Source organism: Grampus griseus (genome assembly GCF_964374135.1).
Source record: "Grampus griseus genome assembly, chromosome: 5".
NCBI classification, from domain to species: Eukaryota; Metazoa; Chordata; class Mammalia; order Artiodactyla; family Delphinidae; genus Grampus; species Grampus griseus.
Window position 1 is genome coordinate 45,312,996 of NC_138998.1, and position 127,706 is coordinate 45,440,701.

At 36.5% G+C, this 127,706-nt stretch overlaps 1 protein-coding gene across 2 annotated transcripts; it reads right to left on the bottom strand.

Annotated features, from left to right (window-relative positions):
- Positions 1-4,233: 4,233 nt before the first annotated feature.
- ZBBX (zinc finger B-box domain containing) lies at positions 4,234-109,152 on the bottom strand (the record flags this gene model as incomplete). Of its 2 annotated transcripts, none has more annotated exons than XM_082654160.1 (19): positions 4,234-4,360; positions 6,127-6,265; positions 14,445-14,702; positions 20,260-20,376; positions 21,117-21,270; positions 25,143-25,447; positions 30,503-30,642; positions 32,424-32,503; positions 33,688-33,788; positions 34,169-34,278; positions 43,299-43,419; positions 51,191-51,365; positions 56,528-56,686; positions 88,424-88,519; positions 94,451-94,560; positions 95,432-95,480; positions 102,203-102,293; positions 104,952-105,065; positions 109,085-109,152. In XM_082654160.1, the coding sequence occupies 19 exons, from the start codon at positions 109,150-109,152 to the stop codon at positions 4,234-4,236; spliced, it is 2,514 nt and encodes an 837-aa protein (XP_082510286.1). The 2 variants fall into 2 exon arrangements, with proteins under 2 accessions (XP_082510286.1, XP_082510285.1); XM_082654159.1 differs by having other exon boundaries at positions 25,143-25,450.
- Positions 109,153-127,706: the final 18,554 nt, after the last annotated feature.

The following is a 127,706-nucleotide window of genomic DNA, read 5'->3' on the forward strand; positions in this document are numbered from 1 at the left end:
ATGCATTCTTCACTTTTGATAGTGAGTTATTTTTATGGATCATTGATGTCAACTTGGTTCTAAATTCACTAATCCATCCTCTAATTTGTCTGTATATTCCATGATTGTAGGGTAAACTCATGAGAAATGATAATAAGCATGGTAGAGCCCTTTACAGTTCCCAAAGGGATTCTACACTCATTACTGCACTTTATACTCACACCATCTTTTTTTTTTTTTTTATCTGTGCCACGCGGCATGTGGAAGCCTAGTTTTCCGACCGGGGACCGAACCTGTGCCCCCTGCAATGGAAGCACGGAGTCTTAACCACTGGACTGCCAGGGAAGTCCCCACACCATCTTTTGAGCTAAGTCAAGACAGTCTTTTTCTCCAATTCACGAAGAAACACATTCAAATAAGTGATCTGCCGTCTAGTAAACAGTGTAACCTGATAACCTGTGTTTCTCGCACTACATATATCATGCTGCCTCCCCTCAGGAAAAGTTAGGGACTGAGACAGCTTATCAGTTGGATCCTGCACATTCATTCATTCATTCATTCGTTACTAATGACCACCCAATCTCAGCCAGGCACATGATAGTGGCTAAGCTAATAGAGTGGTGAACAAAACAGATATAATCCATGTTCTATAGAACTGTATCATCTAGTTGAGAGACATACATCAAAAAAACCCACACAAATAAATTAATAATTATAAGTGCTACAAGGAAAAAGTAGGATGCTGTGAGAAAGAATAAAAGGAACAAGGGGAATTAATTTAGACAGATGTTAGAGAGTCTCTTGAGAAGGGACATTCTGAGACCTTGGAGATGAGAAATTGCATGTGCCCACAACCAAGATGAGCTAATCATTGTTCAAGATCTTTCCAACAACTGAATCATAGGGACAAAGAGAACTGGTTTTTCTGAATCAAGGCATTATTCAAACTATTTGAGCACATTATTTCAGAGATGGAGCCACTGTGTAACATGCATGTGTTTAAGAAAAATTTTGTGTACCTCACATATAAAACACAGAATTAGGTGGTCTTAAGGGTGGGGTGTGCCACTTGCCTGTGTTGTGTGACACACTCAGAGTGCACCAGATGTGAATGACTTCAATGAATATCAAACAACATATTAAAACTATCAAATATAATTTAATTTCAATTTGTTTCCATCATGTGTATGGCCAGAGTTACAAATTTACAGAATTTCCTATGGCTATACACCAGAGGCAAATCTGCATATAAACTGCTAAACCCTAACATGCATGTCAAATCATATGATCATTTGTCCAATAGTTGCTAGAAGCACACTATACTAACTCTAGAATTAGGAATATGGTTGTGATTCTTCTAGAATGTCTGTCACTCTCTCAATTCCACAGTCAGAACTAGGTGCATGCCTTTCACAGTGATTTTTAAGCTTGATCTCCAAGATGAGAGAGCACATTGAAGCTGCTTCGGGCAAAGGCCCTAATCTTATTTAGTTTTTATTTCCTCATTAGACTAATGGCAAATGAATTAAGGAACTTTTCTAAATGTCTGGTTATGGGAAGCAAATAAAGGCAGGAGGGGATCTTCTCTGCCCGAGGACCCTCATGTTTAATTTCAATGTCGTATTAAAAGTCAAATGACAAAGTCATTGGTACACTCCTTATTTCAAATTCTGGCCAGAAATGTACTGACGACAACCAATTACCAGCTTAATTTTTATTTCAAAATTCTTATATTGTAAAAGGTAATGGCATCTTATAAAATCTCCTTCTGAGCTAGTTTATAAAAAAACTCAAGCTATGGCCAAATACACAGAAGGGATAGTAGTGGTTCTACTTTCCTAATGAGAATAAGACAACCTCTCCTGTCATTTTGTCTGAGAAAAAACATTGGAGTTTTATAAATTGCACCCAGAGGAACAATTTTCTTTTCCATCAAAAGGGAAAAGGAAGATGTCTTAGAACAAAGGAGGAGAGGGGAAGCCAAGAAACTTTAAACCTGAGCAGACATGTTAAAAAGAAAAACAGTATCTTTTCCTTTCTGAACAGATGAAGAGGAAATTTCCATTTAAACTTAGATACTAATATTCAGAAAGCTAGCAGCCTCAGGATAAGATGCCAGAAGGGCTTTTGACACAAATGACAAAGATTCAAGGGTGACTCACTGCTGTCTCTCTATGGGATTGCAGTAGAAGTACTAAGAGAACAGTAACAATTACAGAGGAGTCACGCTGTTAATTTTAAGATATTTCTTCTGAAAAATTTTAGTCTGATACTATGATTGGCTTCCCTGATTACTTATTGTTCACTTACGTTAATCACTTTTAATAAATGGCATTTTTATGCTAAAAGACATAGAAAGGGCTATAGGTTCTCTTCACCATCATTTTCTATCCTGTCAGTAGATGATGTTTGTGAATGCCAGAACAATTTTTTGATGCTGTGAAAAAAGTATCCAAGATCAATTTACACTAAACAAACATCAGTCTTCTGTAAGGGGTTTCTACCCAGAATCTCAGAATTTAGAATCTTGGAGTACTACTCAGAAGGGTTTGAACCCCGAGATATGACTATGCTGTGGTGATAGCATAACCAACCTGTAGGGATGTTCTTCTGATAGGTCAACAGACTCCTTAAGGGGAAAGTGTCCTAAACTGTCACAAAGGGACATCCATAAAACTATCCTCCCATGTCGTCTTCTGCTCTTTTTTAAGCCCTTGCATTATAAAATTACGTAAAACCTTGAACACCTACCAATTCCAAGATCCACTACCACTCAAGACTAGCAAAACACTTCCAAATGTGTTATTTTCTTTGTCTACCACAACAGTCCTTCAAACTATGTTTGAATTAGTCAGGGTTCTCCAGAGAAACAGAACCAATTGTGATGGCTAGCAAATTCAAAATCTATAGGGCAGGCTGGCAGGCTGGAGGCCAGGGAAGAGCTGATGTCACAGCTTGAACCTGAAATCAGTCTGAAGGCAGAATTCTCTCTTCCTTAGAGGATTTCAGTCTTCTTTCTCTTAAGACTTTCAAACGATTGGGTGAGACCCACACACACTATGGATGGTAACTTGCTTTACTCAAAATCTATTGATTTAAATGTTAATCTCATCTAAAAAATACCTTCATAGAAACATCTAAAATAAAATGTGACCAAATATCTGAGTACCTTAGCCTGGCAAAGTTGACACAAAAAATTAACCTTCACACTGACCCTCCCCAAATAAGATACTTAGGGAATCTTTTCTGTGTTTTACTAGAACAGAGAATGGCAAGTATTATGTCCACTTTATTTTAGGTCCCCTTTTTCTCTTCCAGCAGAAACTTTTGATCTTACCAGAACTTCTATAAATGTCAAAAACACCAATAGAAAAAAAAAAAAAAAAAAGCTGTAATCACCAAAGTAAAAAATGGATTCCAGGCTCAATTAATGATACTACCAAGTATAACTTGGCCATCAAATGTACATTGATGACATAATTATTTAAAATGTAATTTAACAATTAGTGTTACTTTAAAGATAATCATTTACTAATTTATATAATATTATATATCAAATGTACTTCAATAAAAATAATTAGTTAATTAATTTTAAAAATATAATCATGTATCATCTTATGATAAGTTCTTAGAGACATAGTTATAACTTACTTTTTATCAATTTCCTTTTTTTAATTTTATTTATTTTTTTATACAGCAGGTTATTAGTTATCTATTTTATACATATTAGTGTATATATGTCAACCCCAATCTCCCAATTCATCACACCACCGCCACCCCCCGCCACTTACTTTTTAAATTTCACTAAATTTTACTAATATGATCTGCGATATAGATTAGTATTTGACATACAATATACCATTTGGAAGAAAAAGCCCTTAAACTTGTAATTTCACTAACTTTTATTAGTCTGCAAACCTTGAAGTATCAGAGACAATCATCAAAATCTCCAGGGCTTCCCTGGTGGCACAGTGGTTGAGAGTCCGCCTGCCGATGCAGGGGACACGGGTTCGTGCCCCGGTCCGGGAAGATCCTACATGCCGCGGAGCGGCTGGGCCCGTGAGCCATGGCCACTGAGCCTGCGCGTCCGGAGCCTGTGCTCCGCAACGGGAGAGGCCACTACAGTGAGAGGCCCGCGTACGGCAAAAAAAAAAAAAAATCTCCAGCACCTGGACACGTAATCACTTGATTACTTTTTTCAGTTGTTCGCTTTATTCTGGGTGCAAAATGGAAAAAGTAATGAACAAATGATCATTAGGTACTCTTTGACCACGAGAGTGTAATGACATGTTGCTCGTCAAGAAAATCTTCTTCCTCCTCATCCGTACTGCTTTCAGAAACTGTCAGCAAGGACTGGATTTCAGTATCTTTTTCAGAAGAGCTGGAAATACATGAAAAGATCAATACACAATATACAGAACCAGGTTTCAACTCTTCATTTATCTTCTGATCAATACTATACACGCTGAAGTCATCGGAGGCAGGCAGATGTGAGGGGGCTGTCTTAGACTGAGACCATAATTTTTGATGTGCCCAATACACAAAGCCTCCTTGTAGTGAGAGATCCCCATCATTCTCCCTCTCCCAAGAAATAAAGCCACAGTGGAACCAAGGAGAGATTTTATGGTCTCTTGTTGTGTCGTTCATTGATGATTCAGAAGGTACTTCACAAACTTACAGAGCCTCCGGGTCATCGTTAAGAACATTCATCATTACATTGGCTCTTTAACAGAATCCCAGTGAATAGACTGCCAGATAAATCACCTCTTTTGGGTGCGGTAAATGAGGACTATGTGGATAGCCAGTCAAGATATGCCAAAGCCAAAATTCAGAACAGCAATTATATAGTTATTTTATTTTATGGTGGAAAGGAACTCGTGGAAACTCTAGTGTGTTGCTGTCTGAAATTTGGGGAAAGACGTAGAATGGGGGAACAGAGAGGAGCCTGCATAGTTCAGATATTTTGGTCCAAGTTATCTAGAATTTCAGCCGATGTATGCTACTAAATAATATATAATAGTTCACCCTGTGACAGATAGAACTCTTCTTTGGATTTTATGCCTAACACAGGCTAAACCAGCATTTCCTAAACTCTTGTTGGTGGACCAGTTCATATCTAACTGTGATTAAAAAAAAAAAAAAAAAAAAAGTTTTCACTGGCCTGAGAAAAGAAGGACAAGGTAATAACTTTTTCATGAAATTTTTCATTTTAAAGAACTGTGCTTTATTCTATTAGTATATTCTCTTTATATTTAGTACTAAATGTCTTTCCTTTTATGAAATGGTGGTGAGAGCATGAAGTTGGTTTGGTTACTTTGTTCTTAATGACTTTTTTAGGGAAAAAATAGCAACTTTACATGATCCCTTAAAAAAATATATTCGTGGTGTTAGAAATGCAAAAATCCTCGGACCACAGCTAAATGATTTCCTCCTTCAGAAAGACAAAGTAATGGACTCTTGATTCCCTTTTACTGCAATATTAGACTTCAACCAATCAAAGGAATTTACAATTCAAGGGATTTTTATTTTACATTTATCTCAGTCTTTTTAGAAGAATCCCTCTTCCTTTTTCAGGGAATTCCAGTATGTCAAAAGTAGCCTGATATGATAGACTACTTTTCTGAAGATTTATTAGTATAACCCATGTTCCTTATAAACAGATCACCATCTCTAAATAAATGTTCTTATGTAAGGAAACAATGAAGTTATACAGATTAAAATATGCTATCATTAATGATCTAGGCTTGATTTCAAGGAGACTTCTCAATATTCCATTCTATACATTGAGTAAGAGGCTATTAACGCAAAGTGTTGAAATTCAGTAAGTTAATGAATGCAAGCAAGGCAACTGTTTTTCAATATAAGAAGAAATGCTGAAGGATTATTAAATTCCAAATGTTTTTTCATTTTCCTGACACACATTGTGCAGCAGAGAATTATCTCTTCACGTTAAAGTAAGAACTTCATAAGCCTTTCACTAAATCCTGATAATAGGTCAGCAAAGGACCTAAACATTTTACAAAGAATGGACATATAAAGTACACACATGAGGACAATCTTTCTTTTTGTAGTAAAGATAACGAGGTGGGGCTTGTCAAAAATTTTATTATGCACTGTCTGTACATATAAGCTGCAGATTTAACCTACCTCTGTTCCTCAACTCCACATGGGTCCCTCGCACGTGAGCTCTTACGGAAATTCTGGGTAGTCTGACTTGTATTCAGCGAATGGTTGTTGAAGGCTGATAACTCTTCTGACGTTAGGCTGTAAAGTTTTTCTGAAGGATCTGAAATATTTTATTTCATGCATTCTCAACACATAAATTCAAGAAACACATGTACAGCATATGGTGCTGGAAGTTTACTCAAAGTAAACTACAAGCAGTACAAAGACGGTCAGTACAGATTTTCAATCACCTCAACTTTTTAGTATTGGTGGGGTGGGCTGAACGTGAGGTATGTTTGATCTGAGATTCCAAATGAGGGCATGGGTATCGTCACGTTAATCACACTGATTTATTTTTAGCAAATTTCCCAATTTTTTCAGCTTTTTTGAGATACAATTGACATGTAACATTGTGTAAGTTTAAGGTATAAAACAATGTGTTGATTAGAGACACAAATATTGTAAAATGATTACCACCATAGTGTTAGTTTATACCTCCATCATTCCACATAACTCCCATTTCTTTTTTGTGGTGAGAACATTTAAGATCTCCTCTCCTAGCAACTTTCAAGTATACAATACAGTATTACTAACTATAATCACTATGCTGTACATTAGATCCCCAGGAGTTATTCATCTTATAACTTATTCATCTTATAAGTTTATACTGTTTGACTAACATCTCCCCATTTCTCCCACTATCCTCTCCTGGTAACCACCACTTTTCTCTGTTTCTATGATTTTGGCTTTTTCTGGGTCCACACAGAAGTGATATTTGTATAGTTTTGGATAGTGTAGTATAGACAGTATTTGCCTTCCTCTATCTGACTTACTTTACCCAGCCACATTGATTTTTTAGTATACGAATTTTGATTTTTTGACATTTTAAGTGTCAAATGCCCTGAAAATTCCCCAAATTCCAAAGAAAATCAAGTGAGCCTCTTTAAAGTTGCAATACTGGGCAACTCCTAAACTTGCCTGAATGTTAAATACTTTATTATATCTTTTTATCTTCTAAGAATTAAAAGGTTTGCCCACACACAGTCTGAGGCAATGGTTAGTCTTGGAAAAGCTACCCTTTCCTTTTAGACTCCCTTGCTTTGTTTGGGTAGGTAATAGCCATGTGTATGTGAAAGGGGTGACGGCTTAAATCGTCTTCATCTTCATGAATCTGGCCAGTGATTCAGCCTGAGTAAGGACAAACAGTACAAGCTAAATAAGCAAACATATCCTTATATGAACTACCAAAAAGTCAAGTATAGAAATAAATACAATTGCTATGTTAGGTCATAATGCCCTCGTTTTGTCATTGATAAAGTTGTAAGAGCCATCTAACTTATACATGAGGTTATGTTATGGAGACTTTTAAAACGTAAAACTACTGGCTGCTCTTCCTCCCTTCACTCTTATGAAAGCACCAAGATCAGAAGGACCAAACACCAAACTACGAGTATTATACACTTGACAAAAGATACTTTTGTGGTGGGGGGCTGGTTAGAAATAACTTGAAGTTTTTTGTGTTTTTGTTGTTGTTGTACGCGGGCCTCTCACTGTTGTGGCCTCTCCTGTTGCGGAGCACAGCCTCCGGACGCGCAGTCTCAGAGGCTATGGCTCACGGGCCCAGCCGCTCCGCGGCACGTGGGATCCTCCCAGACCGGGGCACGAACCCGCATCCCCTGCATCGGCAGGTGGACTCTCAACAACTGTGCCACCAGGGAAGCCCAACTTGAAGTTTTTAAGCAAGCAGAGCTTCCCCTACAGAAGGTAACTTAGATTATTCCTCCTGCAAGATAGAGCTCAATACATTTACGACTGAAAGTGTCCTTAAAATCCCAGTGACTTCTAAATTACAATACGTGGAGAAATTCAGTAGGCTGAGGGATAAGGCTGCGGCTCCCACCGCCACCCCAAAGCAAGCAGGACAGCTTTCCCTGGTCTCGTTTATGTTTGGGAACTCTCTATAAGATTAACTTTGAGAAAAACAAAAGATTCCTCAGCTAAAATTTTTGTCCCATCCCCACTTGCTGGAGATTAGGAAATTGAGGGCCCACCGGGGATTGATAACTTATTCAAAGTCATGTAACTACATAACAGAAGAACTGGAACTCAACCTAAGCTCTTTTAGCTCACCGAAATAATAAATCACTATGTTCCAGAATCTAATTCTTTAGCATTAGGCTACTATCTTCTCTCCTGTTTTTCCACAAGATGAAAGAAAACAGGCAGGCAAGGTCCCTTCACATACCCCGGTGGTAGAGAATGTTACCCGTGGGAAAGCAGTCAATTCAGAATTTGGAATTGGTAGAACCACAGTGCTAAAACCCAATGGTGATACTTAGATCTAAGGAATCCCACCAGGAGAGATATTCAACCTCTGTTAGGCATTTGAGTCCTAACTGAATGAGTGCAGAGCTAATTCAAATTGTGCAAATAGGATGAGACTATTTTTGTAAAATTATTCATTCTCAAAATTATATTTCAGAATACCTTGTGAAGTTAGCAGGAACAAAGGTGACATCACTTGACTTTCAAGGCAGAGAAAAATAAAACTGCTAACAAAAACCCTACTGCAGGTTAGCGTTAAAACCTAAGAGGTCAACCGTACAAAAACCTAAGTCTTCTGATTTTCCTCATACAGGACCAAGGAAGACTGCATTGATGCTTACATTGGAGATTTTACTTTATAACGGTCAAGTCAGCTGATTGTTGAGGAGTGGACTGAAATTAAATCTTTTCTATCCCTGGAGTAAGAGTGTATGTTCTCTGATCACTGAAGAATCTCTTAAATGCAATAATAAAGAACGGCCAAGGAGGAAAATGGACTAAATACGAAGTTCTACAGTGTATTTCTAAAACTCAGGTCATTTAAAACATGTACATAAAACTTTATTCTACGGGGAAATAAACACATATGAATATGGGGATATATGTATACATATAGCTGATTCACTTTGTTATACAGCAGCAACTAACACAACAATGTAAAGCAATTATACTCCAATAAAGCTGTTAAAAAAAAAAAAGAAGTAAAGAAGAAAGGCAGGACCAAAGAAACAGGTTAAAAACTTCAAAGAACAAAAACAAAGCAGACAGGCTATTTCCCAATAAGGAATTCACCACCAACAACAAAAACAAGAACTAGATACACATACAAAGGACACCCCAATGTTCGGGAGGTGTGACAACCAGGACCCTCGCCCTGTAACCTGTGAGCCTATGCCCAGCCCGCCAGCGTCTTCCTCCTCACCCACTGTCTTGCCTTCTTTATCCTCCACCCCTTCTCTCCTTTGCCTTCACTCTGCCCACACCCTCTCCCTCTCAAGTGATCACAATAGTGATTTGAAGGAAGGATTTCACACTGTTTAAGTGGCACTGTGGTCTGGTGGTAAGACAAAGGAATGTGGGGCAGACTTGCCTGGGTTTGTGCCTGGGGGCTTCTGAGCACCCAGGGGAGGCAGTTACTGCCCCATCCAGAGCCTCAGTTACTGTAGCCACACAGGGGGGACTAAAAGCAGCACCGGCCCCATCTACCTCACGGGGTAGCTGTGAAGATCAAATGGAGCAACATTTCATGGAAGAACAAACAGTGATTATTACTACTCACTGAATGGTTTCATATTCCTTACATCAGAATGTATTTAATATGTTGACTTTCACTTTTATGTGTCACTCAATTTTTTTTCCAAAATTCAGATGCCCTAAAGCAAACAGATTGCCATTCTAACCCAACTTAACCTGACTGTCTTTACAAGGGTTATCTAGTTAATTAGCTAACTATAAATCCTGATTAGCCCTTTTACAGTTTAATATCTTACTTGATGGTCAACCTTTTCATTACTCAGGAAACTACTGCCTCACTCTTTTACTTCACAGGCAGTATGGCTACATCTGCTAGTATCAGGTAGATTTTTATTCTTTCTTGTTTAAGAAAAAGTCTTTTCCTTCCTCTCTTTAATTACTTGGTTCAGTACCTTTGGGCTCGTAGAAGCATAAGATTGCCATGGAAATGTTAAGGACCACAAAAATTCTTTTTTTTTTTTTTGCGTTACGCGGGCCTCTCACTGTTGTGGCCTCTCCCGTTGCAGAGCACAGGCTCTGGACACGCAGGCTCAGTGGCCATGGCTCACGGGCCCAGCCGCTCCGCGGCATCTTCCCGGACCAGGGCACGAACCCGTGTCCTCTGCATCAGCAGGCGGACTCTCAACCACTGCACCACCAGGGGAGCCCCACAAAAACTCTTAAACCACAAATCAGAATGAGTTTAAAACAAATGAATCATTTTTACCTATTGAAAAGATGAATGCTTTACTGTGTATTATTACTGATACTTTCTCATAATGCATATCTTCTGATATTTCCAAATTCTTCAGGCTATAACAATATCCCAAAACTGAAAAAATGCCTTGGTAAGTAAATTATACTGGTATGTTGAGTTCATTAAGGGAGTGACTATAGTGTTATTTACAAAGATATTTGTGGAGGGAGTAAAAATACAGCCTGAACTATAGCTAACTATAATCCTCAAAGTGCCCAGAAAAAAACATAGTTCTAGAATAGAAACAGCTTTTATATGTTTTTGACTAAAAACTGGACTTGTGAAGTGCACCATACTTTACTGTATGTTAAAAGCACCACCCATGGGTTTCTTATATAATTTAACAGTATTTTCAGGACAGACTATGTGCTGGGCACTTAAATGTTAAAATGCATGTGTGTGTGCATGTGTGTGTGTGGAGAGAGAAAATTTTTATAAATATAATATTTAATATATACCTGTACTCAAATTCAATCACTGAACAATTTTATGATAGGGCCTATTATCATACTCATCTTTCATACATGGAAACGGATGCAGCGTGAGTTTAAGAAAGTAATTTGCCCAATGTCAAGAAGGTAGGAATTTCAGAGTTTCAGAGCTGGACCCCTGGCCCCAGAGCCTGATTCTCAACCACCTGCCTTGCTGCCCCTTGTCTCCTGATTCAGCAGGAAGTTGTATCTGCAACCTGCATACATGTGCGCACAAACACACACACACATGTGCACGTGCGCGCGCACATCCCTAGCCCCCTGCCGGCCCCACCTCCTTTTGAAATGGCTCTACTGTCAGCTTTAGCAATCAGAGTCAAAGGAGAAACTACTCAATGTATTATAGTTATTTTGTGTCTTTTCTTCTCCAGGCTCCTTGGCTCTTTTCCTAGAACTTAGGGGAAGTGGATGTGTCTATCCTAGAGCTAACAAAAAACAAGTCAGAAGGTCTGCTGCTCACAAAAAGGCAGGTTTCACAGGGGTGCGAACTCATATATATTTGCTTAAGAGTCCAATTGTGTAGCTGTGTCTGTGTGACACCAGACCTCATGAAGTTTCTCCAGAATGCACCATGGGTAGTGACATGTAGGTGGAATTTTTCTGCCCAGTGATGCTGAACAGAACACAAAAGCCTGTGCTGAATCAGTGAATTTTCTAGAGTAGGGCCTGATTGCACCATAGCATCTGTCCCCTCACTGACTGTTGGGACGATTCAGCTGATGTGCTGTCCTCTTCCTTCCTCAGCTCCAGGTGAGTGTCTCCAAAGCTGTGCACTCCTCCAAGGCCAATCTTCCCAGATAGAAAGAGAGCTGTTCCTGGGTAGAGTGTGTATAAGTGATTGCATTCTGCTCCTGAACTATCAGAAAGCCCTGGCGGTTCACAGGCTACATAGTGGGTGCTTGCTTTTATACATGAAAAGTTATGTATTCTAGTGAAAATATTGGTGTTGGAGTACGAGGAAATGAGTGACACGGAGAAAAAGTGAAGCATGTAAGGACAAACCTGACAGAGGAAATGGAAAAGCTGAGAGGTTAGAAACAAAGAAAGACCACTGTTTTTAAAATATTTCATTTGTAAATAATGGAACTTATCAATTTATCAAAATAAAAAACCTTTCACCTTCTGATATAAAATTGTATGATTATCCTTTTGATCCAGTTCAGACCTGACACGCTTCATTTTAGAATTGGCTTTTAATGTGAGAATTACCTCCAAGGATATTTCCATTTGATTCTTAGTAATGTGGAGTCAGGCAAATGAATGACAGGTAAAGATGGACCACAATCTCTCCTCCCCCAACCCCTAATGAAATGAATGGAAAAAGCAGAAAAATAAAAAATAAAATAAAATCATAAAAAGAACCAAAGGAAGAGGTACAAGTTCACATAATAAACTTTGACAAGGGACAACCAAAGGAATAAACAGAAGATTCATTCAGGTATAGCTGGGGGCTACTGCTGTCCACCCCCTCCCCTCCCCACCCAGTAAGCACACAAACTAGTAACAGGAAGAGGAGAGTCATCTAAGGTGCTGACAAGTCTCACTAATACCACACGGATTTAGAGAAAAGTGGGTGAAGGGGAAGTAAGGAGAAAACATTATAAATATTTTCAAGCCCTAAAACATCCACCAGAAGATCTCAGCAGAGGCAAGAAAACTGCAAACTTGCAGGTGTCCCCCCAGGGACAGAATACACTTGAAATCAGGTCCAGTAAAGTTTGGTGTTTAATAAAATCCAGAAAAAAAGACAAAAGAGCCCAGATCCTCCAACAAAAGAGGTTAAACTCCCCAGTCCTTCATGTATCCTTCCTGTGCCTTTGAGCCAGCAGGATACAGAAAAGAGTACAACAGCCAACCCCCAAATAGTAGCTCCAAAGAGAAGATTAACACATCTCAGTACAGGTGGAGAGAGTTTCAGGGAGAATGCAGTCTCACTATATCAGAAAAGACAGAAGATATGAGCAAAGCCACCCACAATGCATGTGAGCAAGTAAGATACATGGAACTGACAGCAACTAGTTATGCAAACAAACTGGAATCCAAGAATCCACAGCACACAAAGAATGATTAAATGAAAGACCAATCTGGTAGATGACAGATCAAGACCATAACAAAATTCCCCCATAAGTCCTTGCGCTACAGAAGAAATAATGAAAATGACATTTTGAAAAAGAATAAAACTAATATCAAAGATCAAACAACAACATGTCAGACATCAAAAAGGATAATAAATTAAATGATCACTTGTTCCTGGACTGGATCTTGCACCAGAAAAAAACAAGCTATAATGAACATCACTGAGGCAATTTGAAAACATTAGATACGCACTGTGGATTAGAGAATTATAGTGCATCATTGTTAGATTTCCTGATTTTGATCATTGTGCCCTGGTTATATAAGAAAATGTTGTTGTTCGTGGAAAATACACTGAAGTATTTTTTAGAAAAGGGTCATGATGTTCATAACTTCTCAAATGGTTCAGAAACAGGGTTGTGTTTGTGTGTACATATACGCAAATGAGGTAAGAGACAAACAGGTGGTGAACTGGGTAAAGTGTATATGGCAGTTCCTTGTACTATTCTTGTGTTCTTGCCAATTATCTGTAAATCTGAAATTATATCAAAGTAAAAATTACCAAAAATAGTCAAAGCAATACCTGTAAAGGGCTAATTTATTAAGTCAATCAATAAAGAATGGACTAAAACCAGCTGAAAATTGAAATTCTGACATAGAAGATGTCAGTAAATGCAAAGGAAGATAAAAACAGGTTAAAACAGTTGAAGAAAATGTAAGATCCAACATAAACAAAACAGGTCTCAGCAGGAGAAAGCCAAATGGAACAGAAAAGCAACTCAAATATACAATAGCAGACAATTTCTCTGAAAATAAGGAGGAGCTTAAGCGCTTTAAGAATGCTGAATTACTGGGCTTCCCTGGTGGCGCAGTGGTTGAGAATCAGCCTGCTGATGCAGGGGACATGGGTTCGTGCCCCGGTCCGGGAAGATCTCACATGCCACAGAGCGGCTGGGCCCATGAGCCATGGCCACTGAGCCTGTGCGTCCAGAGCCTGTGCTCCGCAACGGGAGAGGCCATGACAGTGAGAGGCCCGCGTACTGGGAAAAAAAAAAAAAAGATTGAACAGCTCACTTCTCAAAGTGTGTTGGGCAATGGCTTTTATAAAGCAACAGAGATTAGCCACTCACTGAGTTTGTAGGAAGGAGAAAAAACAATTTTTTTATGTCCGCATGAAGGATGAAGGTCCTTAAGCCACAATTTAACTGTGTATTATGTGAGCTAAGGGGACTATCTCTGATATGTCTGGGCACCCACATGTTTTATAACATTTTCAGGGTGACATCGGGGGATAGTCAAGACAACAGACACAAAGGTTGATGGTTAAAAGAGAAGGGAAAGGCTTGTTTTCTTGGAGGATGATATGAAGAATCAGGTGGAAGGCAGAGTTAATGTTGTCTATGGTGAAAAAATAGCATTACCTGCAGGATTTCTCAGTGCATTTAATTCTTTTTCCAAACTGTCTAAGGTTTGTTGATCAGCAGTGTCGTCTAAGAAAGGCTCGTCATGGTCAGTATCATCAATATATTCAATTTCTGAAATTTCAGAAGCAGCTCTAGAGAGTGATCGAGCAGCTGTATTTCTTGACCAGGGATGAGAAGAGGAAAGGCGGCTGGAACTTCTTTTCACAGAGTTGCAAAGTGGTAAATTTGCTGTTGAAGGTCTCTGTGATGTCCAGCCTAAAATAAAAAAAATTTAAATCAACTGTTTTTAAAATTCTGAATGAGTGCTTAAAGATACAAAAGACCAGTCCCCTGAACTTAGAACAGCTAAATTCATGCAACAGAGTTTATGAGAAAATGAACTTTAGATTATCATCCATTTTGGTTTACCTCAATTTGTGAATCCCGAATTACTTTTCCTATGTCATAAAGAACACTTCTGGGTTATTCTTCCCAAATTTTTTCTACATTCAGAGAAAGGCAAGCTAATTTTAATATTAACTAAAACAAAACATCTGTAAACCCAGTCAATTCCACAACAATTCAACACCCCAATCTTATCATCTATCCCATAGCCAACCACTGTGCCCTGTATCTTCAATTCTAGGACAATGCCACACTGTGCCTTGTAAGAGGATAGGATAAACATGGTATCACTTCCTAGTGGACCAATTTTATTTGATGGTGTGTAACATTCTTCTATTAAAACAGATATGGAGACAAAATAGACCAGTATGCAAAATCTTTTAGAAAAACACAGGCTTTAAAGAAATTGAGAACACATCTCTAATTTTGCTAAACATGAGTTCACTCTCAGCCACTTTATAGGGTGCTTCAGTGGAAAAGTTCCAGAAGCACAGGTCTGAGTCAGGTTATCACTTTGTTCCAGTAGGGTAGTGACCACTTTATCTTGATCTATTTCAAAGGTTGACTTAGTTGGTTTCTTCAATATGTGTGTTTCTTTCATAGTAGGAAAACATAATCCGTTCAAAACATACTAACAGAGCATAACTATATATCATTTGGTACTGCTCACAAGGTTCTTTAAAAAAGGCCAAGGGAATGAATATTCAAGACATAAATTTGGAAATGCATAGTGCAGGTATATTTTTAATATCCTGAATCATTGTTCTGATTTAGATAAATATAGCTAGCTAGTGGGAAGCAGCCGCATAGCAAAGGGAGATCAGCTCGGTGCTTTGTGACCGCCTGGAGGGGTGGGATAGGGAGGGTGGGAGGGAGGGAGACGCAAGAGGGAAGAGATATGGGAACATATGTATATGTATAACTGATTCACTTTGTTATAAAGCAGAAACTAACACACCATTGTAAAGCAATTATACTCCAATAAAGTATATATGAAGCAATTATATGCCAATAAAGATGTAAAATATATATATTAAATGTAAATAATTTATAAGATAATCTTGCATTCCCTTAATATAAATTGCCTTTGTGTAAAATATTGGATTCTTTAAAGAAGTGCTATTGTCATTATCATAAAAGTCATGATTTGACTTAACATATGCCATATAACATTATGCCCACTCTATTGACTCAAAGGAAAATGTAAGATTTAGAAGGGTGGCTACAGGTAATTGTCATGTATTAAACGGTTAATGATTATGGAGTTTGTCTTTTATTTTTAACTTAAAAGATCTATTTTGAAGATAGCTACTACCCTAAGAAGAATCTTAATGCAGTATGTAATTATTTAAGCAATTAAAACTGACTAAGGTAAGTCCCAAAGGGCACCAATTTTAATGAACATTTCAGAAATCAATTTTGAAAACAATTTTTGTGGGAGTGAAATTGTGAATAAATTAAGATTCTGACCTTTTTGTGTCTATTTGTGCTCAGAGACAATTCTGAAGAAAAATAACTGACAAAAACGTGCCTATGTTTTTTAAAAAATAAATGTAAATATCCCTAAGATTTATTTTAATGACTAGAATTTGGAAATGATTTTACCTGTAATATGTAAGGAATCAATATTTTATTTATAGCCATCAAGAAAAACAAACTTGCCATTCCCAAGAGTGAAGCAGGAACAGTAATGGTGGAAGTAAAGGTCAGAGAGTATAACAGTAATTCAGCTATATAAATAGAAACTTCTAGATCTATAGAGAAAACCACACCCTTCTATTTGTATTGTGCTATGTCTCAGTCAAAATTAAAAGGAATTTAAAACTCGTTAAAATAAACAAACAAGGACACCAAGGGGGGGAATCGGCAGGGGGGTTGGTGATGGGATGAATTGGGAGATTGGGATTGACATGTATACACTGATGTGTATAACATGGATGACTAATAAGAAAAAATAAATAAATATTAAAAAATAAACAAACAAAAGAAGTTATTAGGAAGAACTGGACTTCTGCCAACACAGGCAAACATGAGGTGAGAAAAATTTAACATAATGTAGATGCCCTTCAGAAAATTCAGGAGAGTACAAACGCTTGCTGAACTCTTATAACAACATCTGGCTGCTACAGTATTAGAGGTTAATTGATCCCAGCTGAGAAAAAACAAGTACACTGGGGTTGGATCAGACTTATGCTTAGCACACAGCAAAGAGACAGACCATCTTTCTTACTGGACATATACGCAAAGTGTAATTTAAAGTACCTAAAACATAGAAAGACAGTGAGGCTTCAGGTGGTCCTTGATTTTATTTTGTTCATTTAGGTATGTCATTTCCTCTGGTGTTTCCTGTATAAGCTTATTAGTGTTATTGCTAGGGTTAAGATTAGAGAACCAGTTAAGACGGGCACTAATGAAAAATGCCACAACTAAAGGGATCATCCCATATTTTTTTTTAAAGTCCAGTTTGTAGATTATAAAACATAAGAAATTCCTTTTGGAAGTAACTTATGCTATCATTGGCAATGTAAATAATATTCCCATATATGTTTCAGGAACTCTTAGAAAATACATTTTTTTAATGTATAAATTCTCAGTAATTTACACAGTGGAGCAAGAATATCAAAAGACAATAATGTTTTGCGACCTTTATCCAGGGAAAAAATATTGAGTCCTTTGGTCAGAATGCTACTTGTTATTGAAACAGTATGCAAAAAGCATGTTGCTCTGCTTATGTTTCATCCACTTCTAATGTTTTATTTAGAATAGTAATAATTACTATTGTATTAAAGACTCTTCAGTGAGTGATTAATATTTTTTATATATCGGCATTCTTATGCCCATTAATGTAACCCAAAGCACCATTTTACATTATTTTCCCAATATTTCACTGGTCTTATTAGTAATCATAGACTATATTATTGAGCTAATACCAAGGACAATTTCTTCTGTTATATTTATAGTATAACTGTGATCAGTGTTAATCTATAATTTCCTCAGATTACAGAGATAGGAAGTCGGAGTCGGGGAGCAGTAGGTTTGGGCAGCGGGTGGGGAGAAGCAATGGACTTCCTGCTCAACATACATGTATTTCATAGCTATCATGTTTTTACATTCACGAACTTAAAAATCTTACAGAAAGAGGAATTCCTTTATATACTGGCATCAGTTCAGAACATAAGATTTCTGTAACTTGTGGCACAGTCAGGAAAATTTCATTTTTATTTCAGGCCACTATCTCTGTCCAGAAAGGCATCTCTTTCCACCTCTAACTGGGAAGTCTTAATAATGCTTTAAGATTTGTCTGAAATGTCACCTACTCTCTAACATCTTAAATATCAACATGTTTCAATGGCAAAGCAATCATTTTACTATCTCCATTCCTAAAAGACTGCACATGCATCTACCTCTATTATGACTGATCATATGTACTATTATTAGTTACCTATCAGTCTCCAGAAGCATGTTACTTGTGGTTCTTTCATAAACCTTTTATTATTAATACATATGGTACAATTTATGTATTTACATGTCTAAACAGCAGTTTTCTCCAAGTATGATTTTTGGACTATCTACATCAGCATGACATGGAATTGTTGATAAAATAAATGCAAATTCCTGGACCTTATCTCAGCCTTAATGAATCAGAATCTCTAAGAGTGACAATGAAAAATCCTCATTGCAACAGGTTTCCCAGGTGATTATGTTCATGCTCACATTCGAGAGCCTTTGAACTGGACTCTAAGCTTTCGGGCTTCTGGGAAGAAGGTTTATTTTATATCACCAGCACCAGGCCTCAAGTAGGTGCTCCTTCAAATGTTTTTTATAGTAAATTATTGATTTCAACTGATCACTCTAAGTTGATACTTAAAGGCATTTGGCTACTTACATATAAAGATTTGTCTTGGGCTTCACTGATGGCGCAGTGGTTGAGAATCTGCCTGCCAATGCAGGGGACATGGTTCGGGCCCTGGTCTGGGAAGATCCCACATGTTGTGGAGCAACTAGGCCCGTGAGCCACAACGACTGAGCCTGCATGTCTGGAGCCTGTGCTCCACAACAAGAAAGGCTGCGACAGTGAGAGGCCTGAGCACAGCGATGAAGAGTGGCCCCCGCTTGCCACAACTAGAGAAAGCCCTCGCACAGAAACGAAGACCCAACACAGCAAAAATAAATAAATTAATTAATAAACTCCTACCCCCAACATCTTCAAAAAAAAAAAAAATTTGTCTTAGTAACAAATTCTCATAGCATGCATGTGAACTTGTTTTTAATCAATATATAGTGACTTTAAGAAGTATCTTTGACTGCCTCAGAAGGAAGCAGTCAGAATATTTAAAGCTGCCCTAGACTTTGATGTGAGAATAGGTTCCTAATTATAGAGCCAAAAAACATTTATCATAAATGAATGGATTTTCCACTAAAAAAAATACCTTTTAAAATCTGACAGGTTCTCAACATAAATGCACATGGAAAGAATCTAAGCTAGCCAAGTAGTTTTAATCATAGGATTTAGGGCAAGAGAGACATATAAACCTTACATATTTGGACAAATCATATGTAATTAAATTTCTAGCTTGAAGATGGCCTTTAGACGAAGGCAAACAGTCCCCTTTGTCAAGTATTTCTCCCAAAGATCAGGGAACGTGCCTTATGCAACCATTTTCTCCCAGGGCCCGGCACAGTGCTGTCATACTCAGCACGTGTATTGCATTGCCTTAATTCCTCAGTCATCTATTACAACTTCATCTGAAATTCAGCACAAAGCAAACCTACTTCAGAAGGTATTTTAGGATAACAATAATGATCTAATAATACTATTGATTTTAATCATGCCAAAATTCTCTGCCTACCCTCACTAGGAAAATACTGCAATGAGCATTCAATATGTCGAAAGAGTTATCCTATAGAAAATCTTGAAATTATTTTGGCTAGAAGATAGAGTTAATGAACTGAAATCAAGATTCCAGGGCCAACATATTAAGCATCAGGTTTAAAGCAGAGGTTTCTTAACCAGAGCAGCAAGTAGCAATCTTATGGCTTTGTGTGATCATAATACGAATCAAGAAGAGGAGTATGCGAAATCTAGTATAGATATACTCTTTCCTGAAAGTGTAATGAAACCCAGCATGTATTTTATAAGCGTTGTTCAAAATATATGCCATATCCTGAGCTACATTTTAAAAATATTAATCTCTAATACACTGTTACAGAAAGGAGCTAAGACTGTAAAATTTATGTTTTTGAGAAGAATAAAGACTACTCTTGGTTTTTTGGTTTTGGAAGAAAAGTCCAGGACAGTTTAAATGAGTAAGTTTAAATTAAGTAACTGCAAAAACTAATTTTCAGGTGCCTAGTAAACTGCTAAGAGACAAACTAATAAATGAAGTGAGCCACCAATACGGCACTGCAGCCTTACAGCCAATCTTACCAGTCTTTTGCTGTGTTCTCCTTGATGATGCGCTCTGGGCTCTCTTCAGAACACCCAAGGCAACTGCATTATCAGCATAGGCACTTACGCTATGGTCTGGGATCCATTCTCTGTCTCCTAAAAATGGAAAAGTGGTAAAATTATATAAAGTTGACAAAGAGGAGACATCCATATTGTTGCTTTATTATATGTATTGCCTTACTGGATAATATTTAGCTAAATAAAAAACATTTATAACAGTGAGGTATATATTATGAAAGAAAATCTCATAATTATACAACAAAAGGAAAAATTCTAAATTTCAAAGATATTGCACACACACACACATACAAGTTTGAACAGAAACAAATATTTTTAAAAGTATACAGCAATATAACATAAAATACAATCATTTGTATGTGAAAAAATATATTTGAATACATAGGAAATTTAAGAATACAGGCGACACCAAGACATGGCTTTAAAAGAAAATGATGGATATGTCTCAGAAATCTCACAGATCCTAAGATTTTAAGATGGCATTTAAGAATTATCGTACAATACTTAACACTGATTGATTGATAGTTAATCAAGTGATTTGAAGAATTACTATTAATTTATTAAGGGCCACACTTCTAAAATACGAAAATAATCTCTCTCAGTCTCATTATAGCCATGTTTTCTGACAGTAGCCTTAAATATAAATATATGGCAACTCTGACAGGGTTAATAATTCCAGCCAGAAAAGAAGGAAATGATTTATTTGTTGAACAGAATTGCCCAGTATTTCCTAAGATGTTGACAAACTGTTTTAAAAAAAGGTGTCAGAAAACTGTTAGCTCGGTCCACAGGCCGTCTGATTTTATGTCTGAATTTACCTGCAATTGTAATCCTAGTACTGGAGTAGCTGCATTCTAAGCTATGAGAAGGAAGTAAGTTGAGTCTTTCATTTTTATCGAAAGCAAAGAATCTTTCAAGTCCTTGATATTGTTCAGTTATGGGCTTACTTCTGAGGGCTATTTCTTGTAATAACTAGGAAACAAAATATTCAACAAAGTTAAGTTTATTTTATCTCATCCACACAAACCAGCACGTTCATTCACTGAGCGCCTACTATGTTCTTGGCATGGATTCTGCCCACATCAAGTTTAGGTTCTAGTTGTGGAGACATAAGTAATAACACAACATTTATATAGAGTAAATTCGGAAAAATGCACAAACCACAATTACAGTAATAATCTGAAAGTTGCCATCAAATCTAAGGAGGACAGAAGTTCACGAAAAAAAAAAGTAAAGTTTTCCTATCTCTTTCCTTTCCTTTATTTTCTTCCCTCAGTGTCTTTGCACATAAATTACTCTGGAAAATAGAGTCTCATATGCTGTGCTTTTGTATTAGTAGTGTCTTTGTCTATACATAAAATAAATTCAGAGATGAAAGTAAAATACTGAGGGAAACAAATCTGATCTGATCATGGTCACAGAGAAAATCCAAGTTAACAAAACATTCACCATGAATAAAATATACCAGTAGGAAACTGAGGCAAGGGTGAGCTAAGTAATTTGTGAAGTTCATACAGGTAGAAACTAGCAGACCTAGATTTTGAATATACAGATCTAGCTGATCTGAAACCTAGGCTTGCTCCACCACCCTATGAATTCATATTTTGTTATGCTTTCATCCTAGGGAGAATATAAATATGGGATTTAAAAAGTACATGGGTCTAGTAGGAAACAGATTGGAGATGTACCAGTGAGAGCTCTGGATGGACTTAAAATACAATCAGAGTGGCTATCAGTATTTAACAGTTCCATAATGTATCTAACTAATGCCCAGATGCCGTCTGGTTCAAGGTGGTAATCACACAAAGAAAATTACGATAACTCTACTCAAATGTATAAATCATATAAATGATATTACAAAACCAAGCTAGTGACCAATAAAGCACTTCCTTCAAAGACAAGTCCAAGTCCACCCTACTCATGACGCCTTCACTGGCTCTCCCAGACACTGATCAAAAATTCACAGGAATGGGCTTCCCTGGTGGCGAAGTGGCTGGGAGTCCGCCTGCCGATGCGGGGGACACCGGTTCGTACCCCGGTCCGGGAAGATGCCACATGCCGCGGAGCGGCTGGGCCCGTGAGCCATGGCCGCTGAGCCTGCGCGTCCGGAGCCTGTGCTCCACAACGAGAGAGGCCACAACAGTGAGAGGCCCGCGTACCGCAAAAAAAAAGAAAAAGAAAAATAAATTCACAGGACCCCTTCAGCTCTAGTGGAGCTCATATTTGGATTAGACAATTGAAAATATGGAAGTTTCTTTGAAAGCCTAGGCTAACAGAGAACAATGAGAGTGAATTTGCTTGTTTGCCCAATGTCACCAAGTTAACTATTGGAGGTTTCAGATTCAAAACCAAGAGCCCCCGACTAGTCCATGTTCTTCCTGGCACATGCTCCTACCTCACTGCTGCTGCTTTACAACTTAGTACTCAATTCCACACCTTTATGAAGAACTCAATTTCTGGAAACTGAAGTGCAAAATGTACTGTCTTATACTCCATTTTGAAGTCAAGTAATGCCACTGCTTAAAATTGCCCCTACTGTCCACTCCTGAATTTTCTACTGGAGCAGAACTGATTTCTAAATAGTTTCTGCTCAGGGAATGGTTTCTACTAGGGCAGGGGAAGAGTAAAAGCAGTTCATGTAGAGTCATTAGGGATGAAAAGAAAGTAGATTCTACCACTAAGTGTAAAGCACTGTGGTTCTATGATATAATCATTTGCCACTTATTTTTTTTACAATAGTAGTATAAGAGATCAAAATTAGTAGTTTTTTAACATTTCAATTTTAATGATGAAATACTTTAAATATATAGATATGTACAACACATAATATAACTTTCTCACACAATATCAGTAATTTAAAAGACTTGCTTCAAATATCTATACCAAAAATATATATATTAGACTTTATAAGTAGAATTTATTATATTATTGTATTGAAGTTGACATACACTATTACAATGTAAGTTTTTGACTATTATTTCATCTGAGTGTGTCCATAAAAAGTTCCAATTATCTTAAATGTTTCCAAAAATGCTATCAGACTTATATTTACTCTATGTATCCTTTCATATTTAAACTTTAACATCACATTTTTGAGAATGTATCCACGTTAATAAAAGTAGCTATGTTTCATTCATTTTAATTGTTACATTGCTTTCCATTATGTGAATTACCACAGATTATGTATCTGTGAGTTTTGCCAAATGTCTTTTATTAGGTTACAGAAAATAATGTCCCCCCCAGGGCAGAGGTCAGGCAGGCTGACGCCCAGTATAAAAGAATTGGGTTCTATATGCTCAGAATTCCTCTCTTATAACACAGTACACAGCATGGGCAGGTGTCACCTAGCCCTCCGCATGCTGCCCCATGGAAACTGGAAAATCAGAGTCCTTGTTTGTTCTGTTTGCAGAAATTCATTCTATGATTAATTGTTTTCTTCACTGGGGGAAAGGGAGAAATTCAGCTGCCGTGGGCATTGATTTGGGGAATCTGTTATTGGCTAAATTGTGGGAATGTCTTCCTAGAAGGGATTGGGGTTTAACTTTTGCCAGATACATCAGGGCATCAATAGACATGGATCGGGCTTCCCTGGTGGCGCAGTGGTTGAGAGTCCGCCTGCCGATGCAGGGGACACAGGTTCGTGCCCCGGTCCGGGAAGATCCCACATGCCGCGGAGTGGCTGGGCCCGTGAGCCATGGCCGCTGAGCCTGCGTGTCCGGAGCCTGTGCTCCGCAACGGGAGAGGCCACAGCGGTGAGAGGTCCGCGTACCGCAAAAAAAAAAAAAAAATAGACATGGATCAATATTAGTGTTAATGTATTGGCTTGCATATTCCAAGTAAGAAACTGATGCTGGATTAAAGTCCAAGATTTCCATTTTTCAGATAAGATATTTATTGACTTGGGCCAGATCCCCTGCAAAAATCAGTTTCTTTTCATCTTGTTGTACCTGTGAGTATGTCTCCTTGTGTATTCCTTCAGAGACTGAGCAGACTTTTAGGGATCTAAGGTTTTTGCAGAGGTCTCAATTCTAATATCTCACTTTGAAAAGGAAAAAGACCTGTCACTAAGTGGGCAAAGAAATCCAAACTCCTAAGCAGAAGTAGCAGCAACTCAATATTCATTCTTCAACTTTTTTGGTCCCTCCTTCAGTTTAGGCACCATGGAGATTCATTACAAATGACTGTAAAGTCTTGTTAAAGTGTTTGACTTCCTCAATTTCCAAATAATTTAACATTTGACTTGTCCAATTTCTAAATAACTTATTATTAATAATCATAATTACTTAAGATTTTTAGTACATAGAACAGAGATTCAAATATAGTTTTTAAATTTGGCAATAATGCAATAATGAACTGCTTTATCTTTTTTTCTCTAAGAAGAAACAAAAACTACACCCCTATTTCTTTATTAGCCATATTCCTGAAGAATTACCTTTTCAACCTTATATTTACATTAAGGCACAAAAACTGGTTTTATCTACAAAACTGCATTTTTTTTCTCATTTTAACCAGTGACTATAGAGTAGAAAGCTAGAAAGGATTTATTACAGTAAATTATTCATAATAATGAATTTCATTTAGAAAAGTAACAGCACTCTTACTATGGTGCATGAGGTGGGCCTTAAATTATTTGTCATAGAAAATCACTTGTTATAATGGCATTTACCATATTAGAATTTGTTCTGCAAGTCATTTATATTCTTTCCCATGTGAGTTACTCTTCAACTATAAGGTCACACATTGTAAATTCAATAGGAAGTAACCTTTAAGAATATATTGTGTCAATATGAATTTTTTATGTTTATTATAAAATTTGTAATACAATAAACATAATTGATATTTACCAGTGGTGACTCTGTAGTTTTAGAATCTTCAGAGTTTGGCCTCTCATGCAGATTGCTAAATTCCAAGGATTCCTTGTCCTCTTGAGATAATTTCCCCTTAAAGGAGGCTTCTTCCAAATCTGTACTTGGCAAAGAATCCTTGCTCTCAAGTGATATGCAGGAATCGTCATACTTTTGACTACTTTCTATATCTATGCTGTCCTCTTTGAAATTTCTCTCAAAAAAGCTGTTTTCCTCTAATTTTTCAACAGCAGGAGAGTAAGCATCAGGATTCACAATGTCACCAAAATCTGCACTTGAAGTTCCTGCTGTTGAAAACACATATTTACAAAAGTTAAATAAACAAATAAATTGATTAAACTGTTCACTAGCCAAAAATTCTGTGCTATAAACCTTTATCATTAAACACTATTTTTTTAACCAATGTTTCTTTACTGAGTTCTCAGTGTTAAAATACTTTTACATGGCTTATGTTCATAAATGATAATTTTATATATATATATATATATATATATATATATTCAAGCCTAAATTATTTAGAGTAATGGAGGGGGACAAGATATTGTTTTCTAATGCAATCTTGAAATTGATGCAAATTTTTATTTCAGCCTGTGGTTCAATTCCCACTTTCCTACCCTCTCTCTCACTCAAGTTTTATATCAGCAACTTATGAGAAATAATACAGAGGGAACCTTATTTCCCACATTTTACCTCTTTTGCTTAGCATGACTAGTAATGAGGAGAGGGCAAAGGGAAATCTGCCAGATGAAAGAACAGCAGCATTTAGGGGCACAGAAATGTTTAAGCTGGGACACCTGCCTCTGAAAAACTACAAAATGAGCAAAATTATATTAGTCACCCACCTCATTATGTCTGCTTTAAAAAATCACTTGGTTTAGATCACTGGTTTTCAACCTGGCTACACAATGGAATCATCTGAAGGTACTGTTTAAAACCATCAGCGTATGGTCCTGACCCCAAACTATTAAATCAAACACTGACAGTGGGACTTAAGCACTGTTTTTTGTTTTTCTCCCCCTCCACCAAGTTCTCCAGGTGATTATAATGTGCAACCAGGATTATGAAACATTGTTCTAGATTTTCTTAAGAATAAAAATTCTTTAAAAAGCTTTGTACCATATTGCTTTCATTATCTCTCTCTCTCTCTCTCTCTCTCTCTCTCTCTCTCTCTCTCTCTCTCTCTCACACACACACACACACACACACACACACACACACACACATTTATCCAGGCTGAATACAGCTTCATCTGATTATCCCGTATTCTCTTTCCAATATACATGTCTTATCTCTATAAACAGACTGTGAAAATAGTAGGGGCTATGACTAAAATAGTCTCCAGTGATACAAACTCTGCCTTACAGTCCAAAGGACTTACTTGTTGCAATCAAATGTTTATACAATTCAGCAATTACACACAGTACTTAGAACTTCCACTTCCAATATCACCTCTTAAATTGCACAAGTACTGTGAGAAATGCAATAAGTTGTATGTCAGAGAAATATTTTATAGAAAAACTTTATAAAAGCTACTCAATTTAATGAAACTTTCATGGTAATGCTGTACTTTCCTACTAAACTTGAAAAGAAATTATCTGAATCTAATATTTTTGCGGATAGAGCTGCCATTTCCTACGTATAAATGTCTACAACGAACCTCTACAATATTTTTGCAAGATTGTAAAATTCCATTATTAGGATTTATTGCTGCTAAAAAGGTGAGAACACAGCCTCTTAATAATGTTTAAAATGCAATACAGAAAGTACAGATATGATTTAATTTAGTCTCATTAGAAGCCCTTTTAAGTCATAAAAAATAGATGTCTTGTTTCAACGTTCAAAAATCAATTATTCTAACCTGTCACATCAACAGGATAAAGAAGAAAAATCACAGGATCATATCAATAGATGCAGAAAAAGCATTCAACAAAATCCAACACTCATTCATGATAAAAACTCTCAGCATACTATAAATAAAGGGGAATTTCCTCAACTTAATAAAGACTACCTAAAAAAAAAACTACAGTTAATATCATAATTAATGATAAGAAACTAAAAGCTTTATCTCTAATATCAGGAACGAGATAAAGATGTCCACTCTTACCACTTCTTTTCAACATTGTACTGGAAGCCCTAGCTAATTCAGTAAGACAAGAAAAGGAAGTAAAAGGTGTACAGATTGGGAAGGAAGAAATAAATTTGATTTTGTTCACAGATTAGATGATTGTCTATGTATAGATCCAAAAGAGTTGACCAAAAACTTCTGGAATTATTAAGTGATTATTGAATGGTTGCAGGATATAAGGTCAACATACAAAAGTCAATTGCTTTCCTACACACCAACATGAACAAGTGGAATTTAAAATTAATAACACAATACCATTTACATTAGCACACAAAAAATTGAAATACTTAGGTATAAATCTTAAAAAAATGTAAGATCTACATGAGGAAAACTAGAAACCTCTGAGGAAAGAAATCAAAAAACTAAATAAGTGAAGGGCTAGTTCATATTCATGGATAAGAAGACTCAATTTGTCAAGATGTCAGTTCTTCCCAATTTCATCTAAAGATTCAATGCAATCCCTATCAAAATCCCAGCAAGTTATTTTATATATATTGACAAAGTGATTTTAAAATTTATATGGAGAGGCAAAGACCCAGAATAGGCAACACAATATTGAATGATTGACACTATCCAACTTTGAAAATTATCACACAGCTATAGTAATCCAGACAAAGTGGTATTAGCAAAAATATAAAAATAGATCAATGGAACAGAATGGAGAATCCATAAACAGATTCACTTAAATATAGGCAACTGATCCTTGACAAAAGAGTAACAGCAATACAGTGGAGAAAAGATAGTCTTTTCAACAAATGGTGTTGGAACAAGTGGACATCCACACGTCCCCAAATAAATATGGACACAGACCTTACACTCTTCACAAAAATTAACTCAAAATGAATGATAAACCTAAATGTAAAATGCAAAACTGTAAAACTCCTAGAAGATAGGAGAAAATCCAGACAATCTTGGTTATGGTAATGACATTTTAAAATACAACACAAAAGGCAGGATCCATGGAAGAAATAATTGATAAGCTGGACTTCATTAAAATTAAAGACCTCTGTTCTGTGAAAGACACTGCTAAGAGAATGAGAAGACAAGCCAAATATTTGGAGAAAATATTTGCAAAACACATACATAAAAATACTATTATCCAAAATATACAAAAGAACTCTAAAATTTTCAACAGTAAGAAAACAGACAACCCAATTAAAAAATGGGCAAAAGGCCTTAACAGACACCTCGTCAAAGAAGATATATATGGCAAATAAGCATATGAAAAGATGCTCAACATCATACGTCATTAGAGAATTTCAAATTAAAACGAAATACCACTATATAATTATTAGGATGGCAAAAATCCAAAACACTGACAATGCCAAATATTGGCAAGGGTTTGAAAAACAGGAAGACTCATTTGCTGTTGGTGGGAATGAAAAGTGGTAAAGTCAATTTGAAAGACAGTTTGGTGGTTTCTTACAAAATTAAACATACTCTTACCAACAACTGTGCTCCTTGGTATTTACCGAAATGAGTTAAAAACTTATGTCCAAACAAAAACTCAATCATGGATTTTTATAACAGCTTTATTCATAACTGCCAAAACTTGAAAGCAACCACGATGTTCTTTAATAAGTGAATGTATAAATAAATTGTGGTACATTCAGACAATGGAATATTATTCAGCACTAAAAAGAAGTGAGCTATCCAAGCCATGAAAACACATCGGGGCACCTTTAAATACATATTATTAAGTAAAAGAAGCCAATCTGAAAAGACTATTGTATGATTTCAGCTATATGACATTCTGGAAAAGGCAAAACTGGAGACAGTAAAAAGATCGGTGATTGCCAAGGGTTAGCAGGGAAGTTTGTGTGAAAAGTCAGAGCACAGAGGATTTTTCGGGCACTGAACCTACTTTGTATTATTCTATAATGTTGGATACAAGTCATTATACATTTGTCCAAACCCAGAGAACGTACAACACCAAGAGTGAACCCTAATGTAAACTGTGGATTCTGGGTAAAAATGATGTGTCTATGTTCATTGATTTTAACAAAGTATTGTTAAGTAATTTGTACTACTCTGGTTTGGGATGCTGATAGTGGAAGAAGATATGAGTTTGTGGAGTCTGAGGGTATATGGGAACTCTGTACTTTATGCTCAATTTTCCTATGAACCTAAAACTGCTCTAAAAAATAAAGTCTATTCAAATAAATTAAGTATCTTTAAAGTAACACTTAATGGGCATTTGTATTCAGCATTTTCCCAAAGGCAATTGGAACTCCATGCTCCAGGTAGGTTAAAAATACCTTCTGGCTTAGACCTGGAGCCCTGTAATGTCCTAAATTCCCACGTGGGTATCGTTCATTGTCATATGATTTAGAGGCTTCGTAGCTGAAAATGTTAAAACCAGCATGATGACTACAAATCATTGCTCTCTACCATCTGTTTCCCAATGAAAAGGTAATCATCAGTTTTACAACTAGTCACTTTAAATAATGATCTCTGGCATCTCTAAAATTCTTCACATAAGATATATTTATTGGTTTTTCTGAAAATCCTAAGTAGATAATATAAAATCCTAAGTAGATAAAAGCAGATTAGAAATAATCTAGCTCCCATATTTTAGTTTCGGAAAGTGAGATCTAAGAAAGGAAGTGACATGTTCAAGGTCACACAGCAATTTAAGGCAGAAATGAAAACAAAACCTGACTCGCAGGCCAGGATGCTTTGCTATGACTGTCTTTAAATGATGATCTCAGCATCTAGAAATTAAAACCAGACATTAGCACACAGTATTCTAATCGATAGATCCCAAGGGTACTACTAGTAATAACAATGTAGATATATAAACAGATGATTTGTTTTGGTTTTATCACTAATGTGAAACTTTACACAAACTTAAATATTTTAGGAAAAGATTTAGTGCAAGGGAGGGAGGACAAAAGAGTGTCAATCAGACTTTTGTCACTAAAAGCCCATCTATGTAATCCTTTAAATGCTAGCTCAGTCCATAATAACTTTTAGAGTAGTCCTATACCGGCTGCTTTTTCCTCTGAATACAAATACCATTGTCCATTGACCAAAAAGAGTATTTGATAGAAAATTATGTATTTTCAACCAATTTTCTCCTGAGGACTAAATCTTCTGGGTTTAAAATGAACAGCAAAATAGGCAAAGCTTTTACATACTGCAATACCTATTGGTTTTATTCAGTTACTAACATTCACCATTAATAATATTAAGCAACAACAAAAAAAGTTACCTTTTGAGTTATCTTTACAATAAGAAGAGTTGTTGCTCAGATGAAGATGTAAGAGGTGTGTTTTTCCCTTGGTGAAAATATGATGTTGATGGATGTCATTTTCATATAGAAAAGTATTCTGATAATCATGAAATGTGCAACTTTCATGTTTAGGGACAAGCAAAAGAATAGAGTTGAAAGAAATTATATATAAAAAAGTTAAAAGACCCAGCTTATTAAAATAAATACAGTAAAACCTTAAGGGAATAGGGTTATTCACATTAATTTAATATTTGCTTCAACGTACTGTGGACAATTCTGAACTACAAGTAACTAAACAGTATTATGAATTTAAAGGAAATAGGCAACTGGGACAAACCTGATTTAACTACAAATTTTTAATTGACAGTTTCTTGTTAAAAATATTCTGAAATAGGGGCTTCCCTGGTGGTGCAGTGGTTGAGAGTCTGCCTGCCGATGCAGGGGACACGGGTTCGTGCCCCGGTCCAGGAGGATCCCACATGCCGCGGAGTGGCTGGGCCCATGAGGCATGGCCACTGAGCCTGTGCGTCCAGAGCCTGTGCTCCGCAACGGGAGAGGCCACAACTGTGAGAGGCCCGCGTACCGCAAAAAAAAAAAAAAAAAAATTCTGAAATAAGTTTGGTTTCTCATGGTCTTTCTTCTAAAAATGGAGAGTTATCTTTCAATCTCATCAAGCTCATGAAATCAAGGTTTTACTGCTTAAATAAACTTTTTATTTGTTCATCATGAACTATATGAGTTCAAAAGCCTTATGTGGTGTAGGTTCAAAAGCCTTACATAGCCTTATGTAAGCTCTACATAGTACCATCATAAAAACTCATGGATCATGCTTAACCAAAAAGGTCCTCTTGTGTCACTTATGATGCTTTATGACTCTTAGAAAAGACGCTCTATGGGCACCTCCAAACCCAAGATGCAAAACTATTGCAACTGTAATCAGTAACTTTCTCTGCCTTGTCTAACATGGAGGTCAAAGCAAAGACTTGTGATAAGATATATAAAAGAATCAAGTTTGAGAGTAGAAATCCATTTCCTTAGGGATACAGTAGTGCATATAAACCTCTTATATACTGACCATAAGGTTGTCTCCTGCCAAAAGCACATTTGCTGCTAAATATCTGGGTCTATGTGTCCAAACGTGGGGCTTTTCGGGTCTGAGGGCATCACTTAGGCCCACTGCTGCTCCAAAGTGCTGACAGGGGCCTAAGGTGATCTGAACATATAAACAAAGAATCGGTGTAGGGGCTACTTAATAGGAACTTCATTCTGCTGTTTACCCAACTTAATGCTTTGTAGTCAAAACATGTGAAATCCTAGCTAAAGTTTCAACAGCAAAGAGGACTTAGAATAATTTTTAGCATTACTAACAGATACAGCTAGATATTATTTTTCATTTGGAAATGACAAAATTCTAAAAAAAATTTACAAGCTGAATCATTATAATTCATTATTTAATTTATCACACAGTAAAATCTACCTAGGAAGTAATCTATAGTTTGGGGGATTTTCTTGTCTCTCAACTTATTAACGTACCTGTTTTTATTTAGGGTTCATAACAAACTGAAGAAAAATCCAAAGAGTATCTTTGGAGAAAGTAAGGAAGTTCATATGAAATATATGACTTGGGAGGCCATTTCAAATAATAACAATTCCTAAATACAGAAGCATCTATTAAATAATCCAGATATTAGGTAAGAGTATAAACATATCATTATAGAAAATTTTCTAATTACTGAATGCTGATAAATATTAGCAATATTGTACCTAAATTTAAACATGGCTTAAATAAAATATATTCTAACATTAAAGTCACATTTTTTTATGTTGTGAATTTCTCAAGAGATAGTTAATTTTTGGTGAGTTTTTAGTAAGTATCAAAAGTGAATTAGAAAGATCTTACCTTTGTTGACTGTCTGCATCTGCTAACTCAACTTTATAAGGCACGACATTTCCCGGTTCTTCAGATTCTGTTTCATCAGTCTTATTAAACGCATGTTGTATAATATTAGTATGTTCAACAAATTTATAATACATTAACCAGCTAATTTGTGTATAATATTTAGAGAATTTTTTTTCTCACAAAGAAATGTCATGAGCTCTCTGACTATATGCCATAGAGCATTAGTTCTAGGAGAACTAAACAAATTCAACAGATATTTGCTGAGGGCTTTTGCTGTGTCAGTACATTTATCACTACTATCACACCCAGAACCAAATATAACAACTTAGGTTTTATTTTGTAACTACTAAGTGCCAAGTAGATCAGTGATTAAGATGTTTTTCATTCTCTGGCCAGCATGTCATACCATATGCATCAACAATTTAATGAAGAGCACACACAAATACACATGCATGTATGTATTTATTTGTTCAGAATCTTCAATTTATCCAGAGCAGAAATAAAAATGTTGCCAGGCATACACACACACACACACACACGCACACACACACACACACACACAGCAGAAGCTATTAACCTCAAGAAGAAAGTAGTACTTAAAAAGGTACTTCCTCATTGTAGTCCTTCTCTGTGACAACCATAGTAAGAGCAACATTGAGGACAGGGGGTATACTCAGCTACTAGAGGACTAGAAAGTCAGAAATGCACTGAGTTTATCACAACTTAACCCTTCAGCCTGGAGCTCTAGCTCTGACTGGCTCTAGCTGCAGCTTATTCTACCTGGTGTCTTCTAGAGGTTTGTATTCAATTTATTATTATACTAAATCCCTTAAATCTTAATACTATTTTTCCTTTAAATAGAAAATATTAAATGACATTCAACAGACTAAATTTATACAAATTTTATTAAATAAATATCATATAATGAGAATAGTCTTTGTTAAAAAGCCTGATAACACAGAGAATTAAATAAAACAAACACTAAACTACATTTCTACAAGTTAAAAGAGTGAAACGTCTTCTCATCTCCCATACTATGACACAATACCAATTTAGCTCACAAATTTACTGTCTACATTAAAATAATAGTCTGTTGTATTCCTGTCAGCATATTTAAATTCAAATACTTATAAATTTATAATACTTGTTATATACTTGTAAATTTATTTCAACAAGAAATCTTGTTGAAAATAACATGTAGTCGTAACTGTATGTTATGAATTTCCTGTTTGTTAAGTAATATGAGTGGTCATTATGAACTTACATCATCCAGTTCGACTATTTTTAGAGATGGTTCAGGTCTCTCTATGTTTAATTCTTCTACTGGCAGAAAAAGAGCTGGGGGTTGTATTTTGACATCTTCAACTAGAAAATAAGATTAAAAATAATATCATCAAAGCATATACCTTACCTGATAATTCATCTTCAAATAACATAGGCAACAATAGAAGAAGAATGTTCTCCTGTGCGTCCACACAAAGGAATAAATACTGTCAATTTTCCCAGTTCAAGTAAAATACACATTTACTTAACATTCGAGTTTTAAATGAAACTATTTAAACTAAGGCAAAGTAAATCTAGAGAATGGCAAGGAGAGTGTGCATGATTTTGATCTGGAGATAAAGTGTACACAGTGCAGTTGAGAATGATACAGTAAAGAAAATGAAAAGCAGATGCTGATTAATGCTCAGTGTATATAATTTGAAATAGTAAATTTGAAAATATCTAATTAAGGCTGAACTAACCATCACTATCTTCATCATTTTCATTCTGAGAACACTGTGCCTCACTACCGGTTTTACACTGAGGTATAAAGGTGTCCACTAGCATGTTTTGAAGTTGCTCCTGTGGAGTTCTACAAAACAAGAAAGAAGCAATTAAAAGCCTAAAGTACATTATCTGAAATTTCTCCAGACAAGATCTTGATTTATTTCACAAACAAGTGAGTCTACAAAATTAATAATGAAAACCATAGCCATACCTCTAATTCACAGAAGAAAAGTACAACTGTATAACATAATCTTAATCTACTAAAATAATTTTATAAATCAAATTAACATCACACAACATTTTTAATTTCATATCTTATTGTTTTTCCTTTAGGATGAAAATCAAAGTTATGATAGAATTCGGTATTTTTGCAAAAAAACACATGGAATCCATGAAACATATCACACTGTTTAAAAAGCTAATTTACAAATGTGTGTTGTATCTCACAGACTTGGCATTATGTTGATAAGTTCTAAGAGAACTGAAGACATTTTTCTGAACTTCCACCAAGCCAGTCGCGTAATAAAATAGGCTTCCACGATAAGCATGTGAGGTGTTCCGGCTGTAGCATCTATTATCTAATTAACAATGAGGTCTGATGTGGCCTGTCTCACATACAAGGCAATGAAGCACAGGAATTCTTAGAGGCCTTGTGCATTTGGTTCCAAAGGATAGTCCCAAACAATGGTGAAGGGAGTCACTTTTTAACTGCCCTTAAACCGCACAGCTCTTCTAGATTATGCATGCTCATTGAGTCCCCATATAAAAGTCAGGGCCTTCTTAATAATATTAGCTGGTGACAATAATACAAAAAATGTACCAGGCTATGTTCTAAACAATTTGGGGTACTGAATCTTAACAGGAATATTAAATAGGTGCTAATATTATCTAAGTTTGATGAGAAAATTAAAGCACAAAGAAGTAAACCAACTTGTTCTGTCATTCAGGTAGTAAATGCAGCAAAGACAATTTGAACTCAAGCAGTCTGCCTCCCTAAGCCCATGTTCTTAATCATTACTCTATATTGCCTCTCTCACAATTTGCAAAGGTACTAAAAATTTAATGATCTCCTGGCAAACTGTGACTATGTGCATTTCCCCAGTATATGTAATGTATATATCAGAACACTCCAAAATATTTATATATTAACCAGCTTTGAAGAGCATGTCATCTTACATCCAAAATTTAATTAAATGATGGAAAATATTAAAGAGTAAAGTTCAAAGACAAACTAGCATCTGGTCACCAGCCTCTTTCCAGTTTGACATAGATATACTGTACTAAAAATTCAATCACTGATACACATAAATGTACTAATATCCAGATACTCCTTCATGAAGTGAAAACTTACCTAATTTTAGGAGGAAAGCCCTGAACCAAAGACTTAGAGAGTCTAGTTAATAGAGCACTGGAGCTGAAGGGGTCCCTTAGATTATTTATTCCAAACTCAATGTTTTTCAGGTGATAAAATTTGGACCAAGAGAAATAAAGTGATTTGCCCATGAACAAACAACTAGTTAGTCAATAAACTAACTCTACATTCTGGATTGGGACCCTAACACAATTGCTTTGTCAAAAGATCAAGCCACATAAATAAAATATGACATATGCTTTAGAATAGGATTACCTCACCAGATTTTCCTCTTTTAAAATTTAAACAAATATGTATTGAGCATTGACCAATTCATTTGGGGAAACCAAATTGACCAAATCATTCTTGTGATGAATGGTTCTAACACTGTGAATCAGTGTTAGGCTGTTTGCATCAGAATCACCAGAGAAGATCTTTTTGAATGCAGAGTCTCATACCCATCCTTAAAAACACTGATTTTTTAGGTCTGTCTGGGGCCAGGAGGAGAAATCAGCATTCTAAAAACCTCCCCCCATGCTTCTGATGATCAGCTAGAACTGAGAAGTACATATAATAAAAAGAGTAGGGGAACTGGAGTAGAAATACCAGCTAATTTTTAATATCCACCTTTAAAATACTCTAAATCCAAATTGTATGATCTCTTTCATGAAACTTTCCTAGCATTTAGAAGAACCACTAGAAACAAAAGAGAAAATAAACCAGTGGGACTACATCAAACTAAAAAGCATCTGCACAGCAAAGGAGACCATCAACAAAATGAAAAGACAGCCTACCAAATGAGAATATATTTGCAAATCATGTATTTAATAAGGAACTAATATCTAAGTAATATCTAAGATATATAAATCAACAACAAAAATCCCAAAGCACCCAATTAAAAATCGGCAGAGGATCTGAATAGACATTTTTCCAAAGAAGACATACAGATGGCCAACAGGCACATGAAAAGGTGTTCAACATCACTAATTATTAGGGAAATGCAAATGAAAACCACAATGAGATATCACCTCACACCTGCTAGAATGGCCATCGTCACAAAGGAATAGCAAATGTTGGAGAAGATATGGAGAAAAGGGAACTTTATACACTGTTAGTGGAAATGTAATTTGGTGTAGCCACTATGGAAAACAGTATGGAGATTCCTCAAAAAATTAAGAATAGAACTACCATATGATCTAGCTATTCCATTTCTGGGTATTTATCTGAAGAAAATGAAAATAATAATTTGAAAAGATATATGTACCCCTTTGCAGCTTTATTTACAGTAGCCAGGATATGGAAAAAACCTAAGTGCCCAGCAACAGATGAATGGATAAAAATGTGGTTATACACACACACACACACACACACACACACACACACACACACACACACACACACACACACACACTAGGGAATACTACTTAGCTATAAGCAAACATAAAATCTTGACATTTGTGACAACATAGATAGACCTTGATAGTATAAGTGAAAAATGTCAGAGAAAGAAAAATGATTTCACTCATAAGTGAAATATAAAAAAATCAAAAATAAACAAAACAAAACAAAAACAAACACATTAATACAGAGAACAGATTAGTGGTTACCAGAGGGGAAGGGGAGTAGAAGAGGGTGAAATGAGTAAAGGTGGTCAACTGCACAGTAACGAATGGAAACTAAACTTTTGGTCGTGAGCAGGTTGCAGTGTATACGTGAGCAGGTTGCAGTGTGAAATATAATCTGCACACATGAAACATATATATAATGTTATAAACAATGTTATCTCAACTACAACAAAAAGAACCACTGGAGATATTAAGATTGCTATTAAGGTGTATCAACACTTACGTATTGGCAGGTAAAATACAAAAATCATTACTATCCAAATCAGAAAAGTGATATAAAAACAAAATGCAATAGAATATATATTTATAAGCCTGTTAAGCCTTTTATAAAATATGACAATTATAGGCAGAAATGAAGTCAGTCATTTAACAAAAGTGTTCTTCTTTTACTGTATAGGAAACTCAGTGTGAAGGGCCTTGAAAGGCAGCCACTAAAAAAGATAAGTGACCTTGGGATTACTTTTATGTACTAATTCCTAAGCTAGAAAGAGGCAATTGACAGATATACACTACTAAGTTTCACACCTGAAAGACTGTTATGGACATAATACTTTAAAAGAGATACAGACAACTTGGACAATAGTTACATAGGAATAACCAGAATAGTCTATGTATGAACTTAAAACCCTGCCACGTAAACCACAATGGGATATAACTACACACCTGTTAAAACAACCATCAAAAGAAAAAATAACCTGAGAATACCAGGCACTGGCAAGGATGTGGAGCAACTGGAACTCTCACGCATTACAGAAAAAAATGCAAAACTATTCAGTCACTTTGGAAACAGTTTGGCAGTTTCTCATCAAGATAAACATATATTTACCATATAACTCAGCCATCCCGGTCCAGGTATTTACCCAGGGAATTAAAAAATTATATTCAAACAAAAACCTATATGCAAATGTTTATAATAGATTTAGTCATAATTGCCCAAAACTAGAAACCAGCAGGATGTTGTTTAACAGATGAATGGATAAAATATATACCATGATTATGAAATACTACTCTACCCTAAAAAGGAACAGACTTTGATTCACTCAAGAACATGGTTGAATCTTAAATGCATTTTGCTAAATGAAGGATGCAAAAAGCTACATATTTTATGATTTAATTTACATGACATTCAGAAAAAGGCAAATGTATAAGGATGGAAACAGACCAACAGTTGTCATGGGTTGAGGAAGAAGGGTTGACTAAAGAAAGAGGAAGCATGAGGGATTATGGGGTGATGGAACTGTATTCTTCAGTACTGTGGTGAACACATGGCTCTAGGCATTGGCAAAAGCCCACAGAACTGTACACAAGTTTATTCAAATTTTAAAAAGTACTCAGGATATGGGCATACCCCAAAGAATGGTAGAACCACTCTAAAGGAGATGGGAAAGTAATGAGTGCCACGGCCTAAGCAACTTTGGAAAACAAGATTTTGACTGGATACTGTAGAAAGCACTATACACAGTGTACTCTAATTGGTAAATGTTTCTCACAGTGAAATTCGTTAGAGATTCTGAAACTACTTCACACATATATTAAGGGTGATAAATTAATAAATATATTATAGATACTGAGAGCCAGGATTCTCACTGCAGGTGAAAGAAACCACAAATAAGCAAAGGGAGAATGTAAATGAACCAGTTGATGTTGGCTTGGATGTATGAATATGAACTCATGTTTACTTTAATAGATATCCAGGTAGACAGGTACAGAAGTAAATTTAGTTGTGTGTGTATCCTGGGTTAGTATATATACATGTATCTCCTAGATGTTCTCTGAGAAAACCTAGGGTCTGTGACTCCTGAGTAGCAAGGTGCACACCTAAGTTGAGATCTTGGTTTCTGAATAACAGTCTCCAGTAAAAGGAATCAGGTTTCCTTGGAAAGATGATTCCCGGGTTAGGACAGGAAAATGCATCTCAGGTGCTAGAAAAATAAAGAGATGTTCAACGCAAACCAACAAACAAACAAAAAATGGCAAGAACGTATTGAAAGAAGCAAGAAGTCAACCTGAAGGAGCTCTCAATGATCAAAGCAGGAACTTGAGTCAAAAAATAAATGACAATCGTATTGGCTATTAATCCAAAATAAAATAAATATCCATGAGTCCACATAAATAAACAATTGAATAAATAAACCAAAGTGGGAAAAGAGATATTCTTCCTTGAAGAATTCCAATTAATAAATGTAGAAGGAATAGAGGAAATAGAAAATCCCCACTAGAGCAGCAGAGTAATAACTGCTACAGGCAAAATCCACTGACAAATGCTAAAATTAGTAGATGAAAGTTTAGAGAAAAACAGAATTTTGCATCATCTCAAAGTATCTCCCCTAAAATATTTATTACTGTGATGTGATTAAGTCCCTACCCCACCCAATTCATATGTTGAAATTCTAACACTCAGTGTGATGGCATTAAGAGATGAGGCCTTTGGGAGGTGATTAAGTCATGAAGGCAGAGTCCCCACATGGGATTAGCACCTTTATAGAAGAGGCTCATGAGAGCCCTGCGAAGACACCATGAAAAGATTTCTCCTATGAACCAGGAAGCAGGCCATCACCAGACTCTGAATCTGCTGGTATCTTGATCTGGGACTTCCTAACCGCAGGAACACTGAGAAATAAATGTTTGTTTTTTATAAGCCACCCAGTCTATGGTATTCTGTTATAACATCCCAAATGGACAAAGACAGAAATGGGTACCAGAAGTGGGGTGCTGCTATAAAATTCCTTAAAATGTGAAAGCAGCTTTGGAGCTGGCTAATTAGTAAAGGCTGGAAGAGGTCTGAAGTTCACGCTAGGAAAAGGCTACATTGCTATTAATAGACCTTTAAAGACAATTCTGGTAAGGGCTCAAAAAAAAGAGAGAGCTGTAGAAAAAGCTTCAATAGTCTTAAAGAATACCGAAGTAATCCTGAATAGAATGTCAGTAGTAATATGGATGGTAAATGCCATTTTGATGAGGTATCAGATGGAAGTAAGGAACAATTTATCATACAATGGAGGAAAGGCAATCCTTGCTAATAAAGTGGCAAAGAGCTTAGCTGAATTGCATTCATGTCCTAGTGTTTTACGGAAGGTAGAACTTGTGAGTAATGAAATTAGACATATGGCCGAGGCAATTTCTAAGCAAAGTGTTGAAGGAGAGGCCTGGTTTCTCATGACTGCTCATAACAAAATGCAAGGAAGAGAGGAATGAATTAAAGACAGAATTAATCAAAAGAGAAGCAAAACTTAAAGATTTGGAACATTCTCAGCCTATTTATATTTATATTGAAAAGTATGACACAACCTATACAGGAGAGAATAGGAAGTATATGGCCAAAGGATCATTTCACAGGGAGATCAGTTAGCCATCTAAACAGAAGATATGACCTATTATCCAAGACAATGGAAGAATGATCCCAAAGGCAATTCAGAAATCATCAGGGCTATCTCTCCCATCACAGAGAGCCCCATTAGAGCAACAGCCCAGTAAATCCCTGGGGGCAAGGCTGCCCTTGTGACCCCAGACTAGACCAGCCACACAATTCAAGCCCAGGGAGTCACAGAGCTCAGAGCCATCTTAGGAATGGGGCCACTCAAAGCCACAGGGCAGAGCCAACCAGAGCCTTGGGGGCCCAGCCCCTGCCAGGCAAAGCTCGGGGCAGAACTGCTGCCTCAGTGTGTCCAGAAGTGGGGCTTCTATCCCAGTGGGCCTGGACAGCAGAGGATACTCTCAAGATTTAAGGTCTAATAGCATTTGCCCTGTTAGGTTTCAGACTTGCTCAGGACCTGTTACTTCTTTTTTATTTCCAATTTTTTCCTTTTAGAATGGGAATATCTATCCTATGCCTGTCCCACTTTTGTATTTTGGAAGCACAGAACGTGTTTGATTTCATACGTTCACAGTTAGAGAGCAATTTGTCTCAGAATGAATCAGACATTGAATTTCACCCATATCTGATTTAGATGATACTTAGATAAGACTTTAGAATTAAGACTTCAGAATTTTGAGTTGATGATGGAAGGAGTTAAGACTTTTGGAGCTATTGGGATAGAATGAACATATTTTGCATGCGAGCAGGACATAAACTGGTGGAGGGCAAGGAGCAGAAAGCTCTCTTCTGAATGTTTGTGTCCCCACAAAATTCATATGTTGAAATTCTAACCTCCAAGGTGATGGTATTAGGTGGTGAGCCTTTGGGAGGTGATTAGGTCAAGAGGGTAGCACCCCCATGAATGGGATTAGTCTCTCCCCAAGAGAGACCTCTCACCCCTTCTGCCCTGTGAGGACACAGTGAGAAGACAGCCCTCTATGAACCAAGAAGCTGGGTCTCTCCAGTCACCAAGTCTGCTGGCACCTTGATCTTAACTTCCCACCCTTAAGAACTGTGAAAAATAAATGTGTGTTGTTTATAAACCACCCAGTCTATGGTATTCTGACAGCTTGAACAGACCACAATGTTAATTATGAAAGGAAAAGAGTGGTTTTGCAGCAGGGAACCTTGGTGAGTACCACATTAACCATGTGTTCAAGGTTAACATCCAGGTGATGAGATATACTGATAGTATGATCGGGTGATATCATGCACTGAGAAGGGTGCACCCTCTCTGTGGCATTCTTCCTCAAAATGCACAACCTCAATCTAATTACAAAAAAACACCAGATAGACCCACACTGAGTATATTCTATGAAATACCCAGCAAGTACTCATGTCCAGGTCATGAAGACAAGGGAAGACTGAGGAATTGCAATGGATAAGGAGATAGGACAAAACTGCAATGTGAGATCCCGAATTGAATGCTGAAACAGAATAAGGACGTTAGTGACAAAAACTGGTGAAATCCAAATGAAGTGTGTAGTTTAGTGATTTATATTGTACTAATGTTAATTTCTTGGTGTTGATACATGCACTATGATTATATAAGATGTTACCATTAGAAAAGCTGAATGAATGCAAGTGGAAATTCTTCATGTTGTTTTGCAACTCTTGATTGCATGTCTTATTTCAAAATTAAAAAAAAAATTAAAAGAAAAGAAATCTGCCCATGAAAAACAGCTGAAGGGGTGTGGGGGCAGATGGTAACCTGTCAAACAGAAGCTTCAAGGAAGTCATGAGGGCTGATTTTTAAAAATATGAAGGGATACCATGAAGAGGAGAGATTCAATTGGCTCAGTATTGGTTTAATTGGTAGAATTAGGACCAAGTTAGCAACTAGTCAGAAAAAATTGCAGCTCACTAGGAGATATCATAGGAGACAGAATGTTCCAAGGATGGAGTGGGTCATCTCGGGAGATGGTTTTGTATGACTGGAAGTGAATGAAGCAAGGGCTCGAAAACCACTCCTCAGGTACATTCTAGACAGGTTTTCTAACACCCTGCTCCTCAAAATGTGGTTCAGAGACTAGCATTACCCACGGCAGTATCACATGGGAGCTATCAGAAATTCAGAAATGCAAAATCTCAGGCTCCACCCATACCTACTGAAGAAGAATCTGTATTTTGCCATAGTCTCTAGCTGATTCATAGGCACAATGAAGTGTGAGTAGCACTGCTATAGGGGAAACTGAGACCATGGCCTTTGAAGGTACCTCCCAATGTGGTTCTTATATCATGGTAAAATTATGCATGACTCCAACATGTACTCAGTCATCAATTTGGTTTGATATTTAACTTTTAAACCACTTATGAAATGCTACATCTAATGATATAGCCTTTGAATAAAATATATTTGAATACTATTAATAAAACTATAAAATCAAAGGTCTGCTTAACTTAAAAGTAACTTTAAAAGTAACTTAAAAGTTTCTGAAGAGTACAGCTCAAAAATTACCTCTTCAAAGTAAGCTTTCATTTATCACATTATTTTTGCTATTATTTTTAAACTCTATACCATATTTGTGCCTTGTTTCCCACATACACATTTCCACTTCTCAAGGCAAACCCTAAATCAATCACACATTACATACATAAATAGAATTAAAATTCTTATCAGAACGGTAGAAGCTTCACAGGGATTTAATATTGCTTTAAAATTATTTATGCAAATGTGAAGTGCATAAATAACATTGCTACAAAAAAGCATGTCACACACGGATCGTAAATAGCTTTCACATTTCTTATTAATAATGCAAAAAATCAGAAAATACCTTCTGTGTTTTTTAAGCCATAATTTTTCCATGTAGGATAAACTATCTTCTTTAAATTCGATCATAAGTGGTTCTGTCCAAATTCTCAGATTAGTTTGTACTTCACATTCTTCCAATGACTCTATAAAAATAAACATAATATGCATAATTAAGGTACCCTAGTCTACAAATTACCACATCTTCTCTCAAGATATAGAACTCACCATTTTTGAGGCAAATGTGCTTTGATATTTGTCTGTATAATCAATAGTTCTAGGCTTAAATGATGCAAAAGTGTTAAATATTGGTGATTTATTATATTACTGTATAGATAGTTTTCTTCAATAATTTCTTGAAATGAAAAAATCTTATGATTCACAAGGTTTTTTAAAGCAACTAATTATTTTACACGATAAAGATAAATACAAATGGATTCATTATATATTCTATAAATGCACACACACATAAAGGTATGTGTTAGAGCCACTGACAATAATATTTACACATTATGGGAAACAGAAAATAAATAACTCAAAATGGCACCTGGAGGAGACAACTGTCCTCATGAATTTATATCTACATGGCAACTTACTTCCAGATGCTTAAGATGTTTCTGAAGTACTACTAAATTAAAACCACCATTCAAAGATATTTAAAACTGATGGAGATTTCTGGGAAAGAAAGCAGCATAAACACAGAGTTACTAGTCTCTCCACCCTCCTAGATATTAGCCCTCTCTCCATAATGACCACAACAGGAGGAAAAATGTGGGAGAAGATAGAGAAGTAGTAAAGACGGAAACAATTATTTTTTTATAGACTGAAACTAGAGAATAATCCCAAGCTCATACTGCAGCTTTTAATAAATAGCTTTTAGAAACAGCCAAATGCCAGCAATAGAAATAAACCAAAAGAATGTAAGTCACCCACTCCTATTCCTCCCAAAGTGTAGAGCAGTGCTGAAGAAAGCAACTGGAGGATGTTCTGGGAACCACCATCAGAACGCATGAACTGAAAGAGTAGGAGTCAAGGACAAGTGCAAGTCATAGAAAAAAGGAGAGCCCTCCACTGTGAGTCCTCCTTTTCATAAGAAAACAAAATATTTCCCGGCAGGGAAGCCGAAAGAGAAAAAAAATGAGGACTCACTTTTTTTTCTGTCCAGGTCATGGAGAAGAGTCGCTTGGCTTGAGAGATAACCCCCAAGTCTAGAAGGGTGATGAGGAGGAAGGAGATGAAGCAGCTGACCTGGGACTCACTCTTCTCCCATCACCAATGGCACATTCCCAGGAAATAAAGATGGCAGGTAGCCTGGGTTAACTTGCTTGTGAATATGCTAATAACTAGACTTTCTGGCAAACAGATTAATGATATTTTCTAGAAAGAGAGACTTTAGCTACGTAATGCATTCAGCAGGATAAGTTTTGTTTCAAATTGCTTACATAAAACAAATCTAGGGCTTCCCTGGTGGCGCAGTGGTTGGGAGTCCGCCTGCCAATGCAGGGGACAAGGGTTCGTGCCCCGGTCCGGGAAGATCCCACATGCCGCGGAGCGGCTGGGCCTGTGAGCCATGGCCGCTGAGCCTGCACGCCCGGAGCCTGTGCTCCGCAACGGGAAAGGCCACAACAGTGAGAGGCCCGCATATCACAAAAAAAAAAAACAAAAAACAAATCTAGAACACATGGATTCATGAGTCATGTCTCCCTGAACAATGCCACACAAGCTATGGAACTGAGGTTCTGGTTTGCTCCCTTGTTTAATGGTTCTCTAGCTACCTTTTGTGTGAAGTTGTGTAAGACGTCCCATTGTTCATATTGAAGGGATGATGGGTATTCTCCTTAATAGACAATGCTTTTAAAAGTCTTAAGGTAAATTTGCCCAAGGTATTTAAGGAACAGCCAGGAGGCCAGTGTGGCTGAAACAGAACAAGCCAGGGAGAGAGTAATAGGAAGTGAGATCACAGAGATAGGGACTTCAGATTACATTGAACCTTCTAGGCCATTGGAAGTATTTGCCTTTCACACTGAAGGAAATGAAATTACAGTTCACTAAAACGTAATCAAGTTAGAAATCAATAACAGAATCACTAGAACACTTGAAAATTCAAAGCTAATGGCCAAGAAACACAGGAAAACATACTCAATGTCATCTGTAATGAGATACACAAATGAAATATATAATTTCATCTCTATCAGACCCGCAAAAATTTTTAAAAACTGACAGTTAAAGTGTTGGTGATAATGGGAAGCAGCCAAACCATTTATATACTGCAGAGAGGAGTATAAACTAACACAAATACTCTGGTAAAGAAAATTTAGGTTAACCTAGTATAGTTAAAGACACAGACACCCTATGACCCAGCTATTCTGCTCCCAGGAAGAGACACCTAGAAATGTGTACACATGTGTATTAGGACACCTGTGCAAGAATATTCAAAACAGCAGTGTTTGCTGGGTAGGGTTAAGGGAATAAGTGATGTTGAAGCACTCAGAAACTAAAAATAATGGAAAGCTGTTACCAACCCTAGGCTTGAGAGGACAAAGTAGGAGAAATTTGTAAGAAGTCACTGAAAGCAACGGCTGTGGATGAAAGGTCATCTAAGTGCTGCTCTGTAACATAAGTAGAAAATGCAGTCACTGCAAAATCTCAGCACATCAAGGAGAGGAAAAGTAAGTACTTCTACATCTTTCTTACCCCAAATGGGAATCAACCTAAACAAACATCAATATTTAAACAGGTAAACAGTGGTGTAGTCATATAAAGAAGACTTTTAAGCATAAGACTCTTAAGCAGGGAAAATGAATGAAATACAACTATGCACATCTTTATGGGTAAATCTCAGTAAATTATGTTGAATAAGTTAAACAGGTTGAAAAAGAGTACATATACTAGTTTTCCATTTACACAATGTTTAAGTACATGCAAATTTAACAATATATTGTTTAGAGATACACACATGCAGTAAACTGCAAGGAAATCAAGGGAATGAAAAAATACAAATCCAGGCTAGTGATAATCACTTAGAGGGGAGGGAAGAGGAAGAGAACAGGTTCTTATTGTTTTGTTTTTCTCCATAAGGTATATAAATTTTATAAATGTTCTTTTTATCTACTTAATATCTTAGGGAAAGGAAAATATTTACAAACACATACATATAATATACACGCACATAAACAATCACATTTATAATACTCTGAGGCAAAATAAAATCACATATTATATCAACAGAAGTCCTCATCTTAATGATTTCTCCATGGCAATCACACTGCTGACCTCATTTCTTTACTTAAAAACACTGTCCTCCATGGGTTTTTATGATAATACACTTTACCAACTTTCCTCCTATATCTATGCCACACTTTGTCTTGTTTGTAGCCTTGTCTTTCCAAGCCACTAAATGTAATTCCTCTATAGCTTGTTGTGCTACAACCTTGCTCTCTGAGGTCCAGCCATGCACATCTACCTTCAGTCCCATTAACACGATATGCTCTCTTCACCATGGAGCCTTTGTACATTCTAATTTGTCTCCACTCTCCAACTCATTTTCTAGCCTTCAACTTGAATCTTGGCTTCTTAGAAATCCCTTTTTAATTATCAGTCAGGGTTCTAACAGGAAAGAAAAAACTCAAAGGGGTAATTTGAAGAAGATCAAATGAAGGGACTAACTTATAATCATGTTAAGGTTAAGGGAACAAGTGATGTTGAAGCACTCAGAGACTAAAAATAGTGGAGAACTGTTACCAACTCTAGGCTTGAGAGGACAAAGTAAGGCAAGTGTTGTAAGTAGTCATGGAAAGCAATGGCTGTGGAAGAAAGGTCATCTGAGTGGAGCTAATGATATATGCAGACAAAGCAGTAACTGCAAAATCTCAGCACATAAAGGAGAGGGAGAGTGAATACCTCTACCTCTTTCTTCTCACCCTTCAACGTTCTGCTAGTGTCTCCAACTGGTCAAACCCAACCAGAAGCCAGAGAACAAGGGAGTTCATGTGATGCAGCCTCCAAGGATCAACCTCTAGGGGCACAGAGTAGGGCAGAAATGGGAAAGAACGGATCTGGAGAGACAGAGTCTACTTAGTTTGCATCTAAGCATCCATTTGTCTGTCTGTCTCTTCCTCTGAAAACAAAACAAAACAAAACTAAACTAACTCATGTCTGAAGCACAGGGAACACAAAGTTCTACAGCCACTATGCATCAGAGGGAGATTTCAATTTAGTGATACTCCCAACTAAATTTAAATGTTAGATACCAGTAGTATATGTCATATTAGGTATCAGGAAAAAGAGAGGAGAAAAAAAACAATTACTCAATATAAAACTTAGCTGCCATGGTTCTTCATTTTGTAGCTGGTTTTGAAGCCTACCTTGATTTGTTTACCATAGCCTCCTTCTCTCACCACCCATTCTGTTTACCTTACTGCCTGCCAACCCCTTTTACCTGGTAGAGTGACTAAAATCTTCATTCTCAAAAGATTCAAGACCATAGAAGCCCTCTTTTCATTGGCTTGCCATATTTTTCCAATGAACATTATTACTGGACACAGAAAAATTAAGTATGCCACTGAATGGTTTGCAGATGAAGTCTATCTTTTCTTTATTGTATGATAACAATCTAATTTTTCCTTCATACTTGTGCTCAAACAACATGGTCAGTACAGTGACCCTTCCTGACTATTAACTCAGTGCTGATGAGCCCCAAATGGCAGTGGGTAGTCTCAGCTTCCAGTTTAATAGAAGTTTTGCCGGAGTTTCATGTAATATAGAGTCCCTTGTAGGAAAAGCACCCCAAACTCACAAGATGTTGTTTCTCAGCTGGAACCCATACTGAACCTTCAGCAGGCCGTTCCACAAAACTATCAAGCTAGCTGGATAGTGCTGCACATGGTAAGATGAGTGACTTCCATGAGTATGAGCTTATTCCTATACCTTTTTCATAATAAAATGAGTGTCTAGATCGAAGACCCTCATTGTGTAAGACACCACAGTGACAAATAAAGCTTCTGCTGGCAGATACACTACAGGAAGAGAAGGCAAATCCTTTTCTGAAATATGTGGCTTTTCCCATGAGGACAAATTACTGCCCTACCCATGATGGAAAGGGTCCAATATAATCATTCTGTAACAGATACTCCCTGTTCACAAGATCCACTTAGCATCATGCCATCAATCTAATGGGCAATAGCTTTTGTGCAATAGCAAGGTTCTTTGGGACTATATAATGCTAGAAAGCTGGAGAGCTAATGTAGGTCTGAAGCAAGACTGTGAAGGTATACTGTAACCCATATGATATCAAACGATCTCTGGCTATATTTATTAATAGAAATAAAAAAGAATACATCTGATATGTCAAGGAGCAGTAAACTATAGCCCTTGGGTCAAATCTGGCCCACTGCTTTTGTATGGCTTTCAAGCTAAGAATGGTTTCTACATATTTTAATGGCTGAAAAACATCAAAAGAAGGATAATATATTGTGACATGTGAAAATTATGTAAAATTCAAATTTGTATCCATAAACAAGGTTTTATTAGAAAATAGTCACACTCGTTTGTTTATATATTGTCTTTCATGATACAGTGGCAAAGTTGTATGGCCCTTCTGAATGGCCCTCAAAGCTTAAAATATTTACTATGTGTCACTTTACAGAAAAATCAACCCCTAGGCCAGGTCAATAGCTGTCTCCCTCCTCCAACCATGGAGAATGTGTTGGTTTTCTCCAGCAAAGACACTACATCCAGAAAAGCGACTGTGACCTGTATCATCATCATCGGATCAAGTTTACTCTAATCTGTAGTCATTTTCCAAGATCATTGGCTTTTGTACCAAATAAGTAAGGTAAATGGAAATATAATAAAAAGCAGTATTCCTGCATCTTTCAGGTCTTTGATGCTGGCATTAATCTTTGCAATCCCCAGGTATTGCTTCTGGCATGGTATTTTATTAGCATGGACATTGGCAAGGGAGGGAGACAGTTCTAGGGTCTTCTACTTACGTACTACCATAACAACCTTCATGTCACAGGTCAGACCATCAACACAGGCATTATTCCTGTTACTAAGTATATCCGTTTCCAAGAATCAAGACTGGAAAAATAACCACATAATGGTCCCACAGTTCCAATGCACTATGAGACAGAATAAAGACAAGATTCTATCTATCATTCCACTTCCATAAATCTCTAAGACTGACTGGTGGATTATGGTGGTACTTAGGGTCTCCAGGGTGTCTAACTGTCAGTTCAGACCCAGAATCTAATAACCCCTCTGAAGGTCTGGGCATTGCCTTTCCTCAGTGCATGTTTATCCTGGTAAATAGCCATAAATTCTGTAGTGAAAGCTTAGAGGAAGATTCATAGTGTACCCTGTGACCACACTACAAAATCCTGCGAAAGGACCCAGCCTCTACCTCAAGGGGCTTTAGATTTGTGGTGTGGCTTAGGGCTGAGAACTTTATAATAAACTCTGAATCCCCAGTATGGTAGCTCAAGTTGGGTCTCTTTGCATCAGGATGGAAATTTTCTACTCAGATAGGAAAAACAGGAGTCTATACAAACTTTTTCATTCTTATATACTCCAATTAGTACCACAGATCTCTGTGAACTGAAACAATCTAATTACTAGTCTTCCTTGCCCCTTATTTTGGTAATTTTTCCACTATAACTTTGATAATGATATGCCAACATCTGGCCTCTACTATTCCAGGTTTCCATGATTCCTTTGAAATCAGGCAGTTCAATTCCATTTAAGCATCTTTATCCACAATCTTCAGCCTATAGAGGAAAGCTACAACATATGAGTTCTTCTATTATTTTTAAATACTATGTCTTCAAAGTGGACAATCAAAAAGGTATTTCTATAGAAGACTTAATCCTTTTCAGAGTAAAAAAGTAAAAAATACATCAAAATGTGAAAGCACAAATAAAAGAGCACATAAAATAACATAGTCAATGAGAGTTATGTTGATGTACATGCTAAAACAGAGTATACAAATAAAGTCTTGGAAGTACTAACAAAATTGATGTATCATGAACAAATGTAGGAAAAATACTTGAAAGAGAGAACATTATTTAGTAAAAAATCAGATTTTAATTGGGAATAAGGTGTGTGATATCTTGACATTAGGAATTACACTATGTTACAAAAGAGGACTAATCAGGAGAGGTCCTTCACTGGGAAAAAAATGAAATAAATATCATAAAATTGAATGCTGTCAACTAAGTTACATGATTTAAGTTTATTATCTGATACTTTATTTTTAATGAAAAGCAATTGGAAGCCTCAACAAGATTCTGAGTAATAAAATTAATAAATTGAATACTTCTAAAGGTATGATTTCCCTCAAAAGGTACTGGGAAACAAAGAGAAGACACTGTACACTTCGGTCATCCAGATCTTCAATGTCTAGAATATGGGCGTGAAAATTACCAAGGAAAAATAAAAACAAATATTTCTTCAAAAAGAAAGAAAAACAAAAGACAAATTAATTATCCCCCTGAACTTCACAGCAGTCCCTGAAATATATTTCTCAAGACACATACAAGAAAATTCTCTATTCCTCTCATCTCATAGATCGTCCTGTTTTATGTGTTGTAATTACAGTTCAATATAGGAATAGTTGTTCTGACAAAACTTTCTGCTAGAAGAGGAGCTGAGAGAATCGAATTCTCTATTCGACAGCCTGAATTTACGTAGGAAACAAAGGCAAATATATCCCCAATGCCCAATTCAGGGGGTTATAAATATTAAACCACTAAACCAATGGTCATAGAGTGACTACTCCTTTGAAGAGTTATATCAAACTACTATCCCAATGTTTCAGTGTTTCTGAACACTGCATTTATATTCATGGAGAATGGAGATAAAATAAATTCAGCTTTATTTTAAAGCATTCATTTTATTTAAAAAAAAAAAAAGCGGTACCTGGTTTTGCTGCATGTAACTTCTGTTTCTCATTGTCATCATGATGCCCAGTTCTCCATTGCTTTAGAACTTCTTGAAAGGATTGGGCAGAAGCTTGTTCAACAAATGGCCCTTCACACAAGGGCCTATCTCCTGTATTTGTACATTCTTCTTTTTTTGTTGTTGAAAGTTCTACCTAAAACAATTAATAGTGTATCTAAGTATGCTTTACTAAATGTTTTCTATCTTACAATACAGGTAGCATTAATTACTGAGCACTGTGAATCACACATTATTTTTAAACTTAGAATAGAATGTTTTTAAGTTGTACTTATTTATGTGCTTTACTGATTTCTTTAAAACTATAGACAGTTTTAAACGGTCTCTTCAGAAAGTACTAAAACTAGAGCCTACAGGACTGAGGGTTTATCATTAAGTTATCCACCAGTGTTTTCCCTGGAAAGCAGTGATAACCTTGTATCTAATCCTATTTCTCCAGTCGCCTGTTCCCTGCAACCTCCCCACAGCAGAAAGAACAGTTTCTTAACATGTAAATCTGATGTCACTTCTCTGCTCCAAACCCTCCAATGACTCCCTGTGAAACCCTCAGTTCCTACTAGGACTTACAAGGCTGTACACAACCTTGCACGCCCCTGCCTTTCACTTCACTTCCTTTAATTCTCCCCTTCATTCACTCTGCTCCAGCTAAACTTATCTTCTTTCAGTTCTAGGAACTCATCAAGCATATTCCACTCGAGGGCCTTGTGCTAGCTATATCCAGTGTCTGGAATGGTCCCTCTTCATATCTTCACACAGCCATTCCACTCATTTAACTCGGTCTTGGCTCAAACATCACCTACTCAGAGAATAGGTGATGACGCTACTGATGACCCTAAAAACAAAGCCCCTTTCTCCCCAACTTTCCAATCTCTTATCTGCTTTATTTTTCTCTCAATAACCTATCTCCATGGGAATTTACTCTACATGTTTGTTTATTGCTGGTCTCTCCCCATTAGAATGTTAATAGGATCAGGAATGTTGTCTGTTTCCTCAGTGCCAAGAGTAGTGCCTGGCACAAAGTAGGTGCTCATTAAAAGTTAGCTGAATGAATGGACAAATTAATGAATGCAGATGAAACACTGCCTGCTTCTCAATGTAATGACGGGGGGAAAGGATGAATTCCGTACAAAATATAGATCCACTGTGAACACACAGAAGAAAATAAAGGTAGGAATTGGCAGTTATCCAGTGAATCAGAGAGAACAGCCAAATTAGGAAACTAAAGCAAAATAAGTTCCTCACCAATGCTGAATTATCAAATGTGGATTACCTACACTGATGAAATTGCTAAATCTCCATGTGTATCTTCTAGATACAACAGTAGAATCCTCTGTGTTCAGCCCTTAATTGCAAAAAACCAGGCAGATTGTCAGAGGACAATTGAGAGAAAATCGTTAAATGTATGCATATATAAAATTCAGTATAAACAAAAAGCATCTGGAACCTACAGACACTATGCTAGTCGTTGACACAGAAACACAGAAATAGAAATAGAAGCAAAGAGCAGGAATTTAACTCAGATAAACAAGAATCCTATGGACAAAAAAGTGGCAGGGTCAGTATTCCGGAGTGAGAGAATGGTATATATGTTAAGGCATGGAGTTAAAGAACACAGTGGCATGGAACTGTATGCAGTTGTGTTGCTATAGCAAAAAGTGGGATATGAGAAAATATAAAGGGTGGAAAGACAAGTAGGGGCAGATTGTAAAGGATCCTGCCTGCCATCCAGAGAAAATTACACTTAAACATATTGGAAATGCAAACCTACTGAAGAGTCCCACCCAGTAGCTACTGAGTCCCACACAGTAGTGTGGGAGAGAAAGAAATTGGAGAACAGTGAGTTTGGATGCAAGGAAACCAATTAAAATTTACATCCATTTCTCAATATCTATCAACATTACAAATGCATAACCCTCTTCACCTAAGAATTTTAGGATTTTATCATATGGATATACTCATATATATGCAAAACAATATTTTTCAAAATTATTTTTATACTATAGTTTATACTGGCAAAAGACAAAACAGTATAAATGCTTATCAGAGAAAACATAGTTTAAAGGTTATTTTATATCCAATACATGGAGTATTTTACAACCACTATATAGAATGAGAAGGCTGTGGAATACACTTATATGGATAGCAAAACTACTGTTTAGTGTAAAAAGCATGTTTGCAGAGCAGTATGCAACATACTAATATTTGTGTTAAGAAATACATACATACAAAAGTAGAATAATCATTAGCTTCTAGAAGGGGAGAGAAGAAAATGCACTTTTCACTTAATAGACCTTCTGCACTTTAAGCAAAAGCTAATTTCAGTATTTGGAATAACAATAAGAATAGAAGTGACCAAATGTTCAAGAGTTTTCAGACGGTTTTAAGATGAGATGTGGTAACTGATTGAATATGCAAAGGAGAAAGAGAAATGACTGTAGAAAATAAATGTTCCTGGGCTTCCCTGGTGGCACAGTGGTTGAGAGTCTGCCTGCCGATGCAGGGGACGCGGGTTCGTCGTGCTCCAGGAAGGGAAGATCCCACATGCCACGGAGCGGCTGGGCCCGTGAGCCATGGCCGCTGGGCCTGCGCATCCGGAGCCTGTGCTCCACAACGGGAGAGGCCGCAACAGTGAGAGGCCTGCGTACCAAAAAAAAAAGAAAGAAAGAAAAAGAAAAGAAAAGAAATGTTCCTGCTGGCTTGGAAAGCTAGAAGAGAGGCTGCCACCAACAGTAACATCCATAGGTTTTGGAGAAGACATGATGAATTTCGTTTGGAAATACCTCTGTCTTAGAAGTAGGTGGGAAGGTATTTACAGGTACTCAGTAAGCAATATGTGAATGCGTGTGTATATGTATGCTGCACTCGTGAAGATGCACTGAAAACTCAGTGCTTAATACAAAATGAGTCAAGTATTCTGGTGATTCTAGCAGCTTTCCAGGGCAGCTCCTTTCCAAGCAATGAATCAGAGACATTTGCATTTTACAGCTATGCCTATAGAATACTTGGCTTCCACGCAGCGGTGGCAGGATAGGAAAAAGCCAGAGGATAGTACATTGGCTCTTAAATGTTTCAGCTCAGAACTGTCATATTTCACTTCCATTCAGAGCACATCAGGACCCTGCCCGATTCTACAGGGGCTAGGAAATTTGAAGGAGCATATGGAATCCAATGCTGTGCATCCATTACCCCTCTAGGCTACATGATACCCCACAAAATACATTTTAATATCCCCACTTTCCAGAAAAGGAAACAGAGGATCAAAAGGCTAAAGTAAACTGCCCGATGTTACAAAGCTAGAAAACCAGAGTCAGGATTTCAAACCCAGGTTTCAGTCTCTAAAATGAAAGTTCTTTCATGAACTGCACCCATTTCCAAGGATATCCACTGGCTTGAATCCGTAAGAAAAGTCCTAAGACAGATACCAGGCTTTAGCACCATTTTGACTCTTCCAGGCATGCAAATTGCTTGGTAAGCCAATTAAAAATCAGATTCCTGGGCCCAACCTAGATGTAAAAAAAATCGAAGTTTGAGTGGCAGGCCAGGAATGCACATTTTTTACAAACTTACCCAGTGATTCGGATGCTTATTGCAGTTGGAGAACCTCTGCTCTTCAGCACAGAGTAGTACCAAGCATATGAGGGGGATACTTCTTTAGTGCGTGCACTGTGTACAGGTGCACACCTGAGGGTCAACAGCAGGGATGCCCAACCAGGACTACTCACCAGAATGACTGAGCAGGTGTTAAAACCACACGTCTGGACCCACCCAGAGACATGCTAAACTCAGTCATGTGTGTTTCTCTAATGTTTCTCCAGTTGATTATAATGTGCATTCCTGGATGAAACCACTGAATTAATGTCTTTAAGTTAAGACCAGGGGTGGAGGGTCTATACAGCATACACAGTTACCAATGGGGACAAGAGGCAGCATTTATTTTAGGGATTAAACGAGCAGGCAAAAGAGTAGCTCTATAGCTTTCTAGTAGAGCTAGTTACTTAAATCTTCTCTGGCTTTCTCATCTGTTAAGTGAGAAAATAATGTAAAACTTATATGGTTATTTTGATTATTGGATAAGATAAAGCAATTAAAGGATTAAGCCTAGCATACAGTGTTTAATAAATGTTAGCTGTTGATTTATCACTATTTTTATTGGTAGGATAAATTAGATAAAATGAAAAAAAAATTAGATAAAATGGCAGGCATGAAGGAGAAACCCTTAAAACCACAGCCTCTGGGTAATGGTTAAAAGCAGGTAATTTGGGGTCATAAGGCCTGGGTTCAAACTGAAGTTCCACTATCAATGATATCTTGGGCAATTAAAAAAAACGCTTTGCCACTATTTTCTCATCTGAAAAAAAATTTAAAAGGGTAAAAAGAGATAATACACGTAAAATATGTAGGATGCTGTCTGGCACATAGTCGGTCCTCAGTACATTATTATTCTAATAAGACTGTAACTCATTCAGTGATTATTCACAAGCACCCTTGGCAGGTCTATTAGTGAAATTCATGCCAAACTGCTAAACTTCCTGGACAATTCAAGTATAGTTTCTCCGCTGTAAAGAGGGCCTACTACCATAGAGCCTGTTTTCTTTCATTTTCTCTGAGCAAAGGTTAGGAACTCACGGGACTGAAGTTCAAGTCTGATTCTGTCACAAAGTAACAAGCTGTGTGACTCTGGCCAAGTTACTATTTCTGAACTACAGTGAAAAGGCAAGTGGCATCTAAAAGAATGAGGATTATTAATTACAAGGATCAAAATTTGAGGAAGTTTCTTTCTTGCTAAAGAATCAATACAACAAGTCTATTATTAAAACACAAACATGAGCTGATGAAAGCTTATCATCATAGGATCAGTAATCAATCTGAATGACCACACAATTTGGTATAAATCTGATTTTAAATAACTGTGAAATTGCCTGTCACCTAAAACACTTGGCAAGGTTTTGTATTTTTAGCCTCTCTGAGATCCTGATTAATATAAAATTGTTATATTGCATTGTGGGTTTTTTTTATATTTCTCCCAAATATTCATTTCCTGATGTGGTGAAAATGCCTGGAAAGCAATATGATCAAAGGATCATTCATCAAAAAACTAGTAGCCAGAGAACTCAAAGCAATCTCTTTAAAAGGATTTTTACAGTGAAAGTGTTTCTGATTAATAAAAAAACAAATTCATATTAACCAACAATGTGATCAAATAATCTCCAAAACTCTACAGCTCTAGCTGAGTATATGAATGACAGTTTCCATGATCATGTATGACAGCAAATGTCTACTATATTTTCCTCAGCTTACCTCAGAGCTGCTCCCCTGAAGAAGAAGAGATTTGGTTTTATGCTGACTTTCACTAATCCCTTTTGTAGAATGATTCTCCCCTTTGGGTTCATCCGGATTAACTTTCTTTATAAACTGATGGGCAACATCCAATACATTGGATAATATTTGAGATTTTGCCTATAAGTAAACAAAATAGGAATAAAAAGCCTAATATGTCAGCTTAACTAATTTAGATATATTAAATCCTGTTTTCATTATTCTATGACTAATAAAATTCAATGCATTTTATTTAGCATTTAAAAATACAAATTGCCATTTACATCAACCATATAATAGTGACAGCTGCCATCTACTGAAGGGCTAGTTTGAGCTCATACTATCCTAAGTATCTTAAAAACATGTCATTTAATCCTCAACTCTAAAGCATAACTATTTTTATCATTGTTTTAGGGATAAAGAAAGGAAAGTTTTGAGGGTTTAAATAACTTGCCCTTGGTCACATGGTGAGTGGGTGGCAGAGCTGGGAAGTGACCCCAGGTGTGTATAATTCTAATGACTCCTAGCCTTTCCACTATATCGACCCTAAATAGGTAGGTGTGCTATTTTGCGCACATCACCGCTAAAGAACTAAATATAATCTAGCGGGAGCCTGAATAAGCCGTAATGAGTATTTTGTTGGTGATAAAACATCTTTAGAAGGTATCAACTACTCAAAAGTGCACATCCAGAAGTGCCCTAGCAAACGCCAAGTTGTTCTTCTCGCCATGCCTTTGCTCATGAGTTTCACTTACCAGGAAGGCCCTCCCTCCTCTATTATCTTCTTTGCTGGGCACACTCCTACCTCTCCTTCTAGATTCACCCCAAGTTACTCCCATGGCTCCAGGCACCTCTCCCTGCCGCCCTCCCACAGATGCATGAGGCGCCCATTCTCTGCACCCTCTTTCTACACTGAGGAGATCCCTACCAGCCCACACAGTATTGATTTTATATCATCTTTTGATGTCTGTCTACACCATAAAAGTTCACAGAAGGAAAACATCATGTCTTCTTCAATCTTTGTGTGGTTACCACAGTGCCTGGTAAATAGCATATGGCAAAATAACATAAAAATAAGGTGTTGGGGGAGGGAGAGGGAGAATTACAGAATTAAAATAAATAACTGGGAAACAAGAATTCAAAAAGCCTTTTCAAGTGCCTTCAGAGTAGCCAGAAAAGAACAGGCAAATCTCAGGAAGGCCCTATTTTCTAAAGGACTTCCCATCAGCAATAAGCCTGGTTTGCCCAAGGAGACCCTGCAGGATTCTGGATCCCATCTGAGCTTGAACCAAACAAACTCCAGAGGGAAGATGCAGACACTTCGGAGACTCTCTGAAAACCTGACATTAGGAACACAAGTAATAGGTCTTACTTCTTAGCAAATGTTCTCAAGATAGAGGAAAACTTCAGCAGGGATCAGAAATGATTATTTTATACTCTCCCATGAAAATGTGCCTATTTTAAAATTTTCATCTAGCTACCTATTTAAATAGCTAAGACTACTTTCCAGTTATGATCTTTAGTAAATCTATTAAGATTCACTGCAATCTGATTCTGGAATAAATCAGTGAACACCAAATAACTAGTGTTACTTCATACTGAATTAATAAATTTATCTATGAAAAGTGACTAAAGTGACCTATGCACACGTATTGCTGTCCATATACAAACCTATGGCATCTGCTCCAAATTTTCCCAAAGAGCATCAAAAAGCCTTTACAGACCTAAGCAGTCCTTATTTTTAAAAGAAATTCATATTTATAATACCAAATTGTTGTCTATACTCATTATACTGTGCATTAGATCTCCATGGCTTATTTACCACTTGTTGCAAGTGTGTACCCTTAAACATCAGTCTTATCCCCTTCGTGGCCCCATCCCCTGTAAACACCATTTTGCTGTTTTTTATGAGTCTGACATTTTGGATTCCACATATAAGGGATATCATACAGTATTTGTCTTTCTCTGTCTGACATATCTCACTTAGCATAATGTGTTCAAGGTCGATCCATGTTGTCACAAATGGCAAGAGGATATCCTCTTTCTCATGGCTGAATGATATTTCATTGTGCATATATACCACATCTTTTTTATCCATTCACCTATTGATGGGCATTTAGGTTGTTTCCATATCTTAGATATTGTGAATGATGCTATATAGGAGTGTATCTATCTCTTCAAAATCCTGTTTTAATTTCCTTTGGCTATATATCCAGAACTGGAACTGCTGAATCGTATGGTAGATCTATTTTTAATTTCTTGAGGAAACTCCATATTATTTTCCATAGTGGCTGCACCAATTTACATCCCCACCAACAGTGTACGAGGGTTCCCTTTCCACCACATCCTTGCCAGCACCTGTTGTCTTCTTGAGGACATTACTTGGTTTGGGGTTAGTGGAGATCATAAAGAGACACAAAGGAACATTTGGGGAGTGATAGAAATACTGTGTATTTATTTATGCTGAAGGTTACACAAGTGTATTGTAATGTATTTTCAGAACTAATCAAGCTGCACACTTCAAAGGAGTGCATTTTACACAACAATGTGAACATACTTATCATTGCTGAACTTAAAAATGGTTAAGATGGTTATGTTTACATTTTTTGTATTTTACCACAACTTTTAAACAATGTGGACACAGAAATAATGTGTGATTTTATTGTTCATAAATTAAACCTGAATAAACTTGATTTATCAAGAAAAAAAGGAAATTAAGCCAATGGTAATGTTTCATTTTTCCAGAAACATCTGCATTTTAACAAATATTTTTTTAAGAGAAGTAATCCAATTTAACCTGATTTTAAATTCCCTAGAATAAAGTACTATTGACTTCAAAGGTGGTTAAAACTTCTAGTTTATATTTTATATTTTTAAAAATATCAAAAAACAATAGTATTTTATATAAAATTACCAAGATAGAATTAACATTCAAATATATATATACATATTTAAATAGCACAGAACAAAGATTATTTCTGTCCTAAAATGAATCTTGCTATCAATGATTCTGTAATTTTTATAACAGTTTTAGGTAGCATATTAAGAGACCCTTAAATGGCCAAAAAAATGATTTTATTCTTAAATTAAATTTAGTGGGCTTCCCTGGTGGTGCAGTGGTTAAGAATCTGCCTGCCAATAGATACAAAATTAAAGAAATAGGAAAAAATTTTTTCCTTATGATGAGAACTCTTATGATTTACTCTCTTAACAACTTTCATATATAACATTGATATATACAACAACACGGGTTCGAGCCCTGGCCCAGGAAGATCCCACATGTCGTGGAGCAGCTAAGTCCGTGCGCCACAACTACTGAGCCTGTGCTCAAGAGCCTGCAAGCCACAACTACTGAGTCCACATGCCACAACTACTGAAGTCTGAGCGTCTAGAACCCATGCTCTGTGACAAGAGAAGCCACGACAATGAGAAGCCCACGCACCGCAAGGAAGAGTAGCCCCGGCTCACCACAACCAGAGAAGGCCCGTGCTCAGCAACAAAGACCCAACACAGCCAAAAACAAAAACAAATAAATAAATTTGGTGCTAAAAAATAAGATAAATATCATGAATAACTGATAAACTGGAATCCTATATCTAAATGTCTTAAGATTCCATTAATTCAACATAAATAAAATGCCAATAAATGTGAATTTTTTTTTCCCACGACACATTTAAATATTACTCTTCTTGGTTGTTAGAGTATATATGTATACTCTATTTTTCTCATTCTTAAAAGAATTTTACAAGGAAAGTGAACAGAACTGTGATCCCCATTACTGTGGATACAAAACGCTGCGGCCTGAGTTAGAATCAAGGTCTTCCTTCTTCCAGTCTAATCCCTTTTCCCTACCAAATTGTGTTAACACAGAAAATGTGTTTTACTTTTGACTTTCTGAAACTTAAAATTATTCAATTGTATCTCTAATAATGGATATGAACATTGTTCCTTCCATTTAAAAAAACTATATATATCGTGAAATGTTTACCACAATAAGTTTAGTGAACATCCATTTCTCATATAGATACAAAATTAAATAGGAAAAAAAATTTTCCTTATAATGAGAACTCTTATGATTTACTCTCTTAACAACTTTCATATATAACATTGATATATACAACTGCTTGCGCAGAGATTAGATTGTTGAGTTCTTGTTTTTAATTACATTTATTGTGCTTATTTATTTTCATGTTTGACCAAGCACTAGCACATTGAAGGGAGGAATAGAGATACTCCTTTCACTCATCTCACCGACATATTGCAGGAGAGAGGGGAATTGGAGGGCTACATGAACTTTGAGAAAACAAAACTTCTGAGCAACAAAGTTAAAAGTATTCTATAAGAGTAGAATTATACAACAAACTTAAGCCATCTATCCCCTAAGAGGTATAAAATTTAACAGAATCATTAAGATTAGAAATTCACCACAATACTATTACATGCTATTTTATAATACTTAAAAGTTCCTACATATGTGAAAAATATATCACTCATATGTTATTTTTAACAATGTTAATTCTTCCAATGATTGCAGAATATCTTTCCATTTGTTTGTGTCTTCTTCAATTTCAGCAATATTGTTAATAGTTTTCATGCACAGGACTTTCACCTCCTTGGTTAAATTTATTCCTAGATATTTTATTTTTTATTGCAATGGTAAATGAATTGTTTCCTTAATATCTCTCTCTTCTAATTTGTTGCTAGTGTATAGAAACACAACCTTTTTCATATTGATTGCAAATCTATGGTTTTTATTATTCTAATAGCTTTTCAATGAAGTCTTTATGGTTTTCTGTAAATAAAATCATGTCATCCACAAATAGTGACAGTTTAACTTCTTCCTTTCCAATTTAGATGCTTTTTATTTCTTTTTCTTACCTAATTGTTCTGGCTAGGACTTCCAATACTATATTAAATAAGAGTAGTAAGAGTGGGCATCATTGTCTTGTTCCTGATCTTAGAGGGATAGCTTTCAGGTTTTCATCATTGAGTATGATGTTAGCTGTGAATCTGTCATATATGGCCTTTATTACTTTGAAGTATATTACTTATCTACATATTTTATTGAGAGTTTTTATCATAAATGGGTGTTGAATATTGTCAAGTCCTTTTTCTGCATCTTTTGAGATGATTACTTGATTTTCTCCTTCATTTTATTAATGTGGTGTATCATGTTGATTGATTTGTGACTGTTGAATCATTTTTGCATCCCTGGAATAAATTCCACCTGATCATTGTGCATGATCCTTTAAATGTATTATATCTGGTTTGCTAATATTTTGTTGTGAATTTTCACATCTACGTTCATCAGAGATATTGGCCTGTAATTTTATTTTTTTGTGCTGTCCTTGTTTGGTTTTTGGTAACAAGGTAATGTTGGTCTTGTAAAATAAACATTCCCACCTCTTCAAATATTTGGAAGAGTTTGAGAAGGATAGGTATTAAATCTTCTCTGAATGTTTGGTAGAATTCACTCATGAAGCTGTCTAGGCCTGGACTTTTGCTTTTTGGAGGGTTTGTGATTACTGTTACAATCTCCTTACTAGTGATTGGTCTATTCAGATTTTCTATTTTTTCATGATTCAGTCTTGGAAGATTGTTTGATTCTAAGAATTTGTCCATTTCTGCTAGGTTGTCCTATTGTTGGTGTATATCTATTTGTAACATTCTCTTACGATCCTTTGTATTTCTGTAGTATCCATTGTAATTTTTAGTCTTTTGTTTCTAATTTTATTTATCTGAACCTCCTCTTTTCTTAGTGAATCTAGCTAAAAGTGTGTCAACTGTATCTTTTCAAAGAATGACCTCTGTTTAATTGATCTTTTCTATTGCCTAAAGTCTCTATTTCATTTATTTCCACTCTGATTTTTATTATTTCCTTTCTTCTACTGACTTTGGGCTTCATTTGTTCTTCTTTTCCTAGTTCCTTTAGGTGTAAGGTTAGAATGTTTGAGAGGTTTTTTGTTTCTCGAGTCAGGCCTGTAATGCTACAAACTTCTCTCATAGTACCACTTTTGCTGCATCCCATAGATTTTGGTAGGTTGTATTTTCATTTTTGTCTTCAGGTATTTTTTTATTTCTCCTTTGACTTCTTCATTGACCCAACAGTTGTTCATTGGCAAGCTGTTTAGTCTTCATACATTTGTGACTTTTCCAGCTTTCTTCTTATAATTAATTTCTATTTTCACATCACTGTCATCAGAAAAGGTGCTTGACATGATTTCAATTGTCTTAAATTTATTGATATTTGTTTTGTGCCGAAACGTATGGTCTATTCTTGAGAAAGTTCCATGTGCATTTGAGAAGAATGTGTACTCTGCTGCAATTGGATGGAATGTTCTGTATAAATTTATCAAATTTGTCTGGTCTAATGTTTCATTTAAGGTTGCTGTTTCCTTGTTGACTTTCTGACTGGGATGATCTATTCACTGATGTAAGCAGGGTGTTAAAGTTCCCTACTATTAACTATTTTTGTGTTGCTGTCAATTCCTCCCTTTAGGTCTGTTAATAATTGCTTTATATATTTTGGTGCTCCTATGTTAGGTGCAAATATATTAATAAATGTTATATATTCTTGATAAATTGTTCCCTTTATCATTATATAATGTCCACATTTGTCTCTTGTTACTTTTTTAGCTTGAGGTTTATTTTAACTGATATGAGTATGTTTACAATCACTTTCCTGTGGCTACCACTTTCTTAGAATATCATCTCCCATCCCTTTACTTTAAGCTTATGTCTGCTTTTAGAGCTGAGATGAGTCTCCATGAGGCAACATGGAGTTGGTTCTTGTTTTTTAATCCATCCAGCAATTCTGTGTCTTTTGACTGGTGAGTTCAATGTATTCACATTTAGGATGATTATTGACAGATGAGGACTTAGTACTGCCATTTTATCTTGTTTTCTGGTTTCTCTATATCTCCATTGTTTCTTTTTCCTTGTGTTTCTGTCTGCCACTTTACTTTGGTAGTTTCCTACAATGTTTTTCAGTTTCCTCTTGTTTTATATTTTATGCCTCTGCTCTAGATTTATGTTTTGTGGTTACCATGAGGTTTATATAAAAGTCTCATAGATAAAATAGTCCTTTTTCTGCTGATGGCATATTATCTTCATTTGCCTATTCAAGTTCCATTCTTGTCCTCTTCCCCTTTATATGTTTTTGTTATCTCAAATTATCCATTTTTATGTTGTGAGTTTGTAACCAAATTGAAGTGTCTATACTTATTTTTACTGCTTTTTCCTCTTTAACCTCTATGCTATAATTGTTTAACAACCTAATTAATTTATCATTTTTGGTAAGGCAGGTCTAATGGTGATGAACTTCCTCAGCTTTTGTTTGTCTGGTAAATGCTTTATTTCTCCTTCATATCTGAAAAATAACTTTGCTGGGTAGAGTATTCTTGGCTGACAGATTTTATCTTTCAATATTTTGAGAATGTCATTCCACTCTCTTCTGGCGTGTAGAGTTTCTGCTGATAGCCTGATGGGGTTCCTTTGTAAGTTACTATCTTTTTTCTCCTGGTTGCCTTAGAAATTCTTTATCATTGCCTTTTGACAGTTCTAATACAATGTGTCTTAGAGAAGGTCTTTTTGCACTGAGATAATAATAATGTGTTCTCTTAATTTCCTGGACTGGTATCTCCAGATCCTTCAGATTTGGGAAGTTCTCAGCTATTATTTCTTTAAATAAACTCTCTGCTCCCTTCTCCCTTTCTTCTCCTTCTAGGATACCCATTATCCTTATGCTGCCTTTCCTAATGGAGCTGGATAGTTCTCATAGAATTTCTTCATTTTCAAAAGATCTTAGTTCTCTCTTTTCTTCTACCTGAATCACTTCTATATTTATATCTTTGAGTTCACTAATTCTTTTTTCCATATGGTCTCTATTTCCAGTGCTTTCTAATGCCTTCTTCATCTCATTTATTGAGTTCTTCAGCTCTAGATTTTGTTTGTTCTGTTTTTCAGAGTTTCGGTTTTGCTAAAGTATTCCCTCTGTTCATTAATTTTATTCCTGAGCTTACTTGAATGGTCTTTCTGAGTTTCCTTGTAACTCACTGACTTTCATCATGACAGCTATTTTGAATTCTCTATCAGTTAGATTGTATTATTCTATGACTTTAAGTTCGATTTCTAGAGAATTGTCACTTTCTTTTTGTGATACTGTGTTATCATGGTTTTTCATGGTGCTTGAGGAGTTGTTCCTCTGCCAGCGCATCTGAAGTAGCAAACACCTGTCTTATTTAGATAAAGCTTTATAGCTTTGATTCTAACAGTTAAACAAGTTGGTATATATTAAAAGCCTTTCTTTTGTTTTTCAGTAGGTGGCACTATAGCACAAGTTTTTGGTTTCTCTTACCTGAGCTGCCTCTGGCTATATTTGAGAATGGGCATTTCCCACCCTCCACTGCCTCTGTCAGAGGTGTCCTCAGTATCCAAGTTGTCACTGTTTGGGTCTCCGGGGTTGCTGGTGCCTTGCTGTGCCAGTGTCACTGCTGTTGCTAGAATTGCCACTGGGGACAACAGGGTAGTGGACACCCCACCACATCCAAGGTCACCCGGATTGTGGGGAGAGTAGCATGGGTCAAGAGTACCCCTGCTGCATCTGGGGTTGTCAGGTTCAAGGATGCCACTGCCAAAGGTAGGGGGAGGCCAGAATCACAGGCACCCACCAAAGATGGAGGGACCACGGTTGTGGGCCCTTGCCTCCAGCACTGCTGCCTGGTCCCCTGTGACCATGGGTGCCACTGCAGTTGGGATTCTGGAGTTATGTGCTCTGCTACTGGATTCTCTGGGGCTGTGGGATCACCTGCCATGGTCAGCAGGCTGGGATCATGGGTACCACCTCCAATGCTCCAACAGTTCTGCCTCTTCTTTGTGTTCCAGTCCACTCACTTCCAGATGTACAGATGTGTGGAACTCTCTGGCATCCTAGTGTGTTGGACAGAGGAAGCTTTGCTGAGTTATGGATGTTTTACTAGTTGTAGACTGAAGGAGAGAGACAGAGCATCTCATGTTACCATGATGTTGACATCACTCCAAGAGCAAACTGTTTATCCTTTTGAGATGATGTTTTCTTCCTTAACTAACCACAGCAAAAAAACCTCATGTCTTCTGGGTGCTCTTAGAACTCCCAGCTTACATCTATGCTGGAGCTTTGCTTTTCAGTGTGATCCATATATCAACAGTATCATCGTCACCTGAAAGCTTGCTAAAAATATGAAATCTATGTCCCACTCAGATTCACTGAATCAGAATCTGCAGTTTAATATGTAATTTAACATACATTAAGGTTTGAGAATCACTATGTCAGAACACTTAGTCAGCTGTGTTACAGTTGTTTGAAAATATCTATCTTCTCTTTTGTGATGATGAATTCCTTGATTCCTTGAGAGGGGGCACCATGTCATATATATAAATGTGTACACACACATATATATATGAAATTCTCCTCCCTGCAGCCCTGTCCTTCATGCTTTGCAACTAGAACATTGTTTGATGCTGGTAAGTACTTGAGAAATATTGGTTGAATCTAATTTAACTGACTTACTGAGATAAAAATGACTAAAAATTCCATTTGAACATTCATTCCTTATACCCAAGCTGAGTCAATGTCAACACAGGCAAAATAAGTGGCACTATTAATAACAGCACAAAAGGGTAAATCATTTACCTCTCTAAGTCTAAGTGTTTACACCTGTAAAATGAAGACAATCTCTACCTTGCAGGGCTGTTGTGAATACATATCTTTTAAGAAAAACACCTAGCAGAGTGATGACATAAAGAAATGCATTCCAATGACTGCTATCATTTTATCTAGATCACGATAGCATACCATTTCTCTGTAAATAAGGTAAATAGTTTAAATATCCAGAAAATAGAATTCCTGCCAAATTCAATAGACCTCTGACGACTGTATAATGAAGAGGTCAGTAAATAATTCTATCACCATAAAACAAATGCTAAACTGGATAAATTTGTTAAAAACTATTTCAGAACTCTGGAAACCAACCAAAAGCAAACAAATTAAGAAATATTTATTCAAGAAAAACTACGCTGAAATTAATGAAGAACAGTAAAAGTGTAAGGCTTCCCTGCATGGGGCTACTCCTATATTAAATGTCCCTTCCCAAGTCTGCCAATTACTAAGGCAAGACTGGCCTTGCTGAACAGGGAGTGTGCCTGATTGCCAGGGGAGGACAGAGTCTTGAAGTTACATTGGCATTATCAGTGAACTAGAAAATTTGGTTATAAATGAATGGGGAAAACCTTCGGTTCTGACAGCCTGAGGTTTTGGTCCCAGTTGGGAAGAGCAGTGGACCAGACAAACACTTAATGGAATGATCCTGAAAATGAGATCTATATAAGCGCTGATTAAAAAATGGAAATCACAGAAAAAACCCAAGTGAAAATTCTTGAGTATGACTTATATAAACTAACAATAGATTTGAAATGAAAGGAAGAAGATTCAATCAACTTGAAGACAGACCAAGATAAATCATCTAAATTGAAAAGAAAAATGTAAAAGATTAAAGAAAAAGAACACAGCTTTAAAGACTTATGGGACAGCATCAAGCATCCAACATACATTTAGTGGGAATATCAGAGGGAGAGAAATGAGCATAAAAATTATAAGAAATGAGGGCCCCAAATATTCATATTTGATGAAAAATTATCACTTCAAAAATCCACAAAGCTCAACAGGTCCCAAGAAAGATAAACATAGAGAGATCCACACCAAAACATATCGTAATCAAATTACTGAAAGCCAAAGACAAATAGAAAAATTTGAAAGGAAAAAGGGAAAAATGACTCACTACATATAAGGCTACATCAGTATGAATAACAAGCTGATTTCACATCTGAAAAAATAGAGACCCGGAAGGTAATGGAATGATACAAAGTGCTGAGAGGAAAAACTGCCAAAGATAATTTTATAGTCAGAAAGAGGATCATTCATTTCTAGCATATCAGCCTTACAAGAAATACTAAAGAAAGGTTTTAAGGCTGAAAGGTATTAAATCTACCAGAAGAAAGATAGAGGCCTGGAAGCATAAATACATGAGTAAATAGAAAAGATGCTTAAGTATTTATTTTCTCTTTTATTTTCTTAATTTCTTTTAGAAGCATAAAATCATATATAGCAACATCATTAGCATTATCATTAACACTATGGCCTTACTGATTTTCTGCCTAGCTGTTCCATTAGAAATTTCAATACCTCCTTCTCAGAAATTAATGAAACAGCTAGGCAGAAAATCAGTAAGGCCATGGAAAACTTTAACGACATCAAGTAACTTGACCTAAATAACATTTAAAGAACCCTCAACCTCACAACATCAGATTACGAATTCTTTTCAAGATCACATGGAACATTCTCCAAGACAGACATATGCTCCACATAAAATAAGTATTAATAAATTCATAAGAATTGAAATCATAGAAAGTATGCTCTCTGATCTCAACAAAAATATATAAATCAGGAACAAATAGTTTTGGGAAATAATAAAATATTTAGAAGTTGAACAACCCATTTCTAAATCACCTTTGGATGAAAAATAAGTCACAAAGAAAATTAGAAAATTGACTGGAAATAAAAACACAACATATAGAAATGTATGGTATACAGTAAAAGCAGTGGTTAAAGTGACAGTTACAGCTTTCAGTGCTATTTTGGAAAGGAAGAAAAATCTAAAATCATAATCTAAGTTTCACTTCAAGAAGGTAGAAAAAGAAAAGAAAAAATTTCAAAAGGAGGTAGAATTCACAAAATAAGGATCAGAGTAGAATCAATGAAATAAAAACAACTGCAAAAAAATCAAGGCAACTAAAATTGGAAAGACTTAAAAATTTATAAACTTTTAGCTAAACTGACCAAGAAAAAAAACAGAGTAAAATACAAATTAACAAATCAATAATGAAATAAGAAACATCGCTATAGACCTACAGTAATTTCTGGATTATAGTGGAATTTGAAACATTTACGCCAACAAATGGACAACTTAGATTGAATGGACAAATTCAATGAAAGACATAAATTACCAAAATTGACTCAAGAAAAAGAAGAAAAGTAGAATAATAAGGTAACGAAATTGAATTAGTAATTGAACATTTTCCCATGAAAAAAATCCCAGACTCAGATTGCTTCACTGGCAAATTCTATCCAACATTTAAGGAAGAAATTAAACCAATCCAATACAAACACTTACAGAATATAGACAAGGAAATACCTCTAAATGAATTTTATAAGGCTAATACAACCCTGATACCAAAGAAGATAACCATATTTCAGGAAAACAAATCTACAGCTTAATATGCCACATGAATGTAGACACAGAGTTCCTTCCCAAAATATTAACAAATTCAATCCACCAACATGTAAATTATGCATCATGACCAAGTGAAATTACACCCCAGTAATGCAATCATAACATCTGAAGATCACGTACTGTAATAAGCCATGTTAATAAAGGACAAACAGCATGATTATTTCAGTAAGAGCAGGAAACACACACAACAAACAGGAAATACAAAGGAACTTCCTCAAACTGATAAAAGCGTCTACAATAAAACCTATAACTAACATCAGAATTAATGGAAAGACTATATGCTTTGCCCTTAATCAGAAAAAAAGCCAGGAAGTAAACACTCACTACTTCTTTTTAACATTTACTGGCAGCTCTAGGTAACACATTAAGACAAGCAAAAGAAATAAAAGGCATCTAGGTTGGAAAGGAAAAAGTAAAACTACTTTTATTTGTAGAGGATACAATCCTTTATGTAGAAAATCCCAAGGTACCTAAAAAAAAAACTATTATAATAAGTGAGTTCATCAAGGTCACAGAACTCAGGATCAACATTCAAAAATCTATTTTATTTCTATATACTAGCAATGAACAACCTGAAAATAAAATTAAGAAAAGAATTACACACACAGTAACTTCAAAATGAATAAAACACTTGGGAAAACATTTAACAGAAAAGCACAAGAACTTAAGACTAAAAACCACAAAACATTGACAAAGGAAATTAAATGAGATCTAAATAAATGAAACAAAATCATGTTCATAGATTGAAAGACAATATTGTTAAGTGGCAATTTTCCCCAAATTGATTTGTGGACTCCATAAAATCCTTAGCAAAATCCCATGAAGGGGCCTCCCTGGTGGCGCAGTGGTTGAGAGTCCGCCTGCCGATGCAGGGGACACGGGTTCGTGCCCCAGTCCGGGAAAATCCCACATGCCGCGGAGCGGCTGGGCCCGTGAGCCATGGCTGAGCCTGTGAGCCATGGCTGAGCCTGCACGTCCGGAGCCTGTGCTCCACAACGGGAGAGGCCACAACAGTGAGAGGCCCGCGTACCGCAAAAAAAAAAAAAAAAATCCCATCAAGATTTTTCTTTGTAGCAATTGACAAACTTATCCTATTATGTATATGGACACAGTGAGATATCATCTCATACCCATTAGGATAGCTACTATCAAAACAACAGAGGATAGCAAGTGTTGGTGAGGATGTGGAGAAATTGGAACACTCGTGCACTATTAATTGGAATGTAAAATGGTTCAGCAGCTATGGAAAATGGGGGTTTCTCAAAAAATTAAGCATAGAATTACCATATGATCCAGCAATTCCATTTCTTGGTATATATCCAAAATATCTTGAAGAGATATTTTCATACCCATGTTTATAGCAGCATTGTTTCTACCTCTTGGCAGTAGCCAAGAGGTAGAAATAATGCAAATGTCCATCAGTGCATGAATGGATAAATAAAATGTGGTATATAGATACAGTGAAATATTATTCAACCTTAGAAAAGAAGGAAAACCGATATGCCACAACATGGATGAACTTGAGAAAATTATGCTAAATGAAATAAGTCAGTCACCAAAAGGCAAATATTGTATGATTCCACTTATATTAGGTATCTAGAATAGTCAAAGTCATAGAAACAAAGTACAATGTTGTTTAATGGGGATGAAGTTTTAGTTTTGCAAGATAAAGTTCTGGGGATTGATTGCACTATAATGTGAACATACTGAGTTATACACTTAAAAATGAGTAAGATGGTAGAATTTATGTTATGTATGATTTAGCACAATTTAAACATTTTAAATGTATATGGAATGTAGAAGATCTGGAATAGCCAAAATAATTTTAAACAGAAGAAAAATATTGGAGAACTTATACCACCTGATCTCAAAACTTCTTATAAAGCTACAGTAATCAAGACAGTGTAGTACTGGCATAAGGCTAGGTAAATAGATCAAAAGAACAAAATACAGAGTCCAGGAATAAGACCTTATGTTCAAATGACTTTTAACAAAGATGCCAAGGAAATTCAATGGGAAATGATAGCCTTTGTAACAAATAGTACTGGGCCAATTAGAGTGCAATATGCATAAATATGAACTTACAAACACTTACCTCACACCGTATACAAAATAAAATGCATTGTAGCTCTAAATCCAAGGGCTAAAATTACAAATCTTATGAAATAAAATATAGGGGGAAAGTTTAAGGACCTTGGATCAGGCAAAATTTTTAAAGATGACACTTAAAACATGACCCATGGGGCTTCCCTGGTGGCGCAGCGGTTGAGAGTCCGCCTGCCGATGCAGGGGACACGGGTTCATGCCCTGGTCTGGGAGGATCCCACGTGCCGCGGAGCAGCTGGGCCCGTGAGCCGTGGCCGCTGGGCCTGCGCGTCCGGAGCCTGTGCTCCGCAACAGGAGAGGCCACAACAGTGAGAGGCCCGCATACCGCAAAAAAAACAAAAAACAAAAAACAAAAAAACATGACCCATGAAAGAAAGATAAATAGAGGCTTTGTTATGAAATTTGATCAATGAAACTTGATCTGAGAATGTCATATATTCTATACCAAAATTCCATCAAGTTTTGTGTTTGTTTGTTTGTTTTTGTAGTAATTGACAACCTTATCCTAAAATTGACAATCTTATTCTAAAATATATATGGAAATGTAAAAGACCTAGAATTTGAATTTTTCAATTTGTATTAAAAAATAAAGTTGAGCCATAGACTAGGAGAATATATTTGAAAATCATATACCTGATAAAGACATATATCTAGAATACATAAAGAACTCAAACCTCAATAAACAAAGACAAATAACCCAATTTTAAAATGGTCAAAAGACATGAATAAACATTTCACCAAAGATATATAAATGGCTAATAAGAAAATAAAAAGATGTTCAACTTCATTAGTCATTAGAGAAATGCAAATTAAAACCACAATAAGATATCATTACACACATAGTAGAACAGCTATAATGCAAAATACTGACAGTACCAAGCTTTGGCAAAAATGTGGAGAAAATAAAACCCTCATATGTTACTGGTGAGAAATGTAAAATGGCAGACTTCCCCTGTTGTGCAGTGATTAAGAATCCACCTGCCAATGCAGGGGACACTGTTTGAGCCCTGGTCTGGGAAGATCCCACATGCCATGGAGCAACTAAGCCCATACACCACAACTACTAAGCCTGTGCTATAAAGCCCGCAAGCCATAATTACTGAGCCCACGTCCCACAACTACTGAAGCCTGCGTGTCCTAGAGCCCGTGCTCCACAACAAGAAAAGCCACTGCAACGAGAAGCCCGCACACCGCAATGAAGAGTAGCCCCCGCTCGCCGCAACTAGAGAAAGTCCGCATGCAGCAATGAAAACCCAACACAGCACCCCCCAAAAAACAAAAAAGAAATGTTAAATGGCACAGACACTTTGGAAAATAGTTTGATAGTTTCTTGAAAATTAACAAGTACTAACCTTGGGACTCAACAATTCCACCCCTAGGTACCTACACAAGAGCAGTAAAAATATGTCTTCACAAGCACCTGTACACAAAGAAATACCCCTAGCATCATTATCCTATCAGCCAAAAGTCTAAAAAAAAAAACTATATGTCCATCAATTGATGATTGAATAAACAAAATATGATATATCCATACAATGGAATATTATTCATCATTGGAAAGCAATGAACCACTACAATGAACATGCAACACTGTGGAAGAACCTCAGGAATCTTATGCTAAGTGAAATAAGTCAGACACAAAAGATTGCATAGGAATGATTCCATTTAAATGAAATTTCTAGAAAAGACAAATCTATAGCAACAGATAATGGACCAGTGGTTGCCCGGGGCTGGAAGTGGTAGCAAGGATTGAATGCAAAAAAGTACCAGGAAATTTTTGGTGTGATAGAAATGTTCTAAAACTCAATTGTAGTGATTATTGCACAGGTTTGTAAATTTACTTTAAAAATCATTGAATTGGTATTTCCCTGGTGGCGCAGCGGTTAAGAATCCGCCTGCCAATGCAGGGGACACGGGTTCGAGCCCTGGTGCAGGAAGATCCCACATGCCGCGGAGCAACTAAACCCGTGCACCACAATTACTGAGCCTGCGGTCTAGAGCCCACTAGCCACAACTACTGAGCCTGAATGCCACAACTACTGAAGCCCGTGTGCCTAGAGCCTGTGCTCCACAGCAAGAGAAGCCACCGCAATGAGAAGCCTGCGCACTGCAATGAAGAGTAGCCCTCGCTAACGGCAACTAGAGAAAGCCCGTGTGCAGCAATGAAAAACAAACCCAGCGCAGCCAAAAAAATAAATAAATCTATTTTTTTTAAATCATCAAATTGTACAGTTATAATATGAATTTCAGAGTATGTAAATTAAACCTCAATAAAAGGAATTTAGACTAAACAATAAAACAATAGACGAGGCTGACTGCAGCAGAGACTTGTATTAGGGTGAATGTTCAGTCTCTTGTCATGTCCCCTTCTATCATAATTTCTTCCTGACCCACAGCAGTGCTCATCCTCACCAGCCCCACCATGGAAAATACAACTGCTCAACATATTTCTGCCCTCTGGGCCACGGTTCACTGGACAATAAGTGGGCACCAGGTTGAGCTCATGAAGATTTAGATTTGAAATCAAGAAAGCAACATTGGTCTCTCTGTCACTGATCCTCTATTATGTATCTTCATAATTTGTTAATTACAAGAAAAAAAAAAGTAGACATACAGGAAAAAATAAAAAAAGTGGAAGAAGGAGTCTGCCTAGTCTTTCAACAATTTCCAAAATCCAGTCCTGGTTCTTACCATGATTCAGCTACATGACCCCTACTCTCATACAATGAGACATCTGTGAGGTCTTTAATAACAAGAAAAAACTCTTTTTGACCAAGTTAGTGTAAAAAGTCCTAACTAATGCAAGGATCAGTGCTTCCCAATTGAGGCAAGGAAACCTGAAGAGTGGGGAGGTGTTTTGGGTTTTCACAAGCATTGGAGAGCATTACTAACATTTAATGGATGATAACCAGGTTTAATACATATTCTGAAATGTGAGAAATGGTCCACCTCAAGAAAAGTTCCTGCCCCAAACACTCAAGAGATTCCCATTGAGGAATAGTAACACAGACCTAGACTTACACTAGCAACATTTAAAAAAAAATTACAGAAACCCAGTGAAAATAAATCATCATGCCATCATACTAAAAAGTAAGAAATAGAGGTTCCTTCCAATTCATGAATACTACTTCTCAGGGGTAACCACTATTAACAGTTTGGTGTATATCCCTGCAGCCTTTTGTCTTTCCTGAGAAGAACACATCTAGATTTTCAACACAAAACACATTATCTTTCACTTAAAAATATATCAACTATCACTTTAAGTAATAAGTAACCAATGAACAAGAATGTAAAGGTTATTGTTATAAAATATTTAAAATAGATAACTATAAATGTTGTGTCATAACACCGATATGTATTATAAGATATTTTCAAATTTTAAAACTTAAATATTTGTCAAATACTGTTCTGCCTATGTTTTCCTCTAAGAGTTTTATAGTGTCTGTCCTTACATTTAGGTCTTTAATCCATTTTGAGTTTATTTTTGTGTATGGTGTTAGGGAGTGTCCTAATTTCATTCTTTCACATGTAGCTGTCCAGTTTTCCCAGCACCACTTACTGAAGAGACTGTCTTTTCTCCTTGTTTATTCTTGCTTCCTTTGTCATAGATTGGGTGACTGTAGGTGCATGGGTTTATCTCTGGGCTTTCTATCCTGTTCCATTGATCTATATTTCTGTTTTTGTGCCAGTACCATACTGTCTTGATTACTGTAGCTTTGTAGTATAGTCTGAAGTCAGGGAGCCTTATTCCTCCAGCTCCATTTTTCTTTCTCCAGATTGCTTTGGCCATTTGGGGTCTTTTGTGTTTCCATACAAACTGTAAAACTTTTTGTTCTAGTTCTGTAAAGAATGCCATTGGTAATTAGATAGGGATTGCACTGAATCTGTAGATTGCTTTGGGTAGTATACTCATTTTCACAATGCTGATTCTTCCAATCCAAGAACATAGTATATCTCTCCATCTATTTGTGTCATATTTGATTTCTTTCATCAGTGTCTTGTAGTTTTCTGCATATAGGTCTTTTGCCTCCTTAGGTAGGTTTATTCCTAGGTATTTTATTCTTTGGTTGCAATGGTAAATGTGTATAGCACAGGAAAAAAAAAAAGACGGTACAATCTGTTTGCAGGACATTTATTAAGTTAACCTTAGAAATACATTTCAATATACATTAGGTGCAGACAAATACTGTTGATTCCACTTATACGAGGTACCTAGAATAGTCAGATTCATAGAGTCAGAAAGTACACTGGTCAATGCCAGGGGCCGAGGGGTGGGGGTGGGGAGGGGTTGGGGAGGAAGAATGGGAAGTTAGTGTTTAAAGGGGACAGAGTTTCACTTTCAGGAAGGTTAAAAATTCGGGAGATGGATGATGGTGAGAGTTGCACAACAATGTGAATGTACTTAGTGCCACTGAACTGCACAAATATGGTTAAAATAGTATGTTTTATATTATGTGACTTTTACCACAATAAAAAAAAATTTTAAAAACTCCAAGATAATTTCATTTCCATCTTCATAAAAATTTACATATAGCAGTACTCATAGGTAGCAACTAATAGGAGGCAGAGGGGACTAAAATTGAATAAAATGACCTGTGCAACTTCTCTACATGCCAAAAATGTTTAAAAATCAAGACAAAACAGCCTTCAGGGCACATAGTAAATCATATATCTCACTGTAAGAGAGAGGCTTAAACTAAAGCCAAAGAATGTGATTTACTACCAGCATTTCCAGAGTTCCCCACAGCCTTCACTACACTGTATGATGGTAGGATTTCATCGGGTAACTGTTCTAACTTCTCGCCTGAACTTTTTTTTTCTCCCTAGAATGATATTATCTTTCAAATTACACTCTAGAAGAATTCATCACTCTGACAATGTATCATTAATCAAAGTAAAGAGGGTTGATATTTTATAGCATTTTGGAATGGATGGCACCTTATAGAAGTTAAGGTCCAACAGTAAAAGTTCTAGTTTAGTTAGAAAAATGATACACTTTATGGTAGTGTCAGTGTTTCAAAACTCTAGCACCATCATCCCAAACCCTGGCTATCCAGCAACATTAATAATCATGTTGACATAACCATGCATCCTTATATGATCCAGAAGTTCCAGCTCAAAGAAGTTCACATGTGATTTAGACCGACGTTACTTCCTAAGTTTGAAACAAAATGTTGAAATGTCTCTTTTCATGGTCCTAACTTTCACTGATTTTCCAGTTGCAAAATTTTAGAAGAGATTTACTGCAACCACAGCCTTGTATTAAAAATGGAAAACTCTACTGATGTGTATAAAATGGATGACTAATAAAAAAATAAATAAATAAATAGATAAATAAACATTTAAAAAAATGGAAAACTCTAATTCCTGTAGAAGAGTTTTGTTATTTTATTGGTACTTGCTAGGAAAATAGATAATAGAGGTAGAGACAGAGGTGTACACATATACACATACACAGAAAAAATTGTGTTACATATACACAGAACCCAAGAAACATTATGAATTCACTGGTTACAATGACTGTTGAACACAGTTGGAATTTGGATAGCTTTTAACTATAAAAATCATTTCAGGAAGATGAAATTATGCACTAATGGAATTTTTAAAAAAGGAAAAAAAAATATATATATATATATGTATATATATATGTGTAGGTATATAGGGTTTTTTGGCCTTACTTTTGAGAAAACACTTCCCTCCCATATAGAGAATATTTTCCCAGGTACAGTTTTTTCTGGTTTCTTTGATGTGAATTAACTCATATGCAATTGGTAAATAAGGGAATGATGTCAGCATAAAACTATGGAGTTTTATTGATTCTTAAGTTTTTCTTTTCCAGCACATTACTGTTTTGAGGCAATCGGGGGCAAGCTGTCTCACAATTAAAGCCAAAATCTTAGCAATTTATAAAGATCTTAGGGGGAAAAAAAAGCTGAAAATCTATAAAAATGTCTCCCCACAGTGCAAGTACAGACTACTTTAATGACTTTAATGACCATGCATTCCACTAAGTTGAACTATCTGGAAAAAATGTGAGTGCAGATAAAGAAGTAATAAAGATACTCTCTGATTTAAAACACTGGATTAAGAAAGGAGGCAACAGTTTGATTCAGAGTTTTCATTTTGACAAAAATGATGTCATTAGAAGTGAATTACTACCAGGACCTATATCACAGAGAAGGAAACACAAGTCCTCAAGGAACATGTGCCAGTGGTTTTATAAGGACGGTTAACTGTTTTTCTTAGGGCTCTGATTACAAAGTGCCATGGGATTTGAGTGGCCTTCCCCTAACCCTAATTTTTCCTGGAGCCCTATTAGATAGGTAGGGGATTATCCAGAATGGGAAGTTTTTCAGAAATTGTATATTGCTACGGCAGTAATACATGTATACTAAAGAACTGTGCTTTAATTTATAGTAAAATATACTTTTTTATTAAAACTCATCAAAACATTTGCTCAAGGTATATTTATCCAAAGAAACCTCCACAGATTATTTTGCTAGCATATTTCTATTTATATATTTATATATATATATATATATATATATTAAATACAGTGCATGATGATAATGTAAGGATCCCGTTAACTAAAATCAACAATAACAAACCAGACTAAATCTCTCGGAGTTGGAAGCTACATAGAAAAGAAGGAATACTAAACATACCAAGCAGATAAATTTTCTCAAATTATCATGTATCTATGATAAGATGCAATAAGCCCATGAAATTTCCACCTAGTAAAACTATCTTTGCAGAGTAAAAATTATTTATAAAAATACATAACTATGAACATCCTAACCCAATAAACAAGAATGAAAAAGACTGAGGTAAGAGATGGATGGGCCCCTGGGCTGGACAGATGGTATTTGTCAAGCGGAGTAAAATTGGAGCTTTGTTTTCCCTAGACACTTCAAGGACCAAGTTAATGACAGGAGCTGAGCTCTGCTGGAGTAAAGAGATAAGATGACCACTCTTGAGGTCAAGGAGACCTCCCCGACTGCACATGTGCAGAAAGGCTCCTTGGGGGTCAAAAGGGAGGGGCGCCACCCCATAATAGGTGCTGTCAAACCTCCCACTAGCCTCTGTGCTGGAATCCATCTTGGTAAAACTCAACATGCTCAGGCATGTTGAGGAGTGTCCTAGAACAGGTCAGATGTGGGAAGAGAAGTGAGATAATTGGTCAAAGGTAAACAAAGACCCAGACTAACTGCCCTGTACAAATGATTTAACCATCTCTTTACTACACTCTTCCTCATTAGGGAGGACGCCCACACCCTTTCTCTCCAGGTATGTATTTCTGTCTTGCTTCTGTCTTAAATAAAAAAACAGTTTCTCTGTGTTCTCCCCCACATGTTGCACTGTGTCTCTAATAATAAACTTTGTACCTGTTTTTACAGTGTTTGCCTCCTTAAGAAATTGATTTTTCAAATGGGGCAAGAGTCGGGGGAACTTTGCTTCTAGCCTCTAGCCCCTGGTAGCTAGGATTCTGCTCAGGTAGCTCAGGTAGCTGAGCCCTGGTTTTCATTGAGGCTACCCAGGTTCGATTCCTGGGCAGGGAACTAAGACCCTGCTGCCGTCTCTCTCAGATCAAGATGGAGCCTCATCTCTCAATTTTTTCACATTATTAAAATATATACTCTATTCTTAGAGCAAATTGTTATTTTGCTTTTCTGATGAACCCACCTTTACAGATAGTCTTAGTACAAATTTATTCCCTAAAAATAGGCTTTACCATAGGGTCAACTCTGAATTTTCCATGAAAGTTGAAGTAAAAGGTATCCATAAATAAAGGACTTGACCAAAGTTTTCATCTACTGTTAGGATCAAAAGAAAGAAAGAAAAAAGTCAACTTCAGGCCAGCTGAAAGGTAAAGAAACATAGGACAGGAATTTCCATATAGCAGACACCAGAAAGAAAAACAGAGTTTGACTAAAAGTCCCCATATAAATACATGAAGAAACAGGAGAAAACTAAATATTTATAGGATGAAAGAAAATTGCAACAGAGAAACTCACAACAGAATCATGTTTCAAATCCAGTTCTGCTCATCATATTTCTAAAAACAGATACGAAATTTGCATGAGTAGTACAAAAATGTCAATGGTATAAAGAACTACTTATTGCAAGCTAGTTAGGAATCAAATCCTGGAAATGTGAAATTCATTTGACTGAAGTTTATTGCTTATTCCAGCATCATTTCAATATATCTTTAAGTAGAACTTAAAGGACCCTTAGATTTACCTTTCCTCCAAAGATCTAATGGAAACCACAGGTTTTATTAATCAAAGATTTATGTGTTATTATTCCTTCTTGACACATAAGGGATAATAAAAAAAAAGCAAGTACCTGGACACAGGCCTCAGATAATAAATGCAATTTACTATTCAATAGACAGTAAATGTCAAATAAAAGTAATCTGGACTCAATATTTAGTACTATCATAAAGTAACGTGAGAGTAACAAAATAAAACACACTTAATGCCATTAAACTATTTAAAAATAAGACAATATGGCATATAAATGTAATAGCTAAAAAATAATATATTGTCAAAATTTTTAAATCACTTGCTATTAAGAAAAATAAAATGTGATCTCAGCCTTTCAAATTTTATTGCAACATTAAAAATTCTATTTAGAGAGCATTCTTAAAAGTGAGCCAGAATAGCAACAAGAAAACAACCTAGGAAATTCACACCTGCAATCTGCTTTCTATTTGCAGTTTTGATGCCATATAATTATACACTATATTAATTATCTTAGCAAGTACTTACTACTGTTTTCAACTAATATTACATGTATAACGTATCCAGATGAGTTAGCTGCTTTTAGCAATTACACATATTTGAGATACATGAAGAACAAATGATTTAATATGCAATGATTTGAATTACAGATTTTTAGGCATAGCAGAATAAACTCACTAATAAATAACAATCAATAGTTTTTCATTCGTTTTCTTATACATAGTAATGCTACTACTATGTATAAATAGTACATCACAATTGACAATTTTTATCCCATAAATACCAATGAACATAAAATATAGTAAAAAAGAAAAAACTACTGTAAAATTTGTCAGACTCCATGAAAAACCTGTAAGATAATATGGGTAGCACCTGTAAATTATAAAGACTCCTCAAATAATCAGCATCAATGTGACTGATTAAAGGGTCAGACATGTGGTTAGACTAATGATTTTTTTTTAATCAACACACATTTATTATCTCATGAGTTCCATGAGTCAGAGTCTAGTTCCAGCTTAACTGGATGCTCTGCTCAAGATCTTAGAAGGCTGCAGGCAAGGTGTGGGCCAGGCTGCATTCCTTCCTGAGTTTGGGGTTCTCTTCCAAGCTCACAGGGTTGTTGACGGAATTCAGTTCCTGAGGCTACAGGACTGAAGTTCCGGTTTTCTTGCTTGCTGCCAGCCTGAGGCTGCTCTCAGTTCCTAGAGGCTGCCCACACTTTCTTGCTATGTGGCCCTCTCCCTCTCCCAGGCCCTCTCACTACAGGGCAGGTTACTTCTTTAAAGCCAACTAGAGGATCTCTCTGACCTCAGGGAGGGCCTCGGTCTCCCTTTTAAGAGCTTTCATGTGATTAAGCCAGGTCCACCCAGAATCAACTCCTTTTTGATAACTCAAAATCAATTTATTTGAAACCATAATTACATCTGCAAACCCACTTGACCTTTGTCACATTCTATTGACAAGTCACAGGTTCTCAGACTAATGATCTTTATGGTCCCCTCTAATATTGAGCTTCTATTATTTTCTATTTGGATAAGGAAGAGGTCTGTATTTTTCTAAAATTTTACCTCACTGTATTTTCACAAAAGTCTTCCAAAATATGTATTACTATAACACTTTTTAAAACTCCCTAAAACCAAAAGTAATCATTTCATTCTTTAGAGTCATTATCATTAAAATACTTTGTTTTCTAGACTCTAAATTTAGATGGTCTAAGAACTGCACTGAATTTCTACAAATACTATATCCTGACTAATAAAACCTAATGCATGGAGCACCTGCTATGAGCAGAATACTTTTATATTTGTTGTCATTTAATCAGATCCTCACAACATCTCTGCAAGCTTCTGAGCTTGCATATATGAGTTTTATCTTAAAGATTCTTTTAGCATAAATATTACAGAAACACCCTCTTTTCCCTTTGAGATGAATTCAGGCCACCTCTGCATTAAACCCTAGCACTGCAAAATGGCCACAAGCACATGAAAAGATGTTCAACATAATTAGTAATCGGGAAAATGCAAATGAAAACCGTAATGAGATACTACTTCACGCCCACTAGGTCAAAAAGTGAGATTAATAACTGTTGGCTAGGGCACAGGGAAATCAGAACTTTCATATTGTGTTGATAGGTATGAAATGGAGCAGCCACTTTGGAAAACACTCTGGCAGTTCCTCAAACAATTAAATACTAGAGTTACCATACAACCCAGCAAGTCCATTACTAGAGATATAGCAACGAAAAATTAAAACATATGCCCACAAAAACCTGTCCATAAATATCACAGCAGCATTATTCATAATGGCCGAAAGGTGGAAACAGCCAAATGTCCATCAGACAATGAATGGATAAATAAAATGTGATATATCCGTACAATGGAATGTTATTTGGCCATAAATAAACGAAGCACAGATACATGCCACAACATGGATGAAACTTGAAAACATTATACTAAGTAAAGGCAGCTAGTCAAAAAGACCACATATTGTATGATTCAATTTATATTAAACATCTAGAATGGGCTAATCCATAGAGACAGAAAGTAGATAAGTCGTTGCCAGGGGATTACAGGGAGGATGGTAGTGGGGATGGGAATAGTAGCAAAATGGTACAGCTTTCTTTTTGAAGTGATAAAAATATTCTACAATTAACTGTGGTGATAGTTGCACATACCCGTGAATGTACAAAAATCTATTGAATTATAAACTTTAAATGGATAAGTTGTATAGTATGTGAGTTATATCTTAATAAAACTGTTTTTAAAAAATTCTTGTCTATGATGCCTCTATAAGTGCTCTTGATCTATCTTTTGGGTAAGCCATCATTCTGTCTTTAGAAATTTTGGTTAATCAAAGACTTAATTGCAATGCCCTCCAAGGAGTCTACCTGGGTAAACTAAACTTTCAGACTCACCAGGCTGTCAGTAAACCACTCTTGGCAACAGTCTGCTCACAAGGATAAGAACAGGAACAACAGTTTACCAATGAGACGGCATCAGTTGTTATTCTTGGGAGTCTTGCAATAGTTCATGCAGAAGTACAGCTCAGATAGATGAGGGACAGACCTGTTTTAGAAGCCTTATTTCCCACCAAAGTCAATCCCCATCTGCAGGTTTCCAGAGCCCCACAGGCCACGTGTCAGCTACAAAGCTCGCCATGTTCAGGGAGCTGTGGCTTACCCCAAGTATTTATAGCCCTCCCATTAGATGCAATTTGCCAATGAGGAGTCACGTTTACCATGAATATGTTGTCTAGGAACATAGGTGACATTAGGACCTTTATCTGTTTCCCAGGAAAAGAGCTAGAAAGTTAACTAAAGGTCAAATTCTCAGACACAAGAGGAAAAGCTTTTCTTAACCCTTCACCAACATAACATATTAACATACCATACATTCTTTTAATTGTCCAATCTTTGGTTTTCAAAATTTAGAGAGAAATAAACTTTGCCATTTAAAATGTAATTTTAAATGATTTCACGAGCTTGATCATATCATTCAGGATTTATTCATGCTTTCACTCATTCAAAAATGAGATTTTTACATGCCAGGTACAATGTTAAGCACTAAGAATACAGTGATGAACATGACAAATAGTTCCTCTCCTTACAAGATTTGAAATTTATCAGAAGAGATAAAAGAGTAAAAAGTCAATAACAATATAGTTTAAAAAATCCTTTGACAGAAGTTCAAAGTTATAATCATATTGAATCATACAGATTTATATTTAAGAAAGAAAAGCATGCCAATACTCAGTTGTTTATATATATTTTAAATATTTATTTTTTTCTTATGTGTAACACTAATATTTATAAATAGCAAATTTATAAATTTTTTAGGATATTGACATTACCTGGACTCTAAAATCATGTGAATTTACGATAATTCCTTTTTGAGGGAACATTTACTCCCCATCCTTATATTTCTATCTTATTTGTGAGACTTTGGGAGAAGAAAGTGAGTGTGCTGACCTCTGCCCTTTCTGGGTTCTCCAAGGGCTACCTGTCCAGAGAGGGATGTATTCCAGTCTAGATCTCCATTAAGGAGTTTTTCTGGGTAGGTCCTGCCCTGTCTATAACATTGGGGCAGGGAGGAGGGCAAAAAGTTCAGTTCCAGGAAATATCAGGAAGCTGATCTGTCTGAACACCCATGCTACAACCACCAATTCTGATTGTATCGACAATAAAACTGATATTTTGATTTCTACCCTCTGACTCTAATACCTGTTTCTCAATTGGTTTAGAACATGGAAAGTGAAGAAAGAGATGTTATATATTGCCCTTCAAAAATTGCAGTACACTCTGAAACTGGCCAACAATTATCTATACTGTAATCTCATTCTGAATTACATATTGTCACAAGTCAGGTTGGCCAAGAAACCAATTCTGAGATTTGCCTGCCTGACTTTTACTGGGGAGTTCTCTGAGAAGAACACCTGTGGGCGAGTGAAGGAAGCAGAACTGGGCAAAGAGGAGAGTTGAATTTGATGCAACTGCCAATCCCAAGGGAGGAGCTGTGATGGCCCATCGGAGTTGTCCCCAATTGAGGCAAGAGGTAGCTGGGAATTTGTACCCTAACATAGACCAGATATTGGCCCAGAGGATTGGCTGCCTCCAGGGATGGAGTGTAGGCTTGGAGGTGGCAGTTCTCTTTGGGCAAAGGCAATTCCAGGGGAGAGGCTCAACTATGATACAAATGCAGGCAACATTCCAGGCAGCTAGGGTAGTGAGTGTCTCATTTCTAAAGAGGAAGATCTGGGTGGCACACATAGCATCTACGTTATGTGTGTACACAGCATTTAAAACGGGTACATTAGGATCATCCAAGTAAGCAACCACGATATTATCCAAAGGACCACCTATGGCCTAAAATTACTGTATTATCCTGAACATTAACAGAGTAACGGTAGTGTGAGCCTAAAAGCTGATACTGGTCATTGTCAAATGAAAGAAAAAAAATCGACCATTTTTCTACCAAAGTCGGAAAGCATAAATAGTATTATGATAACTGAGGTTCTGCCTGGTAATTATTTTCCTGTAGGTATGTTCAAGCAAACAAATACTCCCACTTATAATCCATATTTATGTAGGTATACCTTACTTCGTAGTTAAAAAAGTGAAGAGGCTGCATATAGATGCCTCATATTAGAAAACATAGAAAGTCTACCTCAGTTATCTCTTCTCTCATTACTAACCACCCCTCTTCCCAAGGTCTCTCCTTTCCAGTTAAGAAAATCTCCATTCTAATTAAGAAAATATATATACCAGAATCTATTAATGATTTTCTTAATCCAGCCTCCCCTTGCGCATGTCACACTTCACAATGAAATGCCTTTTGTTCCCCCCCCCCCCCCCCCGTTTTCCCTTATCTCTGATTAACCTTGTCTCTTCTTTGATCTTTTGTTGTTAAAAGGAAATAGGAATTCCTGATATATTGAGGCCTTATTTTTCACCAATGTGAGGCTTACCAAGTGAAAAAACTTTTTGTTTTAACCCTTAGTGTTGAAAATCATTCTAAATAGAGAAGTAGAATTTTCATCCTTGGTAATTCCCCTCATGAATTTACCCATCATTTCGCAGATAATTAACTATTTCACAGAGGTTAGAGAAGGTTAAAAAAAAAAAACAAAAATTGTGCTGAAATCACTTCCAAGTATTAATCAATCGTAAATCAAAAGAAAGACCCTTTGAAATTATGTTAGTCAACATGGAAATGGTAATAGTTTGTCTTCAATTTTTCAGGGATTTATCTCTTAAGTGAAACAAAATATGCCAGGACAAAATGGTCCCTACTGACTGTGAACTTTGTAAAGACTCACTGGTATGTAGGCTGGGGGCTGAAATGATTAACAACACTCAAAATAAGCTATTCTTCATAATAACCAGAAATGCCAACATAGGTTAAATAATATAAAGTATAGCAGTCATTAGCCTAGAATGCTCGCTTTTTATATAGTAATGCTTAATATTCAGATATAAGATGTCTGCTCTAACTTCTCAGATTAGGTATGAATTCAACAGTCAACAAAAAAAAATCTCATGACTTCTTTTTCTTTGTCTTCACAGTTTGCATATTTTTAAAATTGAGATACAGTTGCTGTACAATATTATATAAGTTACAGGTGTACAAAAAAAAATCTCATGACTTTGACAGTTACCAAAGTGGTGGAAAACTAAAAATGCTATGGCTGGTTAATGAGGGCTAAACAGAAAGAGGTATCCACTCGCTGCTGAACAATGGCCATCAGGCCAAGACACAACAACATCAAGAACCTTACCTTAATGCACAGGGAAGAATGATGGAAACAAGAAGAAAAAAAGCAAGATGACTGGAAAAAAAAACAACAACAAAGGGCTAAATAGTGCACAGAAATAATAAGAAAATGGCAGATAGCTAACGGGACAATGGATTAAATTCAAGATGGGATGGCAGAGAATGGGTAAGGCCATGATAGAGGAGCAAAAATAAAGTACTAACCGGAAAAGCAAATCTCTGAGGATGAATGTGTAGTGACACATATTACATCAGCTAGTTGAGACCTCCTATTAACTGTTATAACAGCTACTGGTCAACATAATGGGCAGGAGTCACCAATATATAGTGAGACTCTGTCCACTGTACACTTTACTAAGATCGGAGGGAGTAGGTTATATATTCTGAAATAGCTTCCTTTAAAAAAAACTTTTTTTAATTTTAAAATTTTAGTTGAGTAAAATAAAGGCTCAAATTTACTTGAATTATTTAAAAAAAGATAGCTCCTTCAAAGTATTTCATTACTTAGCAATCTGGGTACATAAAATGATGTTATATACAAAGAGAGTAGTAACCATGTATGTTTAGCTCCCAATACAGGTGGTCTCTGTTTGCTCTTTTCTAAGGGTCAGCCTCACAATCTGACTTCCCCAGCAGACAATGAACTTCCCAGGAAAATCCTCAAGATAGCACCAAGTAGCAACTTTGGTCTCCACAGACTAGAGGGCAATCCAGAAGAGTAACATAAATATAGAAGGTATATAGCTATTTATCATTATTTAACTTTAAAATATATACATAAGAGAATCCCTGTGTTTGAAAAAAACTCTCAAGGATTCATTATTACTTGCTATGTTCTTTGATTTGTATACATATTATGAAATCCATTTATGTTAATTTCTAGAGATGAATGCATCTTCTACAATTAGAAATTCACTAGGAACTTAAATACCATTCTGCTATTTCTGGCTTACCAACCTTTCCTCCCCTGCAACCAAAACTAGAAAATGTGATGCTGGGATGAGATGAAGCTTACACTCAGTTAGTATTAATTCTCTCACTTCAGCATCAACTCCACATTTAGAATTTTATAAGAATATAATTTACAAAAATCATCTTCTATGTTACGATATCTAATATATCCATTTTAATGACATTAACATGGAATAGAAAAATACTCAATGTTTACTATACATATGCTATGTCACATAACTTTTAGTAAGCATGATTTGACCCATGTCATATCTGCCTCTGGATTACAATAAACCATATCATGGCAAAGTCTGACTGTGTTTTGAAATTGAATGTGGGGGGTGGGGAGGACTGAGAGAGAGAAGCAGAAAGGGACAGAGGTCTGGAAGAGAGAGGGGAAGGAAGGGAGAGAGAAAAGAGAATCAGACTTAGATAAACCTTGAAGGTCAAATACTGAAGTTGAGGGAAGGCGCCATGTCTGATTCTTCTTTGTATCCTCCACACCAGCTAGCACAGTGCCTAAATTCACTGAGCGGTAATTCAGAAAATGTGCTGAATAAATCATTGAATGGAAAATTCTAACAAGAATTCACAGTGGGAAATTACACTCCTTACCCTTACAGTGGAGTACCTTTAGTTAAATTCTATATTATTTGCATATTAACAATTACACTCACTTTTGTATACATTAATTTTCATTTCCTGTGACTGTCCAGTCTAGGATACTTCCTGAGGCAGGGGAGTAGTTGGTGGATTTCCTTTTGTTTTCCCTCCATCACTTCTGCCAGAAGGCTCTCAACACTGACTAGCCACTCAAAAGTTAACAGACTTCGGTAAATACTGATAAAAAAGTAAGGTCAGTTTTATGCTTTGTGGTTATCATGACATGGGTCATCAGCATCTGTGAGAGCTACCAATATTTATATATGTTGAAGCAACATGTAAAGATTGAAGTCTACCAGTGACCTTTCTAAATACAGATATCAATATTAAAACTTACAAGATAATATTTAACCCTTCAATCCATTATACAAGGTACTCGACTCTCACTTTTATTTCCAGGTCCTTAAGAGGAGGATCCTAGTGTTATTCATCTGTGTAGGGTCACTGCCTAGCACTGACCCTGCACAATGAATGAAATCTATGACAAAACAATGCATCATCAAACGTAACCATAATTATTGTTTAAGTATTAGAATCTTAAAGCCATCTGACAGGGTTTGAGTTTAGGCATTTCAAAAAACAACTATATGAGGATAAATAAAAGTTTGTGATATGTAGGAGGAAAAGTAGAAACCTGAGATATAAGCTTATTTAAAAAATAGTGGGGGGCTTCCCTAGTGGCACAGTGGTTGAGAGTCTGCCTGCCAATGCAGGGGATGCGGGTTCATGCCCCGGTCCGGGAGGATCCCACATGCCGCAGAGCGGCTGGGCCCGTGAGCCATGGCCGCTGAGCCTGCGCGTCCGGAGCCTGTGCTCCGCAGCGGGAGAGGCCACAGCAGTGAGAGGCCTGCGTACCGCAAAAATAATTAATTAATTAATTAATTAATTAATTAAAAAATAGTGGGGGAGGACAAATAAAAGACAAATTTAAAAAAAAAACATGAGCAGAAAACAAGAGATTTCTATTTATAAGCTAGATAGAAGTAATACTTAAATCATGTGTTCATTTGAAACCACAATAGATAAAAATATTGTCTAGTTTTTAAATGTCAAGTTCACAGATAGAATGTGTAATGTAAAAACTGTAATCAAGCTAAGTGTTCCAGGAGCTATATTAAAGCACAGTTTAAACAGCAAAATAAAATCCAGATTAGCATTCAGTAAAATAATTTTAAGTTATATGTAAAGACTGTAGATAATAGAATTTTACAAATTAATGCAAAGCATCCTAAATTCTAGATAATTAAACATGTTTTATATGTCTTTGTGTGGAAACATTTTATAAATACACTGCAAGTTAAGAGTTTTAAACAGTCATACCTGCAAAAGAGTTGTTCTATGGAGTTTCAGTGCCCCCTTTTGATGAATTTTAGCAAAGCATCCTGAACAATAATCTTCTCCACATTCAAGGCATACCTTAAAAGATATGGAAAAATCATACAATCTTATAAAATATGACTTTGAGAAAATACTTGCATAAAAAATTCATTGCTCTCATCTTTACTTCTCCAATTACACACCTAGATGTCAGCCGAACTGAGAAGCCCAAGGAAACGGGACATTTGTCTCAGTTAAGATGTAACTTTGAGAAAAATTAACTTATAAACTTTAACTACTCTCATAGCAAAATAAATATAATAGCTGTAAGTAGGTTTTAGATATATGTGTTAGGTGCATGTATGTATGTACAATTTGTGAATAAATCCTAAAAAAACGGCAACCTCAGATCAAACTTCTTAACCTGGTAAAAATTAACAGCAATATCTCTGGGTCAAAACTATTTCATTATGAGTTCTTTTATCTTTCTGTATTGATTTACATGACACAATTAGTTTCAAATTAGTATATATAGTATATATAGTATATATAGTATATATATACAGTATATATATATATATATATATATATATAGTATATATAGTAGTTTCAAATTAGACACAATTAGTATACTATTTGTCTCCAAAATTCCCCACAGTCTTCTTTGAACGGCACTGCTTCACTGGTGATTCTCAAAATGTTGTTTTAAAAGCATTCTTAGGAGATTCCTCAAAGGAGAAAAAGTGTAAGAAAAAAAACTGGATGGATCTTCATCAACATGTCAGCGATGTTTATGACTGGTGAAATGATTACAGACAAGTGTATATTTGTCTTGCAAGTTCTCTATGGTGCTAAAATGTCATTCTTTAAATTTGCGGATAAGTTGGAAAATGTGATATATCCCTACCTATGATGGTGCCAAGCAAGGGTGAAAGTGAGAAAAGGAAATGGAATTTTTACTGCAAGAGTAATTACTACTGTGCAGACGTACAGCCATTCTAACACCCTTTACAGTATGATAAAAAAAAATAGTGCAAATGGCTAGTAGCCCCCCTTTTCTTGAGTTTGGCCTAGGTTGAGAACATCCAGTAGTACAAATAAGAAAGCATGAGGCCTGGAGAGACAGTGTCAGAAAGTCTGTGCCAAGGAGCTCACACTCCCTTTAGCTCTCTTTCATTTCCTCTCCCTTTAGGGTGCCCACCACCCTTCTCCCCCTCCTTCCTCTCCCCTCTCTCAGGGTATAATAAGCATAAAGCAGCTGGGGCAGACTGGGGAGAGACAGACCAGGTTCTTCTGCCTTGTACGGGTCACTGGTGACCTGATGTGCAATTCAGTGACACTTCTCAAACTGTACCATGCATACAAATCTCCTGGGATTTCCTTACAATGCACACGCTGGTTTGGGAAGTCTGGAATGTGACCCAAGATCCTGCATTCTAACAAGATTCCAGGTGATGCCCATGCAGCTGCTGGGTGCAGACCACACAGGGAGTAAGAAGGCACTAGAGTGTATTGGATGAAGAAAAGGAGACTAAATTTAGGGGGGTATAAATTAGGAGTTTGGGATTAACAGATACACACTACTATATATAAAACAGATAACCAACAAGGACCTACTGTATAGCACAGAGAACTATTTTCAATATTTTTTTATAACCTATAAGGGAAAAGAATCTGGAAAAGAATATATATACAGGGCTTCCCTGGTGGCGCAGTGGTTGAGAATCTGCCTGCCAATGCAGGGGACACGGGTTCGAGTCCTGGTCTGGGAAGATCCCACATGCCGCGGAGCAACTGGGCCCGTGAGCCACAACTACTGAGCCTGCGCGTCTGGAGCCTGTGCTCCGCAACGGTAGAGGCCGCGATAATGAGAGGCCCACACACCGCGATGAAGAGTGGCCCCCACTTGCCGCAACTAGAGAAAGCCCTCGCACAGAAACGAAGACCCAACACAGCCAAAAATAAATAAATTAATTATTTTTTAAAAAAGGAATATATATACACATATATATCACTTTGCTGTATACCTGAAATTAACACAACATTGTAATTCAACTATACTTCAATAAAAATTAAATAAAACCCAATAAGAGTCCATTAATTTTTTAAAGTTGTATTGCAAGTTCCCACATGATGATGCAGTTACCTACAATAATGTAGCCATGTTTATTAAATATGAAATGATTAGGACAACACTCCAAAAATAGGTTAAAAGAGTAGGAAGTTGTATATAACTAAAATGAAACTAAAAAGGAAGGGTCAAATAACAATAACAATATCCACGACATTCAGGGAGCACTTACTCATTGTTCTAAGGGCTTCGTACGTTCCATCTCATTTAATTCTCACAATAACCCCATAAGGTTAGCATGACAATTGTACCTCCATTGTGAAGATGAGGCAACAAAGGAACATAATGATTGAGAATTTGTCCAGTCATACAGCTAATGGAGCCAGGATTTCAACCCCAGAGTCTGGTTCAAAGCTTAAGCTCTTACCCAAGACCCACATTACTAATAATCATTGACCATTAATTTCAGTATTAATCATTTATTAGAAAACCTTCATAAAATCTGCAACAAAATAAATCCAAAATGTCAAATGATTGCATGGTCTGGTATTTATCAAAATCCAAATGTATTTTTCAAATGTGATTATAGCTACACAGAACCGGATTTATAATTTTAGTGGAAGAAAAATAAATACTATCCCTAGTATGGGAACTAATCCTAGCCTTTCAACTCCTGTTTCAAGAGCTATAGTCTCTTAGAGAAATGATGATACAAACATTATCTAAATCCATAATTTTTAAGTGAAAAATTAAAAGCTATAATTTCACATACACATATGGAAGTATTATTGTATTAACGTAGACTTCAAAATGTATTCTACAACATGTCAGCTAATATTTTAATGAATTTCTCATAAATGTTCGGCACCATTTTTACAATGTAATATAGAGGACTGAGAGTCAGTTTCAGCATATAATTCTAAGCCAAATATTTGCTAACAATAGACTTTCAATGAAAGTAGCCAAACAGATGTTATACTGGAAGATCAAAGCTGGAGTCACAGAGTAGGCTTATATATTTTGTTATACAAGCATATTTGGATTTAAATTGGGTTAAAATGACCGCCAACTGGAAAATCTTTTTAGGTAGTTTGTATAACTGGCAGGAACATACTAAAAATGTGGATAAGGACGCCATTCCACCACAGATGCTTCTTTGACGATGGAGTACTAAAGTGCTGTTTTAGCAAATATCTTTTTAATTTGTTCAAGGCTAGATCACTTATGCTAAGCCTTCAGAATCCATTTGAGTTTAATTAAATTATCCACATTTGCCAAATTAATATGTAATTTTTAACTATCCATTTCACTTTTGTTATGTAGAAACAGCCTAAAGCCACTGGAATTTCTTTTAAAAATAAGAAATCTGCAAATTTGGGGTTTTATTTTTACCACCAACATATATGAATGCAACATATATAAAATGTGCCAACAACAAAAGGCATACAATTTACTATCTCTTCTCAATGTGCTAGGCACAATGCTAAACACTTCACATGCATTAACCATTATCCTCAATAACTCTGAGGTCGTTATACTACTGTTACCCGTTTTGTCCCATTTTACAAAGGAGAAGACAGAAACAAAAGAATTAAGTCATTTGCTGAAGTTCACATAGCTAACAACAGGTAAAGTTGAGATTCAAACCCCCAAAATGCAAGCTCTTACTCCCTACCTCCCATCCCTGTACAATTTTCCCTGATTAAGGTCCTGTCATAAGATATAGAAAGGTTGACTCTGATGATCCAGTCAGCATGACCATCTAGAATGATGGAAGCTAAGAACACAAGGTAACCTCAGAGTTCAGCACTATAGAGTTCATTACATCTACCGAGCTTGAATTTTTAAATAATTTTTGTGCTTTTAACAAGTATCATGGGATATTATTTTCATTTCAAATCAAAGAACATCTTTTCTTAAAATCTTAGTAAATTCTTTAAGAATGGTTAGGGCCTAAACCCTGACTTCTATTTACAACAGTTTTCAGGCAAATCAGTTTTGTAATCACTGCACACTTCATCACTCTCATCTGCTTTCCAGCCAAGGCACGTGCCATTTATACTGTCCGGGAATGTCCTTTGCTTGCTTTTCCTTCTCTCTGGAAAAACAGATCCTTTATTTCCAAGTCAAATCTTATCTACATATGCCATATTGTTTGAATTCCATGACCTTTAAAAAGTGCTCAACATAGAAGAGGATTAATAAGAAATATTGACTCATAGCTCCTATGCAAATACTTTTTCAGATCATGAACAGTGGAATCCAACAATTCAATTCTGCCATAAGACCCTTTTAGCTTTCATACTTCAAACTTCAGGAATATTAGCGTTTGTTTATATTTTCTTAACTTTTCTGGATAGGTATAACTTGTTAAAATTCCACCATCATATCAAGTAAGGAGAAAAATAGTATGATGTATGATGTAAAAGTAAGAGCATTATACCAAGAGCCAAGGTTTTACATTTAATATTATTAGTGCTTTATTAGACTTAAAGCACTCTGACTCTCTGAGCTCAGTTAAAACTGCCATGAAATACGGCTAGTAATACAATCTTAAACCAAAAGTGATTATAACTAAATTCTCTGAAATTTAATAAATATTAGTTATAGTGATCCACAAACATTAGTTATAATCAAATTCTTTGGGGGAAAACTGCTTCCTAGGTATGTATAATATTTTAATTGCAAAATATATTGGATATCTTCCTTTCAGTTAGCTTCAATGATAACAGTGTTTCCAATAACAGAAATGCTTTAAAGAAATGACTCATTAACAAACATTTGCTGAGTACCTATTAAATTGCAGGCATAATTCAAGGTGGTAAGCACACAGCAGGGAACAAAAGTAAATCCCTACTCTCATGAAATTTACATTGTGGGTGAGTGGAAAATAAACAAATAAACATACACTAAAGGGTGATAAATGTTATGTAGATGAATGAGGCAGCTTCACAAAACTATAGAGAGTCATCTCAGCTGTTGCTAGTTTATAAAGAGCTGTTAGGACAGGCAATGTTTGAGTTGACCTTTATTGATATGAGGAGACCTTGGGGAGAGAAAATTTGATGGGGAAATATTAAGAGTTGAATTTTGAACACACTAAATTAGTGATTTTGGTTAGAAATCCAAGTAGAAGTGTTGATTAGGCAGTCTGAGTTGAAAGTTCAGGGGAGAGATATGAGTTAAAGATGTAAATTTGGGAACCATCAAAATAAAGATGGGCTTTAAAGCCAAGAGTAGATGAAACTACCTAAAGAACAAGTATAAACAGACTAGAGAAGAGGCCTGAGGACTAAGCCCTGTGGCACTCCAACGTTAAGGGGTCAAGAATACAGAAAAACAACAAAGCCCTACACAGAAAAATACATACCATACGATTCCATTTATATAAATTTCAATAGGTTTAGCACCACTACATGTATGCTGCTAAAAATCAGAATAGTAGTTGGTTTTGTAGTGGGAGTTAATTGGAAAAGGCACAAGGGAACCTTCTGGGGTATTCTATTATCTTGATGGGGGTGTATACATTTAAGATTTGTCCATTTCACAGTAGGTAAATTATACCTCAATAAAAAAAAGAGAGAGAGAGAGACAATGGGAGGAGATAATGTGATGACAACAAGTGTAGACAACTCTTTAGAAATGTTACTAAAAGGGGTACAGGGGGAGATGTGGGGATCAAAGAAGAATTTCTGTTCCAGTTTTGGTTCGAGAAATACTGCATGTTCTTGTGCTGATAGGCACGATCCAAGGGAGAGAGGACAAAAGTTAGGTGGTGTCTTTAAACAAGAATGAGAGGATGAGATTCAGGGCATCATGTAGCATTGGCCTTTCCTGGCAGCCTGCACACTTCACCCTTAGTAATGATCATGAAGAAAAAGACATGGCTACCAAGCAGGTTAAGTCGGGACAGGTGTATGAGCCCGTGTGAAAGTCTGATCTTACTCCAGTGTACATACTAGCAGAGCGGCTTTGTTCTCACACTGCCCACAAACCTTCCCTTTTATCTTGGGTTTTTCATATTCAGAAGAATTTGCCATTTTATAATTAGATGGTTTTTTCACTGGCTCTGAAAGGGAAAAACAAGACCAATCACATTAAAATACGATGTTCAGTTTTCTGATTGATAAAGGAAATTATGCACATTTCTAAATTCTCAAACTGTATATAAATATTAGTTGCCCAATAAGAATGGCATGTAGCCAAGTCTAATCTTCCCAGTAGACTAGGGAGCCCACAGTCCCCCTCCCACCCACTGTGACCACAGGGCCACACATATCCACCCATATCCATTCTGCTGTAAACTCAGTTAAACTAGACATGTAAAATTACAGAATGTTAAAAACTATGCTTTGGATAGAATTCCCATAGTGTCCTGCCCCATCTCTGGATCAAACTAAAGCCCACACAGAACAACTTCTATAATAAATGTTATATATATTTCTATAATTTGTTCTATCAAATTATCTTAACTATCCAAATTAAATGTTTATCCTCTATTTTAAAAATCTTATTTCTTTTAGAAGTACTGTAAATTCAAATTTTATTTTTGGTTTTTGCTATTTTCAAATAATGTATTAAAATATAAAGCAATTTTCAATATTCTTTTAATTTCCCAGAGTAAAATTTCAATCTATAATTTTATACTGCTAAAATTTTCTTCCTAGAGTTTAAGGAACAATGCTATGAAAGTCCTCACTTTTCAAAAATACTATTATTATGATCATATCCTAAGTTGAGTTTTGACATAAAATAAGCACACCTCCCCAAAATACAGATAAAATATATTTTGAGTATCAAAGATAAAGAGTCACCATTTGGGGGTTTAGAATCTTTATGCTGCATGAACAGTTCTAGCACTTAAATTTTCTATGTAATTCAAATGTAAAAAAAAGAAATTATACCTTGAGCATCTAATAATACAATGGTAAACTGTTTACCTTGAAGCTGCTCCTTCAGTAATTTTAATTTCACTTTTCCAGCAGAAAGCTGTATTAATAAAATAGATATTGTATGTCAGGTATACAAACTCAAATAAAGTTTAAGTTACTAATAAAAATATTATAAAGCCATAACATTTTGGTGCATCTTGAACAAAACAAACATTTTGAAAGAATAATATGAGATCTTTAATGCATATATAGGAATTTTAATTAAATCAAGAGAAAATTCATAAAAGAAAAATATATTTTGGAAATATATATAAACCAGTTTTTTTTTAAATGTCACAAATTATCTTTAAACAAAAATTACATATCATCATGAAATGATTTTAGGAAAGCACTAGCATTCAGATGTTGTAAAGGCTCAGTAAGCCTTTTCTATCTCTGATCTTTCCGAAACACACAAAGCCTAATATTTGTGTAGACTGAATCTAAGCTGAATTCTGACTAAGCTATTCTGCTCACATAACTGTAGAAGCTAATATTATTATCTTAATTGCCCAAATCAGAGAACCACATGTTTAACCATCATAGGCATAACCTTCAAATATATTATTTGTGATCCCTGACTTTCCCAAGTTGTAGCCAAAAAAATTGAGTAAGTAACAATTATGGATAGGTATTTCAAATAAATAATCACTTAAAATCCTTGGATCTTAAGAGTTTAAGAAACAAAACAGACTCTCCAATTGCACATACTTACCTTGGTCTTATTAAAACCAACGTCTGAAGTACACAGACATTCACGGAGCATGGCGCACACTTATACACACACTGTCAATTCATGCCTCATTTTCAATTTTCAATTTGCATGCTCAATTGCCCAATTTGTACATGAGAATATGAGAATAATGGTTGCCTCTATGTCTATGGCTGTACCAACTGCAGTCATCTTTGAAAATTTAGGCCTAATTATTTTCAGTGAATCTAGTGCTTTTGCTTCAAAAGGGCATTTGTTTGTTCCCATTCTTTAAGGAGCTGCTCAAATGCTATGTACCAAACACAGCAGACAAGAGAATAGAATTGAAATAATCAATTTTTATGTGAACCACACTTTTATTTTTAAACTGGCAGTGTTGTACAAGTTACAGATAATTTAATCCTATTTTTTATAACCAAATTATCCAATACTATTACCTTAATGACACATCTGAATTGCAACATGATCTATGTGTTTATAGGCTACCTGGGCAGAATGCATATACCAAAGCAAAATGAATTCATTATTAGGGACATGTTATACTTTGTTCTTGTTACTGTGAATAATATTTTTCTGCTCTATGAATATAGCCATATTTACTTCATACGAATCAAACTGTATACAAATATTTCAATGAACAAACTGCTAGCTTACTATTTTTAGGCAAATAGAATTTCCTAAGTCTGATTTTTATCTGTTGGGGAAAGAGATGAGGGTGGAGTAGGGTTGGACCAGGGATACACACACACACAGGCAAACACCATAAAGATATATGGATATGCATATGTGTGTATATATAAAACACCAGGAATTCAATATACTGAAGCCTATACCTTATTAACCCACTTATCACTCCACCAGGAGATGCTGAAGGGGTCCTATCAGGAGTCAGGGCAGCTTAGTGTCTCTACCACACAGACATATCATCTGGGCCCTTGGGGTCAGACTACGTTGTATTCATCGGCCTCCCTGGCATTCACAAATGCCTCCATCCTGCCACTAATGTCCTAATCCACCATGCTGGGCCCACACTCCTTCCACAAGCCACCTTTTCAAATATGCTCATTCTTAATCCAATTAGCTACTCAACCTTTGCCATTCTCCACTACTTGTCCTTCCGTCCAGGCTGCTCTGCCCTTCCATGAAGCCCTTATTAAAGAGTCCTTTAACTCTCTTATGCCTTAAAAATTTCCTTAAAGTATCTCTTCCAAAAGTTCACAGTAACTGGACCCACCTTTCCTCACACTCAACCTTCTCCACAGAACTCTCCAGAGGAAAGAGCTCCATTTCTACCCCCTTTCACTCACCAGGAGAGAAGGAAAATGTTCTCCCTGTTTGCTCCCCAGTGCTGCTTCCAGAATACTGGTCCGCTTTCACCAATAGGCGAAGTTGCCTCTACTGAAGGTCCCCACCATCCATTTACCACCTTTATCAATATCCAGGATCCTGTTCCACCTGAAACCTCAGCAGTCTGTTCAGTATTTCTCTCCAGCACATTTCTGGGTGATGATCGTGGAGACTTTACTGTCCATGTTCACCTAATATCCTGATGCTGAAAACCCTCCGACATGCTGACTACTATGAACATCTATCTAAGTGCCTCCTCAGCCACCTGACCATTATGACCAAACCTTGGACCTAAGCAACAATCTGAATGGCCACACTTTCAAAATCCCAAACTCAGAGTTTCTCAGTGCAAACTGCAATCTCTTTACCTCCTTCCTCTTAGACCTCCCATTATCTACCAACCATTGTGATGAAATAATAGCAACTGGGTCCCCTACAAATCCATGCTGAATAAGCCCCGTGGGCTCTTATGGCTCTTCAGCAATCCATTCATCCATTTGCTACTAAACCTCAAACATGATTCTCACATGATCTGGCTACTCCAAATCTTCTCCATTCCAAAAACCTCAGATCCACCCCATTTCCTTTCCTTAATCTGAACAGATAATCTTGCCTTCAAATTTACTAAGAATGTCAACGTCTTCCTATTAATATTTTTCCACAGCTTCCTGCCTTACCGCCTGTCAAAAACAACCTCTAAAAATGTACCTTTACTGCCACCTGTTTTCTCTTCCATTTTTCTTGTCTCAGAGAAAATGTGCCCTCCTTCCCTTGGCCAGGCCCTCCTCAAGGAGCTACCTCTTCAAAGCCCTCAGCAACTGGCACCTCTCTCATTTGAATCTTCAATCTTTCTTCCACTAGTGAATCTATCCCTCAGCTACAAATTGGCTCACATCTTCCCCCGATTCTAAATATATATATATACACATATATATATATACACACACACAGTATTTATATATATAGTATTTGTTTATATATTTTTGTATTATATATATAAAGTCTCCTTGATTCTATTAAAGCCTTGAGAGATCACCCTCTGCTCTCATGTTTACTGAAACTTTAGCCTTTACTCATTGCCACCTGCCTTTCTTTTTCAACCACTTGAAATATATTTTTACATCTGATAACAATCCAACCATCAAATCAAATTTATTGTTTTTAAAATTCTCATTCTTTGTAAACATTTTAATGTGATTTTCAGTTAATATTACAATTGGTTTCACACGTATTATCTCACACCTTGCTCAAAACTCTGTGAAGTAGTCAGCAAGTACTGTTATGCATGTTTACAAATATGGTAACAGTAGCCCAAGAAAGGTTACATCATTTGTTTAAAATCACAAAGCTAATGAGATGAGTCAGGATTTTAATCTATATAGTCTACCAAAGGGTTTCTTGTCTTGGTACCACTGACATTTTAGGCCAAATAATTCTTTGTTGTGGGGTCTGCCCAGTGCATTGTAGAATGTTCAGCAGCACCCCTGGCTTGTAGCCACTACACACCATTAGCCAAAAAAATCCCTCTCAGTGGTGATAACTAAAAATGTGTCCAGACATTGCCAAATGTCTCCTGGGGGACAAAATTGCCACCTGTTGAGAAACACTGCTAAAACTAAACCCAACTTTTTCATTACGAATACATCAATCAAGGTTGACTTCTCCATTTTTTTTCTAAAAATGTCCTCCTTTACTTTCATCTCCTATGAAATTACATTACTTTGACTCTATTTCTCCCATTATTTCTCTTCTCAGGCTCCCTTTACTGGAGAGCTGGCAAATTATCTTAGAACTAGCCTGAAAGCCTGCATTTCAAATCTCGGCCCTGACCCTTGATGTGAGCAAGTTATTTAACTTTTTTTATGTTAAATTACTTCATTTGTGGAACTGGAAAAAATAACAACTGCCTCTTATGAGTGATATAAGCACTTAATGAGATATAACAGGAAAAGCACTGTTGACTGGTATAAAACAGATAGTGAATAAATATTCAAGTTCTCTTTGCCTCCATATTCTCTGGGCTTTATCCTTCATACCTGCCCTTTATCCTTTACACCTTTCTTATCCTTTTTATAAATTCTTAGAGACCACATTTACCCTCTCAGCTTCAATTAACACATGAGAATGCAAACAAAACTCTGAAATCTTTGAAATTTGCTAAGAGAGTAGAACTTAAATGTTTTTATTTAAAAAAACAAGGTAAATATGGATGTGTTAATTAACTCGATAGAGGGAATTCACTCACAATGTATATGTATATCAAATCACCGTGTTGTACACTTTAAATATCTTACAATTTTACTTGCCAATTATACAATAAAGCTGGGAAAAGAAAGTAAGAGAAGGAGGGTAGAAGGGAGGGAGAGAAGGAGGAAGCCAACTATCTAGCTCTAAATCTAAACACCAGAACTTTTCTTTCCAGCTCCTTCATTTTTCTATCTCCTAGGCAATTCATCCTGGAATACCAGTTTTATATTTGACTTCTTCTTTTCCTTTCTCACTGTGTTTTGGGTCCATGTTTCCTTTATATTTCTTCTGCTATGTTCTCATTCAGACTCTCCTCATCTGACCTTTTAATAGACTTATAAATAGTCTCTGCTTCTATAGCAATGGCCTCCAAAGTAGCATGTATGCATGCCTGAGGGAGCTCGGAAAAGATCAAAGAGAAGAAAAGAAGCATCTATTCATGTTTATATCGTCCTTGATTAATTTCCATATTTTGTTTTACAATGAACATGACATATTAGTATGTATATAAATAAATTATATTTATAAGTAGATAAAAAATTCATGGATAGAAAGTCCATTCTCAAAATATATTCTTTTTTTTTTTTTTTTTTTTTGCGGTACGCGGGCCTCTCACTGTTGTGGCCTCTCCCGTTGCGGAGCACAGGCTCAGCGGCCATGGCTCACAGGCCCAGCCGCTCCGCGGCATGTGGGATCTTCCCAGACCAGGACACGAACCCGTGTCCCCTGCATCGGCAGGCGGACTCTCAACCACTGCGCCACCAGGGAAGCCCTCAAAATATATTCTTTATTGCTGTGGTACATGATCAAAAGAGTTTGAATATCATTTGCTCTAAACTCTACTTATATAAACTTCAAATGCACTGGATATTAACAAGATCAACTATCATATATCATTACCTTAAACTTGCTACTCTCCTGCTTCAAAGTTGTCAGGGAATTCTATTCACCCAGTGAAAAAGTCAACACTCCTGAGTCTGGTATTCAGGCCTCCTACCCTCCTGCCCAATCTTATTTCTACTCCCACCTTCTGTAACTCCCCAACCCCTCATGCTTTCATCATCAATTATGAGGTTTATGGGAATGGGCACTATGACTTATTCATCACTTTTCCTTACAAATATATCTAGTACACTCTCAAATATTTGTAGAGCTAAACTATTACTTCCCAAGCACAAATACACTACATGGCAAAAATTACATAGTGAGTTTTCCTATAAATATTTTCATATGTGCATCATCTTTTACATTAGGTAAGGATATCCTTGAGAACAAGGATAATTCAGTATAAGACAAAGAAGCATTAATAAATGCTATTAGTAAATAGCAGGGCTTCCCTGGTGGCGCAGTGGTTGAGAGTCCGCCTGCCGATGCAGGGGACATGGGTTCGTGCCCCGGTACGGGAAGATCCCACATGCCGCGGAGCAGCTGGGCCTGTGAGCCATGGCCGCTGAGCTTGAGCGTCCGGAGACTGCTGCTCCTCAACGGGAGAGGCCACAACAGTGAGAGGCCCGCATACCGCAAAAAAAAATAATAAATAAATAAATAGCATTAATAAATGCTATTGAATAAATAAATCAATAATCACAGAGTCAGCACTTTTAACATATTATATTTACAACAACATCTAAAGTATGGAACACTGTCTCAGAAAGATAATGAAAAATGCAAAGTGGATTATAAAACTTTTAATGCAAAAATTAAAGAAACATATCTCAGTAAGAGAATGACACTAAAGAATAAAATGCCTTTTCTAAGCCAAAAATGTTAGAAGTGCCAAGATGTCTGTAGATGCCAACTGACCCAATGAAAGTTTAATGACAGGTATATAAAAAAGAAAAAGCTATAGAAGTTAAAACTTACAAAGTCACAGATTTTGTACTAAAGAATCCAGAAGCAAAACAGTTTTCTTTACATAAGGACACTCATTTGCCTTTAACCTTAAATATAATGTAATGTTATATTTTACAATACACAGTAAAGATAAAGCAATTCTATGGCTGGGGAATTTTAAAGCATTTTCCCTTGGGTATCTTCACATACGGAATCAACAGTTTATGAATAATTATTATTCCAGCAGAACATAAATACATTAAATAAATGTGATATAACAAAAAGGCAGAAAAAAGTCTGTCCTTTGTTATATCAAATAAGTTTGCTTTCACCTTAATATAGAACTACATAGTTCTATTTCACATACTAAAAACCAGAACTGAACTGAATGGAAAAATTCAGTTTAGAAAATTCATCTGAAGAATGAATTTTTAAAAATCAACTTTCAGATGAAAAACAAAAACATATCTGAATAGTGAAAGTTGCATATTAGCCCATAAAATATAATTGAAATCCAATAACATGCAAACTTGTTAAAACAAGAATAGGAGGTTCTTAAGTATGGAAGGGAATGCAAGATCTGAAAAAATAATTTATATCTTCTCAGCAAACTGCCTAAGAATCAAATGGTATTTTCTTACCTTAATAACATTTCCTTTATTTCGTGACATCATGCATGATTGATTACCCAATCTGCCCACTTGTGCAGATTTCCAGTGACATCCACTTGACCTTCAATATATATGAACAGAAGACAAAATGTAATTACTAAATATATTTCTCCTTTTAATGAAAACAAATATATTTTCCGTTTCAGAAAATGGAAATTCAGTTGTTAACATTTAACAGACCACCACAAAATGAAAATGAAATATCAAGAATGCCACAATATCCTCAGTAATTCTAAAATATAGCTCTGTTATATTTGGAACTTTTGAGAAGAAATGAATAAAAGTGAAATGTCCAAACACAGATGAAGAATTTCATTTTTTAGACATTTACAATGACTAAAGATAGCTTTACTGATTTATAGGAAATGTTACAGATTGTCATGCAGTTTTAAAAGCTAAGTGTTCACAAATGCAAAGAGAAAAAGGAAGCAAAACAAGACCCCCCAAAATTCAGCAGATCTACTATGTGATGAATTCCTATTAAGACTTCAAATTAGCTCCCACAGCAAAAGGTAACAGAGCTTGCAAAGAAGGCAAACTGTTTCGTTTTACAGTTTTCAAAGTACTTTTATTTGAGCCTCACAAAATCTTTTGAAGTCAACAGAGCAGGGAGGCCAATTCCTATTTTAAATAATAATGAGAGAAAAACTTGCCCAAAGCCACAGAAATAATAAATCATAAAACCAAGATTGGATAACCGGACTTTCCGTCTTCCTGACCAGTGACTAGCAGGTTCTCATTCCGGCTGTGACATTTACTATCTGTGTGACCTTAGAAAAGCATTTAACTATTCTGAAAACCCAGTCAAGCTTTAGAACATTTTTGAAAACATCTAGAAAAGGTTCCTCAATTAATGAAAATTTACTCTTGGGGGCTGATTTCAGGAACTCTGATTCACAGATATATTCATGATCCACTGAGAAGCCCAAACTAAATCCAAATTAGTGAAGGTTTAAAAAAATAAGAAAGAGGGCTTCCCTGGTGGCGCAGTGGTTGGGGGTCTGCCTGCCGATGCAGGGGACGCGGGTTCGTGCCCCGGTCCAGGAGGGTCCCACATGCCGCGGAGCCGCTGGGCCCATGGGCCGTGGCCGCTGGGCCTGCGTGTCCGGAGCCTGTGCTCCGCGGCGGGAGAGGCCACAGCAGTGAGAGGCCCGCGTGCCGCAAAAAAAAAAAAAATCTTTAAAAAAATAAGAAAGAAAATGAAAAACCAAAAAAAACAATAAAAAAAGAGAACTGGCCATTGGATCATTAGGATAAGAGCAGCAAGATACAGAATAAACTTTGTCACCTAGGATGTACTACATTGAGATGATTTTGATTAAACCAATACTCTGGTTATTAGAAAGGTTGTGTGTATAGCTCATGAATACTTTTTCACAGAGTTAATCTCTAAAGATAAACACTACTAAAACTATAATAAACCTTTGAATTTTCTTTAATGGTTCAGAAGGTACTTTATAGATATTTGATAATCATCATTTTGAATACTAAACAAAAGCAAATTTAATACACAAAGAGTCTGGTAATATTTAGTACCACCAAAAGCATATGAAATATGCCCACTCATTCTCTGTAGGAGAAAGTTATACACTTTTGAAGCCTATTTGAAAGGAGTTCTCCAATGTCTACCAAAATGTAAACTGCCCTATACTTTGACCTAAAATTACATGGGTGGAAATTTATCCCATAGACACTGTTATAGATGTAAGCAAAAATATATGTAGAAGCATATTCATGGCAGCATATATAATCACAAAATACTGAAAACTTAATAAAGATATGAGAAATAAATGCTATTATAGCCACACAAAGAAATACTATGCAGCCACTAAAAGAATGAGATCACTGTGCACTGACATGGCAAGAGCACTAAGATATATCAAGTAGAAAAGTAGAATGTGAATCCATCCACAGACTTTTATAGATGAACTCATTTGAAAAATGTAAAAGACATGTCAGATACAAACCTACACACACACACACACACACACACACACACACTCAAACACATATATACATAGGCTTGAACAAAGACAAGACATTTGTGGGAAGAAACATTTTAATTGTTAAAAGTGGTACTACACAATGGGCTGGGAGTCAGCCTAAAGTGAAGAAGAGATAATTTTCATTATATAACTATCAGTTATACTTGATTTTAATTATATTTATGTATTATTTTTACAACAAAGCAAAATGCTCAGTAAAATTAGTACAGATATGCAAGCATAATATTAGAGAAGTCTCATTAATAAAATTTCAGCTAAAGCACATTTGCTAAAAATATTTCAAACATACGTGAGGGTCTGAATGATTCTTATCTGTGTGCGTGTTAACCCCTGCCCCCCAAAAGTCTTTTAATAAATAAAAATGCCCTACACATAAACTGGCAGTCTCCTATTCATGGCAATTTTATGGGAGCAAAGGGCAAGTTCTGCATTGCTGTCCTCAACATTCCAGACTATAACTGGTTCAGAGGAGGAATGTAAGAAGAGAAATAAGAACATGTAAGACCAAATAAGGTTCAGAGGAAAGGGACACAAATAGAAAAAGTAGGGGAAATTTAATATTGCTTGTTCATCAGGAAAAGCCAGAAATGATTCATTCAGGACAGACAGTCATTGGAATGACAATAATATATAAAATAGTTCTTGACATAAGGACTTCAGTTTATAATAAAATTCATTTTATTCCTCTAAAATCCTCTAAAAATGTCACCCACCCTCTTTCTTCCTTTTCTTTGCTCCTTGTTGCTTGGAATTCTTGTAGTTTCTTTTCCATCTCTTGGTTCTCCAACTCTAACTGCACTTTCTCCATTCTCAGTTCTTGAGCATTTCTGGATAAGATTTAAATGCAAAATGTTCATTTGGGGTAAACAAACAAACCCCCCAAAAAGAAAAAAAAAGGCAAAGTAAGTTTATATTATGGTTTGCCCTTAATTAAAATTATGAATAATAAATATTGAAAAACTATTTTAACTACTTCCTTTGTAGTCTTTGAAATATGGTTTCTAGAGTTAGCATTTGCCTTCAATTAATATTCTCCTGAAGCAAGGTATCGCTCCAAATCTTAGACTTTTGTTTTATTACATTGTTAGAGGTCTCAAATCATAATTCATGTTATACATGAGCTATGTCTTTATATATGTACAAATATCCATGACACACAAATAGAAAATAAAATAAAAATTATTTTCTAATTTTCATACTGTCCTTAAAGGATTCAAGTATTAATACTTTGAATCATAGTGTTTAAAATAACTATTCTGTATGGGCAGAATACACATTTTTGCTAAATTAATCATCTTGGAAAACTTCGATAAATTTCTACCTTTATGCCATGTATGTATAATACAAAAAGAGAAAGAGAGAGAGAGAAAGAGAGAGAAGGGCCTGCTTGGAGCCTATTAGGAAGAAAACACCTATCAAGGGTTTTGGAACAGGAGCCATCAAAGGGATAAATGGGAACTGAGCCAAGCAAGCATCACCTATTGTTTCCACTGAAGGAAAGCAACAAGAAGAAAAGTTTCTGAGGACAGAGCAGAGCCCCCTTACAGATTCCTGTACAAGAGCTTTCGTAATAATATCTGAAGTTCATCAAGCTTTTGACACAAGCTATTTTCTTCATTCTACAATTCTGGTCCCTTGTCAGCCTCAGTCACTGAGTCTCTCTTTCAAGAAGTAAACCAACCTAGTTCTCTAGCTTTCATTCTCTATCATGAGTTTAAATCTCTTCCTTCGTTATTTCATTAGTGTCTTATTATAATCAAGTAGTGTGGGCTACTTGGGTATGTGTGCCATGGCAAGGAACCAGAATAAGAATAATGAAGATAAGAGAGGGAAATAATTGAGAGGTGGTGAGCAATCCACCAAAGAGCAAGCGGGCCAAAGATATGTCCCCAAGTGGACAGTCCAGGAAGATGGAAAGTGACAGGAGGCGAAAACTGTCTAGAGCCTTCAGAGAAGCTGGTGAAGATATTGAGAGAGAGAGGCATTATTTTCATTATATCTGTTCCCCAAGGAGTAATTCAGCCCCTACTACAAACAAGCACTGTCGTAAGTGATAGGATGTGAGACCCAATGGAGCTTCCATTATAGACAGGAACGTAGACAAGCGTGAAGGTAATTGAAGTATAGTATAATGGTGTTTTCATTGGAGAAGTACAGGGAGATACCTGAGCACACAGAAGGGGCATATACCCAGCCCCTGGGGCCGTAGGAACAGTACCTGGTGGAAGTGAAGACTAAGCTGAGTCCCAAGGGATGAAAGGACTTAGCCGGTCAAAGGGAAGTGGTGACAGCAGTGTTCCAGGAAGAAAGAAAAGTGTGGGTACAAGTAGAAAAGAGTGATGTGTGGGTCCAGGAACTAGAAGTTCCATGTGCCCAGGCATTAAGTGCAGGATGGGGAGAGTGGCAAGAAATGGAACTGCTGAGGTGGACAGTGCCCAGATTATGAAGAGCTGTGTAGGCCATAATGAGGAATTGGGATTTGTATTCTATTAGCAATAAGAATTTTTAAAAGGTTTTGAGAGAATTGAGACTTGATAATACTTGCACTTTAGAAAGTTCACTCTGGCTGTATAATGGAATATTAATCAGAAGTTGTAAGGCTGAGAGCAAGGCAGCCAGTTAGGAGACTATCTCAGTAATCCTAATAACAGAGAGACTGTGCTGGTCTGACTGGACAGAGACAGTGGAGAGAAAAACGGGAACATTTGAGAAATATAAGAAAATAGAATTAACTGGAGTTGGAGACTGACCAGAAGTAGGTGACTGACCAAGGAAGGGACAAGGAAGGAACCTGAGATAATCCCAAGAGCAACCAGGAGGCCAGTGATGCCACTTCCTGAACTAATTCACTCTGGGGTGGGCTGGGGACAGAGTTCAGGATTAGTGGCCCAAAGTCTCAGTGACCCACAACACTTTCCACATGGCCTCCAGAGGAAGAGTTCAAAAGCACACATGTGATTGTGTCACTTGTTTGCTTACAAAACTTTTGATGTTTTGAAAGTCCCCACTACGGTAGAGGAAGGGGGTGCGACTGAAGAAAAGCAACTGGCCTACTGACCAAGTGGTCAAGTTGATGGTGCAATTCCGTGGGTCTGGAGCAAGACAAAAGATTCTTCCTGGAGACATCCTTAGACACAGAGCCAGAAGGGCAACTAAAGTTGATCCCACAGGGATCGTGTCAACACAACAAATCCAAGAGGCAGAAACAGCCCACAGAAATGGTGTGGAGGCTGGAAAAGAGTAGAGAGGAATTGGAGAACACCAAAACGTAAGACAACATTAAGACAATTGCTGAGACAATGTCAAATAAGAAAGACTTGGAAGAAGGAAAGGGCAAGAAAAGAAACTCCAGAGCAATTACCATAGAATGGGTGTTCCCGCCCTAGTTTCTATGGGTTGTGGTTCATGGGTGGACCAGGGAGACATGCAGGCCAGGGAACAGTGATTCCCCCTCATCTCCAAGATAAATCCCAAACTCCTTAGTGTGGCATACAAGTTAATTTATTAGCTACATGACTTGCCATTCTCACCAATTTTGTTCTATAAATCTTAGTGAACTGGATATGTCTGAAAGTCCCCAGACTATGTGTCTGTGTGCCTTTGAACAAGTTTCACCCAGTAACTACCCAACTAACTGCATCTTTCAGGCAAAGCTTGGAGACCTCCTCACCCCTGGCCTAGCAGTTTGGGCCATGTTCTCATAGCTACCTGTGCTTTAATATCACACCATGTTTCACACTACTTTGTAAATGTAATTTTACTTATTCACATCCTCCACAAGCTACCTGAGGGCAAAGATTGTGACTTTCTTCTTTTGTACCCATTGTTCCTTAGCACAGTGTATAGACTATGTGTACTTAACAAATGTTTGTTGGATGAATGTTTATAGATATATACACACAGACTTAAAACATATCACCAAAATGCATTGTCCCTTCTCTTTTTGCATTAAAAAAGTAAAATTAGTAATACTAGCAATTGGATAGCTCCCCTCCCTACCAAAAACTAGTAAACCTAATAATGATAATGCCATATAACTTTTTCCAGTTGACAAAATGCTTTTCCACACAGTATCTCAAAAGTAAAGGGAGAATTAGGAAAGCTCTGAAGACACTGAGTACCCACAGGACTATTTATCTGGATCAGGGAACTCAGAAACTAAAATTAAACATTGACAGTCTGCCCCCAACCCATGATGGCTGGCCCTGAATCATATTTGAGAGGAAGGCCTTGGGAATTCCCAGTAACTCTAGATGATCTAAAAGGGAAATGGTATATTGAACCTTCTGGTACCCCTACCATGTCCTGAAATTTCCAGGATACCCAGAATTGCTTGAATCAGGCCGAATGCATCTCCAAGGCAATCTAGGACAGAAGATACCTGTCCTGGGAAAGGTGAATTCAACATAAAGTCCTTTAAAGATGCAAAGTGCAAGGGTAGTTAGTGATTTCTATTCCCTGTTTAAAGGTCTCGTCTCTCACTTTTACAGTCTCCCTAAATTTCAATTTCTTTCAGTTTCTTCAGGGTGATTCTTTTCTAATTTTGTGTAAGTGTTACAAAAATATTTGTAACTTTCTGTTGTATTGCTTCAATAGTTGATGAACCCAAGTCGCATAGATTCTTGTGTCATAAGTATTTTTAGTCCTCATTTTTAAACCATTATAGATTTATAATATTTCTAAACCTACTCTCTTAAAATAGAGCAATGTGAAGAAAATGGAGATGAGAATTCACAAAATTTTATTTCAACTCTAAACAGCCTCATATGAAAAGAATACTTTAAATTATAAAATACAGAAACTTTAGCAACTATTCTATTTAAGTAATAAACACATATGCACTTACTTATATTTTAGCTTTACAGAATTTCCAGCTTTTCCCCATGGAAGAACCACAAAATCTTTGGTGTTCATGATTACTATCTTAGTATTGTCTAAAAATTATTGTGATTTGCGGAAACTTCTGAAAAAGTAACAAAGGCAAAAGAATTATGTCAACATAAAGTGGTTAACATTACAAATTTGAAAATACATATAACTCAGGAAAATTTTTAAACAAGAAAACATTATGAGGGAAAAAATCGAATCAATGGTTAAACAACAAGAAATTATTATAAATGATAAATGTATTATGTTATACAAATATTTATATGCTAATATAGTTATAACTATAACATATCTGATGGAACTAAAATTTTGCCAATAATTATATAGCAAAAGACTGTGGAAACTGAAAGTGAAGAATGAATTCCTTAAGACAAATAGAGCACATATTCTGGCTCTTTCTATGATTAAGATTATAACAATATATATCAGGTATTTGTTCCCAGCCAAAAATAATATCCAAAGCTAGGTAAGTAGTGAAAAGAACCTTAGAAACACAATCCAAACTCGAAAACCCTTTTTTTTTTTTTTTACATATACGGTAATGTAAAATGAGAACTAAGGTATGCAAAAATTACCCAAAGGCATTCAAGTATACTCATTTATCAAAGAAAAATTTAATGATGCTCTTTGCCTAAGATCAAAAATTAGCATATTTAGAAAGAATTTTTCAACAAGAAATGAAACAAAAAAGATTTTTTGCCTAACTCCAAGTTAGCCAGAAAATTAAATTATTCAGAACACCCTATTTCCTGAGTATCCCAATTACTCACGGTTCTACAATAATTTACTCTGTAATGCTGAACTGCTGAATCACATGCACAACTATTAGATTTTTATATGAATAAAAATTTCCAAATTCCAAACACTCTTAAATATGAGGCAATATAATAGAGTCCATAGTCACAAATGCCCAAACCATTTGATACCGTCATTTTATATATGTGCTCCCATGTGCTCATAACCCCTATAAATATTTATTAAGGCTCTGCTATATGCACAGCACTGTACTGAGAGACATGAAGGAGTCAAGGCCCAAGGAGATCTGTTCTCTGGGCTCAAATAGTGTAGAGTCAAATAGGGCATATAAGACCTATATATCAAAGCCATAAAACAAGGTAGCAATTACAAAGGCTATAAAACTTACAGATATAAGAGGGGAGCAAAAGAAGAGAATTCAAGCTGGATAGCACTTAAAGTGGGGCTTTAAGGTGAAGGGGGTTAATATATATAAAGATATGGATGGGATGAACTTTCCTCACTGCTAGAAGAAAACAGCTCTTGAATGGAGGGGGAAAAGTAGGTGTAAACTTGTAGGCTGAGGCCCAATAATGGGTGACATTAAATCCCAAGTTAAAGCATTTGGAATGTGTTCTGTAGCTAATGAGAATCACTGAAACTTTTAGAAGGAAGAACAGGAAATAAGCCTAGAAGGTATGCTCAAAGACTTAAGCAGAGAAGACATCAGAACAGGAGTAATCAAGTGTAAGTCTACTGTGACATTAAAGTCAACAGGATCGAATGAATCGAATCTCTGGGAGATTATTTTACAATTCCAATGATGCAACCACTGATCAAAACATTTTTGGAATGCCTCTTTTGAGACTGTCTGCAGAGTCCATCATATATCCAACAAACACACAAATCTACTTTGCTATACCTCATTCAAAACTAAAAATGATGGTGGCCAGCAGAAGCAACTACTTTGTTCACTCAAATCTAGTTTCAAATTACTCTACCTCCAGAAATCAGATTTAGCCTGAAAGGGTAGATTTTTAATTCCTTAGAGGAAATTCTAAGGGAATTTATTCTCTGAAGAGAATTCCAAAATGGAATTATACAAAATAATTTTATACTGTAAGTAATGTAATGGCTGCATCATAGGACAAAGTATATTTGTGCCTTCAGTCAACAGTTATTTAGCTGCTCCTTTGTGAGCCCTATTGTGGGTACTGAAGTTACAATGGTAAATAAGACATGGTGTCTTCCCTCAAAGGACTCACAGTCAAGGGGAAAACACACAAATAAAGACAATACCTTGCGACATTCTGAAAGAAGAAAGTACTTAGGGGAGATGTCTAACTCAGACTCATTTCTCAACCACCAAGTCCTGTCTCTCAAAGCTAAAATCAGTGTCAAAGAAAACCAAAGATACCACAGGAATGAAAAACAAAATTTGGTTTGCTTCTGCCCCTTCTCTGTAGATAAAACCTTTGTCTCATTTCTATCAGAGACTACAAAAGGCACCTTTTAAAAACTTCTAGGACATAGAGTAACAGAGAGTCTATGTATCCCTTTTTGATCTAAATCAGGAAATCCAACAGCTGGACACTCATCTACTGTCAGTAAGTTTTTCGTGAAAAGTTCCATAATGTTATCATTACCATTATCATCAAAAATTAAAATAGGGCTTCCCTGGTGGCGCAGTGGTTGAGAGTCCGCCTGCTGATACAGGGGACGCGGGTTCGTGCCCTGGTCTGGGAAGATCCCACGTGCCGCGGAGCAGCTGGGCCCGTGAGCCATGGCCGCTGAGCCTGCGCGTCCAGAGCCTGTGCTCCGCAACGGGAGAGGCCACAACAGTGAGAGGCCCGCGTATCGCAAAAAAAAAAATTAAAATAAAAGAATCCCCAAAGTTAATATGTCTGACTAATTAAAATAACTTAAATTGCCTTAACTTCATTTATGCATTGAGATATACAATTTTATATGTGTGTGTACATTATGCAAAAAGCTGAACTGATACACAAGGACTGAAATGAATGAAAGAAAAATCTGTAAATTTCATTAGGATGAGATGATTCAGATTTATAGCTCTGCTGATAATGTGATTTAGCCAATAAATAGCCTTATTCAGGGGGCATTTCACTTCACTGAATGCAATTAGTAAGGCTTCTTCTCAATTAAATGTTTTATCAAGCCAAAAACAAAGGCCAATTTTCTTGCATGAAGAAAAAAAGGAAGATTATAATTGTGAGTCACGCTCTTCTGCCTGTTTCCTTTCCTGAAACCAACAGAGAATTAGTCACCGTTCTTGGGACAGCAAGGATATAACAATGTCAGCAGGAAAAATAGCAAGGCACAAAACTTTAGTCACTTAATGGAACCATGGAAATACAGATATACTCTCTGTTATGCAAACCTCATAATTCCATGTGTCCTTTGATCAATAAATTTCTTCTTATAATTGAATACCAAAAGTTCAGTAGTTATTTGGAAAATTTTCTAGTTACCTGATTTATTAGACTGCATCATTTTTGTCCCCAACCTTCTTCTTCCCCAGACACATACACACAATATGACCCAGAACTGCCCATGATGGTTTGAAAGATCCTTCTACATAAGTTCCCATTTTGGGAAAGCAACCCAAGCATCAAGGCCTGCCGCGACAGAATGGAAACAAGGAATTTATGCTCTATAAATCTACAAACTCAGAGTATTCAAGAGCTGCCCTAGGCTCAGAGAATTTATCATCACACCATTGGCAGAATGGGATATTTGGGAAACCACTGTTTTCATATAACTGAAAACTTATCTAAGGTTAGTTGATTCTTCTAACAACCCAGATCATCTTAGAGCTGAAAACTTAAAAGCCAATAAATAAGGATTTTTCTTTACTTTAGCACATACTTTCAAGGGGTCTAATAAGCAAGCTTTTGGGGATGGGTATTTACCATAGTATTTAGAAATCAAAGGCCTAAGCAAGAAATGTTAAATGAAAATGCATTTAATTAAAAATAGTTAAATTGACAAAAGAATTTTAACAGTTTCTCTGCCGGATATAATCCTTATTTTAAATATATATGTGTGTGTATATATATATTTTTTTTAATCTAAGGAAAGGACTAATCTAAGGACACATGGTCCTTAGCATAACATCTTATGCTTGAGTGCCCTACTAAATAAATATATGTCATTTTCTCCTACCATAGACCCTGAAAGTAAATCAGAGATTAACATCCAGGCTGCATTCAATCTTTCAACCAACCAAAATATCTGATAATTAAACACTGCTTCAGGGCACTAAATGGTACCCAAGTCACCCACTTTTTACCTTCTATGTGCCAGTTCCCTTGAGAACAACTGAAAAAGTTTGGCTTTAAATATCAAGGGGCAAGATATCCTTTTAAGATAATTTCTGACTAAAAATGATAAGCAGTTCCATGAAGAATAACAATGGAATATTACTCAGCCCTGAAAAAGAATGAAATAAGGCCATTTGCAGCAACACGGATCGACGTAGAGATTATCATACTAAGTGAAGTAAGTCAGAGAAAGACAAATATCATATGATACCGCTTATATATGGAATCTAAAAAAATGACACAAATGAACTTATTTACAAAACAGAAATAGACTCACAGACATTGAAAACAAACTTGCATTTACCAAAGGGGGAAGGGTGGGGGAAGGGATAAATTAGGAGTTTGGGATTAAAATATACACACTACTATATACAAAATAGATAACCAACAAGGATCTACTGTATAGCACAGGGAACTATACTCAATATCTTGTAATAACCTATAATGGAAAAGAATATATATATATATAACTGAATTACTTTGCTGTACACCTGAAACCAAGACAACATTTTAAATGAACTATATTTCAATAAAAATTGTTTTAAATAAAATAAAAATGATAAGTGATATTAAAAGATGCTGGGTTTAAGTTCAGAAGACCTTTGTGTTAGAGGGTCTCTGAGCTTCAGTTTGTTTATCCAGTATAAAAAGGTAGGGATTTCCCCCTCCCTAATTTGCAGAATATTGAACAAAAGGTCTCTGATTCGTGGCCTATAAAGGGCTTCAGAGAGTTCAGGGTTAGAGAAGGGGGCAGGCTTAGAAACTACCTTGAGAAGCACATGAGGGGAGCATCAAGGCTCTGCTTTACCCACAGCTGCCCTGATTTCATCTATTTTTACCTAATGAGCCTCTGGGCCAGACTTAAAGAAACTCTTCTAGAGCTTAAAAAAGTTTGAAAGGCACAATAATAAAGTAATATATAATTATTATTCTGTATCAACTAAAAACTTTATATGATTATAAAAATACAAGTTTTAAATTTATAAATCATACCTTTTAGAAACCTAAGTCCTTTTATATATTTATAGTTTATTTCTACCATCCATTCTCATACAATCTACTGTTATCCTGGGTGCTCTCTTGTGACTATTTTAGGCATGGGAAAATTAAGGCACCCATCCAAGATTGGTGACAAAGCCAGAAATTACAATTTTATTCTCAGTCCTGTTAGCTCCCCTTAGGATTTAAAATCTAAATTGTTCTACATACTTAAAATAACTAATTCATATCATTCAGATTCTCCCCCGCTTTCATACTCTTAACCTATCATAAAAAGGAAATTTAGAGTAAGAACTCTTTTACCAAAACTATTTTCTAAATTTTACAGCAATTTATTTAAACACCATTGAAACCCTTTTGAGTGTCAGATTGCTCTGTATTTTGCCTCTAAATAGTTCCCCCTAAACACAGGGAAAAAAATACCCAGCTACTCAGCTTGGTACTTAAGATTCTCCATGATCCATTATGCTTTATTTTCCAATTCTCAGCTCACCAAGTTTTATTCTATTCAGTGCCCAGTTCAAAGGCCACCTCTACCATGAAGGTTTCTTCCATCAGAAACGAGCTTCTCTCCTTTAAGGACATAATGTGTATTACACTCACTTGCTACTATATTCTGTCTTGTGTTATTTTTGCTGCTTTACTTATATAGATGTTATTTCCCCAAGTATCCCAGATATTTGAGGGTAGTCCTACCATTGATCTTTGAATCCCTAGCAATTAGTAGAGTGTCTACACATAGTGTACTGTCAATAATAGTGTTCTAGGTTTTAGCATTTAATAGTTTTCTACTGCTTTGAATTTACTGTATAATCAACTCCATGAAAAAAGAATTTAAAACAAACACACCCACTTCAACAAACCTTTTTGTTTTCTTTTTTCCATGTGCTAGGTATCAGGTTAAGCACTGAGGAACAAGGTGAACCAGACAGGTATAGTACTAACCCTCACTAAATTTACACTCTGGTGAAGAAGTAGGAAAAAATTTAAAAGCAAATAAAATAATTGTAGAAAGTATTAAATGTTTTGAAGGAAATAAAGGACCGAGATTCTTTCAAATAATTAATTTGTAATACAACTGGCAATATTATGGGAGGTCAGGGCAGACCTCTAGTAGCCTCTAAGATAAGGTGCTAGAGGGAAGTAGAGGTGTGTGCGTTGTGTGTGTTTTCTCATCTTCCATAAGCATACAGTTTACATAGTTTTAATACTGGGTAGCGATCAACTTTATAGGATTTTTTTTAATGAGTCTTGATAACTCCACAAATAAAATATACATAACTGAACTTATACAGTATATCTAAGCTCCTCTAATGCTGATGGGAGGAAGAATAAAAAACTTCCACAGCTTCAGATTTCTCAGGAATCTGGCACCCCTCACCGTGACCTTTAGGGAGGAGTGGAATTCCAGAATGAAGTGTATGCTTGTGGCCGCCCAGGCAGAAAGAAGGCTACAAAAGGTGTGATAATGGTTTGTCAGGGCACCAAATTTTTCAAATAAGACTCAAAAAGACTTCATTCGAGGGTTTCCCTGGTGTCGCAGTGGTTGAGAGTCCGCCTGCCGATGCAGGGGACACGGGTTCGTGCCCCGGTCCGGGAGGATCCCACATGCCGCGGAGCGGCTGTGCCCGTGAGCCATGGCCGCGGAGCCTGCGCGTCCGGAGCCTGTGCTCCGCAACGGGAGAGGCCACAACAGTGAGAGGCCCGCGTACCGCAAAAAAAAAAAAAAAAAGACTTAATTCGAAAAGGCTGGCTTGTAGAAGGGGTACAAGTGATGTGACGAAGGCCCGGTTTCACTGTTTAGGGTTCACCCTCGTTCATGTCTCCATTAGCATTAAGGGCTGGGAAGTCTTTGCTTTGTAAAAAAGACGACTCCCAACTCCGGCAGTCCAGGCCGCTTCCTGCAGCCCGCGGGCCTGGTACTGTGTCGGGCTCAAGGCAAGAGCTCAACAAACACCCGCTGGGCCGGCGCCCCCAGCTCCCCTGGGGCCCAGTATCCTTTCCCGCCTTCCGGCCCGCTCCCCGCACCACCCAGACCCGGCGTGCCGCCCGCTACGCCGACTGCGAGGCCCACCGCCACCGCAGCCAGCCGACCCACCTGAAGCCCCCAGACGTGTGCGTCACCATCGCCGCCGCATAGAGCTGTCTGGAGCTTCCGCCTTGGTCTCCTTGGTTACCGCGTTACCTCGGTACCCATAGCAACCAGAAGGCTTGGTACTGCGGCGCTCGGCCCGCAGAGGGAGCAAGGGAGCCCTGCAGAGAAGCAGGAAGAGGGAGAGGAGGAGAGGAAGAGAAGGAAAGGGCAGGTGCCGGAAGCTTTGTGCTGGAGTGGGTAACACTTGGCTAACACTGAGCCCCTACCGTATTTCAGAAAGTTTGAATAACAACCCAAAATTACAAAGCTAGCAAATGGCAGACGCAAGAATTAACCCAAGTAGTTCAGAACTCCCACATATATACTGTTCAGTCACTCATCAAAGGTCACAACAGGCAAAGTCAGAACTAGAATCTAAATCTTTTACACTAACTCTTGCACCACTGCTTTCCACATTAATGTGCCTGCCAATACTCATTTAAGAACACATCAAATAGTTTCCCTTGGCAGTCAGCTATATAAGATTATAACCAGCATGGATAAGAAAAGACAATGATAGTCATGTGGCTATGACTGGGCTTTGAAATGAAGGCAGACCTGAGTTTGAGTCCTGGTCCTGCCACAACTCACCTACTGTGCGACCTTGGGTAAGCTGTTAAGACCCAGTTTAATTGGTTAAATGAGGTAAGGATACGTTTAGTTCACACATGGTGTAACATGGAAGAGTAAATGAAACAATGTATGTTAAGTCTTTGGCACTAAGCCAGGGCAACAGTAGGTGCTAAATATTGGAAAAATATGGTGGTTTTGAGGCTATGGTGGTTACCTTACTGTTCATGGTATAAATTCACCAAGTCTTTCCTTTAAATCTAATACAATGACAACTTTCAAGTGGATGTGTAATACTACTAGAAGTTTCTTGTGCAAGACTGTGTTTCTCAGACAGCTGTGCTCTTTGAATGATCAGGAATGGTATTTCCAGTATGCATCCCTTGATTCATTTATTCAACAAATATTTATTGAGAGTCCACTGTTCCAGGTTCTGAAAATACTGCAGTGAAGAAAACATAGCCCCTCCTGCTGTCCATCTTATAGTTTACTGCCAGCAGAAAGACAATAAACAAACATATAATTATAGGTCAGGGGCTTTGAAGAATAAGGATCAAGAAATAGAAAATAATTGAGCCCAAATTTAGGTTAGATGATCAGAGAGGTCTCTGAATGCAGGGATAGAGGAAGACGTGGGGCAGTCAGAGCAAGGACCATTCCAGACAGAGGGAACAGTAAACAAACTTCAATTCTGACTCAATCAAGAGCAGTATGTTGCATAAAAACTCTGATCACTCCTGTACAGCACTTTTTTTACTTCAAAAAAGAGTTTTTACAATGCATTGACTGGCGCAATAGAAACTTAAACTCATAAAAATATTGTATAAATTATTCTGGCACTTTTCAGAAGCCTTAAATGGACATTATCATACTTATATTTAGGGAAATATCTTAGTTTATGCATACTTATGCAAAACAAAGCAGAGCCAAAAAATAATCCCATGCCAAGTTACATATTAAAGTGCAAAATATGAAGTGCTTGTTTTTCAAAACCATGATTAGTGACAAAATGAAATGAAACATGTAGAAACAGTAACACCTCTAGAGATAAAATATCCTTTCTGCTGAAGCAGAATGCATGTAACTGGCACACCAGCAATTGTGCAAACAGGTTACCACGTCTGTATCAGGAGGACAGTATTCCTGAGAGTTTGGGCAAATCCATGCTTCATTGTGTCAGTCTGAAGACAAGATCTGAATGCAAGTTTTCTGAACTAGAAATTCAATTTAAAGAGATAAAAACTAACCATGAAGAAATTGAGAGTACAGACTTACTGAATTCAAAAAAATAACTGCAAGGTCATGCTTAAAAAGACACATTCTCTCTCTCATACACACACACACACACACACACACACACACACACACACACACTTCCATTAAGTAAGCCCAGCTCATCAAGTAACCTTATTTTGTACTTGGTAGACACTACCTGGAGGAAAACTGTGGCTGGTCTCAGGACTTTTTAGTCACTCACAGGTAATAAAAGTTCTTAGATGAGTAATAAAAATGTCCAGTCCTGCATAATTGTCAAAACTCTGCATGTGACTTAACATTAAGGCTGTTCTGTTTCACAGTGGTTGGGCCTCCTGAATGCAGGGAAGCCCGGAGTCAAGCAACCATTAAGAAAAGCTTGCAAAAAATAAAAATAAAAAAATAAAAAAAAAAAGAAAAGCTTGCGTTTTCATTCCTCATCATCCATTCATGTTTCAGTTTTATTGATTGCCTATGTTAGGATCACAGGAAAGGATGGGGGTTAAAACAGGACAGTCTTAACTTGCCTGGTATGCACCTCCCAGGTGTTTAAAGCAGCCCATTCTCCAAAGACCAGTCCACTCCATCCAGTGGGGACTTCTTACCTGCATTGCTCTGGATGCAGGTGGCACGTTCTCCTCAGACCTTTGCTTATGAGCCCCTAGGCATCAAGTGATCATTCTCACTTCTCTCTGCAGGATATCAGTGGTCCTCCTGGAGAGAGTTATAAATGACCCACTTTCTCTTACGTTTTTGCAAGTCCCATGTCAGACCTATAGAAACGCTCTTTCATCCTTTGCCCTGCCACACTGTGGGAACGCAGGACAGCCACATGCTCACCTCTCTTTGGCTCAAACACCAGCAACCCACCAGCCTAACAATTGCACTTCTGACTCCTCAGATGGAGTAAAAAACCAGCCAACTGTGTCCCCAGCTGCAGGGACCCATTGATGTACATCTTACCAGGTTTGAAATGATAGTCAGGGACTGTCAACAGACATTATCCAAAACCTGGAAATAAGTTAAAGGAATAATTACATGTCTTTTCAGATACACTCTAAGAGCCCACTCAAAGGTTATCTTATCCTCTAGGAAAATGTACCTTTGTGTGATCATCTTTTACTAACCATAAAGCTCTGTTTCTGTGAAGTTACATGTTAATCGGTAGGGTTTTTTTCATCTACAATTTTCACATCATTTGCATCTAGATTTTTGAACCATCCTGGTAGTTCCGTCCTCAATGAATAAAAGAAACATGTAAATTCTATATTCATAGAACATCATGTTCGTAACTCTTGAAATTATATTTTGATAGTAGGTACCAAGCCTTCCTCTTCTGAAGGGAGATGGGACACAAGGCAGACCAGAAACTGGCCAAAAGCACTCTTTCAATCTTCACTCCACTCTTGGCTTCTCAAACTTTTTTATAGTTAGAAGTTGATGGTCAGTTCAGGATTGTAAAACAGTTTTCCACCATCTCGCTTTTACACATCCTGAAATTTAGCTTTACTTTGAAATGGGGCATCTACTTTCTTCATGCCCCGGCAGACACTGACTATGTGTCCTATTACATATGTACGGGATTTTTCATATTGTCAAGGATAGCCAAGTTTTAAAGGCAACATAAAATTACAAAAAGATTTCTCAAAAATGTAAATTAGTATGATATAAATATATTTAAATATATCTTAAGGACTAAACTTAAAAAGGAAAAAGAAGAAACTTGTAGTTAGGAGGTGACATTGTCCTTTTATAATTTTTCTCAGCATTGTAATTTCTGGCTGTCACCTATGACACAGAATTCTTCAGCAAATAAATTTCCATAACACAAGGCAATGATCACTGATGTTTCAAAAGTGGAGGAGAATCATCAGGGCATATGATAAATTCCTGCTTCCTGCAATGTGCAGTTCTTTCCCAGTTGAAAAATAAATGTATAAGCTTTTTTGGATGGGCATAGTGTTTTTAACCAGCATTTATTCAACACCAGCTCTATTGCAGACACTGCCCTTAAGAGGGACACAAATAGGAACAAAGACTGTATCTCTGCCCTTGAGGAATCCATTGTCTATTGAGGGAAGTGAGAGATAACAAATAATTAATATGTAATGTAGCAAGTATTATATTCACAAAGTATGGGAGCAAGACGTGTGTGGCATGGCCAGAAGTTCTGGGTGGTTCAAACATACCATGTGTGGCAGGGAGATAGGATAAAAAGCTGTGCTGGGGTCAAATTTAAAAGCACCTCAGACATTACACTGTTCACAATGGAAATTACAAAATTGTTTTTAAAACAGAAATTAATCATCTCAGTATGCTTATAACAGCATCTTTTAAAGATAATTCTGGTGGTAATGTAAAAATAGAGCCAAAGGAGAAAATGGAGACAAAGAGACATGCTTAAAATATGGTTATATTAGTCTGAGATAGAAATGATGAGTCTGGAATAAATCAACGCAGAGGGCACAGGCCAAAGATAATAGATTCAAGGGGATTTCATAAACTCCAACAGGATTTGAAGACTGAAGAAACGTGGTTGTCGAAGAACAGGGAACAGTTCACAGAGTGCGGATTGAAGAGATGGCACAGAAATGAGTTCAGTTTTGAAGTTTTTACTTTTGAGATAGCAATTGGAAATAATAAAAAGTAAAATATAGGTCAAGTTGTTGGGAAAGTGATGGGGTTGGCCGTGTATATTAGAGTGTCATCAGCGTATACAGAGTAACCAAAGCTAAAGGAGGAGTTTTGAAAACGTCCCAGGAGCCTTCAAAAAACTATGGAGGAGGACTTCCCTGGTGGCGCAGTGGTTGAGTCCGCCTGCCGATGCAGGGGACACGGGTTCGTGCCCCGGTCCGGGAAGATCCCACATGCCACGGAGCAGCTGGGCCCGTGAGCCATGGCCGCTGGGCCTGCGCGTCCGGAGCCTGTGCTCCGCAACGGGAGAGGCCACAACAGTGAGAGGCCCGCGTACCGCAAAAAAAAAGGGGGGAAAAAACAAAAAAAGAACTATGGAGGAGGTGGTTTTGAGAGAGACATTCATCCGACATTGCTAAAATAGATGGGTATGAAACTCATACTTGGCATGTTTTATCCAGCAATGTTCATTGCAAGGTCCTCACAAATGAGCATGACACCCTGAATGAATTTATTAATGTGATCCTCATTTATTCTCACTGTCATTCATATATTTACCACTGAGAAGCATGGACTACATAAGTGGTAAAAAAAAAAAGAACTGGCATTGGTCCCTGAAACATGTGTTGCCAATACAAATACACCTACATACAACTTAGGTAAACAGGTTCAGAGTAGATGAAGATAGAACTCAGATGAACTAGAAAGACACTTTATTTGAACATAACATTATGTTCTTTCTTTTTTTTTTTTTTTTTTTTTTACTATATCCTCTAATTTAATATGAGGTTAGTATTTCTTGGTACCATCCAGAGATGAATAAACACCTATAGTGCACCAATAATCTGACCCTCATTTCCCTCCCTTTGCTTGGCAACAATCTGTGAGCTTTGGCAGCCATGTTTTCCTGCACTACCCAGCCCACTCTTGTAATGATTTAGTGGACAGAGTCCATAAATAAGTGAATAAATTCAAACAACATTCTTTCTCGTGAGAATGTATATTTGAGACTGAGAGGGTGATTCTTGGGTTAACAATATTCTGCCATGTCGACTAGAAAAAGAAAAACAAAAAAAAACGGAAGGACAAAAGTAATTTTAAAAAGGAAGAAGGGAGAGAATTTTATGGAAGCTTTCCCTTTCCTGAGGACTAGCTACATTCTAGCCTTTGGGTTCCATGATACACTCTTATATCCTTAAAATAAATTTCCCTTTGTTACTTAAACTGGCATGGCTTGATTTCAGTTGTACAGAAAAAAGAATCTTGACTAAGACGACTGTCAGAATTGTAATATTAAAGTAACTTCCTTTATAAGGCAAGTCCAAAGTTAGATTCCCAGAGAATTATTTTAAACAATGGTTGAACATTAATCTATGTCTCTCGAAATTTTAAATTAATATTCCTACATATACAAAGATAGGAAGGTCATTTGGCATTCTTTTGAAGCCATTCTATTAAAAAAAAGGTAAAATCTCTTGTTTATTTTTTAATCAGCTTAATTTCTTAGTTTATTTACTTTAAGTGTAGCTGTGCTAGTTTTGCTAGCAGACAGTTATTTATAATTGATGTAGCTTTAGGGAAAAGCTAACCTTAAAAAGAAAAAGGCTGGCATTTCAGAGAAAAAGACATTCATTTTGATCCTTGACAAGTTTTAATAAGTGTATCATACTGTCTTCTTGAGATTTATGCACTGTTAGCTGTAGTTCATTTGGAAAATTTGCATTTTTTCTCTTATGCACTCAAGCTGGGAGGCACAAAACAAGAGCTATAAGGTTTGTTTGACAAGAGATGTCTAACAGTAAATTTCTTTCATCAACTTTATTCTACAGCTCTGATCCCCAAGGGCATATTTTTCAGCATATTTTGTGAAATATTTTATAACAGCCTTACCTTTTGCAGAAGTTGCTCCCAAAGCATTCCAAAGGAGCTGTTACAACTCTCTCCACTATAGAACAAACTAGATTTACCATTCTTATGCCCACTGTGAGTTAACATGACCTATGTATCCATCTTCACATTAATTCAGAAAACCATACGCATCTAATGTAGCCAGCTTTCATGAAGGTGTAGACATTCACCAAATACTTCTTGAGGACCTATTATGTCCCAGTTACTTGGATAAATAATGGCTACAATGATGAACAAGACAGATTTGCATTCTGTCCTTGCAGAAAAGACAGTTTAGATGGGAGGTACAGACAAGAAACTCAGAATATTAACTACTAAAACTGTATGAGAAATAACAGTCTAGAAGCAAAGAGGAAGGAACCTAACCCAACAGCTGAGGTTCAAGAAAGGTTTCTTAGCCTAAGTGATGCCCTATCTGGTTTTGGCCCAGTTGTTGAGTAAGAGCTCCAGACTGGTTTGGAGAAATGGGTGAAATTAGGGGGTATTCTGGGTAGAAAAAAAAGCATAGGCAAACATCCCCACGATGAGTTAGAATATGGTTAAGTTTAGAGAATCTAAAAACGTCCAGCATTACTGAAACTTGAAAGGGACTTAGGAGAAGTGGGGAAGAGGGAGAAAAATAGTGACAGTCACACAACTTTGGCAAAGGGGAGAATAAAAGCCCATTGCTACAGTCAGGCAGATACTAGTGGCCTAGGACAAGATAGCACGATTAAAAGAAAGTTTAAGGATTCAATATTTATATGAAAAATTCATCAGTGGACTTGAAATTGATTAGATGAGAGGCTGAGGAATAAAGGGTGATCCTTAGTATCTATGGACCTGAAGATAGGATTTTTGTATTTATGTTCATGAGAGATATTGGTCTGTAGTTTTCTTTTCCTGTAATGTCTTTTTCTGGTTTTGTTATAAGGACAATGCTGACCTCATAGAACGAATTAGGAAGTATTCCCTCTGCTTCTATCTTCTGAAAATAATTGTACATGATTGATATAATTCCTTCCTTAAATGTTTGGTGGAATTCACCAGTGTATCCATTTGGGCCTGGTGCTTTCTGTTTTAAAAGCTTATTAATTATTGGTTCAGTTTATTTAATAGATATAGGCCTGTTCAGATAGTCTATCTCTTCATATGTGTTGGCAAATTGTGTCTTTCAAGAATTCAGTCAGTTTCATCTAGGTTATTAGATCTGTGGACACCGAGTTGTTCTCTCATTTTGCCTTAGGTGGCTTGGATAGAAGCTTATTGATTTTATTGATCATTTCAAAGAACCAGCTATTGGTTTCATTTATTTTCTCTATTGATTTCCTGTTTTCAATATTATTGATTTCTGCTCTAATTCTTATTTCTTTTCTTCTGCTAACTTTGGATTTAATTTTATCTTATTTTTCTAGTTTTCTAAGGTAGAAACTTAGGTGACTGATTTTAGATCTTTTCCCCTAATGTATGTATTCAATACTATAAATTTCTCACCTTAGCATTGCTTTCACTGTCCCACAAATATTGATAAATTGTGTCTTCTTTTTTATTTCGTTCAAAATATTTTTTCATTTCTCTTATATTTCTTCTTTGACCCTTGTGTTATTTAGAAGTGTGTTGTTTAATCTTCAAGTATTTGGAGACTTTCCAGCAATCATCCTGTTATTGATTTCTAGTTTAGTTTCATTATGATCTGAGAGCAGACACTATATGATTTCTATTATTTTTGTTACCGTGTGTTTTATGGCCTAGAATGTGCTCTATCTTGGTGAAAATCCATGTGAGCTTTAAAAGAATGTATATTCAGCTCTTGTTGGATAAAGTAGTCTATTGATGTACTTTATATCCAGTTGATTGATGGCATTGATGACTTCAACTCTGTCCTTACTGATTTTCTGCCTGTTGGACTTGTCCATTTCCAATAGAGGAGTGTTGAAGTCTGCAACTATAATAATGAACTTACATATTTCTGCTTGCCATTCTTCCAGTTTTTGCCTCACATATTTGAACACTGTTGTTAAATATAATATATAAATATTAAGAATTGTTATGTCTTCTTGGAGAACTGATCCCTTTATCATAAGGCAATGTCCCTCTTTATTCCTGATAACTTTCCTTGCTCTGAAGTCTGCTCTGTCTGAAATTAATATTACTTCTGCTTTCTTTTGATTAGTGTTAGCATGGTTTATATTTTTCCATCCTTTTACTTTTTTGTATATGGGTCTTTATTTTAAGGTGAGTTTCTTTTAGACAATGTATAGTTGGATTTTGGTTTTTGATCCACGCTGACACTCTTTTAATTGGTCCATTTAGACCATTGGTATTCAAAGTAATTATTGATATAGTTAAATTAATGTCTACAAATTTGTTACTTTTTTCTTTTTTCTTTTTTTGCTCTTGTTCTTTATTATTTTTATCTTCCATTTTTTTCTGGTTTTAATTGAGCACTTTACATGATTCCATTTTCTCTCTTCTCTTAGTATGTTAGTTTACCTTTCTTAAAATGCTTTTTAGTTGTTGTCCTAGTATTTATCATATACATTTAGAACTAATCCAAGTCCACCTTCAAATAACACTAAACTGCTTCACAGATAGTATGAGTACCTTATAATAACAAAATAATCCTAATTCTCCCCTCACCTCTATTATATCACTGCTATCATTCACTTCATTATATATACATATGAATATATATATATATATATATATACAACATTGAATACATTGTTGCTATTATCATTTTGAACAAACTGTTGTCTGTTAGCTCAATTGAGAATAAGAAACATAAAAGTTTTTCTTTTATCTTCACTTATTCCTTCTCCAGTGTTCTTCCTTTCTTTGTGTAGATCTGTTTCTGACCTATACCTTTTTCCTTCTCTCTAAAGAACTTTTTTAAAACATTTATTTCAAGAAAGTCTACTAGAAACAAATTCCTCAATTTTTGTTTATCTGAAATATTCTTTACTCCTCCTTCCCTCCTGAAGGATAATTCTATGTTAACTCTTAAATTACAGAATTCTAGGTCAGTGGGATGTTTTTCTCAACACTTTAAATATTTCATTCCACTGTCTCCTGGCTCACATGGTTTCTAAGCAGAAATCTGTCTTTACTCCTCTCTAGGTAAGGTGTTTCACCCTCTGGCTTCTTTATCTTTGATTTTTTTTATAATTTGAGAATGATATGCCTAGGTAAAGTTTTTGGCATTTATTCTGCTTCATCCTCTCTGACCTTCCTAGATCTGTAGTTTGGTGTCTGACATTTATTTGGGCAAATTCTCAGTCATTATTGTTTCAAATATTTCTCTCTTTCTTCTCCTTTTCGTATTCCCAGTGCATGTATGTTACACCTTCTGTAGTTGTCCCATAGCACTTGGATATTCTGGGTTTTTTTAGGCTTTAATCTATTTGTTTTTCAGTTTTGGAGGTTCCTATTGAGATATCCTCCTGTTCAGAGACTCCTTCTTCAGCCATGTACAGTCCACTAATAAGTCTATCAAAGGCATTCTTCATTTCTGTCCCAGTGTTTTTGATTCCTTGATTCTCCTTGATTCTTTCTTAGAATATCCATCTCTCTGCTTACATTGCCCATCTGTTCTTGCATGATGTCTTTTTTATTCATTAAAGCTCTCAGCATATCAGTCATGCTTTAAATCCTCTGAACTGATAATTCCAACATCCCTGACATATCTGGGTCTGGTTCTGATGCTTGCTTTGTCTCCTTGAACTATGCTTTTTGCCTTTTAGTATGTCTTGTAATGTTTTTCCTGAGAGCAGGGCATGATGCACTCGGTAAAAGGAACTGGTGTAAGTAGGCCTTTAGTAATGTACTGAAAGGTGTGGGAAGAGGGGAAATGTTCATTTTATGACTAAGTCTCAGTCCTTTAGTGAGCCTGAGCCTCTGGACTGTGATCTTCCCATATGCTTCTCAGTTGTTCCACCTCCCCTTCAGCTGGGACAGAATGACTGAAGCAAGCTGGAGTTGGGTATTTCCCTTCCCCCAGGTCAGTTAGGCTCTGCTAAAACCCCAGCAGGTTAGACTCTGATTAAATAATTTTTGCTAAGGGTGAATCTTCTGAAGAAGAACAGAAAGCTCTGGTATATTTAAAAACAATTTTTTCCCCTCCCTTTGCCAAAAGCATAAAGGGTTTTCCTCCAATATTCACTGTGAGAACCTGGTAGAATTTCAGGAGGCAAAACACACAAAAGTGTGCGGTCCCTCCAATGACTGGGTCCTTCTGGAGTTCTTAACTTTGTGAGTTGTCTACACTGCACCTCCTTCAATTCTTCAATTACAGTTCAGGTTTCTTGGCCCTGGCACTGGTTCCCAAGGACATTTCTGGTCCAGAAAGTTGTGATTCTCTGTATTTGCCTATGGGTCTCTATAATTTGGAGGCAGTGGTTGGCCCTGTGACCTCACTTCTCTTGCGGATCTAAGAAGCACTGCTGATTTTTTCAGTTTATTCAGCTTTTTACTTGTTGTTAGGACTGAATGGTGACTTCCAACCTTCTTGCCAGTAGAAGCTCACCAGACCAGAAACCAGAATCCTATGTTTGTTTTTTTAATAGTTCATATGAGACAATCATAAAAATTTGCAAATCTTAAACTTGCATTTACTTCATAGTGAGTTTAAACATTTTCTAATGGCCATTTGTATTTCTAGTTCTGCAAAGTGCTTCTTTTCAACATGATTGATTTTTAATTGTTACCATTTGGTCTCTACTGTAAATAAGGTCATCTTTTCTTTCACCCAAATTATTGAGATATATACTTAAAATGTAATACAATAGATTACACACATTTTAAGTTTACAGCCAATGAGTTTTAACAAATGTGTACATGTAACTACCACTAAAATCAAGATAGAGAAAATATATATCATCCCCAAAAAGTTCCTGCTTGCCTCTTTGCAGTTAATACCCCCAAACAATCACTGGTCTGCTATCTTCCACTGTGGAATAATTTTTCCTATTCTAGAATTTATTATAAACATAAAGTTTGTTCTCTTTTGTGTAAATCTTCTTTCA